Consider the following 108,896-nt stretch of genomic DNA (forward strand, 5'->3'; position numbering starts at 1 on the left):
CTATTCTGGTTCGAATAATGGAATCAAGTATAACTACTACTAAATTTCTAATGAACATTCCATTAAGGAACAGGGATACTTCTCTCATATCAATGAGTGCAGTTCGATTAAAGTTTAAGCCCAATGATAAGGGGCATCCTTTTTTTATGCCGAGTCCGAACGGCATGCCGATTAGCGACACCGCTTGGTAGAGAAGTTGTTTTTAAATGGCAGGATATCTCACAAACATATACAGCATTAGTAAGAGAATAATTACGGTTGACATTTTTCTGATGTTCACGCCGCGATTTGAACCCAGGCGTTCGCCGACATAAGCGGACTCTGGCCATAGAGCTGGCAAACTTTCGATAATCGCAACATTCGATATTTTTAATAATAAATATCGATAGCATCGATACTATCGTTAATTTCCCATCACCCATGGCAAAACAATTGAAGGTGGTCTCATTTGTACAACAACCACAAATCATATGGTGCAATCCGCCATCTTGCCATCAAGCTGATCGACATTTTGCCAACACACACAAAAAAATTTGTGTGCATGTGTGTATACGTGTGCGTACATGAGCAGAGAATATGCGAGAAAGAAGATAACAACAAAGAGAATGCAAACAAAAATCTGACATCTAATACCATCAAACCTGGCCGGCTGTTAACAGCTGTTTGCGAAAATTGGAAGTTAAAATTAGGATATCGATTTCTGTAGAAGCAATATCGAATAAATAAGTCATGAGAGAAATTGTACACAATTTTAGCCCAATCAGATGAAAATTGCGCCCTCTATTGGCGCAATGTGTCTTATATGATACATTCCGTATCGTTTGTTGGGGGTTGTTTTTTACACTGGTGAGAAAAAAAATTCATTTTGCTGTATCAATCGACTATTTTTTCTAACACTAACAAATTTTGACGTTTGTCAAAACATAAAATTTTAATTTAAATTCACCACGCTAAACGTCATATTTTTACAAACCCTACGACTTTGCTATCAATCGAGTCAAGTATAAATTAAATTAAAATTTCATAGGCTGCTTTGTTGAAATTTCCAATACCGACGAGCGGTTGAAATTCTTTTTATCAATAGTGCCGCTGACTAATGCCAGGGAAATGTATAGGATTTTATTTAGCGTTTAGAAAAGAGATTCACACATTTAAAAGATTTATTTTATTTTTTATTTCACACAAGATTTAGTTTATATGCTTTATTTTACAATGGGGTATGTTGTGTTTTTCATAGTCACTTATCGTCATATTTTTATTTATATATAAATATGTATTGTTAACACACCATATTCTCTATTAAAATGTTGTATTAAAAAAATATGTTCTTGCTTCTTCGTTTAGAAATTATACTTTTACCTTCCTCGTCACGTTTTAAAACAAGACGTCGTTAAGATGATGCTTGAAAGTCTACAAAAAAAAATCATTACCAAAAACCGAAAAATAATGGTGGAATAGGGAAAACTATATTACATACCCAAATATTACAAAAAAAAAAAATGAAAAACTAAAAAACAATAACATATCGAAGAAAAAAAAAACGACTAATTTAAGAAAATTTGATTTTGTGTAGTTTAATACATATAAGTGTGTGGGGACTTGATGTAGTATTTGTATATATTTTATAATAAGACCTACAAAACAATTCACTTGTTTTAAAATTTAGATTTAAAAACATTTTCAAAATAGCAATAAGTTTTGTATAGAGATAGAATTTCGTTTTGGGTTTCAAATTATATAAACTAAAAAAAAACTCCTCTATAATCTGCCTTAGATGTGAGTTTTCTTTTTTGACATTTACAAAATCATAAAATGTGTTTATATTAATACATTATATATGCAGATGTGTGTATTGCATATGGCTTAAGGGATGACTTAAGATAAACACAAGACTTTAAAGGGCATGATAAAGTGAGCCTTGTAACTCGTTATCTTAAGCTACAAATTTCAATTATGAGCTATACAAGCTTCCAATTTAGGCTCCGCCCCTCTTGTATTCGGACATACAAATAATCAAGACTTTGTAGCATTTTTTTATTTATTGTTACTTATGCAGCTAAACTTATAAACTATAAAAATATTCATTTTTGGGGTTCAAAGAAATGGCGAAATAGAAAAATCGAACAAAATGTATTGCAAATGACTTTTGTATGACTTTTTTTTTTAATCTGTCACATTTGAATGAAGTATTGTAAAATAGAGCGCTAAGCACTTTATAATTGTTTTTAGTAACAAGCCATCATATTCAAAAAATATTTGTTTCGGAAACTTATGAAATGTCCAAAAAGTTTATAGCAGCAACTCTTTAACCCCATGCAATGCATATGCTAATGCATCGTTTAGTAAAAGAAACATTTCTTATTAACATTACAAATATCAAATTTGTGTTTGCTTTATTTTGTGTTGGGTGTATGTAGTATGTATGTTTTCATTTTTAAACAAATTGTACAAAAAATGTACTCTTTTATTAGTAAATATTTATTTCATAATGCTGCTCTTGTCAATTATTGATCAAAAATATTTCTGTTTTATTAATAATAATGAATGTCAAAAAAAAAAGAGAAATTGCGAAATTTTTATGTTTAGTTCTATCAGTTAGAAATTGCATGCTTTAAGCAACAATTTTAGTTGTTGTTCTTCTCTCTGTGTGTGTATGTGATTTCTTTTCATTATATATGCAGCAGTTCGTTGGTGTGTGGCGTTTGTAGTTTTATAGGCGGTGATGGTGTCGCCGCCATCCCCCATCGATCAACTTTAATGCATGTTGATTAACTTGTCAATAGGGCAATATTTATTTCCTTAACCATTTTTACACGATGTAACATTTTTTGTAAAGATTCTTGACTTAAGGGCTGAGTCGAATACCAAACCGGAGAGTCGGGTACACAAGATCGCTCCGGTTGTAAATAGAAGACGTCATTACGCGTTTTAACGCTTTCCGGACTAAAAACAAAAGCAAATTCATGTTATATTGTGTTTCTTTTTTTATAGGATTTCGGATTTACCATTTAGAAAGATAAAATTCGTATAAACGAACAGGGCAGCGTAGAGGGTTTTCTTCGTTCTCCTGTTGTTCATAAACCTTTTTCTTGCGGGGATTGGCTTCTGAAATGATGATAACATGTAAAATATTTGACAACATTTTAAAAACGACATACAGCTGTTAGTTTTAAAAATAAAGAAATAAAAAAAGGTAAACAATGTAGTAAAAATTCGTTTATCGTCTGTGGGCGGGTTGAAATACTGGCGAGAACATCAGAAAAAATTTTCAGCGGTGGTTATCCCCTCCTATTGTGAGTTTCTGTACCATTCGGTATGGCAGCCATGTATAAACTTCTTTACAAGGAGGTGTCGCATTGCGGCACATATAATATGGCGGCCACCGTAGCGCAGAGGTTAGCATGTCTGCCTATGACGCTGAACATCGGGTTGGAATACTGGCGAGAACATCAGAAAAAATTTTCAGCGGTGGTTATCCCCTCCTATTGCTGGCGATATTTGTGAGTTACTGTACCATTTGGTATGGCAGCCATGTATAAACTTCTTTACAAAGAGGTGTCGCATTGCGGCACGCCGTTCGGACTCAGCAATAAAAAGAAGGCCCCTTATCATTGTGCTTAAACTTGAATCGGACAGCTCTCATTGATATGTTAGAAGTTTGCTCCTGCTCCTTAATGAAATGTTCATGAGCAAAATTTGCAATGGATGTCGAAAGCTGAACCAAAGTCATGATGTTAAATATCAGCAGCATAGCACCAAAAAATAAGTAAAGTCCGAAAACTCCACCAAAGAATTAAACATCACACCGATGGTTTTGGCACAGCCAAATCTAATTAGAGATAAAGAAGGCAATCTGATACGAGATTCACATTCTGTGCTTAAGATATGGAAAGAACATTTTTCCTAGCTGCCGGTAACGAGGAAACCTCAAAATCTAACCCCTAATAACTGTACAGAATGTATACACCGATGGTTTTGGCACAGCCAAATACTACTTAGAGACAAAGAAGGCAATCTGATACAAGATTCACATTCTGTGCTTAAGATATAGAAAGAACACTAACTAGCTGCAGGTATTCGATAGTGCCGGTAACGAGGATACCTCTAACCCCTAATGACTGTATAGAATGTATACCTTCTAGTCAGAATGCGGTTAGCTTAGCAATAAATCGGATAAAGAACAACAAAACAGCAAGAGCCCTGAGCTGCCAGCTATAAACTATGTGTATATGAGCGGAAGCGATACACTGATGAGGCATATGGATTAGCTGGTCTGCGAAATTTTATAATGATTTGGAACCTTAGCAAACTGGCTGGTTGACTTCCAAACTGAATCAAAGCAAAGTTAGGATATCGTTCTAATGCGGTGTTTAAACTTCGTACGCATGCAAATTACTGAATCAAAGCAACTGCGGGCTCTATTATTATTATTAAATATGTTAAAAAAAATCAAATAAGTGTTAAATATATTAAAAATGTTACCCACACATGCCTTAATTTATTACCCTGTCTTTTCTTTTAATCTTTTTTTTATAGTATGTGCAATAGCAAAAAAAAAGTTTAAGCTTGGTTGCTTTAATGGTGCGTAAAAAATTCTTTACCGATACATTTTGAAATAGTGTACAATGTAGAAGTTTAGTTTCGTGACATTTTGAAACACTGTACATTATTCGAATACAAATCAATTAACATTTTGTAAGTCAGGCACTATGTCCCATACAGAACTGTGTGGAAAGAAAGTCTTGTCCCCACTGTGGAACGATTTTCGCCCTTGATTAGGGGACTTATTAAATCACATTAGATGTGGAGGCTTTAAGGGTCATACATTGGTAGGTCGTCTACCAGAGAACTGCATGAGACCGAAAATTTGCCACTCAACAGCCACTTTGGCCAAAGCAATTGTCTATATCGCATGCCGCATAAAAACAAAGTTGGCTAGAAACACACTTTCTAGTCAGAATGCGGTTATACAATAGAGTGAGAGATGCGGCACGTTTTAGTAATCGTTCAGTGGATTTGGTTTTCAATTTGGTCAACCGACATCGTGTTTTGTTTGCAATTGAAACCACTCAGATGAGTGTCATATGAAGCCAAAGCAAGCAGAGGATTGAGACATCAAGTTTTGTAGAGCGGCATAGATATACTCCGCTGTTTTTTTCACTTGCGTTTTAATTTTTGGATGAGAATTACTTTTATCGGTGATCTACGTGCTGTCTGTCTCCGTCTGATGAAAAGTGGCAGACTTACTTTCATTTTTTTTTTTCTTTACCCAAGCCATTACAAAGCACGCAAATTAACTTCAGCTCTCATAGCATTGAAAGGTAGCTGAGCATGTATGTCTTTTTTTCAGTTGCGCTAAATGCAAGCCATCATGCGTATTGCTTAAAATGCAAAATATGATTGGCTTTCATGTTATGATCATCGGCAAACGCACTTACAATCGCTCAACGGATTTAAAGGAGCATTTTATTTTTTGCTCCTTGAGAGTCGTAAGCGCCGACAAAGATTGCTGGTATAAGGTGTGAGCGTGCCATTCGTTTCGTGTACACTCATTTTTAATGTGGCTTGCTGCTGTCTACGATGTAAGTACGACACTAACCATGTTTGACACATTGCAATTGTGGTGTGTTAAAGGTATTTTGGGCGGGCTGCAAGAATCGCGATTTCGGCCTTTGCCAGGGGCCTCATCAGCTTGCGATGCCACAAAATAAAATAAAAAAGTAAAAAAAAAGTAAAAGTAACAACAAATAAAAAAAAAAACAATTGAAAATATTTACCAATGAAAAAAAAAATAAATAAAATAAATATAAACATAAAATAAATATAAAAATAAAATAAATATGAAAAAAAATAAAACCAATGAAGAAAATACAAATAAAATATAAATATTAAACCAATAAAAATATAAAAATTACACCAATAAAAAATATAAAAATTAAACCAATAAATGAAATAAGAATGTTAAAAAAAATAATTACAATAAAAAATATAAAAAAATAAATAAATAAATAAAAATAATTAAATAAAAATAAATAAATAAATAAATAAAAATAAATAAATAAATAAAAATAATAAAAAAATACCAAATTTAAATTAAAAAAAATAATAAAAAACCAAATTTTAATTAACAAAAAAATTAAATTTAAAAAAATTAAATTGACAAAAAAGTTAAATTAAAAAGAAATTAAATTAAAAAAAAAATAAAAAAAAAACCAAATTTAAATTAAAAAAACAATAAATAAAAAAACCTAAAAAAAATTCAAAAATAATAAAAATATACAAAAAAAAAATTATTACTTTCTTTTTCGAGGTTACTTTTTAGTTTTTAAAGCGCACAACAATACATATAATAATAATAAAAACATTATTAAAAACTTAACCAAATTATAGAACACTTAAAAAGGTCAAATAAACACCAACACAAAAATAATTAAAAATATAATAAAATAATAAAAGCAAAATAAAGAGATTAAAACAAAAAAAAAATAAAAATTAATACAAAAACAAAAAATAAAGATTGAAACAAATAAAATCCTTTGATTCTAGTGCAATTCATCCACATCTGCAAACAATCCGAGTCTCACCCTTTTGTAAATAAATTAAAATACATGAATTGGCATGATAGGCAAACAAAAAACGTAGAAATTAACAAGTTTTCACACTTGTCTAACCACCACAACGATATTGTGACGGGTATATTAAATTGTAGATAATTTTAGTCCTTGGTTGTTGTTTTTGTTGTAACCACATATTGGCGTGAGAAAGTGCCGATTCTCTTAAAACTCCTATAGAGAACAAGCTCGTTCCGGTTCACAGGAATGATCGCCGCAAGAAAATGATGACAATTGTTTATATAAAAGCGCCAATAACTCGTCTTGCCATATCGGGCTTCATAGGCACTTAGTGTTTAAGCAATAGCCGGTACAGCCTGGCCTCCCACTGAGACTCTTTACTCGAAATCGCTGATTGTTCGCGACTTCATTTGCAGCTACTCCGTATGGTGCATTCAACTATGCGCAACCTGTGGACGCGATAGGTAGGGTAGCTTTCAGATGAGCTTTCCATGATAACGATAACCACTACACAGATGGGAGCTGAAAGTATCAACCTGTGTGGTGTTTATCCATTGTAATTCAATAGTTTTTATTTTGAGGAATAAAGAAGTGGATACTTCTTTAAATTCATGGTTGTTGTCTGATTCAAGTTCTACATCAATGATAGTGGGCTATCTATTTACATCTAATTATGAACGGCTTGCCGCAGAGCGACACATATTTCTAGTGAAGATTTGTCAGGATTCAATACTAAAGAAATGAATTTAGTAGGAAATGGACTTGCAATCTTATGTGCGACGGTAACATTATTGTTTTAAAAAGGTTACATCACTCAATATTGTATTTTCCGAAGCAGACGAACAGACGTGTGCATAGCATAGTGGTATGGGCCTGGTTTGGCATAATTCACATTCCTAATTGTCTTAATTTTAAAAATATTCAAACTTACCAAGACCAGCTTGTGGTGGATAGAAACGTAATAAAACATTGCGCGATCCTGGAGTTTTGGCCGTTTGACCAGTACGTTTCCAATGTTTCATAATATGTGAGAATGATAATTGCATATGTTCCTCCACGGTCTAATGCATAAGTTATAAAGAACAAGAGGGATTTAATACCAATTAATACAATGCAAATAGCAAACAAATATGTATTGCATACTCACCGTTAAATTGAAATGTTTTGTATTGAAAAACATTAATGTACTCAAGAGTACATGCGGCGAATGAGCACCCAATTGTTTACACTCCCACAGATGCTCCTCCTCAACTCGAGTAACAATATATTCTGCAGCATTTCAGTACAATAAAAGCCAAATTAAAAAAAATAAAATTAAATATTAAAGGCAAACTTACGCGAATCATTATAAAGCACTGAAAACTTTCTGGCCACTTCGTCCAAGCAGTCAGTGAAACGTTCATAATAAGTATCTGTGAATATATTATCAATGCGTCCATTTTCATATAGATATTGTTGTATGCCTAAATTATAATAAATATATTGGTTAATAAAATCGTCTGTGGAAGAAAGTTGATATCTTCATACCTAGCACTAGGTAATATATAGTATCTGGTGCATACTCTGTGCCATTGGGTTTGCGCACTTCTTTTACAAACAAACACAGCGAATAGTTCAATTCGTCGGCTGTCATTTGCAATAGTTCCGTTTTAAAGGGACGTCTTCTCATGGAACTCTTTTCGATATCGGCATTCTTAGTCATAACCCATTGCTTCCAAGCGTTGACGCCGAATGTGAATTTTAAGCACATATTTGCATCGGGTTTCTCGACAGGCTGCATTGGCTGAGGAGGTGGTTGCGGCGATGGTTCCATTTCTTCAATTCTTTGACGTTTAACGGGAGAACGGCTATTACGCGGCGACACTAGAGAGACGACAGCTCCACGTTTGCGACCGCGGCCCCCTCTATAATTAATACATATATACATAAAAAGGATAATTGTTGGGCTTGTATTCAACCAGACATAAACTTACCTTTGTGCGTCCATCATATGGTGCTGTGGCTGCATATGATGTCCACTCATATGACTCATTGAGTCGTCATGTTGCACCATGCCAGGCGGAGGATTAGTAATAGTATTAGCTGTAACGGCCGATTCCAAATCAATTGTGCTGGTGGGTTGATCGTATTCGCCAGTAGCCATTTTTAGTGCCATCTGAAGTACATCTTCACCGTATGAATTATTAGCTACGTCAACTTGTTGTACACTATTATTATACTGAAGCGACACAACAGCCGGATCCGGTTTAATCTCATCTTCGGAATCCGAATCTGATTCACGTTTCTCCTCTGCCACCATTTCGGCCATCATCAAAAGTTCTGCTTCAAATGGATCAGCTGGCATTTTATCTTGGATCTTTTTAATCTCCTTCATAATACCCTGAGCTGAATTGCGTGTTGTTGGTATGAAAATAGGTACAGGAATGGGAAGCGGAATAGGAACTGGCACTGGAAACGGAGCTGAATACATATACATTGGTTGAGGCAAATATATAGGAACAGGCACTGGTATTAGCACCTTGTTCGAATAGTCCTTATCGGTTTGTGTGCCGACGGTATTTGTTTTTGGTTCACATTGGAAACCAACGGTGACTGTTTGTGGCTTGCAGCTAGTTTGAACGTTACGAACGGCTGGGGGTAATGGAGGCACGGCCACAATTTTAGTTTCCGTTTGTACGGAGACCTTTTCGACAACTTTTTCTGCAACATTATTAGAAGCTAAAGCAGCTGATGCGGCAATACTTGCCGAGCGTTTGCTAACAGCTGCAAGTCTGGGCGGAGAAGGTGTTAACGACCTATCGATCACTGGCGCTTTCCGCTGTCTTCGTCCTAACACTGGTTGGTTATTAACAGCTGCTGGAGGTGGAGGGGTTGGAGCTGGAAGCGGCGGCGGAGGAGAATCGGCTTTACGACCCCTTACGCGTGTGCGTCTAACAGTTACATTACCAATCATCGTCTCAGTTTCCCCGCTAGCCAATGATGAAACTGTCGATATTACCGGCATTGTAGGCTGCTTTTGTTTTGTTGCAGAATTTTTATTTTGCAATTTTATCTGTTTTACAAAAGGCATAGCAAGAAATTAGTAAAGAAAAAGGAATCTAATGGAAAGAATGAAAAAATAATGGAAAAAAATTCCTATTTGAATTTTCGAACTTTGACAGAATCGGAAGTGTTCGGAATGTGAACTTGTATGACAATTCCAAGAAAACTTTATTAACATACACACGCAAACACATCGCCATTGGGTAAATTGTACCCATTCTATTACATTTTTAGGAGTTGCCATAACATCATTTGATAAACATAGTTGCCATCATTAATAAAAAATTGCAGTACGCCACACACAACGAATAGCGAATCAGAAGAGGGATATAATCAACACATAAAATACGTACTACACTCCAATAAATGGTGTATGTACACATAATATGCATAAAGACGCGACTTACGTACATAAAGTGTTAACAATGTGATGTGTTGTTGTATGTTGTTTGGCGATAAGCAAAGAGATATTTTACAAGTATTTGAACATGGTAGGTGGCAAAAAATATCACAAATGTAACATTGCTTAATTGTTAAAAATCGTCTATAAAAAAGGGACATAACTTTTCTAAAAATATTAGAGTTGCTCGAATAAAATAATCAATTTTATTAATATTTTGAGAGTGTTAACAGTAATTACAATAAGTGAGGTTATTAAATGGTTAAAGTAGGTGAGAATTTGCAATAATTTTTTATTTAACAAAGGTTTATTATAGATTCAATAGGAGGCGGTTAAGTTTTTGGTGCAAACTTTATATAAAATAAATAATAATACCGGGATATTGTCGTTAATCTTTGCATATCATTTTTATTTCATTAATTTAAAGATGAAAACAATTGTAACAAACTGGAAATGAGAATTGTGAATAGGGAGAAATCAGTCTACTCGACAGTCCTATGAGAATACATGTCGCCAAATACCACCCTAATCGAGGGGAATGTTGATGTACAATAACAATTTTTAAATGCAGCTTTAATAAGACTTAGCATAATAAGCTATGCGTAAGAACAGTAAGAAGGAAGATTTATTTACTGAAAAAATGGGAAGGCCCTCATAAACAATTTTCTTTCTAAAAATATGTGCAATCTGCTTTTTACAGCCCTCCAAATCGTTGATTTTCTGTTTTATTCTTTAATTTTTGGTGAATCATTTGTGTTTGATAGTTGTCATTAGTACTTCAATAATAAAAACTATTGCAAACTCTGGAAGGAATGTTGACTGTTGTTGTTATGCTTCCATGGCTCAACCACTAACGGTTGATTCAACCGAACAGCTGTTAACAGCCGGCCAGATTTGACGGAATTAAGCTGTCAGATTTTTGTGTACGATATTTTCTTTTTTTGTGTATTTTGCACTTCCTGTACACGTACAAATACACGTGCACAAATTTTTTCAGATTTTGTAAACCCACTAGCCGACAAAATGGTGAGTTTTTTGGATTTTTGTCATATGAAATCCGTCAAATCTTAGTTTTATTAATCTTCTGTTAAACAATCTACACAACTCTACCTACAATCAAGAGGATTGACAACTCTACCTACAATCAAGAGGATTGAGATATGGCAACATTGCATTCAGATCAGGTGTTTATCTTATCCTTGGTCCGGCTCGCCCAATTTTCAAGTAAAAGTTAGAACCACAAATATTTTGCTTACGAAAATAAAAGGCAGGAACATTGAGGTCTGATCTATGTGGTGTTCATTGATGTCATGAGAAGCTCCAATCAGTCAGATGTCGGGCGGCACCGGTTCTTGCACAAATACTGAGTGCCTATGATGCTTGATATAACAAGGCGTGTTACTGGCGCCTTTTAATAACCAATGGCCACACTGATTCAGCGGCGATCGGTCCTTTGAACCGGATCGAGCTTGCTTATATACAGGAGCATGATAAAGATCGCCACCTCTATATGGAATGTGGCTACGCTATCAACAAAAATAAATGACACTGAACTGGCAACAATGATTTCCTGTTAACTAATCAGTTTTGTTTAATATCAGCTCCTAGAAGCCAACTACTTTTTCGAAATATTTTATATTTGTTGTAAGCCCTATTTCTACAGATGAAAGTTATGTGGGGTAGAATCCAAAGTTTTGAAGACTTTATCAGGTTATACCTCGACAAATGTTATCTCCTACTTCATGGGGCTGTTGAAACGCCCAACTGTGATAGTTGCTGGTGCACGGACTCATCACACCATGGCATTTCTGATTGTTTGAAGCATGAAGAGCTCAGAGATTATAAATGTTTCTATTATTTCATTAATGTAAAGGATATTTGGAGAATTAGAACATCCATTTATATAAAAAGCTTGTTTCACTCATGTCGTTAAACATGGAAAAATAAGTGATTAACACATCCATTTGGAACAATCAAAGTGCGTTTTAAATATCTATAATTTATTCAATAGGATAGTAAATGCGATTGCTAGATAAAATAAAATAGATGAAGTGATATACTTACATGAACTCCACTGGGTTTCTGTTGTTGCTGTGCTCCCTTCAACTTTACACGTTTTGGCAAACCAGTGGGAAATGGTGCACTCTGCTGTTGCTTACTTGAAGACTTCTGATTTGAAGTACTGAGACTGTGACTTGGCGATGTACTATTCGCAGAAGCCGCATTATTATCACTCTCCAAGGTAAGCGGCGCACGTGCAAATTGACTTTGAAATTGCATGACACACTGATATGTGCAAAAATTGCGCATTGAAGCATCCGACATTGTCAAGTGATATTGGGGCGTGGCCATCGTAGTGCAGTTATCGCATTTGGTAACCGTTCTCGAAAATGCGCTGATAGATACTCCATAAAGCGTCAGACAATTAAGGGAGCACATTTGTATTTCCTGATTGTCCTGTTGCTTAAGGATCATATCAAAATTGTATTTTTTCACCTTACACCATTGACACGACACAATGCGGCGATTCACAACAATAAATATGTTTAAACATACGCGAGTACAAAATACTTTCGCTCGTTTCTCCGAGTATATTGTGAATGACTCGGTCGCTTTGCGTTCAAAGTATTTGCTGCACATACCGCACTGGTCCGCCACTATGTTGCTGACAAATTTAAATGCCGAAAAGCAAGGATTTGAGCAGAAATTATGCTCCTTGTCTTCCAATATGATCTCAACGCGTACGGGTTTATCATTATTGCACACAGCACAGATGTCATTGCGCAGTTTTTTCTTAGGATTGGCGATATTATCGTAGCGACGCATGCATGCCTGCGAACAAAAGTCCTTAAATTGTTCTTTATCACCCACGGGTGCCAAAAATCCCTCATTCCCCGAAGATATATCCTTTTGACAACAGGAACATGTTTTAAGACCTTTCTTGAATTCGTTAAGGCAGGACGCACAGCAAAATTGCCTTATGTCGAAACCAAAACGCACACAATATTTGCCTAAAGCTGGATGAGGCACATCTCCATGACAAGTTTGACAATTTGCGCCTATGGTACGCTGGTATTTGCCCAAACATATTTCATTGCAAAAATCCATGGTCTCCCACATAAGGTTTTTATCACCCAACTGAATTTCGGAAAAACAATCGGCACATCTGCGCACAAAACTTGCCGCTCTCTCTAGACGCGCAGCTTCCGCTTCAGCACCTGTACGAGCTATAACTCTAGAATCGGAATTGGACTTCTTCGGATTATCATTAGATATGGTTGTGGCTCCAATGTTGCGCACTCGTATTGAGTGGCGTTTGAGCTTAAATTTGTCGGGTTCTTCGCAACTTAAAAGGTTAAAACAATCATCGTTGCATATGTAGAAATTGTCTTCGTCCTGCTTAAAGAAATATTTACAACTTTTCGTTTTCTTGCATTGGAGACAGGGATGTTTATCATTAGATGATGCACCTCCGTTTTCACTGGAAGCCGGTAATTCCTCAACCAAAAACTTTTTACGCCGTATAAAGTATTTACCCGTATGGGCTTCCAAGAATGCCGTGCAACAGTCTTGGTCGCAGAGAAATGTCAATTCTGATGTTTCGGGGGACTTGTAACGAAAGCCACACATTTTCATCTCATTACAATGGATACATGTTTTCTTACATTGTACAATCCAAGAAATTATAGTTTTTGTACCGGTACCAGTTTCACTTGTACTATGCAGCTCCTCAAGCAATGGTTCTTCGGGTTCAGCGGCATTATTTTCTGCAAAAGGGAGGGAATAGACGTTAGAAAATCTACCTTCATAGAAAAACCTTTTAGGTCATAGCATTAACTACTGTGTTATTCAAAGGCAAAAAGTCATTAGCACCAACAGCTTTTGTACGCTATTGAGAGAAAGCTGGGAGAAAACTTACTAGCGGGATACATCTAAAGCAAAGGATAAAAATAATTGCTAAATAGGTTGAAGGTCAAAGTGACTTTTGGAAACTACATTTTCGAGATGAAATTTAAAAATAATTTATAAAATTAGAATGATTGAAGTACTGGCTGAACCTGTTTTTAATATTCGTCAAAGAAGGCTATAGGCCCATCAGAAAATTATGTTTTATATTGCTTTTAGCCCACAAAGGCTCAAAAACCATATGCAATTATCGGTCGATTTTCCCCCTTATTTTCAAAAAAGAACATTTACCTTGTGCATCTTCATTAACCTCTTGATTTTCTTCAATTGTACTCAATTGAGCTTCAGCTCCAGCTTGCTTAGTAGCTGCTTGAGCTTTGGCAAAAAGACACAAAAAGATACAAAAGTAAACAAATTAAATACTAACTACTACACAAGAACTTCTAGGAAACCATTATTCACTGCATCGAAAACTTAGCTACTCACCACTATTCTCTGTAGGTTCAGAGTTGTGTGCCTTGTCAGTATTATCTTTGCTACCCTCAGCTTCTTCATCTGCCGCCGTCGTATCCTTTTCAGCATTTTCTCTCGCTAGTATTGCTTGCTCTTTCTCTGCATCGGTAACTGTAGACTCCGTATCGTCTGGAATCAGGCAAACATCGGATTCTTCGGGTTCTTGTACATTTTCAACTGTTAAATTATGAAGAAAATTGTACATACATATAAACATGGAGATATTTATATAATTTTTATGGAACTTACCATCATCTTCGCCATCATTTCCTTCGGCATTTGACTCCTTTCTCTTTGCATTATTGCGATCTTTTGATCCATCTTCATTATCATTGTCATTGGCGTTGTCATTTTCATTTTCATTTTCATTGTCATTTTCATTTTTTTCCTCCTCATCACATTCTTGTTGCAGAGGTTCCATAAAATCATCCTGATCATTATCATTGCCAGTGTCATTGTCATTTTTCTCATTATCTATTGATTGATCGACATCCATGGTGTTGTCAATTTCCTCCAATTCCTCATCTTTGTCTTTTTCTTGGGGTAGTGTATTGTCGGCTTCCCCCAACATATCTGATTCATCATGTTCAACGACGTCTGCCACATTGGGATCAAATTGTTCAAAGTTTTGTGAGGCTGTGTTATCGCCTGAGCCTCCCTCATCTTCATCAACACCATCTGCATTTGCATTTTCATCTGGTACTTGCCCCGTAGATGTGGCCCTTGAATTGTCATCTACTTCAAAGGTCCCTTCCGAAATTTGATCAAAATCATCTTCATTCGCTCCCCCCGTACCGCCAGCAGCGGGTGCGCCACCATCTTTAGCCGCCTTCTTTTGTGTTTTATTTTCTTCTGTCTCTTTGCCAGATTGTTGAGTCGTTTCAGACTCTGGCCGCGCGGAGGAGTTCGCCTCATCCGTTTGAAATGAATCTAAACTTGATATTTCCTCCATTGTATTTTTATATTAAACGCCAAACGGATAACAGATTGGAAATAAATAAACATTAACTGCAACGGCATGAGATTAAAAAAAAATAAATTAATGGAATGTATTTCAACAGGTTAACATATCATATCATTGAGCTGATATTCCTTCGCCTGACTTCAACAACGAGAAACTATTTTTTTACCAGAAATACGCGTATGAAATTCAGTGCAAGACGTTACCGACTTTTACAAACATTTTTATGTATGAATTCTTCAAAGGCCTTACAGTTGGAGAAGTTTGTGTGGTAGTAACTATCTTTCTGCATCCATCCACTTGGGAAATTCAAACGGAAAATCGTATGTATGGCTGTATATGATAGAATTTGGCCCGCATAAGGCACAGATTTCAGTTTGACGGTACTTGGCATGATTCTTGATAGATCTTATAAAAAATTACTGTGAATTTGTATGAAATTGATACATCGTAATTAGCATATATTGGTTGCCCAAAAAGTAACTGCGGATTTTTCATATAGTCGGCGTTGACAAATTTTTTCACAGCTTGTGACTCTGTAATTGCATTCTTTCTTCTATCAGTTATCAGCTGTTACTTTAAGCTTGCTTTAGAAAAAAAGTGTAAAAAAAGTATATTTGATTAAAGTTCATTCTAAGTTTTATTAAAAATGCATTTACTTTCTTTTAAAAAATCCGCAATTACTTTTTGGGCAACCCAATATATATAAACCTGCAAATTAGCAATTTTTGCCCCTGAACATTCTATGGAACAGGAGCAAACTTCTCACATATCAATGAGTGCAGTCCGATTCAATTTAAAGCTCAATGATAGGGACCAATATTTTGTAGCCGTTTATGGCTTTTAATGGAGCGCCAAAGTTATGAATGTATATACAATATATTTTGATTAATAGTATCTTGCAGTTAAATGAGCTCATTTTTCTTCTTTTAAAATTTCCCATGCACATTCCATTAAGGAACAGGGGATACTTTTCTCATTTCAATGAGTACGGTCCGATTACAATTTAAGCTCAATGATCAGGGGCCTCCTTTTCTATGCCCAGTGCAAACGGCGTCCCGCATAGCGACACCACTTGGTAGAGAAGTTTTAACATGGCAGGATACCTTAGAAATGTAGCCAGCATTAGTAAGGGCATAACCAAAGCTGACATTCTCGCTGATGTTCACGCTGGGATTTGAACCCAGGCGTTGATATTCGCGTTCTTTTCCCACATACCTTTCATTTGAGCCATCTTTGCCTTGATCAGTTTATATGTCTACTTTGGGTTTGGGATCGGCGGCCTCCAGGACAATTAGCGCCGAAAATAGATATCATCATCGTGCTACAATCCCAGATAGTTTTCGTTTGAGTCCCATGTTAACATAGTCGGTAAATGAAACCTCGACCCCAAAAATTTGATAATAGATTCGTACTCTACCCTTGGTTGGACCACTTTATTGTGATAACCGGTCTTTATTTCAGTTTGAGCCCCATGTTAACATAGTCGGTAAATGAAACCTCGACCCCAAAAATTTGATAATAGATTCGTACTCTACCTTTGGGTTGACCACTTTATTGTGGTCTTTTTTTCAGTTTGAGGGTTTTTTGGGATAGGCGGGTTCCCAGACACTATACCCCATAATTGCATGTCAGATTCTTGATGCTTATGTCGCTGCAGCCATCCGCGACATTTTTAATAATAGTTTTAGGGGAGAGGACTACCCCTCTTTCAGGGATACTTCGAGCTCCGATCTGTGTGGTGTTAATCGTTATCAGAAGCTCAGCTAAAGGCAGTTAAAAAATTTTCAACGTTGACGCTTGAAAGGGAACGTCATTCTGCACTGCCACATATGAGTAGTGTATTTAGTCGTCAAAGTTAAAAATTGTTTAACTTTTGAGTGTTTTTTTTTGACATTTGTTTGCAGAGATGCATTTTTCAATGCGACTCTCCTCAACGCGCTCATTTAGGCCTTAAGAGCTATTGTGGAGAAAGGAATGCTCCGTACGAAGAAGCTGAATCGCATTCGGGGCCGAACAACAGTATCGAATGGAGAGTCTGTGAGATTCCCGCGACACCCCACAGGCCACAGATGAACATATCGACGTGTCGCAAATTGTATGACAAATATTTATAGGGAGCAACAGCATGCATATAGTAAAGGCAAATCCACTGAAACGACCTTTCACGACCTAGTCGGCTACATAGAGGGTTCTCTCGCTGTCAAGGAATATACAATGATAGCATTTCTGGACATTGAAGGTTCTTTCAATAATGTAAAACCGACGTAAATCATGAAGGAGTTGGAGTTTCTAGGCATAAACTGTACCTTAAGAAAGTTTATGAATAACTTATGTGGATCTAAAAAGATGGGTCAGCAGAGGAACACCTCAAGGTGTACTGTCTCCTCTACTGTAAAATATTACCATTAACAATATATTATTGTCTCTGGAAGAAAAAGGCGTAAAAGTGGTTGCGTATGCTGATCTCGTGGCAATTGCGTTTAGGGGAAAGTTTCCCAGCTCTCTAAGAGATATACTTCAGTAAGCTTTACGTGCAACAGCAATGTGGGCTACCGAAAGTGGTCTTGGTATAAATACGTGCAAAACAGAAGTAGTTTTTTCTTAGCAGGAGATACAAGTTGCCTACTGTGGAACCTGTCTCCTTGGTGGCGAGAATGTTCCATTTGCAGAATACACCTGCAAGAGAGCCATTGGTAAAAATTGGGGGTTTAGAAGGCGTGTCATGCATTGGGTATATACTGCAGTTGTCAAACTTATAATGCTATATGGTGCTGTGGTTTGGTGGACGACGCTTTAAAAGTCCACCTACTGCTCAATACTTAACTCAATACAAAAACTGCCCTCGACTGTCGCAGATCTCTTAACGAGATGGCTGAACAGTTTAAAATTCACCTGTTCTGGGTGCCGTGCCACAATGATATACCAGGGAATTGTAAAGCGGACGAGCTTCCGAGACTAGGAACTAACCTACACATTCCAGGGATACTGGACTCTGTAGGTATGTCTCATCTAGACTTGAAGAGGTCTACTGCTTTGCTGTCATTGGCTAGAACAGACGTCTCAGTCATTGTGTCCGTCATGACAGGTAACTGTCTAATCAGAAAACATGCTGACAGACTGAAGATTGCCAGCAACGACTTTTGTAGAAGCTGTGAGGACATCGAAGAGGAAGAGACTATAGAACATCTTCTAAGTGTGTGTCCCGCACTAGCAGTCAGAAGGAGTTCCACTTTAGGTTCTCATTTCTATGAGAACCTGTCTGATTTGGCGGATGTCAACATTTGCAAGATATTTTTATAAAGCGATCTGGATGGTTCAGCGTTAGGAACTGGAAGGCTTCTTCTGTTCTTGTGGTATCACAAAGGACGAAAATGATCTACTATTAAACGATATTAATTCTCATTCATTTCTTTACATGTGGCAGCTCTGAAAGTTGCAAAATTTAATATGAAACAAGGAATTTGGAGTAAATATCCAATTCTTTCGATTAAAACGAGCTTTTAATTCACCGAACAAATATGTAGAAACATATCTGCAAAAAAAATGGTACACTACATATGAGAATTCCTTCCGTTTATAGCGCACTCTATTCGTATACGATGTGCATAAAGAAAGCCTTGTGGACACAGAAAGTGACAGCACAAATGTCCTGTAATTGCACCTAAAGTTCACTCAGGATTACTTCTTATTTATATAAGAATAAGAAAGTTGCAGATGCAAATTCCCCCATGAACATTCCATGGAACAACGGTCCGAGCTTAATACAATAATATGAGACTTCGTTTTTATTGTCGATTCCGAAGGGATTGCCGCAGAGCGACACCAAGACTGAGGTTAATACTAGACCAAGGTAAATACCTCACAAGTTCGAAGGCATAACCATCTCTGAAAATTTGAAAATTATTTCTGATGTTCTCGCTGGGATTTAACCCCAGGCGTTCAACGTCAAAGGCAGACATGCTAACCTCGACGACGTTACGGTGGCCCCGTTACGAAAACTTAGACCTGCCAAAAATATGGGAATGCCAATTATTGATTTCAAAAACAAGCAAATTAAAAAACTAAAGAATTTGTTAAAAAAAAGGTCTGTACCTATTTTCATTAATTAATTAAAAACAGTATATTTTGCCTTCTAACTATTTGTAGACAAGAACCCACAAATCATAAATTCGGTATTTAATATATGCATATGTATTTCTGTACTTCTTATTTTATTCATATGAAGTAACCTCCCAACTCTAACTGTAATGGTGCCCTTTTTTATTTGCCACCTTAAAATCAATGGGAATAGGTGGTAGTTAAAAATGCATATGGTCACCTTAAACATATTTTTCCCGCCGTTGCGATGCGCAAAGAAGAAACACTCCAACTATAAAAACAACAACGCATACATATATACAACTGAGCCACAACGACTCACATTCACGATAATGAGACAACCAACCCGTCGGCCGCATGAAAAATACACAAAAAGTAGTGTACAACAAAGCAATATGGCCCACAAACTGTCAAGCAATCTCATGTACCGAAAGTAAATTACTTTGCCGAGTGTAGGGTGTTGAACAAAAGCAAAATTAAAGCAAAACCCTCAAGTGGACGGAATCGGAATGCACAATAGTACTATAAATATTTACCTTTGTAATAATGGGTATATATTTCCAAAATTAATCCGCCAACATGGGATACACTCCAGGAACAAACCCTTATGCGAGTGATGTAGTGTTTTTCAGAAGTACAGCAACGCACAGTGGAACCCAGCAATTGGAAAAGTCTATGCCGAAAAAAAGCCTTCCCCAATGTATACTTTTTAGCATCCAACGATCTTCAAATATCAACAAATTATTTTTGCAATATTCTCTTGCAGGTTTTCACTAATTTCTTTGTAAATTTATATGTTTTAACATTTATTTAAATCGTTTTATCGGTCGTCGGTCGTCTGTTGTTCTTCTTCTTTCAATGTGGTGAACTGTAGTGCTTGTAGTGTATTCGTAAGAGCAATCACAATCACTTTATTCTTTACACTTTTCAACCACTTGCATTATCGTAATTCACATAAATTCTTGTTTTTAACACTAAATTAACTTGGCGTATTGATTTGCGAAATAAATTATAGTAATTTACCCCCTAAAATTGTAAAATGTACTTGAGGGAACGCTCGCTCACTCATTAAATAGGCACATTTACAAATACAAATACTCGAATACTCGTTTGTGTGAATACGTCACGTTACGACGTTACGTATTCGTCATAAATAGGAACATTTATGAATACAAATACTCGTTTGTGTGAATACGTTACGTTGCGTATTCGTTTGTGTGAATGCAATGTTAAAGGCATCGTTGTGTTTCCAAGTACCATTTTTGTACCATCGTTGTATTTAAATGTACCAATTTGTCATATTTCATCAATGTATGTTTATATATAACAAAAGAAAGCAAATAAAAATAGGCAGTGTCTCAAAAATTCTTAGACATAATATTGTGCGAAATTTTTAAGATTTGAAGAGGAAATATTGGAAAATTAAATAATAATTTTTTTTATTTTATAAGACTTAAGTACTGAATTTTACATAAATGTAATTGTTGCCTTATGCTCTATCTCTTTTCAGCTAGAAAAAAAATCGATAACGATTAGTTATCGATAACGGTATGAATGACATGTACGGTGAAAGGGGGTGATGTTTTTACCCCACCGCTTTCCACTCTCATCGACAAACTGGAACAAGTAATGAACTAGAGAGCAGGAGAGCAGTTGTTGTTGTTGTAGCAGTGTGTTGTACACTGAGGCGACAGCCCTTGCCGATGGATAACTCCATCGGGTCACTCCAGTACGTATAACCGTCTGCCATGGGATTGAGCAGGAGAGCAGTGTCATGCTACTGCGGTCCCCTGGACCACATCGCTTAGATATGACAACCAAAATATTCGTGTATCGAAAGGTTAAATGCGCCAATAACCTTGTCATATCAACCATCATAGGCACCCAGTATTTATGCAAGTGCCGGTGCCGCCCGGCCTCTCACTGTGACTATTCACTCGATACAGGTATGCCGGTGATTATCCATAAGTGGAGCATCCCACAGTCTGCAACCTGTGGACGCCACCGGCAGCACCCAGCTGAGCTTCTCGTAATGACGATGAACACCACACTAATAGGAGCTGAGAGTTCCAACCCGTGAGGTGCTCATAGTCATCCCGGGCCGGGTATATGGGTCTCTGGTTCATTACAAGAAGGCGATCCTGGAGTTGCAAATCTACTCATGTTCATTCATTGTTTGTTTCAACGTAGACTATCCAAATTTGTGGTCTGTCAACACGAATGTTTCCATAATTTATATCCAAACTTAGTGATATCTCTTCACAGAGAAGTTTCAATCAAATGATTCTCTTTCAAAAATCCATAAATAATGTTGGCGCAATACTATGGCAATTCACCGTACTAAATGTACATACAAGCTGTTTAATTGGGGTGGTCAATTTAATCTTAGAAACCCCAAAATAATTTCGAATTAAATTCTAATGACTTATGGAAACGATTTTTTATTTATATTTATTTATACGTATGTACATGTATGTACCTTACTAACATAGGTATAAGTATTTACAGTGGATATTATTCTTATTCAGAATATTTTGCAGAATATTTGCAATGTTTTCGAAAACATTAAAAATATTACAGGTTATAACTGTAAGAGGGGGCTGGTACTTAAAAACTATAAAAATATGATAATTGTTTAACAAACTACAGTAAGAGTTTCTGTAAAAACTAGTTTTTGTTATGAGTAAATCAATTATGGGAAGAACTATGCGATAATAACGATTGAACCAAACAATCGAGTAAAGAGTTAGTGATAGGAGAGTTATTAAATGTATTAACAAGGAAGAATATGGCCACATAAGAAAGACTGGACCCTAACTAAAGAACACATAACACGACTTGCCTATCAATCGGTCTACCATGCTATGCTTTATTTCGGAGGAACTTTCCGATAGGCTACATTAAATTTTGTGACAGCCAAAGTTCGCAACTGCAGTATGCATGAATACAATTTAACCGCGTGTCCCAATTTTACGTTTAATCGCTCAGTGAGATCACATTGTTGTAAAAGCAAAAATGCTTCGCCGTCAATGTCTTCCTGTGCGAATAATGCCGCCGTTGGAGGGCAATTTAAATAGAGGTCCACGAAGACACCAACTTCAGAGACAGACCATAAAAGGGGATTGCGTTTGATTTTCGCGGTATCCAATGTGAAATTCTTTTGCCACAAAGTGTAAGCTTGTTGCAGTCGTGGTCCATAGTCACATAAAAATTCTTTGACAATATCTATGTTAACGTCTAAAGAGGGCTCCTCATCGATTCTCTTGATTTCTAACTTATTATGCTTCGTTTCTTTTGATTCCTCCCTTTTTACTGTTCCCATAGACATACTTATTGACTCCTTAAAAGTGTCAGTTTTATCCTGATGCATGAGTACATTACGAGTTTTGATATTATCCAGTATTTGCAGGCGCTCCGAAACTTGGTGATCACTTAAACGTTGGCTGTTGTGGGGCACATTATTTATCTTATATAGCCTGGGTAGTGTTCGTACAATGTCATCGTAGCCTACTCTGGGCGGTTTCTCAACCACAAGACGCCAATTTTCTGGAACATACGGACAACAATCACGATTGGCATGAACAGCCATAAAGGATTTCTTGGCATTTCCAATGCCCCGGCAACCTGGGGTGGGACAAGGCATTTTCTGTTTACCCATTTGGAAACCAGGTGGAGGTTCCAAGTCATGACCAGTGGCATCACACCAACCTATGGGATGCAAATCTGGGCTATCATCCTCCAACCAAAAGCAGTAATCATTAGGCCATCCATCTAGATGTAGTTTGACGCGATGCCCCTTATGCGATACCACTGTAGCTGGTCTTATCAAAGAAGAATTACGCGGATCCACTACCTCCAATTTCATATTTGGTTTAAAATGTATGGGTTCCCTTGGCACAAACAATTCTTCGCTAGCTATGATACCTTTTCCTTGACTTTTTATATAGTTTTTCCAACTAAAAGCCGAATTTTCACAATCCGGTGGCACAACCAATTGATGGCGACCCTCATGCCAACCGCAAGGATGAATGTACGGAGAATTTATATCAACAATTATGTCATAACAATCATCCCAGCCATCAAAATGGATGCGTATGCGATCATCCAAGACATCAGCCACAGATGCTACGCAAAGTTTACCGGTGTCATTGAGATCTTCTGCTTCCAGGTGCATACCGATCTGAAAATTAATTAAAACATACATTAAAAATATATCACATTTAGGGAAAAAACGGGGATGTTTTATAATTAAATATTAGCTGAAAATTGAAGTAACTGCTCTTGTTCTGCATCGGAAGACTAAAGCTCTACGAATCGTTGTTTCTGTTGTTGTAGCATTGTGTTATATACTGAGGCGGCAGCCCTAGCCGATGAAAGAACCTATCGGGTCAATCCGGTACTTACAACCGGCTGCCATAGGAATGGTAACTGCGACAGAGCGACCGCTGAAGAAAAAATTATCGAACCTAAAGTCTATTGGTAGGCCTTTTCTGGTTTTCCAAAATGCAAAACGAACGATTTTCTTTGCTTTCATTCTTATAAACCTTGCCAAAACGGCATACATACTCTACTCAAATTTATATACCGCAAGAGGAAGCTCAAATTGTTTGTTTTTTTACATTTTGCGAATTCCAAACTTCAACTTCGATATTTTTTCGAATTCAAAGCAATTTTACATAGACAATAACACTCTTGAAATATGTATTTTACCTGAAATGGATTTCTTGGTGACAATGATGATGAATTAAGATGAGTAAATAATTGCCTTGGAGCAGATAACCCTTTTTCTTTATTGAAGTACCAGGCCCAATTAAATTTTGATGCGTTTATACCCTTTGGTGGTTGTAATATCCGATTTGTTTTTGCACACCAGCCTGGTGGAAAAATGTCCATAGAATCTGCATTTATCCAAAAGTCATACGAACTATCGTAACCATCGAAGCTCAGCTTCAGGCGATATCCGTTGATGTCAACCACAGTACAGACACAAAACAAAGCACAATTTTCGGGATCAATGGCCTCTAGTTTCATACCGATTTTGAAGTAATTGGGGCCGGTGGGAAAAGGATTTAGGAATAGTGAAATGGGGGCCGCCATGGAAGTGTAATTTGCTTTAAGATAATTTGACCAACGGAATTTCGGTTGTGTTATGTAAGCCAAAGGAGGAGGATTATTGTTGCTAACAAGATATCGATGTTTTTTGCGTATAATGCTGGCTTGATCTTCGCGCTGGCGTTTCCGGCAATCACGTTTCAAACAATACATTGAACAGAATTCTAAAATGGCAAAAGAGACAACATGACATTAAAAGCTTTTCGTTGGTTTGTTGAGCACATCACAACTTACCGGGTGCTAAAAAATCCAAGGCAAGGGCACGAACTTTGCAACGCCGACACATATAATAAATTTGTGGTTCAACAGTTTGTGATCTAATTTGTAAGTCGTCACGCTCATAGATGGGCTTTTCATAGGCAGTATAGGACTTGGTACGCCCAGGAATTTTTTCATGCAATTGCACAAGATTAAATTCATTTAATTGGAACTTCATGTTGGTCCCCCTTCCGGTTCCCAGGCGTTCTTTCCAATTGAGCATATCGAAATTTGACAACATATCCAAAACTGATGAATAGCCATTGTTTGATGGCGGTTCTTCCTTCATAAAAGTCTGTTTGCGATCAGTTAATGACCTTTTTAGAATCGGGGCTGTTGACGTTGCTGCCTTGTCAGGTTCAATTTTGGGTGATTTTCTGGGCACAGATGAAGTTAAAGATATTTGATCTAATGATTGATTTGATATGGAAGAAGAAGAGCTCACTAGTATCTGCTCTTCACAAAGTAATGAATCGTTGCATTTTTGTTTATCTTTTGTAGATGGGCTAGTTTCATCATTGGGAACTTTTTGAGGCCCAACACATTCCTCATCGTCATCGTCTATCTCAATGGGTTCCACTAAAGAGTTGTCCATAGGCAAAATGGTGACATCGTCATCAGAATCTGATTCGAGTTTTTTTGTTTGTTCTTTATTGTTTTCTTCTATCTCATCTGAGTTGGCATTTATGTTATTGGGCATATCATTTGTTATTGTGGATTTTTTGGCAGTTTCTTCTTCCATTTGATTGATCTCTTTATTCCCACATTCCTCTTCATTGTTGGCTTCCTGGGAAAGTGTGGGTTCCTCGGATGTTTGCTTTAAAGCTGCATTTGTCTTTTCGCCAGAACTTTCAAGGTATTCTTCATCTTCAAATTCTTCTAGAATTATATTATTTGAATTTTCCATTTGCCCTAATTCTTTTGCAGATTTTTGTCCTTCAGCCGCTGTATCAGTTAAAGGTTTTTCCATTTTAGCTGGCTCTGAATGCCTTCGCTCATTTGTATTTGAGACTAAAGCTTGCGTTTGTGATTTTAAAATGGAATTCCAAGACTTAGAACGTTGACTGCGGGGACTAACCGGATTGGTGTTACATTCAGCCACGTTATTCTTTGCCTTCAGCAATGAATGCGATTTTTCATTAACCACAACATCGCCTGGTTTACTGTTTTGGACTACACCTGCAAATGATTTGTCACGTTTTCTTTTTAAGTCAACAGATGGCTTCAAAAGTGAATTGGTCTCCACCTTGGAAGTGCTAGTGCTTGGCGTGTCCGTATTTAAAGTAGCCTTTTTTATCAAGGACACTTCTGCATTGAGATCTCCCACACGAATTTCATAAGAACTCTTTGCGGCGTCAGATGTTTCTTTGATTTTTTCTGATTTTGATGTGGTAGAAGAGGACTTACCAGCAATTATGCTTGCACCAGAAACAAAAGAATGGGGAGATGACCCATCCACAACAGTTACTGTTTGTTTATTTTTTGAATTTTGCAATAAACTAACTTGTGGCAGTTTCTGCACTGCTTGAGTTACCAGAGCTTGGGCGATAGCGCCACCACCACCACTATTGATGTTGCTAGGCATCTTAGGTGCCGATTTATTTTGCAGCAATGATGTTTTTAACAAAGTGGTCCCGGTATTAACTTGCTTTAATAATTCAGCATTCATTTGTTGGGTGTTAAATGTTTGATTATGAATGGATTGTTGTAGTTGGTGTTGTGGATGCTGTTGTGGATGCTGTTGTTTAACTTGTGTCGATGTACTGCGGATTAAAAAAGGAGCTGCAACATGACCTACACATTTTGAGTAAAAGGAAAAGATTATTTCATTAACAAATATTTCAGTGAATTGCTTTCTTAAAAAAACTGTTTAACCAAGGCCCCTATTACTACAAATGATCATTGTTAAGTTGTTACGACTAAGGTGACCATCTCAATCATTTTATAAATATAGACCAAAGGGCAACATATATGTGCTGTGTATGCTTATTGTGAATTAGGCAAGTCTAAAATTTTGATAGCAAATTTTGATACGCCTTTATAATTTAATTTTAATAGTTTTTTAGTTAAAATTCAAAGTATTACCATTTCCTAAATCAAGCTGGTATATCATTTTATTTCAATATGATATTTGTTTAATTGAAAAGCACCAGAAACATTTACTTCTAAGTTTATATCAAAGTAAGAAATTCGTGGTGGAAGTAAAAGCGTTATGCCTATTTACCAAAGAAATCACAATCAACTTCTGTTTGCGAACTCAAACACCTCGATGTTAACAAAATAGGTCTGTTCGCGTACAGTAGAAATTTGCATGCTCTCAATTACCAAACTCTTAAAATTGTGCTCGTTCTCACGCACTCTCCCGCTCTCTTCTGCTGGCAAATAGACTAAGTACACGAACAATTGTAAGCTTTGTTAAGTTAAGACTAGAAAGAGCAAAGGAGTGCTTGCCCAAATGTGCTGAATTTCCGTAAAGCGTTTTCTCTAAAGAGAAAAAATTTCCCAATTGCGCAATTCTTATTCTCCCAAATGATTGTGTCTCCTTAACGAAGCACACATACGAGAATTTGAGCAACCACATGCAGTAATTTGACATTTCAAATGATGGTATGGGCAGCTATGACCGCCGATGGCGCTCTTCAATCGTTATTATCGAACTCGGCTTTAAAGAAAATTCGATTTAATATCGGGAAAACATTTTGGAAGGTGCTTTGGAGCCGTGGGCAGGCAAACACTTACATTTATCGGCACCGTAACAAAAAGCAATTAAATTAATTAAATATTTTTATTTAAACCGCTCCCCGGATTTCACTTCTATTTGTAAACAAGCTTCAATTAGGTATGGAGCTTAATAAAAAGTAAGCCTGACAACTACAAAAATTTAAAAAAAGGTTTTGCTTAATATAACCTGTACATCGGTTTGTTAAAAGAACTCAATATCCAGTAGAGGGTAATTCTGTTACAATAGATAAAATTTTAATTTTTGTTAAAGGCTATCGGCCTTATTCAAAACTTAATGAAGCCTTAATATGGATTTATTTGACAATTCTATAAACCTCTTTCAAATCTACATTTGTGAATACCGGTGTATATGCTTTAGACTGGAACTGATCATAGCATTTCTAAAAGTCTACGGCCATTGAATACATTTTTGCCAGCTGGTATTTTCCCAAAATGTTACAAATACTCATTAAATAATAACAGTCCATATATAGGCCGATTTAGATTTCAACAGTCTACATAAAATAATGCACATCTTTCCGATTTTAGCCAAATTACCAAAATCATCATCGTGCAGAGTTGTGTTTGAACTTTTCATTCGCATACTGATCTGGTCACCCTAAAAGTGGTATTTTACAATGAAATTAACAAAACGAAATGTGCAAACGCCAAATGTAATTTTAATATAATTTTACGATTTTGCTCTGATAATAAAAATCTTTATATCTATAATATTGCACAAATCAATCTAAATAGTATATAGACTACTATGACGGATTGAAGAAAAATATATATCAAAATATCTGCTAGCATCGTTTCATTGAATGAAGTTTTGTGCTAAGGTCATTAATATGAATGATTTTATTATGAATAGAAAGCAACAAAAAATCGACTGCAAATCAAACTTTACACACAAAAATGATTGAGAACATATAATAGGCTCTATAAAATAAATCTTCTTTTAAACAATAATCAGAGTGTAAATTAATTTTGCTGGCGAACGTCATTATTACATTGGGAGAGGGAATAGCCAGACATAAACAGAGCAAGCAGCACAGTTATACAAAAGGGTATTTCCAAAAAAAAAATAAAGAAATCTGTCTGACATACAAATGCTACACGTTGCTTCGGACTTTGCCAATATACATTTTCATTACATTGGTCATGGTAAAAATATTAATTACAAAGTGAAACATTGAAAATCATTACATAATATACTACCTTTATGTTAAACTCATATATTAACTCATTTGCATAATTTTAACACAAAATTGCAGAATTAACTGAATAATCAAATGACATATGCTATGGATGCTTGACTATTATTATTTTTTATAAATCTATTTTAATAAGTTGTGAGGCACTTACCAGACGTTGCCATCGTTGTTGTTGTGGGTGTAGTCAGTAGGACACTTACTGTGCCATTTTGTCCTGGCAGAACTGGAGCAAAATTTGGTGTTTGTGGCGAAGTCATGACATACGTAACATTTCCTCCAGGATTAGTAGGCATCAATGGGATATTTGCAGTGGCTGCGCTTGCCACAACAGGTGAATTTGTCACACTAATTATTGAGGGTGATATATTTTGACTCTGTTGTTGTTGTTGCTGATGATGCTGTTGGATTGGTTCGATATTTGTTAAAAGAGTTTGATTTGTTATTAAAACGGGAACATAATTTGTTGTCACGAATTTATTGGCATCCACGAAATGATTGGTTTGTTGATTATTTATCGAAGGATTATTTGTGGCTACGGTTGGGAGTTGTAGTGACTGTTGTGTTAATGTGGATGCCGTTGTTGTGAGATGTTGATCCGACGTGGGAACCAATGGTGGCATCCCTGTAGTTATAAAATATTGCGTTTGCGATTGCTGCGGAGCGTTTAAAGGATTCATTGTATCCGTGTTTGTTGCGCCAATGAACTCAAAAACTTTAGCACGAATTTCGAGTGTTTTTTTACCCTCACAATTTCTTCACTTTGAAATTACTTACATTCTTAAGAACACAACTTGTAACTAACAATGCTTGCCGAAGATAATAATGATTATATGGCGTTTTTTTCTCTTTTTGGCGAGCACTGAGTTAGGGAATATAATGTGGTTGGTCGGTTGGTCGATTGTTATTGTTTCTTGTTGTTTAACAATTGTGAATGAAAATGAAACACGACGATTATCAACGACGATTGACCCCACGAACGTCAAAATGAAATACGTCGTGAGTAACGACGTTTCTGTAAAAGTGTAAATGTTTGAAATTATTATTATTTAATGCCTATGTTGTAGCCTTAAGAACGTTTTGTTAAATTATTTCAATGTTTTTTTAGTAAAACATTATCAAAAGAATGATGGATGGATCTATTGAAACTCGAAGATTGAATGAAAAAGAAAACTCTACTTCCGATTTACTTTTTTTTGTCGAAGCAGTGTTGCATTTTTTGGTATTATGCTCGTACATATCATCTGTAGCAACAAAACCTCAAGATTCAGCATTACATTTTATTATAATGTCGATTGAAATTAAGTTACTTTTTTTAATTTTCTATTATTAAAAGAAACACTTCAAAATCCTTTCGAATAGTAGTAGTATTTACTTTTTCATTCCCTAGTTATTCACAACATTCAAAGCGTCGTAACATGGATGTGTGTGAATGTTCTAAATATGCTAGTGGTGCTTATGTTCACCATATTTTTGAATGTATGGCATATTCTTCTATTGAATGCCATTATCCATTTTTAGGTCATTGAAGTAATTATTAAAAATTTTGATTTTAAATCCAAATTTAAAAAGCAAAATGTTTATATAAATATTTTTCTGTCTTTTAATGATATATTTTTCTCTATACAGTCATGGCATGTGGGCATTTGTAAAATTTTACAGAATGAAAGATACCATTGGCCTCCCTTTTCATATGGCTGCACATATTTACATATATACATAGGAACTAAAGCCGATAAAAGCTGGCCTTTTGATAAACTACACTACAGAGAACTTATATCTAATGTAGTCAGTGGCAAACAAATTAATACGAATTTAACCCGATTTAAGAACAATAAAATTGTTTCTATTGTCATAAATATTCGGGCGAAAACGGCGTAACCTTATATATGAACTATTGTGAAAATTCCACTGATTTAAAAAAATGCACTCAGATAATTAATGCACGTAAAAATAAAAAAAATGGTGTGTGGAGGATAAAGATCTTTCATATTAATTCAGTATTTGATAAACGTTAAAGTGTTAACACATATGTATTTAGCCAGTTGCTAGTAAGTAATCTCGTATATTATACCCAAAAAGATGTTTTGAAGAAAATAGTGGTGAAATTCATCCATAATGCCATCTAAAACAGCCAAATCAACCACAAAGGTTATGCTCTACGTGAGGGGGATAAGAAGGAAGTTGTGTATTATGAGAAATTGAAATAAAGATCAGATGATCCATAAATTTCCAATTGATAATTTTACTTATAAAATGTTACAGGACCGGCCAAAAACTTTTTGGACGACAGCACAGACCTTGCTCTTTCTATAATTTGTTTCGATCGATAAAGAATGCCCTTAATGAAATACGCTTCAATTTTAAACAAGATGTCAGAAAAGCTTTACTATTTCTAAGGTACCAGAAAGATAAAAAAGTAGTTGCTTACTTAGAGGGACAATGCTTTGAATAATCTATCAATTCATCCATTTGTAAGCAAAAATTACTCAAAACCAAATATATGGGGCTATATTCAAATCTGTACACCGATTTAAAAATACTAATTAATTAGCTGAGGCAATACGATAAAATATTGTTGAAAATTTTGAGCAGATCGGTTGTAAAATTCGTTTTTTTACAGCTTTATAAATCAAAAACAGTTGCATATAGCATATATGGGAGCGACATATGAACCTAACACAAATTCAGCACACATATTGGAAGTTATATAAGAAAACCTTGTCTATATTTTGGGAAGATCAGCTGACAAAAGCACTTGCTATGTCTCAATCCCAAGGCAACCGGTTGTACGTAACGGATTGACCGATGAAATCCTTCATCGGTAAGGTCTGCCGCCTCGGTGTACAAGACACTGCTATAACAAGAACAACTTGCTATGTCAGCCTCCATTAGTGTAAGTGGTGGCTTTAACTGAATCGATTTTTATGACGATAGTAATATTAGAAGTATTACGGTTACTAAGATTATGCTATTTGCCATATTTTAAAAAGAGTGGTTGAAAATTGTCTAGTTTATTACAATATAAGTTCAAATCGGGCACATCTAAACTTCTACAGATTTCTTCAAGTTTCATATGGTTATGTCTTAAGGCATAACCATTTGGGAGCCATGGGCGACCCGAAACAAAAGTTCTGAACTGAACCAAATCATATCTTTATTCTATGCTAACACTGGTACTCGGCCGAGGACCTGCGTTATTTGTCATACAAATTTAAATGATATATTTTCCCCAGAGTTATCAACGTCGGATACGTTAGTGGTGAGACAGAGAGACGGTGGAGCATACTTGGCATCATTATACATGTCTTTCAATTCTCCGATACCGCCATCCAAATCGGAGCTGCAACTCCCGATTTGACTTCTTTAGCTCGTAGAAGCCTCAATTATTAGCCGACTGAGCTCCACGTAGTGTTTGTCCATGAACATTAGACTTTATGGAAACATAGCAGAATTAAATCAACTTAAGGGCATAGAAGAAAGAAGGATTAGGGATTTTGTGATCAGCATGAAATCCTAACATAGATCTCTCCGGTGCTACTTTTTGCACAACAAGTCGATTGCTAGATTATTTACGTCTAATATCTATAAAAGGAGAAATTTTTTCGCAAATGGGGAAACGAATACACTCCAATTCTTTCTCTTTGAATTCCAATAAGGAAATATTATGGGGTTCGTTTAACGTCAACCCGCGTAGACGTCCAAAGTTGAATATAAAGGATCGTCAAATTTTGATGGCCAATGTTGAATGTTAACCACACCTAATCGAGCAATTCATTAAAATTATTCAAAATCAACATCGGCACTTAAAATTGAACCACTCTTTGTACTTTCTAAGGATCTAGGGTCTATTTGAGGCTTTAAAGCCCCAACATGCAATTCGTAAACAGAGTAAACATTTTTATATAGCACTCATAGTTAGAAATTGATTTAAATTTGCGACACTGCTGTAATAAAATATACGTTTCAACTCAGAAATTATTTCTAATTCGGCTTTGTCGCGCCCGTCTGTCCGCTTATAATATCTTTGCCGATTGTTCATTTTTCGTTTTTTTTTTTAATGAAAATATAAATTTTGCGAAAATCATTTCATTACATCGAAGTAACTACCATGATTTTCAACCAATTTTTTAATTTATTCAAATTGCAAAAAAAAAAAACGTGAGAAAATAATTTATATTTCAGAATCCCTCCACTTTTCCTTTATATGACTACCTTTTGCCTTAACTATTGCTCTGAGTTGGTTATAAAACGAGTTGCAAGCTGCAAGCTCTTATTGATAACGTAATAGATCTTAATGTTTTGGGCCTGCATAATAAGATAATTTCAAAGACTACATCAAGTTGTCTGCATAGATTGAAGATGTGTGTTTATTGTATAGTCCGATATGTTTATAATACAAAGTATTACGACCACGTATCTTCATATACTGTTCAGTTTCTAGGAAGCACTTTTGATAGCTTTATCAACTTAAAAATAATTTCCTTGTTCTATAAATAAATGAAGTTCCAAAGTCCAGCCTACTTATTCTGGAAATTTCAGTTTGGAGCGTCAAACAGAACCCATTCTCCAATCGTGCCCAGGTACCAATCGTTGTTGATAGGACGTTCTTTCCAAATTCGTGCAATACATATCTGCAATAGCTATATTCAATATGATAAAAGGAATTTATGAGGACTTACAATGAGTTTAAATCTATTGCAATATCCTGCGTATGATCCTTTCTGCTAAATTATACAAATTTTTTAACTTAGATTTTTGTTAAGAGTTTTTTTCTGTACTTTTGTAAAATAATACAATTATTATTTAACATTGCTTTACAAATTGATGCATTGTTATTTCTATTGTCATAGAATGTTGATTTATATAATCAATTTGTCCGAGTAATGTCTTACCGATTATAAGAATAAATAAACAAAAAACGAATATTATCTGCCGGTATTTTGGAGCATGTACATTGGCTTTCTTCAGCACATCCATATTAACATACTTTTAGTCCTTACCTTCCTTGCCTTGCTCTATAAAATGACTAAGGTTTAAAAGTCCAACAGAGTGGCATCTGGCAAATCGAACGGCCTCTGTGTGGATGAAATGAAGTGCGGAACGTGATTTTTTAGCCATTCTTGGTTTACACATGCTTTACGTGCCGTGCTAAAATGTTTGCTTGCCCATGGCTCCAAAGCGCTTTCCAAAATTTATTCCCGACAATAAACCGAATTTTCTTTGAAAACTATTGGAGAGCCGCCATCGGCGGTCACAGCTGCAAAACCATAACTTGCGATTGAAAACTTCTTCAGTTCGTAGGCTCAATTTATTGTACGTGCGCTCGGTTAAGTAAACAAAATCATTTTGGGAGTTTAAGAATTTGCTCAATTGGGAAATTTTTCTCCTCAGAGAACACGATGTTCGAAAATTACACCGACTTAGTGAAGGCAAATGGTGGTCTTACCGAGCAAAAGTGAACGGATTCTGAAATTTAAATAACTTCCACACATTTTTGTCATTTAAATTAATGAAAAAATATATTTTCATGTGGTCGTATGAATTGGCTACACTTTGCGCTTCCATAATATTATATATGACATTTATATTTCACTTCTTTTAACGAAAAAGTCCTTATTTTATTCCTTTATATATCCCACTTTCTTCAAAGTACTTACCGTGTAATAATTTGTCGATAAAATGTTCGAAGAACCATTTCCAAAGGTGAGAGTCACTGATAATGTTAATTGAAACGCTAACATACATACATAGCCTGCTTTCGAAAACAAACATTCCCTTTTTATGGTAGAACATTTCTTGTAAAAAATTATATAATATCATGTACATTCATATGAAAGAAGGCCAATGCTATATCTCCGAACAATTAGTAAACAAAAAGAAATGGTAATATTGACAAAAATCTGAAAATTCTTTTATAACCTATCCATCAAAATATGCACATATTTTGAACACCAATTTTAAATGAACTTGTTTATCCTTGTGTTAACTATGTCCCAAATGCTTTGCAAGTTTGTATCTTTTAAGCAAAGTTCATAAACATATAGGTTTATAAACATATAGTTTATTATAATAAACTATTTTTCTTGCGTTTATGTTACAAACATATCAAACTCTAATATAAAAAGTACTGGGGTATACATCAAGAAAAAAAATAATACAGCCTGCACTTTGATAAACATCTTTTATGTCAAAAACTATTCAAATATATTACATTTAGAAGTACGATAAATAATTTAATAATTATAACCCTATTGTTGTAATATATCAATCTATCGTAGATTTTTTATAACCTCATTAAACAAATAATTTGTGATAAGCTATAAATCTTACTTACCATGAGAACTAACCAACAGATTATAATTTATTTTAATTGTTATGCGTTTAATTTTTATAGTAAAAACTATTTTGAAAAATTATCCTGCTCTAAGATTTTGTTAAAAAAAGACGATGCAAACTGTTATCTTGTCGGTTCACAAACAAAACATTGACATTTCAATCACGATATTTAAGTTACCGTGAATGAACTTATAAAGGGAATGAATATATAATTGTGACTATACAAATTCATATGACAATATTAGGGATGGTCTATTCATGAGTAAAAGTCTGTTGTGAATATACAAATCATGTAAAACCCCGTTTACACTGCTCATTAAATTCGGATTTAGGGCTCAGTTGATTTTATTAAGGGAAAACAGGTGACCGAGGATTTAAAGAGCAGTATAAACGGGGTTTAAATTAAATTAAAATTAAACTTTGAAATAATAAATTTTCGTAAACTTTTAAAATTGCTGATAAACATTTACAACTTCACCATTAATAGTTCTCAAAATGTTATTCTCTCTCGTGCTAAGTTATGCATATTAGTAAAGTACTAGGGCGCTAGCTAGCAAGAAACAGCAAACACACTTATTTTTTGAACCACGTACTGAATGTTGTTTTTGTTGCAGATATGCGAATGGGAATTAGTCCTTGATGCTGTATATGTAGAATACATTGAACCCACAAAGCAAAAAGCAAAATTTTCGTTTGGGATATGTGCCTGTATAGATTGGCCTACGACAAAGATGAATAACTAATCAGGTTCAGTGAAATTTTGCATTAAAACCCGCTTTTGCGGTACAATCCCATTATTCATATAGCAAGTACATTTTAGCCCCTGGTTATTTTCTCACTCTGGTTTTATCATGCAGTTTATTGTGAATAAGTAATATAATGACACATACCAGCTGTCAATGAATTGGTTGTAAGAAAAAAGAAAACATCGGAAACATTACATTAGCATAAAATATTAAATTTTAATAAAACCAGCTAAATTCTTTGCAACGTAGTTTATAAAGAGAGACTGGAAATTGTAGATTGATTAACTTAGCAGACATTTGTTTGGAAAAAATCTTGCGAATAATAACAGTATGTCACTAATCGATAAATTGCAAGAACAAGAGCCCATTCCATTGGCTGATGATGATCCACAAGGTATGTTGTAACTTCATTACATTAATTATGTCGTTATTAAATTCGTCGTTATAGTGATAATTAATGATGATGACAATCAAACTTCCAATATTATTGGACATTCCATGGATTCATTGAGGTCATCGTTTACAAATCGTAGCTCAACACCGGATTCACATAATTCTTTGGAGCCAGAGATTAATCCTGACGAGAAGGAGGAGAAGGCTCGACTAATTACACAAGTTTTGGAACTACAAAATACTTTAGATGACTTGTCGCAGCGTGTCGATTCAGTTAAAGAAGAAAATCTTAAATTGCGTTCGGAAAATCAAGTGCTTGGTCAGTACATAGAAAATCTAATGTCTGCTTCTTCGGTTTTTCAATCGACAAGTCCCAATGCTAAAAAGAAGTAAAACTCATTCCATTCACACCTGGAAGAAGCTGTAATCTGCACAAGAAGAAAACTCATCTGAACGATGAATTCACTGTGTTAAGATAAATTTCATGATATTGTTTATTTATTCGCATACTCATATCTTTATAATTTAGTTTCGGACTAGTTAAAGCTTATAACATGTATACAACAATTTAAGACATTTATGCATATGCAGCATTTTTATTTATTTTTAATAATATGTATGTAGTGCTTTAACCAATCATTCAAATAAAAAATACACCGCTTGTAATAAAAAATAAATAAAATTATGATTTTGCGGCTAATTTTTTTAAAAAAAAGTAGTTTTTATAGACAAATATCAGAATTTCCAGATTTTTTGTTTTTAGGAAGCCCAATCGGTGACATCATTTTTCTGCTGTCGCTGTGGTGGCATAGGCATGGCAAATTGCTTTTCAGCAATCATTCAGAAATGTTTCGTAACGTAATACTGTTCCGAGAAGTTCTGCTTTATTTTATTCGTTTAAATAATCATATGTATAAGTACGTACATTTCTCACAAAAAGAAATATTTTAATACTTTAAGTTGCATTATCTGAATAAATGAAAAATTAAATTAAATTCATTAGATGAGATTCGAGAGTACGAAAACGTAGTACATCCCTAACGTTGCAACATTACTAATTATGTGCACATATGTTTTCAAGAATACAACAACACTTATGTAAATAAACACCCGGAGCAACAAAGCAAGCACATGGTTTTGTAAGGACTAAATTAGTTTTCTACAGTTTTTTTTACTTTTACTTCTTGAAAATGCCGAAAGTTAAAACAGAGAAAAAATCACGCATACACAATGAGGTGCAAAAGCAAGGTAACGCTTATCTGATATATTTTTTTTATAGAATTTAATACTAATTAACTTGTAAACACACGTACAAAGGTATTGTTTTCAATAAGGATTTTGGTCAGCATATTTTGAAAAATCCATTGGTAATAACAAGTATGCTGGAAAAAGCTGCCTTGCGATCTACCGACACTGTTTTGGAAATTGGTCCTGGTACGGGTAATATGACAGTTCGCATGTTGGAACGCTGTAAGAAGGTGGTAGCTTGTGAAATAGATACTCGTCTGGCAGCAGAACTACAAAAACGTGTGCAGGGTACACCCATGCAACCGAAACTACAAATGCTTATTGGTGATTTCCTCAAAGCTGAACTGCCTTTCTTTGATTTATGTATTGCCAACGTACCTTATCAAATAAGTTCACCTCTAATATTTAAGCTATTGTTGCATAGACCCCTATTTCGTTGTGCCGTTTTAATGTTTCAACGAGAATTCGCCCAGCGTTTGGTGGCAAAACCTGGGGATAAATTATACTGTCGGCTAAGTATAAATACACAGTTGCTGGCACGAGTTGATATGCTAATGAAAGTAGGAAAAAATAATTTCAAACCCCCACCAAAAGTAGAATCCAGTGTGGTGCGTTTGGAACCCAAAAATCCTCCACCTCCAGTAAATTTCACCGAATGGGATGGTTTGACACGCATTGCATTTTTGCGTAAGAATAAAACCTTAGCTGCGGCCTTTAAAACAAATTCGGTTATGGAAATGCTGGAGAAAAATTACAAATTACACTTATCATTAAGGAATTTGGTAAGTCCCCAAACATTCTACCGGCCACTTATACATTATTAATGTTATTCCTATTTTTTAGCCCATAGATGAAAATTTTAATATGCAAGATAAAGTTATTGGCATATTACAAGGCCTGCAAATGGAAAATTTACGTGCTCGTTCAATGGATTTAGACGATTTTATGCGCCTATTGCTGGCATTTAATTCTGAAGGAATTCATTTTAACTAAGACTTCATGTTAAAATAGTTTTAGCCATGTAAATAAGTACAGACAAATTTAAGTTATGTATATTAATTTAGTTATCAATAAAAAATCTTGATACGTTCGGTAACTATTGAAATTATTGTACAAGCTTTTAAAGCCTTATAAATCTTTAGTACAGGTATTACTGATAGCCATTAGGAATCTGGTAGATACCAAGTCTTAGTTAAGCTATATTTGTCGAGCAGGACAATGCTCTATTTGTTGGTAGAAAAAAATATTAAAATAGGGATGAATTTTTGTTGCAGCCACTCGTTGCTTAGATGAATTGTCCTATTTAGGCTTCGTTTTGGTGTGGATCGTTTGATGGCTTGTACTTCGGATAAATAAAATATGTTAACCGAATTTCAACAAAAGCAACTAAAAATGCAACTCTTTTTGGTGAAAACAATCGATTTATGTATAATTTTTAGGCAGTTGGGTCGCTCGACTTTGATTATATGTTCTAAATTTCAACAATCAAATATAAAGCACTTTCACTCCTTGAAAGAACTTTTGATTATCACGCCAATGGGCAATTCTACATCCAGAAAAAATTCAATTAACTTTTCAAACCTTAAAATAGTGATTTTTTATTTCTTGTATATAATAACATCACATTTTTCTTTTTGTTTATTAAATGTTATCGCATAGGTACTTATCTACTTATTAACTTTGATGCTCAAATACATTTTACCTTGTATGGTTTGTTTGACAGGATTGATTTTCTTTAAAATTTGAGTCATTGTCTCAACCAAGCGATCGCTGGATACACCAGTCTTTTTGTTTTTGAATTTGGTCAACAGTTCTGTAGCCGTCATTGGTTTGCGCATTAAATAGCGGCGAACAGCTTCCTCGGTAATGCCATAATCGCTGTGAATTACAAAGAGAAGCATAAACATATTATATTTATGCTATTAGAATGGATGGCAATACTTACTCCTTGTTATTTGTATTAACCACTCCAGCAAATGTTGATGGCAATGAAGGTGTCAACGATTCAGTTTTAGGCCGCTTAGATGGAGTGCTAATAGGACTATTGCTATTCTCCGAAGCTGTGAGATCACCTGGCATACTATTCAGTTTGCGCTTACTAGCATCATTGTTGAATGTGGGTGTAGCTGATCGCGAATTTTGTTTACTTGGTGGTTTTGAACTTCCCTTCTTCTTTTGTTTACTTTCTATTTCCGAGTCGCTGCTATCCGAGCTGAAATCGCTTGACGAATCTGAGAGAATGCAAATAAATTAATGCATTTATGTCTAAAGAAACTATTGTGCTCAATGATTTACCCTTTTTCGAGTCCTTAGTTTTGGATTTGTTTTTCTTCTTCTCCTTGCCTTCTTCCTTTGATTTATCTTTCTTTTTCTTTTCTTCGTCCTCTTTATCAGAATCATCCGATTTGTTTTCTTCGTCTTCATCCTCGTCAGAGGTAAGTAGTTTACGAAGAGCATCTTCCTCTGCGACCGATTTCATATCCTTATCTAATTTTGCTTCGGGATCGGGTTCACTAAAATACCGCATAATTATGTTATTAATAAATTTGCTATGAGATATTCGTTCCTAAATACTTACTCCTCACTAGACTCAGTGTCGTAATCCATTTCACGACCCTCTTCGTCGCCATCGTCTGATTCCTCAAAAGCTTCGTCATCAACATCTCGTTTCTTCTTTTTCTTTTCTCCGTCCTTGCCTTTTTTGCCTTTTTTCTTGCCCTCATCATCGCTGTCGGCATCTTTCTTCTTTTTATCCTCTTCGTCGCTATCCGAGTCTGATTCTTCTTCAGAGTCAATCCACTCATCCATTTCACTTATTTTCAATTCCTTTGATTTTTTGGAACCGGCACCTTTTACTTTTACCTCATCGGGGTCTTTCTCTTCCTCTTCATCACCCTTTAAACGCTTTCGGAGCATTAGAGAGAAATAATTCATGACCTTCTTGCGACGACCAAACTCTTGCTCTGCTTCTTCAGCAGATAATGATTTATAGCGCTGAATAGGTTGAAAATTATACCATTCATTTAAGGGATACGCTTCTATTGCTCCATCAGGAGCATGTGTAAAAACATAGAAGGCGGCATTTTCGCTGACTCCACCTTCGCGGATGCCCTTGAACTTTTTCCCACTCTTTCCACCTACTTTTAAAATCCATGGCTGAGCTTCTGGTCTATACTTCTTGGCGATAATGCCAAACTTTTTACGTCTGACCTCTTCGCGTAAGTCACGATTGTATTCGGAACCAGCACCAAATTTAGGCATATCTTCTTCGGCCCCTTTAAACTCTCTCATATTATTTTCACGCTCTAGTTTCACAGATCTCCATTGAGCAAAGTCAACATTGAGAGTTGCATTGAATCTCATTACATGATGTTTTTTGCGTAAACTTTTTGGAACACGTATCTTGAATTCTTGGACGTTTGCTGGTGGAGTTGATGCAGAAGTCGAGGGTCCGTTAGCGTTTGTTGACGATGAACCAGCAGAACTTGTTGAAGGCTGTTCGATTTCTTATTTAGTGTACCATATTTAGATACCAACAATAATTACTTACCGGTTGCTTTGTCGTTCCAGACATTTTCACCCAATTTTATTGTCGACTAGACAATCTTTAAATATTAAATAAATAAACACCCAGGCTTACAAAATATATAACTGGCTGTGGCTTGAATTGTGAAATGTATAGGCTATTTATGTCAAACGGCAAATGCCCTGTGGGCATATAATAGGTTCGTTAGCGCTCTCTTTCAGTATGAAAGGAGTGTTTTATTTATCCATAAGAATTGGTATTCTATTCTGCTTTCAGAATAGTTGCGGACATTTTTAATTGTTTCGAAAGCGGAACAGCAGTAAAATGTTTTTGAATCCATAACAAAACACGTTTTTTTATCTGCAATTATTTTTTTTTTAATTTAGTTTTCCGCAAATAAATAAACATACAAAAATGATGCCGGCAATGGTTTAAGTGTTGCCAATTTGATTTTGTTTGCCATTTTCATCACTATAAACAGAGTACTACTTTTCCCCCTATTTTTAGCCAACGTTTCGCCGACTTTTTTGAATGACAAAAGAAAATTTATTCACTGATTAAACAAAGTTATATTCATTTACAGGTAGTGACAGTATTTTGTTTGCTATGTTGATATTTGATTATTTCGGAAGCAGTGTCCGTGCTGCCAACGTTAAAGTAAAGCAACTGAATACATTTCATGTAATATTTTACGTTATTAATTTATTTAAACTTTACTCTACCATTCACAATAAACAAGTGTGCTGTTTTAAGGCTGGTACTATTTTCATTTTTAATTTAGTACTAAACCCATTTACCACTCAAGGCAGATTTAATAAGGTGGTCTCACGCGAACAGTTATTAAAAGCCGGCCAGGTTTGACGGTATTAAGATGTCAGATTTTTGTTTGCATGCTCTTTGTTGTTATCTTCTTGTTCGTTATCATTAACGCACACGTATACACGCACGCTCACAAATTTCTTTGCGTGTGTTGGCAAAACGTGCAACAGCTTGATGACAAGATGGGGGATTGCACCATATGATTTATGGTTGTTGTACAAATGAGACTACCTTTAACTGTTTCTACTTGGTTTACAAAATAGCAGTCAAATGAAATTTAATCAAATTTGTGCACGCAATTGTATAAATAATTGGTTTTAGTTTAATTTGACCATTCACAATAGAGGTATTTTGGAAGTGGCCACACTTATTTGTGAAAAACATATCATGGCAGTCCTCACAACAGATGTTTTACATAAGCCAGAACTTCCCTGTCCTGGGTAGATGTCATTTTCATACAAATAGCATTGCACTACACTGTATAGTACTAAAATAAAACACATCTAGCATTCTATATTCGCTTTGAGCGACATTTTTTCATGATTACTTTTTTTATATAATACACTTTGAAGCAAAAAAATGCTGATTTCCTTCAGTAGGCCATTCCCTCATCATGGTTGGTATTATGTTCGTTTTTAACCATAATAACCCTTGTTTTCGCTACTAATTTTTGAAACACTACACAAATAACAATGATGAGATAAAAACGTTATTAAAATGTTATCGTAAGTGGAATGTCTTACTGAATGAAAGCTGCGAGTTTTATTGCTTAAAAATCTATTATCTAAAAAAAGTAATCGGCGAAAAATATCGCGAAAAGCGAATATAATATCAGCCTTTACATACGAAAAAATGTTCATAAAAGTATTATGTGTTTTCACCTGTCAATAAGGAATTTAGATCAGCCTTAATACTAAAAGCTATTCTTTAACTTCTAAAATTTTGTGTTCATTTTCCAAAAATAATTCTTATAAAAATGTTCGGAAAGAAACTTATTGCAATAGATATTCCAAGATAGAATCTCTAACCCTGCAGTCAGCTGTTGTTTGAAATTTTTTGTTGCTATTTGTTGTTGTGGAATTTTGTTTTGTACGGAAAGCTATTTCTCCGGTTGTACAGTGCAATTGCAATAACAATATGTACGATATAAATCAGAAAACAATTTTCGTTTTGGATCATACCCAGTATTTCAGCATATCCAGTGAGGACTACATACCGCTAGACTTCCTAAAGGGAAAGGCCACAAATCCATCAGAGCCATCGGTACCGAGTGGATCGCAGCCCGGCTTACAATTCAGCAAAAGTTTATGGACTTCATCGGTAGAATCATCCATTGAATATTGCAGAATAGTTTGGGATTTGTTTCCACGCGGTAAACTAATAAGATTCATAGTCAGTGATACTGCAGCACACATAGTGAACACATGGAAGTTTGCCACACAAAACATGTCACATGTATTGAATGCTATGGCTTTGGTGGGAGTGCCGCAGCGCAATACACCACAATCTTCGGATTATTCAGTAATACACGGACTTAGGGCAGCCATAGAGGCATTAGCCGAACCTACAGAGCACCAAATCAATCTAATACAGGCACAGGAATTATCAGCGAATAATGAGAAGATACCTAATAAGGGCCGAGTCATATGTATAACATCTGCCAGAGATAACCCTAGCATGAAAAGTTTAGAAGACATTTTCCACAATGTACTGGTACAACAAAACACATTGGCTTTGGCGCAAAAGAAACTCCTTACAATAGATCATTGCCATTTGGTTATCATAAATATGGTACCCATGAACATAGAGTCGCTCGTTACAAATAGGCATAAAATGGAACTGTCCCCTTGTTTGTCAACTGAAATACATACCACATGTGCCCCGGATATATCAAATAAGCTAACACATTTAATAATGAGTCATTACGATTTGGCCAGCACAACGGTAACAGGAATACCAATGAAGGTAAGTCTTGAAGTACTTGAACAGTCTCTCAGCTTTTATTAAATGTGTGAACTTATTGATTGATTTATTGATTTACTATAGGAAGAGCAAAATGCAAACTCCAGTGCAAATTATGATGTTGAAATTCTACATGCCAGAAATGCTCATACAGCTATTTGTGGAAATGAGGCACTTCTTCCCACAAGCATTAAAGAAGGCGCAGAATATGAAACAGTTACTTTGAAGTGGTGTACACCTCGGGGCTGTGGTGCATCAGATATGTCAGCTTGCCCACCATGCCTGGCTCAACACCGTGTTACACCGGTTGATGTTACAAGCAGACCTTCATCTTGTCTGATTAACTTTTTGCTTAACGGACGTTCTGTTTTGCTGGAAATGCCAAGGTATACAAATGTCAAACCTCGTTATGTACTATAACAAATAAAATTTGTAACTACTTTTAGGAAAACCGGTGGTAAAACTACTAGCCATTTGTTATCTGCGAGAGGAGGTGAAATTTTTATACATGCCTTACAAATTACTCGATCGTGTCTGGAGGATCCCCCCTCAATTTCAGAGGGGCCTGGTGGACGTATTACCGATTATCGAATTCCGGATTTTGCAGCACTCATAAAATCACATCGTTTGTTACCATTAAAAACAAAAACTAAACCTGAAGAAAATCTTCAATTCGCCCGGGAAAGGCTGTATAACAGATCACTGTACTTTCCTTTAACAATGACCACAACAATTGTGTTTAACTTACAACGTTCTCTTCCTTGGCTACCCAATTTTCTGCGTAAAATTGCAAAGGATGACATGGATAAAACGGACGAAATGCAGTGCCAACAAAATATATACGAACTGTACACAGCCGCATCCACAAGAAGAGAATTGCTGCCTTTTACAAACATGAGTGCCAATAGGTAAATAATTCGCCTCGGTTTTGTCGCAAACAAAATATCATAGCAATAATAAATTCTCATATATATTCAGATTAAAAGGCCATAAAAAGGTTGATCAGTATAAATTGTTTTGTGCTGAGTTAGAAGTTCTTATCAAAAGTTGTGCCAAAACTCCCCACCATAAAGCTATATTGGAGAGTATACAAAATGTGCGGGCGGCCTGTGGTGATGCGGCGATTAAATCGGAATTGGATGGAACACGTAAGTATGCGAATAACAAACATTGTTTTAAAACATTTATTATTTAAAAACCAAAAGAGTTTCGAAATCTTTTATTGCGTTAAAGGTAAAAAAAATCATATCTCCCATCATGCGAGGGTACTGTTGTCCAAATCTCGATGCCACACCAAACATTGAAAGGTGAGAATCGGCAGGACCACTGTCGTAAACATTCAGTGTATAATCCCTCCGACTCCTTCCTTTCGAGTTGCGACAGTAGAGGGAAGGGTATTCAGTACCATTTTCACTTTTTCCTCGATTTCAGTCCCATTTGACCCTCAAGAATTACGCCCAACTTCATAGGTTCCTTAGAGAGCGGCAGCTTTACTCAAAGAGCAGCTCCTTAAATCATCCCAGGTTGTCGTGTGATATACGGTCCTGCCATTTGCAGCATAGCAGGCAGTGCGTCATCCGTTCTCGTTGACTTATAGGGTTCAATCAAATTGATCAGCCATGATGGTCAAAGTAAGTCCCAGGTTTGTTTGTCTGTCGCAAGGTGGTTTTGCTCAACGTTATAGTTTTCAATATTCGTTGTTTGCCTAAGCTTGTCTTTCATGGTTGAACTGCCTATACTTTGGCAGCTAGGACAGGTGAACAATGAGATGAGAAGATTTCGCGGAGAATATTTTACATTTAGCAGCACTAGAAACTTAAAAACAAAATTAAGATTTCAGGTTCTAACGGCTGGTACAATAAATCACTTCATATATTAACTAGGCAAAAAGAGATACCCCCACTTAGTATGAAATTAAGTGACATTTAGCTTTTTAGATTTTTTTAAATAATTTTATATAAATAATTATATTTTTGTTACATTTGATGCAGGCGATGCCGTTGGCAAATCGATAATAAGAGCCACAACAGACTCACCTCTATCTCCACCTCATTCCATGGATACGTCAAGTGCCGGCTCCAGTCATCTTTTGAAAGCTGCAAAACGTAATTTTGCCAATGTGGGCCGGTCACTTTTTGATATTGTGACCAGTGCTGAACGATCGCAATCGAGTAAACGCCCCGATTTCTCTGGGCGGTTATGTACACCCGTGGGTCAGGTAGCAAAATTATATCCAGAATTTGGCTTAAAGGAAGCCGAAGGTTCTGCTGCTGCAACACCGGTCAAAGATGAAAATTTACCAATAAAATTAGAAGTACCCGGTATTAGAACATAATTTATTACTTTCGTCTTGTATGTATGCACGAGTATGAATTTTAATAAATTTTATTATGTCGTACACAAAAAAAGAAACCTTTCAAATTTTCTTTCTCTAACCATCCAAATTTTCCTTTAAAATTATTCTTCTTTTTTTCAAAATTAAAATACCCCAATAATATGTCCGGCAATCCTTTGGTCAAAAAATTTGTTCAAATCACAGAAGAATCTCTGCCTCCTGTATATGGTAATACATATATCCACCATTAAGTTTGTTTATCATCTGAAATAATATTCATGATTTTTGTAGCCCAATTTATAGTTGGTAACAATTCCTATGTTTTAATGCAGCAGGATATACGTAAAATTGAAGATACACGTTTCTTAGCCGTTAGCAAATTGCTTCCAAATGGGGATTTTATGCCAATTGATGGCGCTGCAGTTGACTTATTACTGCAGCTTATGAGAATGAGAAATTTGAATATAATCCTTAATCATGATGAACCAATGGATGTATCACCACCTTCAAAGTATTGCATAGAACAACAATTGAAATGGGATAAATGTACCAACACTTCGTTTCCCGTAAGTATTACTTTTTTTCTCAAACATCCCATTAAGGTAAAATACACCAGCTGAACCAGAATGCCTCTTAGTGAAATTTTACTTAACCAGGTGGCCGCTACGAAATACTGAGTTGAACATGGAGTTTCACCAGGCAGTCTTATCTATCTTATTCTCTCGGGCACGGGATGACTATTAGCACCACATGGGTTAGAACTCTGAGCTGCGATTTGTGTGGTGCTCATCGTCATCACAAGCATCGAGGCTGAGAGCTACCGAATGCGTCCACAGGTTGCGGATAGTGGAATGCTTTGTATACGGAGTAACTACAATTGTAGTCGGGAACAATAAGCGATATCGAATGGAGAGTCTCAGTGTGAGGTCGGGCGGCACTGGCTGTTGCTTAAACACTGAGTACCTGTGATACTCCATATGACAAGGTGATTTATTGGCGCCTTTAAATAGCCCATGGCTAGAATGTTTCATCGGCGATCGGTCTTATGGACCGAAATGAGCTTGTTTACTTCTGGAGCTTGACGAGGGTCGCCATCTCCGAACGGCGAACGGGAGAAGTCTTTACATGTCATAGGGCCTTACAAATGTCAACAGCATTAAGGGGGATAACAACTGGTGAACATTTTTTTATGTTCTAACCAGGATTCTAATCCGGACGTTCAGTTTCGGACATGCTAAATTCTGCGCTACGGTGGCCTCCTTACTTGGCTATGACAGAAAATTTATTCGACTCGATATCTCAGAATAGATTTCCAAGCTTCTTGAATGTTTGCGTTCCTCCAAAATCTGACACCACGTCCACAATGTTTACCTTCAAAGAACTTCTCTGCTGGAGCTTCAACATTAATTCTGTTTCACTAAATCGTCATACACCTCGTTATTCACACGACGCCGATATTCTCCATCAATGTAGACTGGTCCATAAATATTACGAAGAATCTTTCTCTCAAATACTGCAAGTACTGCCTGATGTCATTCGTTTCGTTCACGGTGGTGCCGTGGTAGATGAAATTAAAAACTATTTTAAAGCGATCGTTTTCAACTTCCTATGTTTGTCGCCTACGGTCCTATATAGTTCTACTGCCAAACCATCGGCACCTTCTGCCATGTTGTTATTAGGATCATTGCCACTTGGACCTCTTTACCATCATCAGAGATGGTTTCTGCTGTATCCTCTGGATAATAGTAGCGGGAAAGATGTTGTTTCCACATCATAAGCACACTATCTGCTTCTTTTAACAGATTTCCTTATTTGTCTCACCAGGAGATGTCTGTAACAAGCCCATCGGTTTGATGCTTTGGTAAAATTTCCTGACCTCATTCTCATTCAGAGATGGTTTCTGCTGTATCCTCTGGACAATAGTAGCGGGAAAGATGTTGTTTCCACATCATAAGCACACTATTTGCTTCTGTTTCCACATTTCCTTATTTGTCTCAACAGGAGATGTCTGTACCAAGCCCATCGGTTTGATACTTTGGTAAAATTTCCTGACCTCATTCTGCCTACATCTTGATTTAATTACACTCAAGTCTTTCCATTTCCTTACTCTTTCTGCGGAATAGACGTTTCTCCTTTTCTTCAGATACCTTCCCTTCAACTATCGCTTTGCTACTGATATGCCGCATTCTTGGCTTCAATAGCATTTCGACAACTTGTTCGTAACAAGGGGGTTTTCAAAGAGGTTTCTGTAACTGTAGTACACATTTCGTCGCATTTTCCATAGAGTGGGTCAAGGAGTGCTTTCATCCAGCAGTTGGTGTCAGTCGGGTCGAGCCATTGACATCTGTTGCGTTTGCATCTTTTCGACTTCCAGCTTCCTTGCAGTGTCAAATCGCATTGTTCTCGCCATGCGTGAAAAGTAAAGTTCTCGACTTTGTAACTTTCCAATACATCCGCCAGTGCGTATACTGAAACTTTTACGTAAAGAGTTCGGACATTACAGGTGCAGGGTCGTCATCGTAAGTGAGTCCGTTCTTATCTTTTCTCGCTTTCCAGAGTTATTGTTTAGGGTGGGTGTCTGACCCAGCGCCCCAACCTCGTATGGGTGTAATGGGATTGCATATATACCCCTTGTTGTTGTTGTAACCACTTCCATGTGGAGGTAGCGATATTCGTCAAGCATCAATAGGATGGTAAGCGTGTTCTGGTCCAAGGAACCGACCGCAGCGATTCGCCTTGTTATAACGAGCATTACAGGCCTCTCGCGAAAACTCTTCACATACCTCTAAGTATACGCCACTGCAGTTGCAGCTACTACTACTGAGTATCCCACTATCTGCAACCTGTGGTAGCTCTCATCTGAGCTTGGCAAGATTACCATGAGCACCACACAAATCTTAGTTCAAAGTTCCAACTCACATGTTGTTCATAGTTATTCCGACATGGGATCTCTTGCAAGGGGCTTTTTTGATTTTGCCAGCTGCTTGCCTATGGATCCTGCCGCCTAGAACCTCGAGAAAAAATTTTCTAATGGCGGTTGGTTATTTAAAGGCGCCAATAAATCGCTATTTCATGTCGAATATCAAAGGTAATTAAGCAAGAGCCGTCGCCACCCGACCCATCACTAAGGATCTCCTTTTAACCGCAGATTGCCAGCATTTACAGCTACTCCGCATATAAATAATCCCACAATCGGTTGATGCGCCTGGTAGCTATCAGCCGAGCTTTCCATAATCTCAGAGTTCTAACTTGTGCAGTGCTCTCAGTTATCCTGAGTCGGCTGGTCATAATAATGTACACTAAGCCTTAAAACCACCGTAGTTCAGAGGGTAGTATGTCCGCTTATGATGCTGAATGCTTGGGTTCGAATCCTAGCGAGAACATCAACATCAGAAAAAAATTTCAGCGGTGATTATATCCCCTCCTAATGCTGGCGAAATTTGTGAGGTACTATGCTAGGTAGAAATTTCTTCGTGCTGCGGCACGCCGTTCGGACTCGGGTATAAAAAGGAGGTCTGGTATCATTGAGTTTAAACTTGAATCGAACAGCACTCATTGATATGAGAAGTTTGCCATACGTCCTTAATGGAATGTTCATGGGTAAATTTGCATTTGCAAGAGCTTATATTTACAATATTTTTTTTCTTTCACAGTTTCCCTTTACATACTCTCGTGCTACATCAACCACCGACCTACCGAGGATTTGCTTGCAACAATCAGAAAATACATCTACGAGGTGTGAAAACTGTTCATTTCAATGCGAAAATCATAAAACGCCGAAAAAAATATCATTTGGATGCGGTACCACCAACAATGAGCCCTTGGGAGCCAGAGAGCAACTTAAGCATAAGAAAATGCAAACTTACCAATTAAATTAACAAAAGTTGTTTGCATAAAATCTATTCAATTAAGTTTTTTTTATACAAAAAATAAGTCTTATACATTACAAGTACTATAACTAAAATAATTGTTCCTAATACTAATTAGAATTTTTTATTATACTTTTTTTGTTTTCTTTGATTTTTTCTGCAAAGGTTTTGTTTTTGTCGCAGCTTTAGTGGATTTTGTCGATTTGATTTCCATTGTTGGTGCTGTAGTTTGTTGTTGTGGTTTATTTCGAGAAAAATATCTTTGGGATTCGTTGCCTTTGGGAAGAATCTCTATAGGCTTCTTTTCACTAGCCTTTTTAACAGCTTCCACTGTACCTAAGCGCAAATAAAAATCTTTCAAAATAAACTTGAAATCTTCTGTTAGATTCTCCTTCTTGGCTTGTATTTTCTTATGATCCGGCATTAGGCAGCAACCATTGACATCGTTGACTTTAAAATCTTTAGCCTCAAAGGCATAAGGTTTCCAAACGAGAGCGATTTCTTTGCCACCACAGGGATTGTAAAAGAAGGCGGCAAATTCCCCATAGGCCTCCTAAAAAGGGGAGAAAAATAATTAACACAAATTCCTTTGGAAAAAAATACTCCAGAAAAGTTACCCTTAGTTTATTCACAGCTAGTTTGACGAAATTACTTCCTGCTAAAGGCATGTGCCAGTTGGGCTTGGTAAATTCCACAAACGACGAACCAAAATCGAAAGCCAAAGTATTGGGCACAGCTTCAGGCTTTAGTTGTATAACCAGATCATAACCCTCACTGGAAGGTTTAAATATTTGCACAGGCTTAACAAAACTTGAAGAGGCTAGTAAGGTTGACTCTACGATTTCCAAACATTGTCGCGCCAATAATGTAACTCTGGCCAAAACATGCACATTTGGATTCAGGTGTGAAGACCAGATTTTACCATAATATTGTTTATCATATGATGTTACTATACACAGAGGGGGAAAATCATTTCTTTCGGCACCAAAACGATGTTCCACATCAGATATTTCACTTTCTGTAATAAAACAAAAACCAAAGAATTAATAACATTTGACTATCATTATATTGGGGCCTTTTCCAGGTGTCGTGTCATGTTAATTTTACCATAACTTCATCATTCTTCATGAACCTACTGCTTATTGAATGTACTCCTTGTGCTGATTATATAACGGCGTATCGGTACACCATTGCCCACTTTATGGAAAATACGGCGACTTGGGTACCAGAAGCTTCCCCCAAGAAACCATAGTACGACCAAGAGCATCGAAATGGGACTGAAGCAAAGAATGAGGCAGACAGACCCACCCTGCAAGCAATAGCAACAGCCAGTTGAAGGAGAGTTTTCGGAAGATAAGAAGACTGAAAGAAGATGTTAATCAAAAGACGTGGTTGCAAGCGAATTGAGATGTACAAGAAGAATGAAGTGCGGAAATGTTACCAAATAATCAAACTGATATGTTTGGTAGAGGCACATCCTTTTGCGGAGAGAAAGTAAGAAATCTGTTGGCATGTACGGCATAACAAATCCCTGAGTATGGAATATGATATATACCACCTATTTGTTGTTGTTATAGCCACATTTTTATGTGGAGGTGGCGATCTTTGTCAAGTTCCTGTAGGTGAGAAGGGTTTGTCATTGGTTATTTAGAGGCGCCAATAGCTTGCCTTGTCATATCGGGCATCATAGGCACTCAGTATTTGTGCAAGAACCGGCCTCTCATTGAGACTAACAGATCGGACCCCAATGCTCCAGGCTGCGTGGTGCTCACAGCTATCCCGTGCCGTGCCTAGTCAGAATGAGGTGCAAGTAGCAGTGACCCGTATGAAGAACCACAAGGCAGCAGCAGACGATGAGTTGCCAGCTGAACTTTTTTATACCGGAGGCGACATGCTAATAAGGCCAATGCATCAGCTTGTCTGCACGAACTGGCTAGAAGAACGTTGTTGTAGCAGTGTGTTATAAACTGAGGCGGCAGCTCATTCCGAAGAAGGACTCCATCGGATCAATCCGGTACGTACAACCGGCTGGCAAGAGATTGATACATGACAGTAACATATGTTACAAGACAGTAACATACATATGTCAACTATAGAGGAATAACTTTCCTATCCACCCCTTTCAAGATACCCTCGAGGATTAAAGTCTAAAGTCAATAGGATAATTGGGTCCTATCAATGTGGCTTGGATCCTCGTCAAGCTCCTGTAGGTGACCAAGCTCGTTCCAGTCCAAAGGACCGATCGAACAGGTTGTTCATTGGTTATTAAAATGCGCCAATAACACGCCTTGTCATATCGAAAATCATATGCACTCAGTATTTGTGCCAGAGCCGGTGCCGCCCGGCCTTTCACTGAGGCTCTCCGCTCGATACCGGTGATTGTCCGCGACTGCCGTTGCAGCTACTCCATATGAAGCATTCCATTTTCCGCATTTTCCATGCTGTGTGATGCTCACAGCTATTCCGTGCCAGGATACACTGATACAAGACACTGATAGTCCCATGTTGTTATATGGTTCCGAAGCATGGTTACTTGTGAAAGCAAACGAGGTAGTACTTGGAGTGTTTGGAAGATTTTTCGTAAAATTTATGGACCATTTACATTGATGAAGAATTTCTCGTTCTCCTCGTTCCGGTTCTTGATGTTGTTGCACCGTGTTAAGGCGGCAGCCCTTGCCGCTCGCTGGGTCATGTTGTCAGTATGAATGAAGAAACTCCAGCTAAGAAGTCCTTTTAAGGAAAAAAGTTTAGTACACGTAAAAGCAAAGATCAAGTGGAGAAAGAGCGCAGATGATCAAGGCGCTTGGAAATCTTTTCTGAGTTCGGCTTAAAGAACAAAAATTCTGTCATAGCCGTTTGAAAAAAGAAGAAAAGCTTTTTGGTGCAAAAAATCCAAATTTGCAGATAAAGTGGGGAGGCATTCATTAAGAAAATGTATAGTGAAGGCATCTTCCTTATCAAAGGGTGCTGTCTGTTTCAAATTTTAGCTCAATAATAGGGGACCTTCCGAATTTAATGCAATGCCGTGGAGATGTTTTAATTCTATGCCCCAGTGGGACCTGTCGATACTATATGCAAGCCTCTAGGTGAGACAAATTTTATTTCAATCCCATGGCAGCCGGTTGGACGTAACAGATTGGCCCGATGGAGTATTTCATGGGTAAGAGCTACCGCCTCAATGTACAACACACTGCCACAATAACAACAGCAACAAGAAATTGTATTTTATTAACTGAAATTTAAGATGTTTTTACAACCATAGCCATGAATCTTTCTAACATCTGGGGGATTCGGTCCACGATCCTAACCTTACTTTATCGTTTTAATTTTTTTTTAAATTGTCTCTCTCTCTCTCTTTAAATTGTTTTCACTTACCATCCATGGCGTTATTGAAATTGATAAGAAACAATTCAGATTTCCAATCTGCATTTGCTAACAAATGCAAAAACCTTATGAAAGCCATTTGTGGTGAATTGCCTATGAATTTTGATGATGTTTTCAAATATTGCGAAGCTATTAATAACTCGGTACATTCTTCGGGCCACTGGCCATCATCTATGAGTTGTGAGTATAACCATCTCTTGGCTATCATAACAGTTGGTCCAAACGAAGAACAGCTTTGATGTAGGGCCTTCAAAGCACCAGCCACCTTAGGTAATATATAATGACGTTTCTCCAGAGCTATACTTTCGACACAATCTACATGGCGTGTTATACCCTTCTCAGTTTTTTCCTTCTTCAGTAACCCAACTTCTTTGGGATGGGCAATTTCTAAATTGAAACAATAGCCTTGTTTTAGGACCATTATGCCATCGTAAGTTACTCTGCATTGTAGATTATGTTGTTCTTTTAACAAGCTGGCAATTTGTATGTAAAATGCAGTTTTCAAGGCACGAAACGCTGCCAACTCTCCAGGCCATTTACCACTTAGACCTTAAATAAATATCCATAAAAATATAATTGGAAATTAAAAAATTCGAATATCTCAACATACCCAATTGTATGATACCATATTGTATGTGATTTGCATACAATTGTTCTTGAATATATCTGGCCTGTGGCAAAACTGGCTGAGGTTCACAATACCTAAGAACTGGTGATATGCCAGCTATTGACACAATTTCCAACGGAAGTTCTTTCAAAGCATTTAGTTTTCGTGCTAAATCATCAAATTCTTGTATAACATGCAAAGAAAGCGCTTCAGCATTGGTATCTTGTTGTATGTTATACTTGGATTTAATTCCATCTACTTTGAAACTTTTTGTCAATGAGTAAACCAAGTCAAATTCTCCAGCAATATATTCAACATCCTTTTCTTCCAGCTGATAATGATGTTCAAGTATATATAGAACGATTGAACGTACAATTAGACGTTTCTTTGCCAGGCTATCGTTGGCAGAAGCCCAAACCACAGACTCGGTTATGGTACCGTCCTGAAAACGTCTCAGTTGCGCTTTTTCACCCCAGAAGGCCCGAAATTTTGCCGCCGATTCATCTATAGACTCTGGACCTTTATCGAGAATTTCATATGCTTTGTCGGGATTCAGAATTAAGCCCAAATGTAGTTGTTGCAAGGCATGTGATGGTGGCTCGTTAATATTCCATGGCAATGTCATTTCCTCAAGGGGTATTAGAAATTCAATGCGCTTATCTAAGCCCTTTTTGAGAAGTCTGAAAATAAAAGATATTTTTTATTTAAATTTGTAAATATATTTTTTTATTTCAGAAGGATGGTAACCCCAACGATATTAGAAAGCAATGAATAACGATGAATAAAAGTTCAGATATAACATAGGAATTTAATTTCTCTCAAAAATTTGCAGCAAATGTCAAGCTTATAGGTGTCATTAATTATTTTAATTTTCTCAAAGCAAGCAGCTCACCTGAAAAAATTAAAAAATCTAATTTTCAGCAAAAAGATCATTAAGATGATTAAGCATTACGCCATAGTTTCCTTCACGGGAAAGGAAATAAAGGATATTTAGAAAATGCTAACGACGCAAACAGCAAGCCAATGAGTGCAGAATTCTGTTTGCGGTATGTTCTTAGACTAACCACTCATATATATTTACAAGAGCCACTAACCAGTCTTGGAGCGAACTTCCAATTATTTATAATAATTCTATGCCTTCCTTCTCTCTCTCTCTCTTCCTTTCGAAAAGCATGTGCATTCACAATAACTAATTAATAAATTCACAATAAGTAACTTAAGTTATTGTTCCTTGTAAATACAAGCACAAGACGTGGAGATTGGAGAGATATTCCCTATACGTTATCTAGTTCAGAATAGAGCTATCAGGCCTGTGCTTGCCATTAGAGACACATGCCCAAAATGTAGGGGATTATAGTTTAGTCTATAATCTCTGTCTATAATATTGGGAATGTGTGGCGGCAGCCCTTGCCGATGAAGGAATCCATCGGGTCAATCCGGTAAGTACAATCGGCTGCCATGGGATTACAATATTGAGAATTGTGCCATCGTATTAGATCACCGTCATCGGTTCAGCTAATCCTACTGTCATTACAACTATCTATTAAAGATAAACCTTACAGAATAGGAGGCCTATCAAAGCTGGCCGATTATTCACTGGTGATGGGTTAAACGTCCTCATAGAGTCATTAAAAGAATATATGGTATTTTTATGATTTCATCTTCGTACGTTTTAGCAAAATTAGATATTGTTAAGAAACACTTGCATATCTATAAGTATTTCAGCCATCCCTTTTGAACTATCCTATCTGAATTAAACTATGAATGTGGAAATAGCTTCACGCCATGGCCTTGGATGGTGTGTTTGTTGAGGCGTTGGAGGCCACTTTGGCGCAAGTATGTCCTCCTATGACATTGAACGCTTGGGTCTTAATCCTGGCAAGAACGTCAGAAAAGTCGTTATTCCCTGGCGATATTTACGTATTTTTTTTGGCCTTGTATAACTTCCCTTAAAAGTGTTTGCATTTTTTTCTGCACGACCTTCAATCTCGGCAATAAAAACAAGATACTATATTAGTAAGCTTAAACTCAGTATAAATGTATAGACAAAATAAACACAATAAAATACTTACTTTGTAACGGTCGTCAATAGTTGTGGATATGTATAGCATGCGCTGTTATATTTGTCCTGCGGCGAAATATGTATTTCCAATATTTGCTCAACAGCATCTGGCTTATTAATTCTATAAACATAAACCGTTTCAAGGTAAAATATTACATGAAAATCAAAAATGTGTTTACTTACTTCAATACATGATCCATTTGACTGTAGAGTGGCATTTTAGTCATGAATAGAAATTGAAAACTATTAAGTTTCATATCATTCAGCATGTCCACAGCTAATTGGGATTCCAATTTTATACGCTGGTATATGTCTTCTGACAAGTTGTAGCAAATGTTTAAGAATCCTGTAACGTCTATAAAAACTACACTATAGTGGTCATGAAACTGTTCCATTGTAGGTTGATTGGGCGCTGTGGCAGTTTTGTCACAAAGGCTAATGCCTTTATTTGGTTCGTTCCAACAGGAGAGTGCTAGAGATAAATAATACATCAGAAATTAGGCATACTTCTAGAATAAAAGCAAAAAACCTACCCAAATTATTCCAAACATTTCGTGCCACTTGATAGCTGCTCATGTTATTGTGAAGTTTTCTTTGCTTGATCAAATAGGCAATGAACATAGCCATCATATGACTGCTAAATCCACAATAACCCAAATCTAGCTGACGTTGACGCAACCATACCTTTAAAAGTATAAAACCTTCTTGAAAATTTTTGCGATTTTCAAAAATTCCATCCAAAAGTTGTTGATTCCGTTGCATTGTCAAATCGAATAATATATTAGCATTATAACATGGTGTGGCCAATTGCTCGCCATTCTCCTCACCGTACAAGGAAGGCCGTATGTTATTATTCCAGGGTACAAAGCGGTTTAGTTTGAATGATGCTTGATCGGCTGATACGAATATGCGAAATATTAATTTCTGGGCAATTTTTTTACCAGCCGCCTCTGGTGGCGTAATTTCCAGCAGTGGTTTCAAAGGATTGTTGTTGTAATAAACAAATTTCAAATGATTTGGGTTTAAGCCCGGAATGCTGTCTGATTCAATAAGTTTTTGTGTTAAGTATGTCAAATAAAAGGCTCTCTTCTGGTCATACTGCAAATTTAAAAAATTGTCTTTTTGAAAGCATCCTTCGGGCATAATAACACAAATATCAGCTTGCAATCGAGGACCTAATAGTGATTTTGTGCCACAGGCCCCTATGAAGAAAGGTTCAGTGGTAGACTTCAGGAATTGAAACTGGAATAGCTTTTGTTGTTGCAGCTTTAAAGCTTGGATGCTCAGTGGAGTGACTATTGATGAGTTTTTTAAAAACGACAACTCATTTATGTCCTCTTTTTCGGGCATATCCTTAAGTGTCTTCACAAATATTTTAAATTGGTCCATAAAAGTGGTAATGTAGTTGCTAACTTTTTCTTTTACTTTAACTTCCCCTAACATTTCTTTGATTTGCAAACGAAATAGATTTGAGTGGAAGAGGTTTCTTGTCTCTTTTAGCTCATTAATTTCCTCTAAAGTAGGGGGTTTTACTTTCTCTGCCGCAGCAGTGCTAAGTTTAGTCTTTTTGGCTTGAGGTGGCTCATCACTATGAGCTAACGCAGGTGGTTCCATCTTGCGCTTATTTTTCGATGCTGCAAGATGTTTTATGGGTTTCACCGAGTCCTCCTGCTCCTCCTTTTCAGAGAAGCCATCATCACTGGAATCATCACCACCTGTGGAATCACTATCCTCACTTGTGCCATTTTCGATCATTGAATCGTACCCATCGGCCAATTCATTACCCTCTTCATCGTTGCTTCCTTTTGAAAGCACTTTTTCCTTTATTACTACATTTTTCTGCAACAAAATCCATTAATATTTATTTCTACACCAGTGTCCAAAGAGATATTTACCTTTTTTAAAAAAGGTTTCTTTGATTTTGCCATTTTTGAAAAAGTTGATGTGTTTTAAATATACAATCCACGTGCAGAACCCCCTTCACACTCTCCTCTCAACAACACATATTGACAATATGACACCAACTTATTACTCTATCGTACGTATATTTGCCTGTCAATAAAAAGCAAGGCCACACTCAATCAAAAAGTGTGAAATCGCTGGCGGCGAGACAAAGTTTGTCTTCAATTTGAGAGAAAGAGGGAATCTTAATCTTAAGTTTGCAATAAGTTTATTTGACAGATTTCCTCTATAGAACTGCCAAATAAACCTAATTTAAGGCCTCATTGAGTTTTGTGTATACGGCTGTAAGTTCCAATTTCACAACAATAATCAATCAAAATTACAAACTTTTTAATTATTACAAAATTTATTAGCATTTAGGCATTAGTTGTAGGGGAGTGGCCCACTGAATGATATCAGCATGTTTTTAGTTAAAATATTTAAAAATATATATAACCTATTATATAGCAAAATTCATGGGTGAAAAATTCAGCGGGAATAAGAAAATATTAGTTTTTTCAGTGCAGTTGTAAATATCGATACAATGTGTTAACACTTCTGATGCTTTAACTCTTGCTCGAAAGTTGGACTTAAATAAAACAAATCCATAATCGTCCTCAAACATGAATCTCTTATAATCATATATGTAATCATAGAGCATAGAATTCTCACGCACGATGGTCGGATAACGGACCATGTAAATTAGCCGAACAAGGTGAATGAGAAATAAATTGATTGGGTTTAGGATTTCGATTATTTGCTCTTTATTTTATTATCGATAACTTTCTATTTCATTGTCCAGAGTTGTTTATATCTCTTTTGTGCATCTCTGGAGTGACATGGTTTTCAATTTGGCAGCAAACACCACTGTATTTTTTGGTCTTAAATGACCAGAAAAACAGAAAAATATAATAAACTTTGAAATAGAATGGTAATTTAATAGTTCAAGTGATAAAACATATAAAAAGTGTTCGGAAAATTGATAAAGATATAAATTTCTCCAATACGAACACAAGTTGTTAACTTCGTTTTAATAGAGGTGGTGCGAATGAAAAGTGTTGTACATACAGAAAAGAAAATTTGAAAATAGAAAAAAGTCAAATAACAAGTGTACAAAATTGAATGATTCTTAATAAGATGACAGGTGGTGTCGTGTTTTATATGGTTTTCCAAAAAAATAATTTAATTTGTACACTTCATGGCTACCGGCATTAGTTAGTGGTAACTATCTCCATACTGGTATAAAAATATATACACAAATACACATAATTATTCCCCAGTGCTGAATAGTTGTTATCAGTGAACAAAGTCGATATTTTTTGTGGGCGGCGGCGGGCGGCCGTTCGTGAATTGATGACGGCGTCGCGATCAATTTGTTTAATTTTTTCCAAACATATTTTTGGATGAAGGGCTGCATTAACGCTTTTGTGATCAATTAGTTTTTTATATCCAATTTAATTTTGACTGCAAATGAATAGAGGTTTTAAATTTTTTCATTGTCTCAAATTTAGAAAAAACTTCTGCGTATAAGACCATTCTAAATGAAAATTTTCAAATGATTTTATTCCTTCGCTTATGTGGTAGTTTGGCCCAGATTTTTTTGGCAATCGGATGCTAGATCGTAAAAGTTTAAAGCTCTGCTAAACAAGGAGGCTGGTTTATTTTAATTATCCAAATTTTCGGAAACGGCGGCTTGTGCAAGCAAAATTTGTCGGCGTCAATTGATTTGGCTTCGTTTACTGGTTGCTATATGCCAATTTTTTTTGTTGATAATTGGCAACTCGTACACCCCTGACAGGCCAGAATGTCATGTCGGACTGCCGTATGTTAAAGGAATATAAGAATATATTTTTTTAATTTTTGATATGTTGCGAAAAAGAAACAATAATCCGACATTCAACCAAATTGTAAAAAAACGAAATACGTGAACAGGTGAATATTAATAAAAGAAAAAAAGAATAACAATAATCGTCAACCTAATGTCGTCGTCGTTGGGCCATTGGCCTAATTGCCTAATTGTTAAAGTGAGAATAGACACGACTTGCCAGTATCGAGAAAAGTGAAGTGCTTGAATGGAAACTAATGCAGAAAATGAAAATTCAGCCATAAGTGAAATTAAAACAATAAGTGAGACTATATATAAGATTAAAATCGGCATTTTTTGCATATTATTTTTCTTTTTGTATTACATATCACATTCATTTTCTGATTTTATATCTATATGGAGTGCATATATATTTTTCTCTTTCGCGTTCATGCCATATAGAGCGGCTGTGTGGTAATGTCTGCTGAAGTCACGCCTGTCTCGTTTGTGTTTTCTTGTGGGCAAAAAGAGGAGAATGAAGAAATGTCAAAAATAAGAGAGAGAGAGAGACAGTAACAAACAGTGGTGTCAACACAGGTGACATTAACCATGCAAACTTCGAGCATGTTTAGCGCTCTAACCCTTTTTTACCTTTTAAGTAGTGTTTTATACCACGATGAAGGAAAATGAATACGCACTACTGTTAGCCTGCTTATTAATTCAAAGATCCCTATAAAGCCTAGTACTGACTTCATTCACAGCGAAAATGCCTATTAAATTATTGCGAAATCCGACGGACTCTGTCGGAACACACACAAAAAATACATCAGTGTAGAAGCAGAGTTGATTCGGCCCATTTCGTGAGCATTTAATTACATTTACATTGAAAATTGTAGGAAATTTATCTTGATGCATTTTGCTCATAGAACTCAGTACCACTTGTACGGAATGTGTTCGCATTATCTTCGTCACAATTTTTTTATAGGGCGTTTTGAGAGCTGTTCGTGTGAAAAGTCGAAGTCAGTACAAGACTTAAAGTGAAACATAAAAACGCCATTTAAGCGCTTATTATGTATCTATATTTTTTGAAAAGTATTATCTCCAATTTCATCGGGATTTGTGGGAAATATTAAATCAATTGTTTTTTATTTTTTTGTCAGGAGTTTTTAAGTTGGCACCAAGTGTTGTTTTCGAAGTTAAAATTGTAGTTTTTTTTAATGACAGTGACAACCTAATAGGAAATATCCCACTGAAATGGTTAAGCATATATTTTTAACTTATGAATTTATTATCTTAAAAAGTTGTTGTGAAAATTAAGATTTTCGGTGCTGCACCGTCCTTTAGGGGTTAAACATAAACTTTATTTGGAACGAATATTTTTCACAAAACCTGACTAAATATTTCATTATAAATAAGAAATACAGTTATACTAGTATTCACAAAACATAATGTAGATTTGAAATAGGTTTATTTGGGAGAGTTCCTTTATATAACTGGCAAAAACCCTCTTATAAGACTTTATTATTTCTTGTGAATAGGAGAAATCGTAAACAAAGAATGCGTGTAAAAAGAAAAAAGTTGAAATCATCAATGGCAAGTAATGTCAAAAAATCGAAAAATTGTATGTCAGTTGATTGCTTTCCGCAACCTTATTCAGTGAATTCTGTCCGCCAATAAACGATTGGCTTTGGATACAGGAAAACGCATTGATGGGTTTCCCTCACTAGGTTAGGATAAACTTCTTTACAAATATGTGATGCAAAACAACACATATTTGATGTCTAGAACGGTATGCAATTTTAATTACATTTTTGTTGGGATAAGAAATGTTAGACGTATCCTAGTAAAAATTTTACATTTTAAACCGAAGTTTTTTTTGGCATCTTTGAGCATTGTTTTCCAAAAACAAATTTTTATGTTCGTGCTTTATCAGCAATCTATTTTTGTTAACGAAAACTACCCCAACCCAGCTGCATACTGCCTTCAGACTACCAGTTAACTTTATGGTACCAAATTTTTGATGTAAGAAAAGCCATCAAGTTAGTTTTCAATGAATGCCATCTCTGCACAAAAACGCCAAAATAATAACTAATTGTTGGAAGTTAGCCACACTTGCAATAATAGGAAAAGTCAACGGTGAGTGTATGAAATAGAATCAAAGAGAGAAAGGAGCAAAGGAGAAACATTGGTCAAAAAGTGTCAAAGTGTCTTCAGGTGTTTATTTTTTCATACAAATACTAGTTTCTTTGTTAAATATGAATAAAACTCTACTAATCTATATATCGCAATAGCATCAACATGAAATATGGAAATAGAAGACGTGCATTTAAAAGAAAATGTTAATATTTGCAATAGTTGTAATTACTTTTTATTCATAAAAAGGTTTGCATTCATTTTGCATTTTATATACCGCCCCTCTCCAAACTTTGTTCCTGAATTAACTTCGATTATACATAACAGGATCATCAAATATATGCAAGCAAAAAAAAAACGAAAAAAATGATTTAATTGGTTGATGTTAACTTTTATCTGCCAATCCATACACGGAGATTCTTATATTTATTGTGCAATTGTAGTGAAAAGTGAAAGAAAACGTGTAGACAAAACAATTTGCAATACATTGGTGGGAAGAATAGTATTCGCAAACAGTTTAAAGTTTTATACTTAAGGCTGGATACCTACAAATATATTTCCTTTGTACTTCTTTATTTTACACTGGCGTACAGTAAATACATATCACTTTTCGCATAAAAATATATATGTGCGTAAAATTTCAGTCCAAATTATATGGCTTGTGATGAGTCGAAATGAATACGTATGTGATTTTTATACCCACCACCAAAGTATGAGGGTATACAAATTTTATCACTCTGTGACACCTGAAAAAAATCGATCAGTAAGAGACTAGAAGGCGCAATTCTTAATCGATTCGAATGAAACATGTTGAGTTAGCACTTTCGTGCCATGTATGACACGTATCTTCTCGAAACCAGATGTAATCACCAGGAAAAGTTTTTTAATGCGATATCTATGGTATTCAGTTTAGCATAGTCTGTATTTTCTCTATATATTAGGTAATGACAAATAATAAATATATAATCAATTGTCCTGTATTGCTTATAACCATCTCCGTCCGCTCAAACAGTTTATTGATGTCCCATTTTCCCATTCATTGTCAAAAGCCTACGGATAAATGACAATCCATTGATGCGAGGTTTATTTTCATAGAAAAGTTCGTTGACATTTGATCTTTTTAGAGAATTTCGTCAAAATTTATTTTTTAAGACAATTTTGTCAAAATTTGATTTCTATAGAAAATTTGGTTTGAATAAAAATTTTGTAGAAATTTAATTTTTTTCAAAATTAGGTTTTAAAAAATCGTAAAATTTTGTTTTTTATGGAAATTTTGACGAAAATTGACATTTATTTTAAATAACTTGAAAGACATTGGGCGGAAGTCGATTACATAGTATTGTATGGTTCAATTTCAGTAATAAAATGTTGTTGTTGATGTAGCAGTGTGTTGTACATTGATTGACAATAAAATGTGGGTGTATGTTCCTGAAAAGACTATTATTTCGGAAAGCTTGCATCAGGCATTAGAAAACAGTTATCTGAGGGACACACACTAGTAAATTGTGAATGGAACATTCGTTTCGCGCCAGCGGACTTCGGCTTTCCTTAGTCAAAGGGCAGTTCTCAATGCCGACTACTGCAATCGCTATAAATCCCGATATCAGCAACGCCGCAACACCCTGCACCTTATCCAGCAAACCACAAAGGCTCACACTCCAGAGCCCGAAGTCACCCCAGACGCCTAAAGGTGACGCCCCATCGAGTTGCGACAAGATAACGCATTCAGCCAACTTTTTGAGTCTCTGCTCAACGTCCCTTCTCCAGCTCAACTTCTAGTCAAGAATAACAACCAGGTATTTACCTTGGAGATAACGGCAGCTTCACTCCTTCCAGAACCCGTCCCTTAAACTTGTCAGACCCCTTCCTTGTGGTGAAAAGCACCAGATCGATCTAGACACCATCCTCTGCGCACCCTACAGGAGGTCATGATGGTTGAGAGAAACCGACCACCAACTATTTATAATGGCAATGTCATCAGTATAAACAACTATTTTCGCTCTCTCTTGTTCAAAGGACCTGAGATTCCCATTGATGACCAAGAGTCGTCAAAGAAAGGATAAACCCTTTCTTCGGTGTCCTGCTGATCACAATTTTCCTAATTGAGCTGCCGGCTAATGAAGCATTGATTTTTCTGGCATTCAGCATAGCATCAATACAGTTTACCAGAAGAGTGCCAACCCCATATCCATCAAAGGATCATGTATGGACCCCAACACCACGTTATTAAAAATCTCTTATATATCCAAGAAGGCCGCCAAAGTAAAGTAGTTCCCTTCTATATAACCCAACGCGTCGTGAAGGGCGTTGTCAACCGAACGACTCTCTTGTAGGCATGCTGGTAGCTGCCTACCAATGCAAGAAGGTCCTGGTGAATGTGTCCAACAGTCTCTTAAATGTCTTAAAGATGAAGGGCGAAAGACTTACCGGCATATAGACCTTGGACCGGCAGAGTTTCGTGTTCCCCGCCTTGGGAATAAATTAATTTATGCACCTCTAAAGAAATCCTAAACACTGATTGCCTCTTTCGATATTTCGAATACATGTTTTGACAAACGGACGGCACATGTGTCTTCATACCCAGAAAATAAAGATCTTCTGCTTGCCTGGAGGCCACCGCACTGCGTCGCACTGGTGTCACACTCCGGCATGCCGTTCGGACTCGGCTATAAAAAGGATGACCCTTATCTCTGAACTTAAACTTGAATCGGACAGCATTCATATGAGTTGCGGCTGTTATTTACAGGAAGGCAAATTTGCATATAGAGAATATCGAAACCGAATATAAACCGACAACCAATCTAACCATGCTAATCTCTGCACGCGTATAAAAAAATTGCCAAATTTCGAGTCATGAAATTTTGTACGCTAAACCAAACCTGGGCAACCCAACTTTTTTCCCAACATGACTTCTTGAGCATCTAACCTAGAAGCTTTTGTTTTGAGCATTGCCCTATTTGATTGAAAATTATTTAAATAGCTATAAACTTATAGATTTTTAGCAGAACTATTGGTATGAAGGTGGGCACCACAGATAGGGGCCGATCGAACTTAACCCTTTTTTATTTGTTGTTTCTATTGATTCAAACTGGCATATAGGTACATATAATTGTTGAATTGTTGAATTGAGACAATAACTAAATTGACCTTTAACATTAAGATTTTAATTTAAATTTTTTCTTTGCAGCATTTATGAAACATCTTTATAAAGTTAAATGGAAATACTTTACTCATCACACACCTTTTTGTAAAAGAAGGGCCCAAGTGCAATTAACTCCTTAAGAAAACCAACAAATTCAACGCATAAGCAAATCATAAAGTTTAAATTCATACGTAAACGACGTGAGCCATTTCATTATATCCACAAAATCGGAAGAAGAAAAGTACAGAAAAAAATTCCTTAAGAAAAAAAAAATCAATCTAAATCTTTCCATCATCACAACATCATATGAGAAGCGGTAAAAATCCTACCAAGAAAACCCAAATAGATCAATACGGGCTCCAATTTTTTTCCTCTCTCTCTCTCTCTTAATTTACCGAAATTGCGCTACTCTTTGCAACATAACGACAAATCTGAAAAATGAAATTGATATATGAGCCATTTTAGACGAGCAGTCTCAACCGTACGAGCCGCCAAACGACCGACTTACATTTCGACGCAACAACAAAAAACAAACTAATTCCCGAAGAAAACAAGAACACACAGCCAAAGGTTATAAATTAAGAGAGCTTTGATTAAATCACTCAACAAGTAAAAGATAAGAAAAGAAGAGAGCTTCAAAGTTCCCCAAACACGTATACTACTACTACTACTACTAGCTACATTTGTTGTTGCTAATATTAACGTAGAAAACCGAAACAAAAACAAGAAAAGGCAATTACGATAAAGAAAATTAGTCAAACAACCAAGAAGCAGCAAGCGTTAAAAATCAATTGTTTTGTTTTGTGTAAATATTTCTTTTAAATAAAACAAGAAGAAGAAGAAACGCTATCAATGAAATGACCACCACCAGACATATATATAATTGTTTTAGTTGCTGCCGCTGTCCTCATCATAATTATCATCGTTCTTGTTGTTGCCGTCGTTTCCAATAAATGTGCATAAACAATTTATGTTGAATTTTTTATTGTTTTTGCTGCTGTCGTCGTTGTTGTCGCCGCCGTTGCCGTTATCCATTGCTATCGTCAATTCTTTTCTTTCTACAACGTTCCGTTCTCTTTAAAGCCAATTTAAAACAAACAAAAAGGAGCTACACAAAAAAAAAAACACTGTTAGCAACATCATCATAATCGCCACAGCCATCAAATTCACCATCAGCAAACAACTAACCAACAACTATTACCCGGCACCACCCCACCAAACACAACACCACCACTATAACCATCTCCATAAACCACCCATAACCACCACATTTGTAACAGAAACAACATTATCAACATGAATAAAAGCAAGTGAAGAAAACAACTACTTTTACCAAACAACCAAATAACCACTTCTTTAGAAGAAATAGGCCCAAAATAGCGGGTAAGGAACATCGCAAACGGCCAAGTAGTGACACATCCACATTTCCCTCTGTTTCGTTATTTTAAAAGTGTTAATACATGGTAGTACGTAGCAAACAAGTGTGCAGCTGTTTGTTTGTTTTGCTGCACTAATCAATCAAATCGCGTTGTACGGCGTAACTGTTTTTCATTTCGAACTGCTGCGCGAACAGCGTCTTCTTTGGTTCCTCCTTAGTTATCGTTTCTTTAGATAATTGTGTGCATTTACAAAAATAAAAGATACGAAAAAGAACAATCGTAGAGAAAAGCAAAAACAAAAACAAGAAAATATAGTATAATAATTTCCTTTTACGGATTCAATCAAAGATTTATGAAGCGAATAAACTCTTAGCATTGTAATCAGACACATACTACAGTACGTACGCACGCACGCACGCCTAAGCGTCAATGTTAAGAAAACGTTATCGTGTCGACGTCGTCGTTCGCAGTGAGTGAGGCGCGTGAGGAGTTGACGAGAGTGGCGAAGGGGCAGGAGTATTATTTTTCGATTACGCACAGAGAGCGCAGTGACGTGAAATCAGTAAAATTCATTTTCGCACATAATAGTTCATTCTCGTCGTCTTCGTCATCGTTAAAACGGTGAATTAGCGGTGTGGTCGGCGTGTACGAAATGCAGCGACGTGAACCACGACAATCAGGGTAAGTAAGAAATGTATTATCTTATGTTTTATAAGTCAAACTATTGTCTGACTCAGACACTGCCAACATACATAAATAAAAACAAAAAAAAATGTATACCTACATAAAAAAAATACTATGAAAAACCAACGTTTAGGAACGATTAGTTGGGATGTTAGAACGTGAAATTTTTTCCACACCAAAGATGGTTGATGTTGTTGTAATAAAATTTGTCTGTAGAAGTGGCGATCCTCGTCAAGCTCCAGTAGGTGAGCAAGCTCGTTCTGGTCCAAAGGACCGATCGCCGTGGGAACATGTTGGGTATTGGTTATTTGAAGGCGCCAATAACTCGCATTAACATACCGAGAATCATAGGCAACTAGTATTTATGCAAGATCCGGTGTCGGCCGGCCTCTCACTCTCCGCTCGATACCGCTGGTTGCCCGCGACTGCAGCTACCTAGCGCCAGCCCACGCCAAGTCTGCGCATTCACCGTTGTAGGCATCCACTATACCAAAACAGACAGCACATAGGGGCTTTCAACCATCGCCGTAACACTAGCAGAATCCATCTACGATCCAAACCTGAGGAACCCGTCAGCCGCCTGGTCCCCATTACTCTTTGATGGCCCGGAACCCAGCACAGTCTGACAGCAGTCCCCGAACGTACGAGACGCTCCTTGCTTCTCCCGATAAGCCACGACCTCACATTGACCGTTCCTAACCCTGGATCACATCCAAGGCCCTGAGGATCGCTTAAACCTCAGTCTAAAAGACACTGCACATATCCAAAGGTCTTTAGTCCGTGTCGTCTCCAATGTTACGTAGTTGATCCATGCAAGCGGGATTCCGCAGAGCAAACGAATGCCTGAAATCCAAAAAGCACCGAATGCTTGAGCGCAAAGAGGGCATTTCTTAACGCCATCCATTTCAAGTACAAGTGCAAAGGTCTTAGATTAAGTATCGCAATCAGTGCTGCTCTCGGATCCTATATCAGTACCGCCGCAATACTCTTTACCTACTCCATTATACCGCGTAGAACAACCCTCTCGAACGGCCCGGTTCCACATCAGGCATTCATAGGCGAGGATCGGCCAAACCACAGCAGTGTACTTCCTATCTAAGTTCCCTGGATCGGAGAGGACTTAGACTGAACATTTTCTCATGTTTCCGCCAGAATTCGATGCAAGGCATCCAACCTCATACAGACGGATATGCCCAATCTCTGCGCCGCTGTGTCTCCAAAATCGACATAGCTTTAGAAAAAATTTCGTAAAAACTGTTACTATAGAAATCATTAAATCTCGGCTATCTCCGGGGTTTTACAATGCGAAGTTATGAATTGATTCACATGACCGGCCGTAACAAGCCATATAAATAAAAAGACGAAATAGTCTTTAGAGAAAATTCCATAGAAATTTTGTCTTGTACTTCTAGAGAAAATGTTGGCAAAATGTTGACTTCGGAGAAAGTTTTATCAAAATTTTGTCTTTGTCATTAAATTTTGTTTTTAAAGAAAATGGCTTCCAAAGATCACATTAAAATTAGACATTAAAAATTATTTTATCGAAATTTTGTCGTGAGAGAAATTTTATCGAAATTTTATTTTTAGAGAAAATGAAATAAAATTTTTTTGTTAGAGAAAATTTCATTGAAATTTTGTCTATAAAGAAAATTTCATCGAAATTTTATCTACAGAAGTTTTTATCAAACTTCTGCCTTTATCTTTAGAGAAAATTGTAGGAAATTTTGTGTTGAGGAAATTTATCCAGAGAAATTTTTATCTTAAGAGAAATTTATCTTTAAAGAAATTTTGTAGAAATTGTCTGGGGAAAATTTCATAAAATTATGTCTTGAAAAATTGAATCAAAAATTTGTCTTTAAAGAAAATTTCATCGCAAGTTAGATTTAAGGGAAAGTTTCATTGAAAGTTTGCTAGAGAAAGTTTCATGGAAATTTTGTCTTTAGAGAAAATTTCATAGAAATTTTGTCTTTGGAGAAAATTTCATAAAATTTTGTCTTTAGAGAAAATTTCATAGAAATTTTGTCTTTAGAAAAAATTTTATAGAAATTTTGTCTTTAGATAAAATTTTATAGAAATTTTGTCTTTAGAGAAAATTTCATAGAAATTTTGTCTCTAGAGAAAATTTCATAGAAAATTTGTCTTTAGAGAAAATTTCATAGAAATTTTGTCTTTAGAGAAAATTTCATAGAAATTTTGTCTTTAGAGAAAATTTCATAGAAATTTTGTCTTTAGAGAAAATTTCATAGAAATTTTGTCTTTAGAGAAAATTTCATAGAAATTTTGTCTTTAGAGAAAATTTCATAGAAATTTTGTCTTTAGAGAAAATTTCATAGAAATTTTGTCTTTAGAGAAAATTTCATAGAAATTTTGTCTTTAGAGAAAATTTCATAGAAATTTTGTCTTTAGAGAAAATTTCATAGAAATTTTGTCTTTAGAGAAAATTTCATAGAAATTTTGTCTTTAGAGAAAATTTCATAGAAATTTTGTCTTTAGAGAAAATTTCATAGAAATTTTGTCTTTAGAGAAAATTTCATAGAAATTTTGTCTTTAGAGAAAATTTCATAGAAATTTTGTCTTTAGAGAAAATTTCATAGAAATTTTGTCTTTAGAGAAAATTTCATAGAAATTTTGTCTTTAGAGAAAATTTCATAGAAATTTTGTCTTTAGAGAAAATTTCATAGAAATTTTGTCTTTAGAGAAAATTTCATAGAAATTTTGTCTTTAGAGAAAATTTCATAGAAATTTTGTCTTTAGAGAAAATTTCATAGAAATTTTGTCTTTAGAGAAAATTTCATAGAAATTTTGTCTTTAGAGAAAATTTCATAGAAATTTTGGCTTTAGAGAAAATTTCATAGAAATTTTGTCTTTAGAGAAAATTTCATAGAAAATTTTGTCTTTTGAGAAAATTTCATAGAAATTTTGTCTTTAGAGAAAATTTCATAGAAATTTTGTCTTTAGAGAAACTTATCGATATTTTTTCGTTTGGGGAAAATTTGTTCGAAATTTAAAAAAAATTCATCAAAATTTAAAAAAAAAATTTGTCTTTAGAGAAAATGTTATCGAGATTTTGTGTTTAAAAAAATGTCATCAAAATATTGTTTTGAAGAAAATTTCATAAAAATTTTTTCTTTAATGAAAATTTTATTCCAAGTTAAGATTTTACTACAATCGAAATTTTGTTTTCAAAAGGATATTTCATCGAAATTTTGTTCCTTCGGAAATTTTGTCTTTAGAGAAAATTCCATCAAAATTTGGTCTTAAACAAAAAAAATCCATCATATTTTGTCTTGAGGGAAAATTTTGGTGAAAAGAGCGCTCAGCAAATTCAAATATCTTTGAAAGTGCGGAACTGTCGAAAGCCGACTGATAATCAAAAAATAGGTGGTAGGTGTCCATCACTTATTTATCCTAGACTTCAGTGGCGGTTATCAAAGGTTCACTTGTTCCTTTTAATATTTTCCTCCCTGAAAATTGTTTTGCAATTATTTGCTTCAAAATAAGTTATTGCTCTGTTTGCTGTAAAATAACCTCAAATTAGGGTTTTCTCCAGACTCTAATATATAGTTGAACCTACATATTTTCACTATTGTTGTTGGTGGTGGAATATAGGAAGCAACTTTTGGTGTGATGCATTGCAATGATATTGCGTGCAAAAAACTTTTCTCTTTTTATTTACGATAAAAAAGGCCATGCATATTGTCTTCTTTGTAAGTCTGTTTATGGATGTACACATTTACACTACGAATACCCTGCAAACATTTTGTTAGGTCAAACAATCTTTCGCGAATCTTTTAGATGAGGATTATGATTGCGGCCAAGCTCGTCTAAGAATCGTAGACTATTTCCCCGTCGTGAGGAGTTGTGTCCCTAAGACGAGTCTTCTGAAAGAGTGTTCCGCAAATCTCCCATATGAGTTGCTAAATAGTAAGTCAGAAGAGTCTTGGAAGAACTTAGAATCGCGCAAGAATCGTGTGGCTGAGTAACAAATTAGTCTTTTGGAAGATTTATAAAATACTCTACTAGAAGAGTTCCGCATACTCGCCTGGACAAGTAACAATTAATTTGTCCAATGACAAATCATTCAATATTCTATGAGAGCATTTCACGACTTATACGGACGATTATAACGCAATGAATTGTAGGGAAATCGTCACAAGGAGTTGCTTAAACTTCTGCACACGCAATGGAATATCCAATGATATCCCAGAAGAGGGTTTTGCGACTCATACGGACGACTTAAACTTTCGCACACGCAATTGATTGCTTAACGATATCCCAGAAGAGTGTTTCGCGACCCATAAGAAAGAAAAATTACGTAAAAATATTTCAGAAGATTGTTTTATTAATCGCAGTGACGAACGCTCTTCCAAAATTATGAAAAATGTTTGCAGGGTATATGTGTAGAGAACATTATTGTAGATGTATGTCGATATATATTTTTTTGTATCTCTTCTACCTACATACTTTATGGATTTTCAATAAAAGATACTTGGTATTTAAAAGACAATCCAATAAGCAAATCCCTGCAAACAATTGCGTCATTAATATGGATTTTTGTTGTTGTAATTTACATAAGACACTTTTTGTTATGAAGTAAAATCCTCCGCGGTATGAGAAAGCAGGAAAAATATGTTAATTTTCAGGTTTTCCAAATGGGATTTGCACGTCTGGTATTAGAAGATTTTGACTAAAAACATTTTTGATCCATTGTTATAACATAGCAACAAGGGAAGGAAAAATGCCTTCCAGTTACTACTGTGGAACAGACCAGATCGCTTTAAAAAATAATTCGCAAGAATGTTAACCTTTGTGTATTCAGACATGAATTTAATGACACATTAATGTGCAACTCCTTTTCATTGCTTTCGCGAATTACTTGATTTTCAGAGAAAACTTCACTTGCAATTTATCGTCTATCACCATATTTTCCAAGTAGACAATAGCCTATCATGGTGGACACTAGAGATGTGCGCTTGAGTGATTTTCCACTCACGCTCACACACGACTTTTTTATGTCGACTCATATTCACGCACGCTCTCGAGACATATATTTTACTCACGCACGTCTCACGAGACAATCACGGCTCACGAGAAAATCACGACTCACGAGATAAGCATTATACCCACCACCATAGAATTGGGGTATACTAATCTAGTCATTCCGTATGTAACACCTAGAAATATTCGTCTAAGACCCCATTAAGTATATATATTCTTGGTCGTCTCGACGTTCTGAGTCGATCCATTTCCGTCCGTCCAAAAATGCAAATTGCAAATGAAAATGTTGCCCATGAACATTCCACTAAGGAACAAGGGCAAACTTCTCACATATCAATGAGTGCATTCCCATTCAAGTTTAAGCTAAGGGACCTCCTTTTTATAGCCGAGTCCGAACGGCGTGTGCGACATCTCTTTGGAGAGAAGTTTTATAAAGCATAGTACCTCATAAATATCGCCAGCATTAGGAGGGGAAAACCACCACTGAACATTTTTTCTGATATTCTCGCCAGGATTCGAACCCAGGCGTTCATTGTCATAGACGGACATGCTAACCTCTGCGCTACAGCGGCCTCCGTCCGTCTGTCGAAATCACGATTGCGGTCGAAGCGCTTGAAATTTTGCAAAGATGCTTAATATTGATGTAGGTCGTTGGGGATTGCAAATGGACCAAATCGGTTCAGATTTACATATTGCTCCCATATAAACCGATCCCCCGATTAGACTTCTTCAGCCCCTGGAAGCTCGATTTGGCTGACATTTTGCATATAGCCTGATATAGCTCCCATATAAATCGATCTCCCGATTTGATTTATAAAGGCCTTACAAGCCGCAATTTTTGTCCGATTTGACGGAATTTTTGCATGTAGCGTTATAACTTCCAACAACTGTGCCAAGTACGGTCTAAATCGGTATTTAACCTGATACAGCTCCCATATAAACCGATCTCCCCATTTGACTTCTTGAGCCCCTGGAAGCCGCAAATTTTGTCCGATTTGGCTGAAATTTAGCACATAGTGCTCTGTTATGACTTTCAACAACATTGCTAAGTACGGTCTAAATCGGTCTATAACCTTATAAAGCTCCCGATTTGACTTCTTGAGCCCCTGGAAGTCGCAATTTTTGTCCAATTTGGATGAAATTTAGCACATAGTGTTCTGAAATGTATCGCAATAGCTGTGCCAAGTACGGTCCAAATCGGTCTATAACCAGATATAGCTCCATGTTATAGGGCTATACTTCGATCTGATTCTGTATGCAAGATTCTTAATCTAATCCCGAATACCTTTCATTTGAGCCCCATATTGATATGGACGTTCAATTTGTGTGCTTTTAGAAGTTTTGGGGTTAGACGATTTCCGGGGTACTTGGTCACAATTTTTAATACCAAATTCGTGTTCTACTCTTCAATTTCAACATTGGATATCCATATTGTCCTTATCGGTCCACTTTTGATTTTTGGTGGTGTTGTTGGAGGGTTCGCCCCCTTCCGATATCAACTAATTATAAACCCTATGTTTTTCCATACCATATTCGTAATCTACTGCCGAATATCTTTCATTTGAGTCCAATATCATCATGCTCATCCAATAAACTTATTTTAGGGGGTTTTGGGGTTGGGGCAGTCCCCCAGTTACTTGGACCAAATTTTTAATACGGAATTCTTACTCTACTCCTAGATACCTATCATTATGGTACTCAATATTGTCCAGATCGGTACACTTTTATTTTTGGGTAGTACTTTTGGGATAAGGGGGAGGGTCCGACCCCCCTACGATATCGAAATATTATATAGCCTATGATTCCTTTCAGACCAACCTACACAATCTGTGAAAATTTCAAGGTAATCGGTTCAGCCGTTTTGGAGTCTATACGGAATAAACAAACAAAGCATTACAAATGAAAATACTCTTTAGAGCATAGTTTCAACATACCTATTTGACAAATCCTATCGACAAGTTTGGGTGGTTCCAAACGAAATTGCGATCTAGGAAACCAGTCAAATGCTATTACAAAGCAAAAAACACAATTTTCTGCCTAACTTTAAAAAACAGGGGCTTTTTGTTTTCTATTTGTAATAGAAACCGATAACCCTATGGTCTGCAGCCGGAAAATATCCGATTGTATGATTTATTACGTATATATTTTTTTTCACTAGAAATTTTATTATTGCTAATAAACTTCGGGATAGGCTTGTTAGATTTTTCGTTATAAAAAGTAATTAAAAAATCTTTGTTGCTCACCCACAAAATATATACACAAAGATTCCGAGGGTGTTTCATTTCAAAATAAACACGTTGTGTCTTAATTGTCCACAATGGCAACAATTATTGTCATAGCCATTTTTTCGCTATAATTTTTATACCCTCCACCATAGGATGGGGGTATACTAATTTCGTCATTCTGTTTGTAACACCTCGAAATATGCCTCTGAGATCCCATAAAGTATATATATTCTTGATCGCCATGTCATTTAAAGTCGATCTAGCCATGTCCGTCCGTCTGCTTATCGAAAGCACGCTAACTTTCGAAGGAGTAAAGTTAGCCGCTTGAAATTCTGCACAAATACTTTTTATTAGTGTAGGTCGGTTGGGATTGTAAATGGGCCAAATCGGTACATGTTTTAATATAGCTGCCATATAAACCGATCTTGGATCTTGACTTCTTGAGCCTCTAGAGGGCGCAATTCTCGTCCGATTTGACTGAAATTTTGCACGTGTTGTTGGTATCACTTCCAACAACTGCCCTAAGTATGGTCTTAATCGGTCTATGTCTATTGATATAGCTGCCATATAAACCGATCTTTGGTTTTGACTTCTTGAGCCTCTATAGGGCGCAATTCTCGTCTGATTTGTTTGAAATTTTGCACGTGGTGTTTTGGTATCACTTCCAACAACTGCGCTAAGTATGGTTCAAATCGGTCTATGTTTTGATAAAGCTGCCTTATAGACCGATCTTGGGAGGGCGCAATTCTTATCTTATTGGAATGAAATTTTGCGCGACGTGTTTTGTTATGATATCCAACAACTTTGCCGAGTATGGTTTAAATCGGCTCATAACCTGATATAGCTGCCATATAAACCGATTTTGGGTCTTGCCTCTAGAGGGCGCAATTCTTATCCGATTGTAATGAAATTTTGCACGACGTGTTTCGCTATGACTTCCAACAGCTGCGCTAAGTTCGGTTTAAATCGGTCAATTGCCTGAAATAGCTGTCATATAAACCGATCTTGGGTCTTGACTTCTTGAGCCACTAGAGGGCGCAATTCCTATCCGATTTGGCCGACGTATTTTATTATGACTTTCAACAACTGTGCCAAATAGGGTTCAAATCGATTCATAACCTGATATAGCTGCCATATAAACCGATCTGGGATCTTGACTTCTTGAGGAATTATTATTCGATTTGCCTGAAATTTTGTACGACGGATCCTCTCGGTCTATAGCCTGATACTGCTTCCATATAAATCGATCTCTCTATTTTACTTTTTCAAGCCCCAAAGGGCACAATTCTTATTCGAATTGCCTGACATTCTACACAGGTCTCAAACATATAATTTAATTGTGGTCCGAACCTTACCACATATTGATATCGCTCTAATAGCAGAGCAAATCTTTTCTTTGATCCTTTTTTTGTCTAAGAAAAGGAGGGTATATAAGATTCGGCCCGGCCGAACTTAGCACGCTTTAATTTGTTATCTTCGACTTTCAATTGTATTTGTGTTTTTTCCAAAACAAAAAACAACAACTTGTGCGACGAAGAGGAAAAATTAAGGAAGCGCGTCTCAACACACATTTTGTGCTAATATAAATAGAACATTTTGTAATTTAATTAGGACAAGTTTTTCCCATGAAATGAGAACAAATACAAAATATAAGATATAAATTGATTAGTACTGTCTCAAAAGGATTGAGGCGGAAAATTGAGAAGAAAATTGTGAAAAGAAAATCTCATAGAAAATGATTTTCTTAGAATGAAATGCAAGAAAAAAACAAAACGCCGCTGATGGCAAATTGAAGAGATGAAAACTCCATGTCATGACTCGAATAAAGATTCCAGTTTAAATGACCTGTTTTATGATCAAATGAAATTAAGACATCTTTCACAATGTCCAACTAAACAAACACGAACATAACAGCATTTCACATAGTGAGTGAAAAAGAATAATGAACGAATTTAGTTGAGCATCATTTGCAGAAATTATTATAAGTATGTCTATCTGCCTGTCTTTCGTCCATTGGCATTTGTTAATTTATTTGCTTCGGATAGGAGATGAAAAATGAAAGGAAGGTGTAATTATTTGATATTGAGAATAGCGGAGCTGTAGCAAAGTTTTAAGAAAGTTTGCAGTTGAAGTTATGAGTATACAACAACTGCGGTCTTTAGTGAGTTACCAGGAATTAGGATTACTTCTGAAAGTGTATAAAATTTATCCTTCAGAGTTCTTCGCGGTTTAATGCTTGGATGCGATTTTAAGGGAACAGCGCCTGACCTGTCGGAATAACAAGCTTTATGTGAACAGTCAATTGAGATCGAGATTTATTGAGAAATGCAAGTAGCAACTCTGAATCTTCAGGAACTCCTTCTGGTTGTGCTGACTTTCCGGTTTTAGATCCCATATGTGCATAACCCTCGTTGCGAAATAGAGAATTTTGGTTGAACAACCATACGATTATGGATAAACACCCATAGTGTTATGGACAACCACTATGCGATTATCGCTAAACAACCATAAGATTATGGGTGAACAAACTTAGGATTATGGGTAAACATCTATGAGATTATGGGTGAATATCCATAGGATCATGGATGAACACCCAGAGGATTTTGAATATACAGTCATGTGATTATGGCTAAACACCCATAGGGTTATGGTTGAACACATACAGAATTGCAGGTGAGTGAGCATCCAAAGATATGTGGGTGAGCATCCACAGATATGTGGATGAGTACCCACAGGATCATGGGTGAACATCCACAGGATTATCAATAAGAAATACCCATCCCTTATCATTGAGCTTAAACTTGAATCGAACTGCAGTCATTGATATGTGAAAAGTTTGGCCCTGTTCCTTAGTGGAATGTTCATACGCATCTTTTGCACTTTACGTTCCGGCTGATCCAGCCACCTCAATTCCTATAGAGCAAGGATTGATGCAGACATGCAAGATGAATGTCCCGATTGTGACCATGGACCACACGACACACTTCAGCTGTTTTACTGCCCAGTCAGATCCACTCGACTCAGAGGCAGATCCCTCAGGATACACCCCATCTTAGTTGCAGTTCCTGGATCTAGACACTCAACAGAATCAAGCAGACGAAAGATAGAACACCACAAACTGCTACAACAGATGTGCCAAGTATGGTGCGAATCGGTTTAAAACCAAACATCATATAGCTCCCATTAAACCGATCTTCTGATTATATTTCTTGGGCCTCTAGAGAGCCCTTTCTTATCCCATTTGGCTGAAGTTTTGATTAACGATTTCTCCTATGGCTTTCAACATACATGCCAAATATGGTCTGAATTGGTCGATGATCTGAAATAGATCCCATATATAAATAACTTCCGATTATATTTCTAGAGCCCCTATAGGGCGCAATTCTTAACCGATTTGGCTGAAATTTTGCACAATGTTTTCTTCTATGCTCTACATCCAAACCAAGTATGGTCCATAACCAAGTATAGCTTCAATCGTAAAGCAATTCTTATCCATTTTCCTTTGTTTGCCCATAAATAGATACCAAACAAAGAATTTCACCGATGCGATCCATGGTGGAGGGTACATAAGATTCGGCCCGGCCGAATTTAGCACACTTTTACTTGTTTTTTAAAGAGGGTTAATGTCTATGCTAGTTATATTGGAAATTTATATATATCCAATATTGGTTTCTCGATTTTATTATTATTATTATTATTTAGTTCTAGCTAAGATATTTGTCTTGACTGTTTGTACGGCTTTATTCAAACTTAGCCACCAAACTGCCTACCACGCTCTTGTTTTCTCTTGTTCTTTTCAAAAAATGGTTTGTGTCTCCACTAACTTATATACTCGGAATTTATCTTCACGAACATTTTCTTCCCTTTTTTTTCTGACTCCCTCAAATGGGAGAGTTTTGAAAACATTATTATCATTTAAAATATAGAATCTTAGCAGCTCGTAGGGCTCCATTTTAACTCTGTCACCCAATATTTGTTTCGTTATAAATATCGATCTCCCGACTAGACTTCCTGAGCTCATAGACCTCGTATTAATTGTTATGCCATGAGTGTCAGTTGTTTTTGAAAACTCTTTGAAATGAAACTAATGAAAAAGTTCTGAATAGTCGATAAATAAATCTAAATGTTGTACAAGTTGCTATCCTTATCCTCATACATAAAATTTACACCCCTTTAGTTAAAGGCCAATCATTTTCTCAAAATCAAAATATACAGAAACCGTTGAAAAGAATTGTTTTTGATTATTGCTCTGTTAAAATGTAAATGTCCGATTTCAATAGCAAATTTTCAACGACTAATTTACCACCACTTTCCTCCCTTTCCCCACGCAATCCATTTGCACTGTCTCTATCTGGCAACGAAAAGGAAAAAATGGGCACAAACGGAAGATATCCGCATACGAAATTGTGTCGTTTTTGTTTTTTGTTTTTCTTGTGGTTAGTTATTTAAGGTATTCAAACACTTTTCCTGACAATCCGTATTGACTAGCTGCCATATTGCTCTCGCTATAGGTGCCAACAAATTAAATAAGTCAGAAAAGAAACAAGAAAAAAAAACATCGGAAAATTTCAAACCTCCCGCCCGCACCAAAGTTTAAAAAAAAAAACAAAAACTTAAAAATACCTTTAATTTGATTTTGATGTGTAAAATTAGATTTACTACAATGAGGAATACTTAAAAAAAAAACTGACAACAAAGCAAAAACAACAGAAGCAACACTAAAAAACCTTCACAAATGCGATGAGACGGTGTTGATGTAGCAGTGACTGTGTCGCGGCACTCTAGTCTTGGGCATTTGATCAGCGCACAGTGGGAGAAAATCGAGAAAAACTAGTAAAAAATATGCCACGTGAGAGCAAAACGCAAATTTGCCCGTGAATATTCCACATAGGAACAGGGACAAAATTCTCACAAATCAATGAGTGCTGTCCGATTCAAGTTTACGCTCAATGATAAGGTTAGGTTAGGTTGAAAAGAGGGTGCGGATGTTTATCCACTCCATGCCACTATAAACATACACCTAAGCCAGTCATCGGCTTGTTGTGCGTTCTAAATACTAAAAAAGTAACCTCGAAAAAGAAAATCTTAAGTTAGGAATTCCGTGCTACTTACAAAATCCTTAATTGATTTTCATGCCACGCCCCTAAGTTGGTTCATGTCTGGTATTGTGTCCCCATCTAAGTGCCGGTATCTGTTAGACGCCAAATTCGGGCAATGACAAAGTAAATGCTTCAACATCTTCCCTGCATGCCCTACACATCCTATCATTTGGCGCACTGAATTTACATAAGTGAGCTCTTAGTCCTATGTGTCTTGTGATGATACCAATAGCTATACTGGCCTCGTTCTTACTTCCTTTCAATAATAGACTCGTCTTCTCACGATACGGATGCCCCCATAGGATTTTCGCCGTTCTACCAACCGTTTCGTTGTTCCACAGGGTTGCAGCGCGTTCGTCGCCCACGCCCTTAACTCGGACTGCGTCGACCCGAAAGGCTTGGGGTTAACCAAGTTAAGTGAATGAAGTCCTCTGGTCTTCACAGCCAAATCGTCTGCCTTTTTATTCCCCCTTACTTCGTTATGGTCCGTCGCCTCGATTATACCGCGATGGTATGAGTTGCTTCAATCCTTAATCCATTCTCACATCGCCTTAAGTCTCATAGCCGCAGTGGGTGCCTCACACTTAATCTGTATGTCAATGGGTCGGATATCTAGAATATTATCCATTACCCTAATGGGCGTGGTTTTGGAAACATTATTATCATTTAAAATATAGAATCTTGGCAGCTCGTAGGGCTCCATTTAGCTCTGTCATCCAATATTGGGCGTGGTCCTCATCGCTCCGCCAATGCCTAGACAACATGTTCTCTGAACTTGTTGTATGGTCCTTCTGTTGGACTTTTTCTCCATAGCTGTCCACTAAACTACTGCGGCGTAAGTTAGTATTGGTCTAATCACGCTTCTGTAGAGCCAGTGGACTATCCTCGGTTTCAGGCCCCATTTCGAGCCTATGGCCCCTCTACTTGGTGCCCAACATCTGTGAGCCTTCTCAGTACGCTCCTGAATGTGACATTTCCAATTCAGTTCATACTTAAGTATTTGATCTTTTCAGGTATCGAAATCGTTTCGTTGAGGAAACGTGGTGCGTTAAATTTGCCCATCTTCTTTTTCCTCGTGAAAAGGTATATTTCAGTCTTCTCTGGGTTAACATTAAGACCTCTGGGTCTAACCCAGTTGTATGCCATATGCAAGACCCTTTCGGCTCTTCTGCATAGCTGGTTCGGATCCTTACCGCTGAGAAGTAATATTGCATCGTCTGCGTAGCAGACTGGTTTGAATCCCTACTCAGTCAGCATCCGTAATAGGTCATGTATGGTGTTCACCCATAGGAGTGGTGATAAAATGCCCCCTGTGGCGTGCCTTGCGCCACTTCCTCCCTTATATTTATGTCAAGGGACACACAATTTGTCCACCTGTTCCTTAGCATATGATTAACCAGTTCTAAGGACCGGTTACACCCGATACTGGTCTAAGGATTGGATCAGTGTGTCGGTCCGCACATTGTTAATATTTTGGGGATTTTTGAAAAAGAATTCGGGCAGAACTTAGTTTTGGTTATTTAAAGACACTACACACTTTATCTGCAATATTCAAAAAGAATTACTAAGATATATCTATTCGTTTTTTTTTCCCTAGAATTTTTCAATCTATTCCACTATTAGTTTGTTCGATTTTCTCCCACTGTGCAGCGTGTATTTTCAATGAGATTTTCAAGAAAATGACGCGGTTTCTTTTCCAACTTAGTTACAGGTGGTGTTCCATTTGTTGCTGTCGATAAATATTTACACTTATTTAAATTTGTACACCAAAACGCGGGCAATTGTTTCCATGTTATTCTTATTGCCGCTGCTTATTATTCATGTATTTGTTGCATATGTGGTGGTTAGATGATAGCATACTTTAAATAATCTCAATGAAATTCGATTAAGGAATTCAATTCTAAAAAAGGAATTTTAGAAAATGTTGGGTTATTTTTGGTATTAGAGGCAATCTTCAAATAGACTTACTTGGACACATTCAAACCTATTAATCAGTAGAGGAGGCGTACACATATCATGCATCTATCGTCTTCAGCCTCTTGTTATTGGAAGCACCTTTTATGAAAAAGTCGCATTAACCAAAAAATCGCCGCTATGTAACCCAACACATCAAGAAGGGCACTGCAACCCGTAGCACTATGGTCCTTTAAGACGAAAGATGAGTGAATATTAGACCTATAGTCTTTAGATAGGAAGCAGATCGTTTTTCCCGCGTTGCAAGGTCAGTATAGCTTTTGGTGTCATAACGGGCTCAGTTATGCAAAATCGGTGCGGCAAGTGGCAGCATGTGTAGGGCATGTGGAGAAGATGATGAGACGTCCTGTCCTCCGTCCACATATCCCGACTCGATTCGACTGCGATGACTGTTTCATTGACACTGTCGCTGTCTGAATCTGAATTAGAAACATCACGAGCTGCGCATCCCTCTGAATTATCCGTCTCTTCCTCATTCGTTAGTCTGACGACTGGTTGTGAGCTTGAAGCATTACTGTCGACTACAGGTACCAAGGCACCCAGGACTTTAGGAGAGACGGACAACATGCTACGTTCTGATATCACCATCGCAGCTGTTGGGTCTGTAAAGTCCATTTTGAGCCTACTCCAAAAGGCTTTTAAATATTTTTTTTTTCACAATGGGTAGTACCCATACCTAGATATTTTTCTTTGAGGAGCGAAATGAAAATACGTCCACTCTACTCGACGGTTACTATCAATATAACATATATATTATTTTAATAAAGTTACCATCCGTTCAAAAGTTCTAGAATTTTTTCCAAGATTTTTCGATTTGGCAACACTGTGAGATGTACGGAAAGACAGACCTACAGATGTCGCTAGATAGATGCAAATTACAAATTTTACCCATGAACATTCCACTAAGGAACAGGGGCAAACTTCTCACATATCAATGAGTGCAGTCCGATTCAAGTTTTAAGCTCAATGATAAGGGACCTCCTTTTTATAGCCGAGTCCGAACGGCGTGCCGCAATGCGACACCTCTTTGGAGATAAGTTTTACATGGCATAGTACCTCACAAATTTATTCTGGTGGCCTCGCCAGGATTCGAACCCAGGGGTTCAGCGTCATAGGCGGATATGCTAACCTCTGAGCTACGGTGGCTAGATATATATCGATTACAAAAGGTTATTTAGAAGTATTGTCATGTTTTATTTTAGTTTTATTTATCGATATCATGCGATAACAAATAATAATCGATAAATCGGTGTTTGACCAATATTTTAAGTTCTTACAAACGGAATGACAAATTTAGTTAAAAAACGATATTTTTATTATAATTGTTTCTACGTTTCTTAACGCGATTACTTGAATATATAAATTATTGAATTCTCATACATAATCAACAAAAGCCCCCTTTTATGAGTATAAACTGAATTGATCTGTATCATCGCACATCTGGGGCAAATGGAAAAAAAATCAAGCAAACAGACAAAAGAACTCGTTGTGTTTATACTGAGGCAATCGAAAGATTATTATTATTTTTATTGTTTTTAAATTGCTGTTGCCACCACCACCATAGACAGCCCAACAATAGGAACTAGGGGAAAATTATTTAAATGGGTTTCTCGCAAAATAAATAAATGAATTCAATTGAAATGTGTGTAACCTGTCCTTTTCTATATTTGACAATATTAAGACGACAATGTTGTCTTGTCAAAATGTCTATACAAGGGCGGTACTTGTGAACGCAAACATTTTTTTTATACCCAACACCATAGAATGTGGGGGAATGTATATAAATTTTGTCATTCCGTTTGCAGTACATTGAAATATTCAGTTCCGATTAGGCATTAAAAGGAATTGAAGTCTTCAACAGAAGTCGAGAATGACGAGAGTCTAAGTGTCTGGAGGGAGTCTGGGTGGGGAAAGAAGTGTTCAATCATAACCTGCTCTTTCTCCAGTCAAATTCCGGGGCAGTGACACAAAATGGAGTAGCCACAGACTTTGCTGAAGTCCACATTCACCCGGGTCCAGCCGAGTTTAAATTCCTGATGTTGCTATGATCTGTTAGCACTCCTGTCATTAGTCCCAGGTCATGCGAATTCAGCCCATGGCTATTGCAATAATGAGCCACAGGCCCTTGGCCACAAAGAAACCCACAGAGCCCCAATCGAATGAACATTTATAACCCAAATTAGCAATCCCAGGCAGTGGTTTCACAGCCCCAGAATAAGTGAAGTCCTTTTCCGCAATATATTCAGTACTGGCCAACGCTCCATTCGCGCGATAAGCATAGTGTATCCTACCAAGGAACTTGCAAAGGGGTGGATTTTGTATTTTTTGATGCATCGATTTGGACCATAAATACCACAGATGGAAGTCATAACCATGATAAACACTCCGTGCAAAATTTCAGCCAAATCGTACAAAAATTGCGCCTTATAGGGGCTCAAGAAGTCAAATCGATGGGAGCTTATTTGAAATATGAACCGAGGACTGTAAAATGGACTGCAAATTACCCATTTGCAGTCCTAAACCATTTATAGTATGTATCTGTGCAAAATCAAGCTGATATTTTCATTCGTTCGACCGCTATTGCGAATTCGACAGACTTAAGGGCACGGCTAGATCGACTTAGGTTAGATTGAATGGGTTACCCACCATAAATGAGTTCACTCTGTGGCCAGTTTATTCCATTGTGATACCCTAGAAAGGAAGAAGCTGTGAGATCTAGGATCATAACCAGAGGTTATACACTCACCTTCCTTCGCAGCCATCTCTTTTCGTTCATAAGTCTCAGTAGACCTTCCGAGAGGTTCATTCGCAAGATCAGAAGCATCGCCTTCCCAGAAATGAGAGCCTTCGTCCCTGCAGACCCGAACATGAACAAATCAAGTGTGCGGTATTCTCATGTGCGCCGCCATGCGGCATATGGCACAGAATCCGGTTATGAGCCCTGTCAATGTGCTCAGCTCTTTAATTTTATCGAACGCCAGTAACTCCTTTGTCATTCTCCTGTAGAAGACAGGACAGTGCGCTTTAGCGGTCCGGTAACCATCCATTGAGTCACATCTCGCCACCGACCCCGCTTTGTTCGGTAGTTCGACAAATGGCCAGACCGGTGACTAGTTCGGCCGGGGGAGATGAACCCCACCTGTCGCATTCGTGTGCTCCTTCATTCCCCCGGATGCCTCAATGTCCGGGAACCCCTATCAGCGTTACATCGTGGATCCGGAGCCTATCCAGGGACTCTAAACAATCTGCCACACACCTCACACTCAAATTGTAAATTTTGCCCATGAACATTCCAATAAGGAATAGGGGCAAACTTCTCACATATCAATGAGGGCAGTCCGAATCAAGTTTAAGCTCAATGATAAGGGGCCTCCTTTTTATTGCCGATCCCTAACTGCGTCCATAGTGCGCCACCTCTTTGGGGAGAAGTTTTTATATGACACACACAAATGACCTCACAAATATCGCCAGCATTAAGGGAAAACAACAGCTGAAAAAATTTTTATCTGATGGATTCGAATCCAGTCGTTCGACGTCATAGGCGGACATGCTAACCTCTGCACTGCGGTGGCTTACACACCTCATACTCACTTTTCTCGAATTTAAGGCCTTGAGCGCCGCTATACTATCAACATAAATCCTGAGATGCAGTAGATCCCTTACCAAAATTTCTCTTGCGGTTACTGCAATGGCATAGATCTCTGCCTGAAATAACCTACACACGTCCAGTAGTCTCAGAGTTATACCGATGTTGAATGCGTTGGAGTAGACCCCCAATTCAGTCCCTAACTCAATCTTGGAGTTTACTGATGGTCTCGCCAGGAGTTCGTTCGGCGTCATAGGCGGACATGCTAACCTTTGCGCTGCGGTGATCTACACACCTCAAACTCAACATAAATCCTGATTCCTTACCAAAATTTCTCTTGCGGCTATTGTAATGGCTCAGATCTCTGCCTGAAACAAGCTACAATTGTCCGGTAGTCTCAGAGATATACCGATGTTGTGCGCATTGGAGTAGACCGCAATTCAGTCTTTGACTCTATCTTGGAGTTAAGTGAAGATCTAGGTCCCATCCCCTTCAAACACAACATTCCCCCTCTATAAGTCCCTACCGGGAAAACGAATCCTGATTGTCCTAATCGTAATTGGTACCTGTGCCAGACTGTCGGAAATCCTACTCAGTCTACCCTCCGCATCAATATCATCCAGAATGATACCTGTACTCCTTTAACATGTCGAGCTCCCTAAATCTGTACCAAACATGGTCTGAATCGGTCCATGAGCTAATATAGGCCCCATGTAAACCTATATCACGATTTTACTTCTTGAGCCCCTAGAGGGCGCAGTACTTATCTGATTTGGAAATTTTGCACAATAACATCTCTTTTGACCTTTAGTATTCCTGCGATATATGTATATAGTCTCATTCGGTCTATAACCTGATGTAGCTCCCATATAAACCGATCTTATTCGATTTGGTTGAAATGACTTCTACGATGATCTCCATCATCCAAACCAAGTATGGCCTGAATTGGTCCTAACCCTGGTATATCTTCAATAGTATAGCAATTCATATCCATTGTCCTATTTTTATACCCTTCACCATATGATGGGGGTATACTATTTTCGTCATTCCGTTTGTAACATATCGAAATTTTTGGTCTGAGACCCAATAAAGTATATATATTCTTGATCGTCTTCAGATTCTAAATCGGTTTAGCCATGTCCGTTCATCTATCGAAAGCACGCTTTTCACAGGAATAGAGCTTAGGGCTTGAAATTTTGTAAAAATACTTCCTATTAGTCTAGGTCGGTTGGGATTGTAAATGGGCCATATCGGTCCATATTTTGATATAGCGGCCATATAAACCGACCTGGGATTTTGACTTCTTGAATCTGTAGACAGCGCAATTCTTATCCGATTTCGCTGGATATATCTGCCATATAAACCTATCTTGGATCTTGACTACTTGAGCCTCTAGACATCGCAATTCTTATCCGGGTGTATAAATTGGTACGACCTTGGCTGCATATTCAGCATCGCCGCCAGACTTGCCTGGTGCGGTGCGGTTCTCAGTGCCCCTGTGACTCTGATGAAGGCAGGTCCCTCCACCATACCTGTACCCTATAGGTCAGTACTGGTCTCACAATTGCCGTATACATCCAATAAATCATGTTGGGGGTTACCCTCCACTTCCTACCGAACTTCCTCCTGCAGGAGTAAAAAGCGCACAGTACATTATTGCTCCTTTCCTCGTTATTCCACTTCCAACAAAGCCTTCGCGCACCTTCGTAGCACTAGCTACGTCTTCCTTGATTTGGTCCTCAACCCACTTCTGTGATCTCGCTGATCGTCGACATAAACCTGGCTTGCACCAGCAACATGACTTCGTCCGCATAAGCGAATATCTTCGTGCCATCTCAACCGAGATCTTACTTTCATCGCGATGTTCCACAGAATCAGCGCGATAAAGACCTAGAATATCAATATATTTTTATACCCTATACCAACACTGTGGTACAGGCTTTTATAACTTTCTGCATTTATTTGCAACGCTAAGAAGGAGAAATTTCGGTCCGATCCTTACCAAAGTTTTCATGAATTGCTTTTTCTGACGTCCCAATATATGTGCACAATTTCATCAAAATCGGTTCAGATTTAAATACAGCTCCCATTTATATCTTTCATCCGATATGGTCTTTTAAGGCTGTAGTAGCCACAACTTTGGTTCGATCAATACAAAATTAGGCACGAGTTGTTTTATTTGACATCCCAATACGTGTGCAAAATTTCATTAAAATCGGATCAGATTAAGATATAGTTTCCATATATATATATTTCTGCCGATATGGCCTTTTAAGGCTGTAGAAGCTACAATTTTTGTTCGATCTTTACACAATTTTGCATGAGATTTTTTATTTGACGTCTAATACGTGTGCAAAATTTTATGGAAATCGGTTCAGATTTACACAGATTTTATATATTTTTTATCCCATATGACCTTTTAAGCCTGTAGTCGCCAAAATTTTGGTATGATCTTCATAAAATTTTGCGAGAAGTATTTTGTTAACGTCCTAGCATGTTTGCTAAACTTCATTAAAGTCGGTCTCGATTGAGATATATGTCTGATATATCTTTCATCTGATATGGCCCTCAAAGTTTGTAGTAGCGACAATTTAAGTCCTATCGAAAAAAATCTTCAAGGTTCTATTGAGTTTTTCAAAAGGTATGCAAAATTAAAGTCTGGCAAGATTTCAACATATTGGGTTGCCCAAAAAGTAATTGCGGATTTTTTTAAAAGAAAGTAAATGCATTTTTAATAAAACTTAGAATGAACTTTAATCAAATATACTTTTTTTACACTTTTTTCTAAAGCAAGCTAAAAGTATCAGCTGATAACTGAGAGAAGAAAGAATGCAATTACAGAGTCACAAGCCGTTGAAAAAATTTGTCAACGCCGACTATATGAAAAATCCGCAATTACTTTTTGGGCAACCCAATACATTTCATGTATTGAAACTGATATGTATGTTGACTCGGTGTTGAAGGGTATTATACAATCGGCTCTGCCCGACTTTTGCCTTTCCTTACTAGTTTTCGGTATGCTTTGGTAACTCTTTTACGGCCCAGATGCGAATACAGTTTATTGATAAAATAGCAAAGATCCATCGATATGTTGTCACAGAGCACTTAAAGAGCAATTTAAACTATTAGCAGTCGTTGCTCGTTAGTGAGTGTGAAAAGTTGCGAGAAATGGCAGAGTATACTGAACACTTTTCACTTTCGCAAATGACATTCTGGCACAATTGTCAACCAGTGCTGCCACCCGAAAAACTTAACTGATAAAAAATCACCCTTTATATCCAAGAAGACCAAAGTGTTCTCGCCTATATAGAAATTCCCTTCTATATAGTTTTGTATATAGTCCAACAGCTCTTACAAGTGTGGTACAAATCGGTTTATAACCTGATAAAGCTACGCATTTTAACTGATCTCTTAATATGACTTCTTAAGCCGAAGAAGAGCTTAATTACGCTCACTTAAGTTATGACTTCCAACTTCCACACCAAGTATGATCCAAATCGGTCGAAAATATGGTAAAAGTCCCATATAGATCTTGCCCACATTTAGGGTCCAATTCTAGTCCGCCGTCAAGATTTTTAGTTTCTGTCTTATCATCCGTCTATTGAACCATGCATGCAACAGTTTTAAAGTTGTGTAATCTTGTAGACGATTTGCTGTCACTTATGTCGAGATTTCCACTCATTTCTGCCACTCTAGCTGTGCAAATAGTCATGATTAACGATACAACACGGTTAACCTTAAAAATTATCCTCATTTTGTTTTTGTATCTATTCTATATATGGTAGGACTTGTATCGTATGGCGGTTGTGTATCTATCTATACAGTAGGAAAGAAATATGCTAACATGTACCTAAGTATCTAAATTGTCCGGTTGGTTGGAAGTGAATGTATTGGAATGGCAGTTTTGCATTTTAAAATAACTTTGTGGGGCCCAGGGATATAACAGGGCCACCTCTCCCACTACCACTACCACAACACACCAACACCACCCACATCAACATCCTCGCTTTTATTCTCCATAGAGTTGTTGGTTGTAAAAAAAAGCTGTTCTATATTTACACCAAACCACCATCATGTCAATGGTTGCCATTGGGCTGCTTTTTAGCTGATGATGGGGGTGAGTTGATTAAATAGAAAAGCTTAGAAACTGGAGCTATAACTCGAGGAACTGTGGAAGGGTATTGTGAATGAATGTATTTTTGCGGGTGATGCAAAACGAGGTGCTCTGGCTTGGATCTCTGGGCTTGCTGAATATGGGGGTCGGTGTTGATGTTGTTGAGTATGTTAAACGTTGGGTATTTGGTTGATTGCACGTTTTTGTGCGTCTCTTGTGTACTCATACAACACAATAGTACATCCTTCCAAGTCAATCATCATGTGCACATTTTCTAAATTGACAGTCATTCACGATAATGAGAAGTAATTCTTCTGGTCGCCCATAGTTCTTGGTGTGGTGGGGGTATTTTACTGTCTATTACATCGTAAGTAATAAGCTGCATATGTGTCTGTCCATCCGTCTGTGTGTCTTTGCATGGGTGAAGGTGTAACTCGTTATCTGCTTGTGTGTATGTGTGTATGCTCAAACATTTAGTTGTCAATTTTTATGTCATTTTTTGACATTGAAAATAAATTCAAGATTCTTAGAAATGCTCATTGATTTAAGGGTGCTGCAATGCAACAGGCACATTGGGAAAAGGGCCTTATATATGAAAGTGATTGTAAAGTTTTTCCTTACAAACGTAGCTTAAATGTATAACGGGGAGACTTATCAAATTTAAAAATGGATACAATTTCCTGTTAAATTTAAATGTCTAGGAATTTTTTTTATTAATATTTGGGTCGAAATTTCCATAACAAAAAATGTAATTTTAGCAAAAATGTTTATTAAAAAAATATTTTGACGATTTTTTTTGGAAGTAAGTTTGCAATCTTTTACCCAGATAAAAATTGATTTGTGCTTGTTTGTTTGTCAGGATTCACTGAATAAGGTTAAGCCAAGCGATCAGCCGACATTGTACTTGGCATTGAGGATGTCAACTTGTTCTCTTTTTTACTTTTATTCTTTGTTTGTGTTTTCTCTTATTTGATGACATTTTAATCAACAGATTTGACAACCTTAAATATGTTTATGGGGCCTATCCACTATATGTTTTCGCAAGTGACCTTAAACCTCGTTATACTGCTCTTTAAATCCGGATTTAATGGCTCGATCATCTTTTTTCCCTTTATGAAATCATCTGACGAGAGCCTTAAATCCGGATTTAATGAGCAGTGTAAACGGGGTTAAACCTTTTATTAGTGAATCCAGTTTGGTTGTTTATTTTTTTGTTTATTTGTGGGTATGTAAGTTTGTTTGTTCTTTATAGACTCAAAAACGGCTCAAACGATTATCTTGAAATTTTCACAGATTTTATGATATCGAAAGGGGAGCGGACCCGTCCCTTACCACAAAAGTACTACCTAAAAATAAAAGTGGACCGATGAGGATAATATGGAACTCAAACGAAAGGTTTTCAGGAGTAGAGGTCGAAATTCGAATTAAGAATTGAGTCTAAGTAACGGGGGGACGCCCCGACCCTAAAATATGTTTATTGGACGATAATGACCTCGAATGAAAGGTAGACTACGAATATGGTCAGGAAGGAGGTAAAGGCTATATCATTTGTTGATATTAAACAAAATAAAAGTTGACTGAACGTGACAATATGGGACTCAAATGAAAGGTATTCGGGGGTAGACTATAAATTTCATATTAAAAGAAGGGTCCTAGTACCTAGGGGGCTGTCCCAACCTCAAAACCCCTTCAAATGGGCATATTGGACGATAATGACAATATGGGTCACAACTGAAAGCTATCAGGGAGTAAATTTCGAATATTGTCTGGAAGGAGCAATAGGCATTATAATTTGTTGATATAGGAAGGGGGCGGACCCTCCCCCTTTAAGCGAAAAACACCACCCAAAACCAAAAGCTAACCGGTCGGGACTATATGGGTATCAAATGAAAGGTATTCGAGAGTAGATTACAAATATGACATAAAAAATTATGTCCAAGTAATTGGGGAGTCGTCCCACACCCAAATGGGCATATTAGCCTATCATGGCTATGCGGGATTCAAATGAAACCTTATGTTATTGTTTATTGCTACGTTTCACAGTTTGCAATAAAGAACTTTGCCGTCAGTTTTGGAAAACGTTGCCGTATTTAGATACGTAATCTCTCAAAGTAGAATTCAGGCATCCCTGGGTTTTTGGCATTTTTACCTAGAAATAATACTTTTTTGTACTATAACTGATTGAATATTTGTTGAAACAAGAGATTTTCATCAATTAAGGCAAATACTTTAACGCTTCGATCGTTTTCCCTTTTTTATTCGGTATACTCTTTTTTTTTTCATTTTAACAGTACAAAGTAGGTGCTACAAAAATGACGCCTGTCAATTTGTAAGAAAGATGTACTAAACCCAGGTTTAAGACCTAAATATGAAAGATAAATCCAGATAAATAAATATATGCATTTAAAGTGAAATATTGAAAAATATCCTTTTTTTAATCTGCAGTTGTTAGAGTAACAACAATTCCGAACTCTAATAATGACGATTCTAATTGTAAGGATTTTCTGTTTCTTTAACTAAGGTATATTGTTGCCTTGCCTTTATGTGCAAAGTTGTTTTGGTCTTAAGTAATAAGACGCAAAATTTAGTTTCTATTATACTTACATTTAAGAAAAAACTTTTGAATATCAAAAAAATCAGCAAAGAAATTTTTCTTAAAAAGTTGCAAAACTACTTAAAATTTAGCGTAACAAACTTAAAATGAGGAAAACAAAATTTAGTGTAGTGACAACAAATTTTTTTCCATTTCTTTACAATAATAAGTAACAATATATATATATATTTTTAATTTTTTTCAGGTAAGTTTTGTACGAATCACATCTACCCTAAAGTTTGCAAAACTTCTATTACTGGTGAGTTTTTTTTTTTAATTATATTTCATTTTTATTTTTTACATTTCTGAAAATATCTGTTTATCGTTGATGATGATGATGGCAACACAAATTTGTTTAGTTTCTATTAATGGTACAACCTTGGGTCACATCATAAACAACCACATTATCATATCTGTGTATTGTAGGTAATAATAAAATTTTAAAATCATTCCTTTAACATCAATTAAACAACAGACAATAGTTAGTAGGCACTCTAATATATCCTTTACTCAGATTCAATGGTTTGTTTTCAGTGATTTGTTAACTTTGAAAATAACGAGTGCGATAAGTTCTGGAAACACCACCAGACGACATTTGAACACCACTCACATTTATGGGCGCTGTACTCGCACACTAGCATAAGCATTATCGTTTGTTATCAGGTCAAATGTCTATAAAAAGAAAGTCTATTCATTCATATTTGCGTCAGTGTACTAATGCTGCTGTTGCGTACACTGACGAACACCACCTCAAAGGTATGGTTATTTAAGGCAGCAATATTTTTGTTAACAAAACTCTTAAATTTTTTAGTGAAAGAGGTGATGACATGGCTGAGACGACGTTGTTTACTTACATCTGGTGGTGGGAGTTTATTACCCGCCATCTGGGAATATATTTTTAGGGTCTTAAGGGCCCAATCACTCTTTCACTTTTGCCTTTTTTTTATACCCTCCACCATAGGATGGGGGTACACTAATTTCGTCATTCCGTTTGTAACGCATCGTCTGTCTGTCTGTCAAAAGCACGCTAACTTTTGAAAGAGTTGTAGCTAGGCGCTTTCACAAATACTTCCTATTAGCGTAGGTTGGTTGGAACTGTAAATGGGCCATATCGGTCATGTTTTGATACTCAGCCGTATAAACCGATCGATCTGGAATCTTGACTTTGAGCCTCTAGAGGCTGCAATTCTTATCCGATTTGTCTGAAATTTCGCATGAGGTGTTTTGTTTTGACTTCCAATAACTGTGCATAGAATGGTGCAAATAGTTTCATAACCTGATAGATATAGCTGTCATATAAGACGATATCGGATCTTGACTTTTCAGCCTCTAAAAGGCACAATTCTTATCCGATTTGGCTGAAATTTTGAATGAAGTGTTTTATTTTGACTTCCATGAACTATGCCCAGTATGGTCTAAATCGGTTCATAACATGATATAGCTCCCATATAAATCGATCTTCCGATTATACTTCTTGAGCCTATAGAAGGCGCACTTTTATCCGATTTGGCTGAAGTTTTGCACGTTGGGTATTGCAAATGGGCAATTTTGATCCAGATTTGGATATAGCTCCCATATAAAATGGTGCTCGGACTTGAATTCTTGATTCCCCAGAAGGTAAAATCATTATCCAATTGAGCTATACTTAGTCTTCTGTTACGATTTTCAACAATTGTGCCAATTATCGACTAAATCGGTGTATAACCTGATATAGTTTCCATATAAATCGTTATGCCGATTTGACATCTTGAGCCGCTAGAAGCCGCAAATGTAATCTGATTGGGCTGACATTTTGCTGGTAATGTTCCAACATTCATAGTAATTATTGTCCATTTAGGTCTAACCCTGGTATTAGCCTTCTACTGCCGCTAGAATTTTCGGCATGTTATCTGATTTGGCAGAAATTTGTCCTTCAAGTTCATGTGTGAATTATTAGCAGAATTCAAGGTGGTGGGTTACCAACTTTACCAACACATTTTTACTAGTTATATTTTATTAGAATGTTTTGTCAGGCAAACTTTAACAAATCTGTGGCAACTCTAACCGACATTTTGAAACAGCTGATTCGATAAAATTGCAAAATTAAAAGGAAAATTTTCATGCCATGAACTTTTGAGTTTAATTTTCAATGTAAATCACAAACATAAACCCAAAAACGATTTTATATTTGGAAAATGTATCTTGTTTTTGCTTACTAAACCGGTTTCAAGTCAAAATCTCGCCCCTAGTTTGGTTTGATTATTTCTTTTTCCTGCTTCTAAATTATTTGAGAGAAAATTGCGTTTATTATTTGTTTTTATTGGTTGTTGTTGTTTTTGTTGCCTGGCTAAAAGAAATTAAAAAGTTGGTTGAACCAAGCGTCCAACCGGTCGCCGTCGTCGTCAAAACAGTCGACCAAACGAATGACCTCCTTGTCTAAGCAAAATAATTTAAACATAACAAAAAAAAAAAGAAAAAACTAAAGCAACAACTCACTCAGTCGAGTGAATAAAAAACACACAAAGAACTGCAACATTTTATGTTTGCTTTGTTGTACTTGACTGCTTTTAGCAGCAAGGCAACAACAACAGATAAATGCGAGCAGCAGCAGCAACAACTCTCTCTTTGGCAGCTAAGAAACCAGCAAGTCAGCCAGTTGGTTTGTTACTCACTCAGGCAGCCAGCCAGCCAGTCACTCGTAAATGTGTGCCTTTCTTTTTAGTACGTTTTTGATCGTTCGTCAGAGTGGGTTTAATTTTATTCCGTCGCCGTTTTCATAGTTTGTTTGTTTGCAGTTTGTTTGTAAAAATACAAAACGAAGAAAAAAAAACGCTGTGAATTGTGGTGGTGGAGTTTACAAAAACAAAATATTATAATACAAAAAAGTTTATTTCAACGTGTGTTTGCTGCTGGTTAGTTAACTTTAGTCATTACGGTTGTCTGTTTGGCAGTTTTTCTTGCTACGGTTTTTTGGTGTTTTATGTGACGATTGCGGGCGCATATAACAATTTGTGTGTGTGCTTTTTTATACATTTTAATTTTAAATCTCTTAAAGTATATGGTTAAAACATATTTATGCTTAAACATACATACAGACATATATTTTGTATATATTGTATGTATGTAGATAGAAACATGTGGTAGAGTCGCCGTTGTTGTCGGTTATACATAATTGTCTAAATTTCATATCCATTGGATACAAACCAAGTCCATGCTAAATATATGCACAACACATGCATGCATGTGTGTATCGTATGTATATGTGGTGAATAAACATAAATATTGTTGTTAGTCGTCGTCGTCTCCGACGTTGTTGTTGTGTTGTATGCCATGCTGCTGTTGCTGCTTCGGCTATTTTGTATTGCGGTCGGTCGTGACTACGTCAGAGAAAATATAGAAGAAAAAAAATCATTATCAAGTTGAAAAAAATATAAAAATACCAACATATTAAAAAATCCTCATATCTAAGAGGAAATAATGAAGAAAAAAGTTTATCATTATAAAAGTTAACAAATAAAATGTTAGTAAACCGAGAAAGCAATAAAAAACTTACAAAAAAGTTTATACCTAAAATGAAACATGAAGAAAACCAAATAATATTTCAGTTATAAATTTGTGATAATCCAACTAACTTTTATTTCGCAAAGAAAAACAAAATAGTAAATAGTTAAAAAATGTTAGTGTAAACAAGAAGAAAAGTTTTGAATAAATATTTAAAAAAAAAACAAAAAATCCAAATCAAATGAATAATCTTAAACCTATTCGTATAGTGTTCGTCCATTCAATATGTGCTGCTCTTTCGTTATCTGTCATACGTTAACGTTTTCTTGTTCTTCTTTGACGTCGTCGTCGTCAACGTAATTGTGATTAATTACTGAAATTGTAATAGTGTGGCTGGTTGGTCTTCTCTTTTTTTCCAAAGCACAATGGCAACCCGCCGCTTAAAAAACACACATTCATTTATACACCTAGCTCACTGAACACTCACATTTGCTTTAAAAATAAACACACTCACTGGTAGCTCATATCTAATTTTTTTTTTGTTCTGTTTATTGTCGATGATGATTAACGTTGTCAAGATTTATTTTTTTGTTATTACTCCTTATATTTGAACATATACCTACACTCACACAACTACATTGTTTAGGCAGTTTTTTCTTAATAAAAGATTTCGATTTTCTTAGCTCTTTTTATAACTCTTCTTTCTGAACTTAATGACTGTTTTTAATGAGCACCTTAAAAGAAGAAGATGATAGAAACAACAACAACAAGGCTTATGAAGGTTTATTGAATGCAAGCTGTATTACTACTAAAGCATCATTAGAAAGTACCGTTAAATGAGATTAGTAAAAAACAGAACATTTAGATAATTAACTTATCGATTTCGATTATTTACTAGTGTCAGGAATATGGAATATTTCGAAATGAGGGTTGGTACTGTATTCGGTTTTTCACATGGATAACCATATAAAAAATTATTTTAAATGAAAAATTTGTGAAAAATCTAAATGCAATTTTAGGCTAATGACTTAAAAATAGCAATTAGACACAATTAATTCCAGTGAAATATTATGTTGGTGCTGAAAAGTGCCGCAAATACCTATGTTTAGGTAAATTAAGATATTTGGTTGAAGTTTTTTTGCAACTGAAAACAGAGTACCCTGCTTAATTGTAAAAACCTTTAACACAAATTAACTGTATTTACAGAAATTTTTGGTTACCAGCCCTCCTTCATAGTACACTGGAAATAATTATTTGACGGCTGTCTTCGTGCAAAGACAAACGTCATTGAGCATCTTAAAAGGGGAGTAATAACGATAACAACATTTTACCTTTAGAAGAAGTTAAGATAAACAGAACTTTTCGATAATTTACTAATCGACTTCGATTATTTTCTGGTGTCAGGAAAATGGCATTCGGGAAACTTAGTTGTGAAAAACCTTTTTGTTAAAAGGAAAACACTCTATAGCCTGTATGAGAGGAGATTCTTTTCATTTTTAACTGACGAACGTGTGTCAACACCATCCTTTAAATTAAATATGCAGGGATACCATGAAAAGGCTTGAAACACCTTTGAAAGTATTACGTATGCAACAGAAAGGAGACGTATTAATTTAAGTTGACACTTACTGCCTTTCTCTTTCTTCTTGAGCATGAGACACAGTATGCTAAAATTTAAATTATCGGCTATACGTTCTCCTGGTCATAATGCGTAAACGTGCCTCATCAATGGCCGCTTTCAGTTTTAAATAATTCTTCTGGTGACCCAACGGCTTCTGCTGCCTTGTTGTTATACAATGGGGTTTTTGTTACGCAGACATTTTTCTGCTGCCTTGTTGTTCTACAACGGGGTTTTTGTTACGCAGACGTTTTTCCGATTAGACGGTATAGATTCTATGAAATTACCGGGGACTGTATCTGTTATCATATTTCATTATTTGTCTCTGGAGGAGGATCTGCTGTACCAAAGTCATAGCTTTGATTTTAAATTCTTTGTTAGAATTTGTCAGACTTCAAGATAATTTGGATTTACCACACTCATACCATTCCATTTCTCTCTCCTTGATGCGTAATAAATGTTTCCCGGTTTTCTTTTTAGACTTCGAAAACCTCTTTTTATTTTGTTGTGTTCTAGCCTCTAGGAAGGCTTTTGGTACTCAATTGCAGATTTCGCGCCATTTTCCATCCAGTTGGCATTGGTTCGCCATTACGGCGCTGTATTATCTGGACCAGGAGTGCTTACATCAAGCATTTGGGATCATTGTAATTTGTTGTGTTTGCAGCTTTTCCTCCTACCGCTTCCGTGCAGTGTTAGATCGTTACACTTAGACGGTAGCGAACCTTTACTCCAATAAAGTAACGATCTGAATCAATGATCGCTACTTGTGTCGGATTCGGATTGGATAGGCATAGTTGGAGTAGACTTTGCCAATTTAAAGCCACCAATAATTGTTACTTTGTGCGATAGCTGAGTTATAAATTTATTTTATTTACATTTTTGTATATGTTGTAGGTTTTTGTTACCAGTCCGCCTTCATAGTACACTGGGAATAATTGTTTGACGGATGTCTTCGTGAAAAGATTAACATCATTGAGCAACTTAAAAGGGGAGTAACAACAACATTAATATGAGGGAGTATTGAATTCAAGGTTTATTACTACAATAGATAATACCAGAAAGTACCATTAGATGAATTTACGATAACAGAACCTTTCGATATTTTAATTATCGACTTCGATTATTTTCTGGTGTCAGGAAAATGGCATTCGGAATACATAGTTGTGAAAAACTTTCTTGTTAGATGATTTGATGTTAATAGGAAAACACTATAGTGTCATCCTCTAACTTAAAGTATTTATTTTTTCTAACTAAATTGCGATTTTTTTTTCAATTTAATATGACTATTTGGTTAACTTTATAATGATTAAATATTTTTCATTTAATTGCTGCTTTATTTCCTTTGTTCGTTGGACCTTATCGATCTCTACTGCTGTGGGTGTGGGTATGTTTTTGCTATACAAAAATCTATCCTTGAATACAAAAATATAAACTATCGGTTCATTGCAATCGATGACGATGGCGTTGATGATATGACGGGTGTTGTCTGTGAAGTGCATGCATGCATGCTTACATTCGCCACTTGCTAGAGCTCATACTCTTATTAAACACACTGCCCAAACACACACACACTCTCCGCGTCGCACAACAGCAGCAGTGATAAGAGAATAAAGCGGATGACCGACCGTCGTACGGTTGTAAAGGGGAAGGCGGCATACACATGTGTTATTGTCGTTTCGCCAACTGCAGTCAGCCAGCCAGCCAGAAGTTTAACGTTTTAACTGTGGCTATTTGCTTATTTTTGTTTTATCCCCACTCTTTGTATGATTTTATTCATACTCTAGATTTTATGTTTGTATATATTTTTTTGTTCTTGCGTTTTATTTATCATTTTTCATGTTATTATTATTTTCTCTTACATTCGAACCATATGAGTAATACAAGTATGAAAGTGCTGAAGTTATACACATAGGCGTATGACTTTTTTATTGTCGTCATTATTTATTTCGTATGTGGTTTTTTTTCTTCCTTGTTGTATACTTTTCTTACATTCACAACTTGTTGGTGGTATTCTTTTTTTACCATGCATAATGCCAACGTTTTGGCTCTTGGTGTTTTTGGTCTTAATGGACAAAACTCAAGGAAGGGATAAAGACGGAGAAGGGAGGCAGCATGATTTTGCTTGTTGAAGGATTTCTTCACCACAAAATCAGCTGTGGTGGCAGTTCATGCTCTTTATTTTTTTGAATAACCCTCAAACATATGGTTGTGGTGAATGTTTTATTATTGTTGTTGTTGTTTTTCTTTTCTCAAGCTAGTAAAACAGAAATGTGATTGATTGGCTAAATTTCCTTTAGCACTTATCTCCAGGGGAGCATATGAACCTTTGATGAGCAGTAGAATAAAGACTTCATATATTTCGTAAAATGTCTGTTAGCAGGTTTCTCCGGTTGCATATGTTTTTTTGTAACAAGTTATCATCAACAGAGTTGAGAACTTGCGTGCACATACACATGTATTGTACATGTATGTAAGTGCGATCATTGTCTTTGTTGTATATACCACTAAAGTAGGTGCTTACAGATTGAAACAGGTTTTTTATTGTTGTTTTGCTGCCTTTGTTTATTGCATTTTTGTTTGTTGTTTCAAGTGCGACAATTTTAAGTATTTCCGGTGTAATTTTATTCGAATATAACTGGAGTTTGTTAACACTTAACTACAGTAATAAGTTAAACAAAAAATTAGCTTTTTTCGTTTTTTGTGGCAACAAAGAAGTGTGGTGAAATTAATAAAAATTTACCTTATGTTCAGCACCGTAGGAGCGGGGAAATATACATATTGACATTCTGTATATAACTTTCACATAAACTGATCTTCCGATTACGCATTTTACTCTTAAAAGGACATACATATGTAGCTTCAATATAGACACAACTCCCTACTTCACATCTGAGACTCGTAAAAACCTTTTATATTTTAATCGCATTTATCATTACCCAATACAGCCTTCGAATTATATTTGGAAATCACTGCCCTAAAGAACGATATAACCATTCTTGGGATCATAAAAGGCTATTTTCCGTTTATAGTTGCCGACGATATTATCAATGGTTTGTATTAAAATTGGTTTCGAAAGGTGGCAACCATACGCACACCTGACTGATACTAGAAAAGAGCGGCAAACGACATGTTTAAACAAAAATGTGTGATGACAGAGATGTTCATTTATTTCATATCCGGTGAAAATTTGATTGTTTATATCGAGCTTATAGTTCTTTAATCACATAATCTGAAAAAATTTAATGTTTTTTGTAATATTCTCCTTTCTTTGAGAAATTGTCTGATTTAGCGGAGTTGCAATTTTTTGGGCTTTAAGGTAAGATTTATAAGGCATCCTCGTTCTCCTGTTCCTATGGTATCACAAGGGACGAAAACGTCTGAGTGAGTGTTATGGCAGACTGCCACATTAACCTCTATTGGGTTTTAGAGTTCATATTCCTGGCCAGCAAAAACCTGAGTATTTTAAGCTTTCAGTTTGTAGAACACTCTCATCTCCTAAAGATACAGTTGCCATCGGGGGTATACTGTATCACCGGCCCAAAAAAACAATTTCAGACGTAAAAGGATTCGCGGGTTAGACCACTTTCGTTCGATTACGGTGCTGTCGTACGCAAAGTTCTACCGATCCATTTCTGTAGATCTACAGATTGAAATTGATGTGCAGATATTGATGTACAGTTGGGTATTTTTATAAGCGGGATTGACACAATACATACTATTTTCCCTAGGAGGAGAACTAGCTTGTATACGAGAAATCGTGATGACTGGATTAATGCTCACACTGTTCTTTATCATCAGTCATTAGCTTATATAGCCTATAAAGCTTATCGTCGAGAGAAAAAAGTCAAAAAAATTGGTAATACTGTCAAAAGACACCTAAAACGGAAATGCCACTTTTTGGAATATTATTAGAGACAATGGAATTATCAGAAGTAGAATGTCCAATATTGACTTACCTTCTGTCAGCATTGTTGATGACTTAAATGAGAGATTTATAAATAACCAATGGGATTTTATAGGTGACATGAGTTCTTTTCTTTCTTTGTTACGGGCGAACAAAGGGGTTTCCTTTACTTATATAACCAGTTAGGACCTATTTTCTGCATTTTCCTTCATAAAATCAAATCCCTCTGGAAATAGTAGTTTACCTCTTAAATTCTACAGGATTGTATTACCTTTCACTTCAGAGCACTTTCTTCATTTAGTTAACACTGCTATTATGACATCCAGCTTCCGCAAGGAGTGGAAAACTGCTAGGATTAATCCTATAAAGAAAAAGTCGAATTCCGGCTTATGTAGACCCATCGAGCTTCTTCCTATTTTGTTCAAGGTGGTTGAGAATTTTTTTTAAGATACAGCTCGTTAATTGCCTGCAACTTTGCAGATTTATTTTTGACTCTCAATGTGATTTTAGGAGTCAGAGGAGTACATCTATGCTACTGTTGGAATTAACTAACACCATTAGAGAAAAGTTTTCTCATGATAAAATATGCCTTCTGCCATCGTTGGATTTTGAAAAGGCTTTCGAATGCGTTGGTCATTTTGCTTTGGTCAGAACACTTCAACCGATTTTTTGGGCTCGACCTAGATGCCTGGAAATTGTTTTGCTCATACCTTTTTGGCAGATCACAATATGTGCAGGTCCATGGGGATCGGTCGAATATTTTGCCAGTAAGAAGCGCAGTCCCTCAGGGCTCCATTCTTAAGCCACTTCACAATTTTCATAAATTACTTCTTTGAGTGTTTTGACACATTTCGTTTACCATTTTTTTTTATGTTGATGATGTGCAGTTGCTGTTCCGGGGCGATATTCATAACTTTGATGTTTTACAAGCCGAGATTGATTTGGTAACAAGCTTGTTACATAATTGTATGAATTCCAACAGCTTATCTGTTAATGCTTCTAAGACTAAGCTTTACTTTTCTCTACTAATACCGGTATTTAACTGAATTTGAGCTATAATGTTTAGGACATTGATTTTGTACTTAATCTGAAATGATAGGGTATCACCATTGATGATAAACTCTCATTTGATGTGCATATTGATAACGTAGTAAGCCAAACTAATGTAGCACTTCGCCAGCTATACAACTGTGATCTAATGTTACCACTTCCATTAAAGGAGAGACTTGTTCATGCTTTAATAATGCCACATATCCTTTATTCCATTGAGGTTTTTTGTGCAACTATGGCCAAAAACCTTAGAGGGCTTAAACTTGCAGTAAATCGAGTAGTCCGTTATCTGTATTCTGTTCGTGGCTATATCCATATTTCTACTTATGTTGAGCGATTTTTGGGATGTTCCTTCCTAAAGTTTATTGATTTCAGATGTCTGATATTTTTCCACAAATTATTCAATATGCAATCACCCAGTTTTCCTGTAGACTCGTTTAGTTTTGGTCGTACGCGACGAAATCAGATTATCATTCCTATGGCCAAAGGTTATATGAACAAATCATTTCAAGTTAGAATTGCCAGATTATATAACTGTCTTCCTAATAACTTGAAAGATTTCTCGATATCAGATAACACCTATCGAAAAAGATTACTCGATTATTTGGCAACACCTACATAACGGTAATCTTTTTTTGGTAGTTTGGCTGTGTTGATAATTTCACCTCAATGAATTACTTATATATATATACATTTACATACATTCAAATATGTTTAAAGTTTTTTTTCTCCTTTTTCATCCTCTATTTTTATTATCTACAATAGTTGGGGAACTATAATATTTTGTCATATTACATTTTTTTTATTTTGTCAATTAGTCCATTGTGATTTGTTTGAAGAGAGAAGAGAAGTTTCATAGAAATTTTGTACTAAGTTTCATAGAAATTTTGTACTAGAAATTTTGCCCTACGAGAAAAATTCATAGAAATTTTTCCATAAGAGAAAATTTCATAGAAATTTTGTCCTAAGAGAAAATTTCATAGAATTTTTGTCCTAAGAAAAAATTTCATAAAAACTTTGTCTTTGGAGAAAATTTCATAAAAATTTTGTACTAAGAGAAAATTTCAAAGAAATTTTGTTCTAAGAGAAAATTTCATGCAAATTTTGTACTAAGAGAAAATTTCATAGAAATTTTGTCATAAGAGAAAATTTCATAGAAATTTTGTCCTAAGAGAAAATTTCATAGAAATTTTGTCCTAAGAGAAAATTTCATAGAAATTTTGTCCTAAAAGAAAATTTCATAAAAATTTTGTGCTAAGAGAAAATTTCATAAAAACTTTGTCTTTGGAGAAAATTTCATATAAATTTTAATAAAATTTGAGATCTCAAAAAGTTCTTATAGAAAACAATCATTCAAAGTAGAGGGCATAATCGCCTTGCTGAACACTTATCGCGCCGAAAGTTGTTATTACTCTGTTATTTTTTACAGCATGTGGGCATTTTTTAAACCTAATCAGAGCCACCACTCCAATATGCGTTACTTATTGCAGTAATTATTCCAATTTAAAAATATTTTAAAATTTGTTTATAATGAAGGGGCAGCCCATTTATTGAACTAACATAGACTGTGCGTTTGCTGAAGAAAGAAATAATGAAATTGTTAAAAGTTGTATAGTATACAAATTCTAATAAATCACTAAGCCATAAGTGAAATACAAACAATAAATAAAGAAGACATAGTTTATCACACAAACAAGTAATAAGTAAATATTGATGGTTTAAAAAAAAAAGAAATAAGCAAATATTTATTCAAAAGTCTTAAACAAATGTGATAAGGTGCTTTATTCAAAGAAATTATAAAAGAAATCTTTTGTGTGTGACACAAAATTATTTATTCAAAAATCCAAACAAAAGGAAACAAATTCTACCTCTAAAAAATTCAAACACTTTTTTATATGTTTCTGTCTGTGATTCAAAAATAAAAAAAAAAACAAAAATCTTTCACATTCTAAAATATGAAATTTTTTCATGAGCCCAGTTATATACCCAGCGATTTGTCATTCGTGTTCGTGCAACATCATTTATTTTAACACCAAGAACAACACCAAAATCATTCAATTTTCAATACCTGTAACTATCAGCAGGTTGCAAAAGGCTTTAGCAGAGCACCTAAAGAAAGCACCGCATCCCAGTTGAGTACGTATTAAATTACACAATTTATTTTTACAATAATTATAATTGATTTTGTGTAACTGAAATGATAAGCAACAAGTCTTTATGACCTTCAATAAATGATAGCAATCAAATTTGATAAGGATATCTGAACAATTAAAATTAAAAAAAAAAAACATACCAACACCTTTATTTGCATTGCAATATAAAGATGACGCATTTTTAGAGATGGGAAGAATAAAAATAAATAAAAGCGTGCTAAGTACGGGCGGGCGAATCTTGGGAACCCTTCACCATGGATTCTGCTAAAAATTTATACAAAATAAATTTAGTTGAAGGGCATAATCTTTTTCTACATACATGTCAAATCAGCATAAACTAAAGCTATAGAAGCCGAACTAAGATGATCGAGAGACCGGCTTGACCGTACTTGACAAAATTGTTGGAAGTTGTAACAGAACACTGCATACTAAATTTCAGTCAAATCGGGGAAAAATTGGGGCTTCCAGGATCTCAAGAAGTCAAATTGGGAGATCGGTTTATATGGGAGCTATATCAGGTTACGGACCGATTTAAATCGTACTTTGCACAGTTGTAGGAAGCCATAACAGAACACTAGATGCAAAATTTCAGCCAAATCAGAGCACTTTTTCAAGAGCACCGTTAGAATGAATTAATCACATATATATTTTTGAGATGCTTAACCTCAAACGAGTTAAAGCATTCATATCGAATTTTTTGAAGTTTGGCCAATGGCAGCGACCACCAGTGATGCCAACAACTTACCAGCAAAAAGCGTAATTTTAAAATGGTAAAAAAAGTAAAATCTTTTGTAAAAAAAAAAACGTAAAAAGGACTAACCTCGACTTTTGGGAAAATTTCCAAATATACAATAATATACACTTTTATATAAAAAAAAAACAATATTTACTATCGTGGATTAGAATTTGAAATTAGGCAAAAAAGCAAAAAAAAAAATTACAACCATGGTACGAATATTTGCACTAAGCGAATGTTTTTGCTTCTACCTCCATGTTTCTGTACACATAAGCACACCATGGTTCAAATCCCGCACATTTGCACATCAAAAAAAGGTTCAGCGGATGTTATACCCTCATCAATGCTGAAGAAATTTGTAAGGTATTCAGCCGTCTAAAAATTCGATACGAAGAGGTGTCGCTAAGCGGCCCGCCATGCAGTCTCGGCAAAAAATGCTTCAATCACTGAGTTAAAACTTTAATAGGGATCTGTTCATTGATGTGAGCGAAATACCACCTGTCCCTTAAAGGATTTTTAGGAGGAAAGTTTCAAATATTTGAAACAAAGGGCTCCCCGTGGTAAAAAGCGTCAGCAAAATTTTGAATTCGATAAAAAAAACTCAAATTTCAAATAGTATAAAAAAAGTAGTATAAAAAATAGTAGTATAAAAAGTAGTAGTATAAAAAGTAGTAGTATAAAAAGTAGTAGTATAAAAAGTAGTAGTATAAAAAGTAGTAGTATAAAAAGTAGTAGTATAAAAGTAGTATAAAAAGCTCTAACTAAGATTGCAAAAAGCGTCCACTTGGTGCCTTCTTTCGTTTGGCACTAGGTGGTACCTTTTCGGGTTTTGGCGTGACCTAAAAAGCACCAAGTTGGCATACCTGGCGACCACTGTGCTTTGTTGAATGATGTTGGTTAACCATCAATTATATTCAATTATCAAATATGAGTTCATGTGAAATTAATATTTCTTCATCTTCAAAATTCTACCAAACCCCATTAATGTCAGGTTTGATTTACTGCCAATAAAAAAAGGGGAGTGCTACCCTACCTTCTATCTAGATAAAATACATCGAAATATGTTTGCTACAGTGATTGTAGTTGAAATCAAGAAATCCCCTTAAAGTCTGGCCACATTTCTCATACCACACATAGCAACAAATATCTGTTTTGAAACATTCAAGGACGATTTGCTATACGCTCTTCTCTTACATTATTCATCGTAATGTCCTTTTGTGCGAGTGAGGATGGAGAAATTCACAATACGAGGTGACATACATAATTGCATAGCATGATGGGAAAAATAAAACAAAACATAACGTTGTCATTGTCTTCACCTGTGCATCGTGGGATTAAAGGGGAAATAAAAACATTTTAATGAGGTTTAAATGAATACACTGGAAAAGTTTTTCTCTCATTTTCTTTTTTTGTTTTGTCCAGCTTTATAAGGTATTATCAAGCTTTCGATGCTTGTCTCTTGATTCCGTTTAGAAAATTGAGAAGGAAAAAGGGTAAAGAAAAAGAAGGTTCTAATGTTTAGTATTGGAAGCGTTTTTCTTACTGGAACGCTCGACCCTACCAAAGAAGAATGGCGAAGTGAATTAACATAACCTCCCCCTTATTTCACATTTTTATGCAACCGATTCTTTTTAGAGCTCACTCGCTTGCTGTCTTCTACATCGACTTCTTTTCGGGGTCGTTAGCAATATGCCTGTGTTAATTCATGGCATGCCGTAATGGAATCTCAGATAATGTATATTTGGGCATTATATCCAATGGTGGTAACCTGCTTCTGTCTAGCAATTACAAAAGCATATCACAGCTTATCAATGTGTTGGAGTCACATAAAATCACACTTCATTCAATGTGGCTTGCGCAGCTCTTAAATTCACAATAAGTGACGCCTGATTAAACACCAATGGCATAACAGCATTAATAATCATTCATTCATTAAAAACTTCTACGAAAAAATCTTTCAACTAAATTTTCATTGACACATAGGCAGTTATTTTTGTAGTACTAGTCACTCTCACTTTAGGTGATATTTTTTTAGCTTAAATTTTTGTTACATGACCTGTAACAAAACGCAAGTACATAACGTAGACACGTATGTAGAATTGTTAGAAGCCAACGACAATTGTTATACGTTCATGACATTGTTCCTATGTAGAAGAGATATTTTCAAAAAGAGATCTTTGCCAAAAAGGTGCAAGTGACAAATTGTCCCTTTTAGATTGAAATTGATAATATTTGACCATATAATCTTCTCTCCAAATTTTACACCAACAATGCAAACCATTTAGATTTTATATGCAAATATTGCATATCCTTTGTCTTCAAGTTTAGGTGAATTCATTAAAGTACTTCTCGAGTAAATTTTATTTGATTTTTGTTAGCTACATCTTGGTGGTGGTGAAGGGGTGCCTGATATGATCCACAATTTACTTTAATTAATACGCGCCACCTTTTACTTCGCTTTAATTTCCTCTGTCTTACCAGTGAACAAGCTGTATCTGTATTGCATAAGTGGTACATCTCTTTTTCTCTCTCTCTCGTTTTATATCAGATTTAATATCTATTTTTTGCATGGTGTTTATCGATAACGATAATCCATAAAATATACGCACATATATGATGCTTTGCCAATGTTTACGTTAGGTGTTACCTATATTTTAAAAAATAGCCAGCAAAGACCTAGAATAAAATAAGATAATCTTACGGCATTTGCAAAAATCGATTAGGGATTATTTTGAACGCATAGATGGCATTGTATTCACTGAGATTGGTCCACTATCATATATTCTATAAAAATTATATATATCATAAATAATAATATAAATATAAATATTTATTTAATAGCTCACTGGTGCAAAATTGCACTTTAAATTTCCGATTTTAGAAAAAAATCGCTAAAAAGATTGGGTCCATTTTGACCAACGACACCTGTTGACCACTACTTGTAACTAAAATGTAACTGAAAGATGGGGTCTATTTTTACTAACTACGTCTGGCACAATTGAAAAACTGTATTTTTACGCATTGTATGTCTTTGAAGACATGACAAGTACAAGGACATGACAAGTATGGTCCATATCAGTCAATAAGTTCATATAGCTCATATAAAGGGTGATTTTTTATATTTTATCTTTTTGGCAACACGGGTTTAAACAGCTCACGCACTTTTCGTGTTTTTTTAATGTCAAACATCTTCCGTTTGGTCTATCATCTACAAAATATTGAATTTTACTATCAAAATTCGTGCTCTGTTAAGAAAAGTCATCGTGTTCATATTGTGTTTAGCGACGAAGATAATTTTTGGCTCAATAAGTACGTAAATAAGCAGAATTGTCGATTTTGGAGGGAAAATCAGCCAGAAGCATTGCAAGAGCTACCAATGCATCCAGAAAAAGTCACAGTTTGGTGCGGTTTATGGGCTGGTGGCATCATTGAACCGTACTTCTTCAAAGATGATTCGAATCGTAACTTAACTGTGAATGGTGAGCGCTATCGTGAAATCATATCCAACTTTTTTTTGCCCAAAATGAAAGAGCTGGACTTGCATAACATGCGGTTTCAACAAGACGGTGCCACATGCCACACAGCGGGCGTAACAATGGACTTATTGAGAGGCGAGTTCGGTGAACATTTTATTTCACGTTCGGGACCGGTCAATTGGCCTCCTAGATCGTGCGATTTAACGCCTTTAGACTATTTTTTGTGGGCTTATGTTAAAGCACATGTCTATACAGACAAGTCGTCTTCAACTGACGCATTGGAAGACAACATTGAAGCATTCACTTGTGAGATACCGGCCGAAATGTTGGAGAGAGTATGCCAAAATTGGACTAAGCGGATAGACATTTTGGGGCACGGTTAACGTTTGCATGAAATAAAATTCAAACATTATAGTATTATCGATTCAAAAAAAGATTTCATGCATTTTTCTGATTGTTTTTTTTTTTTTTTTTTTTGAAAAACTTTCTTTAAGCTCTTAACAAATCACTCTTTATATTTGAAAAATTCATTCAAAAAACTTGACAAATGCAATCCATAGAAAGTATATAAGATTCGGTCCGTCCAAAGTCAGCACGCTTTCACTTGTTTTTCTGATAATAAGTCGCTCTTACTTTGACGTCCGGCTCGATGAAAACATTTGGAGAGCGCTGTCCATACCATCACTTAAGATGGGAAATTTCTTTGGGTGGCTGTTC

General features: G+C 36.1%; 8 protein-coding genes and 1 long non-coding RNA gene across 10 annotated transcripts; 5 read left to right on the forward strand and 4 right to left on the reverse strand.

Moving 5' to 3' along the window:
• Positions 1 to 1,150: 1,150 nt before the first annotated feature.
• On the reverse strand, positions 1,151 to 20,579 carry LOC106083609 (zinc finger MYM-type protein 2). 2 transcript variants are annotated; one of them, XM_013246745.2, is made up of 12 exons: positions 20,032 to 20,579; positions 14,683 to 15,441; positions 14,407 to 14,610; positions 14,212 to 14,295; positions 12,079 to 13,781; positions 8,546 to 9,624; positions 8,100 to 8,476; positions 7,910 to 8,035; positions 7,720 to 7,841; positions 7,504 to 7,633; positions 3,006 to 3,105; positions 1,151 to 2,943 (listed from the first exon to the last, which is right to left on the reverse strand). In XM_013246745.2, the coding sequence occupies exons 2-12, from the start codon at positions 15,383 to 15,385 to the stop codon at positions 2,769 to 2,771; spliced, it is 4,803 nt and encodes a 1,600-aa protein (XP_013102199.1). In that variant the 5' UTR covers positions 15,386 to 15,441; positions 20,032 to 20,579; the 3' UTR covers positions 1,151 to 2,768. The 2 variants fall into 2 exon arrangements, with proteins under 2 accessions (XP_013102199.1, XP_013102200.1); XM_013246746.2 differs by lacking the exon at positions 14,212 to 14,295.
• A 1,331-nt stretch (positions 20,580 to 21,910) lies between these two features.
• Positions 21,911 to 29,586, reverse strand: LOC106083606 (uncharacterized). Its single transcript, XM_013246741.2, has 4 exons — positions 28,955 to 29,586; positions 24,842 to 26,659; positions 24,206 to 24,771; positions 21,911 to 23,675 (listed from the first exon to the last, which is right to left on the reverse strand). Exons 1-4 carry the CDS (start codon positions 29,478 to 29,480, stop codon positions 22,365 to 22,367), a joined length of 4,221 nt encoding a protein of 1,406 aa, XP_013102195.2. The 5' UTR covers positions 29,481 to 29,586; the 3' UTR covers positions 21,911 to 22,364.
• A 648-nt stretch (positions 29,587 to 30,234) lies between these two features.
• On the forward strand, positions 30,235 to 35,853 carry LOC131995076 (uncharacterized). The gene is made up of 3 exons (XR_009397129.1): positions 30,235 to 30,321; positions 30,430 to 30,851; positions 35,754 to 35,853. It is a non-coding gene; the product is annotated as an uncharacterized LOC131995076 (long non-coding RNA).
• A 164-nt stretch (positions 35,854 to 36,017) lies between these two features.
• On the forward strand, positions 36,018 to 36,875 carry LOC106083608 (short coiled-coil protein B). Its single transcript, XM_013246744.2, has 2 exons — positions 36,018 to 36,279; positions 36,334 to 36,875. Exons 1-2 carry the CDS (start codon positions 36,216 to 36,218, stop codon positions 36,669 to 36,671), a joined length of 402 nt encoding a protein of 133 aa, XP_013102198.1. The 5' UTR covers positions 36,018 to 36,215; the 3' UTR covers positions 36,672 to 36,875.
• A 344-nt stretch (positions 36,876 to 37,219) lies between these two features.
• Positions 37,220 to 38,631, forward strand: LOC106083607 (probable dimethyladenosine transferase). The gene is made up of 3 exons (XM_013246743.2): positions 37,220 to 37,526; positions 37,596 to 38,308; positions 38,370 to 38,631. The coding sequence occupies exons 1-3, from the start codon at positions 37,469 to 37,471 to the stop codon at positions 38,517 to 38,519; spliced, it is 921 nt and encodes a 306-aa protein (XP_013102197.1). The 5' UTR covers positions 37,220 to 37,468; the 3' UTR covers positions 38,520 to 38,631.
• Positions 38,632 to 39,093: 462 nt separating this feature from the next.
• LOC106083581 (general transcription factor IIF subunit 1) lies at positions 39,094 to 41,232 on the reverse strand. Its single transcript, XM_013246699.2, has 5 exons — positions 41,077 to 41,232; positions 40,105 to 41,021; positions 39,822 to 40,039; positions 39,472 to 39,757; positions 39,094 to 39,404 (listed from the first exon to the last, which is right to left on the reverse strand). Exons 1-5 carry the CDS (start codon positions 41,098 to 41,100, stop codon positions 39,194 to 39,196), a joined length of 1,656 nt encoding a protein of 551 aa, XP_013102153.1. The 5' UTR covers positions 41,101 to 41,232; the 3' UTR covers positions 39,094 to 39,193.
• A 1,626-nt stretch (positions 41,233 to 42,858) lies between these two features.
• LOC106083590 (protein asunder) lies at positions 42,859 to 50,151 on the forward strand. The gene is made up of 7 exons (XM_013246709.2): positions 42,859 to 43,836; positions 43,918 to 44,219; positions 44,280 to 44,741; positions 44,812 to 44,981; positions 45,825 to 46,396; positions 46,460 to 46,734; positions 49,822 to 50,151. The coding sequence occupies exons 1-5, from the start codon at positions 43,009 to 43,011 to the stop codon at positions 46,166 to 46,168; spliced, it is 2,106 nt and encodes a 701-aa protein (XP_013102163.1). The 5' UTR covers positions 42,859 to 43,008; the 3' UTR covers positions 46,169 to 46,396; positions 46,460 to 46,734; positions 49,822 to 50,151.
• LOC106083579 (uncharacterized) lies at positions 46,330 to 48,122 on the forward strand. Its single transcript, XM_059361748.1, has 3 exons — positions 46,330 to 46,396; positions 46,460 to 46,734; positions 48,060 to 48,122. Exons 1-3 carry the CDS (start codon positions 46,330 to 46,332, stop codon positions 48,120 to 48,122), a joined length of 405 nt encoding a protein of 134 aa, XP_059217731.1.
• On the reverse strand, positions 50,062 to 58,103 carry LOC106083589 (nucleolar protein 6). Its single transcript, XM_013246708.2, has 8 exons — positions 57,986 to 58,103; positions 56,624 to 57,929; positions 56,274 to 56,562; positions 56,101 to 56,211; positions 54,032 to 54,708; positions 53,413 to 53,970; positions 50,655 to 51,055; positions 50,062 to 50,590 (listed from the first exon to the last, which is right to left on the reverse strand). Exons 1-8 carry the CDS (start codon positions 58,016 to 58,018, stop codon positions 50,165 to 50,167), a joined length of 3,801 nt encoding a protein of 1,266 aa, XP_013102162.2. The 5' UTR covers positions 58,019 to 58,103; the 3' UTR covers positions 50,062 to 50,164.
• Positions 58,104 to 108,896: the final 50,793 nt, after the last annotated feature.

The sequence above is a fragment of the Stomoxys calcitrans genome, chromosome 2, assembly GCF_963082655.1.
Source record: "Stomoxys calcitrans chromosome 2, idStoCalc2.1, whole genome shotgun sequence".
Classification (NCBI taxonomy): Eukaryota; Metazoa; Arthropoda; class Insecta; order Diptera; family Muscidae; genus Stomoxys; species Stomoxys calcitrans.

What these genes read in the sequence shown, in the direction of transcription:
- LOC106083579 (XM_059361748.1), top strand. Translation starts at nt 46,330, where the DNA reads ATGTCCGGCAATCCTTTGGTCAAAAAATTTGTTCAAATCACAGAAGAA. An exon ending in ATCTCTGCCTCCTGTATATG is followed by an intron (nt 46,397 to 46,459) that starts GTAATACATATA and finishes TGATTTTTGTAG; the next exon opens with CCCAATTTATAGTTGGTAAC. An exon ending in GTACCAACACTTCGTTTCCC is followed by an intron (nt 46,735 to 48,059) that starts GTAAGTATTACT and finishes ATTCTCATTCAG; the next exon opens with AGATGGTTTCTGCTGTATCC.
- LOC106083606 (XM_013246741.2), bottom strand. Translation starts at nt 29,480, where the DNA reads ATGAATCCTTTAAACGCTCCGCAGCAATCGCAAACGCAATATTTTATA. An exon ending in AACAACGATGGCAACGTCTG is followed by an intron (nt 26,660 to 28,954) that starts GTAAGTGCCTCA and finishes CAAAATGTGTAG; the next exon opens with GTCATGTTGCAGCTCCTTTT. An exon ending in CACCAAGAAATCCATTTCAG is followed by an intron (nt 23,676 to 24,205) that starts GTAAAATACATA and finishes ATTAATTTTCAG; the next exon opens with ATCGGTATGCACCTGGAAGC.
- LOC106083607 (XM_013246743.2), top strand. Translation starts at nt 37,469, where the DNA reads ATGCCGAAAGTTAAAACAGAGAAAAAATCACGCATACACAATGAGGTG. An exon ending in CAATGAGGTGCAAAAGCAAG is followed by an intron (nt 37,527 to 37,595) that starts GTAACGCTTATC and finishes ACACGTACAAAG; the next exon opens with GTATTGTTTTCAATAAGGAT. An exon ending in ACTTATCATTAAGGAATTTG is followed by an intron (nt 38,309 to 38,369) that starts GTAAGTCCCCAA and finishes CCTATTTTTTAG; the next exon opens with CCCATAGATGAAAATTTTAA.
- LOC106083608 (XM_013246744.2), top strand. Translation starts at nt 36,216, where the DNA reads ATGTCACTAATCGATAAATTGCAAGAACAAGAGCCCATTCCATTGGCT. An exon ending in GGCTGATGATGATCCACAAG is followed by an intron (nt 36,280 to 36,333) that starts GTATGTTGTAAC and finishes TCGTCGTTATAG; the next exon opens with TGATAATTAATGATGATGAC.
- LOC106083589 (XM_013246708.2), bottom strand. Translation starts at nt 58,018, where the DNA reads ATGGCAAAATCAAAGAAACCTTTTTTAAAAAAG. An exon ending in AAATGTTTGGAATAATTTGG is followed by an intron (nt 56,563 to 56,623) that starts GTAGGTTTTTTG and finishes ATTTATCTCTAG; the next exon opens with CACTCTCCTGTTGGAACGAA. An exon ending in CTATTGACGACCGTTACAAA is followed by an intron (nt 54,709 to 56,100) that starts GTAAGTATTTTA and finishes TTTTATTTTCAG; the next exon opens with ACTTCTCAAAAAGGGCTTAG.
- LOC106083609 (XM_013246745.2), bottom strand. Translation starts at nt 15,385, where the DNA reads ATGGAGGAAATATCAAGTTTAGATTCATTTCAAACGGATGAGGCGAAC. An exon ending in AGAAACCCAGTGGAGTTCAT is followed by an intron (nt 9,625 to 12,078) that starts GTAAGTATATCA and finishes TTTGTAAAACAG; the next exon opens with ATAAAATTGCAAAATAAAAA. An exon ending in AGTGCTTTATAATGATTCGC is followed by an intron (nt 7,842 to 7,909) that starts GTAAGTTTGCCT and finishes GAAATGCTGCAG; the next exon opens with AATATATTGTTACTCGAGTT.
- LOC106083581 (XM_013246699.2), bottom strand. Translation starts at nt 41,100, where the DNA reads ATGTCTGGAACGACAAAGCAACCG. An exon ending in AACTAAGGACTCGAAAAAGG is followed by an intron (nt 39,758 to 39,821) that starts GTAAATCATTGA and finishes GCATTCTCTCAG; the next exon opens with ATTCGTCAAGCGATTTCAGC. An exon ending in GTTAATACAAATAACAAGGA is followed by an intron (nt 39,405 to 39,471) that starts GTAAGTATTGCC and finishes TGTAATTCACAG; the next exon opens with CGATTATGGCATTACCGAGG.
- LOC106083590 (XM_013246709.2), top strand. Translation starts at nt 43,009, where the DNA reads ATGTACGATATAAATCAGAAAACAATTTTCGTTTTGGATCATACCCAG. An exon ending in ACAAACATGAGTGCCAATAG is followed by an intron (nt 44,742 to 44,811) that starts GTAAATAATTCG and finishes ATATATATTCAG; the next exon opens with ATTAAAAGGCCATAAAAAGG. An exon ending in ATCGGAATTGGATGGAACAC is followed by an intron (nt 44,982 to 45,824) that starts GTAAGTATGCGA and finishes CATTTGATGCAG; the next exon opens with GCGATGCCGTTGGCAAATCG.